Below are 144,179 nucleotides of genomic sequence, written 5' to 3'. Positions count from 1 at the left end.
TACTGTAGAGATAGGAAACTGTAATTTTGAGATGTAAGATAATTTCCCTAAATTTAACCAGACAGTCCATGACAAAAGTAAAAATAAATTTTGATCTCTATATACACAAATAGTTATTTTTCAGGTATACTATGCCACATTTTCTCCATAGTTAAGCCATTTCATAATCCGAAGTATAAAAACAATACAACTCCAAATCATGGTTTATTATTATTATTTTTTAAGATTTCATTTATTTATTTGAGAGACAGTGAGAGAGAACATGAGAGGCGAGAAGGTCAGAAGGAGAAGCAGATCCCCATGGAGGTGGGAGCCTGATGTAGGACTCAATCCCGGGACTCCGGGACCGTGACCTGAGCTGAAAGCAGTTGCTTAACCAACTGAGCCACCCAGGTACCCCCCAAATCATGGTTTAAAAACACAAAATAACAACCCCCCAAATCATGAAAGGCTACTATTTTTAGTGCATTTTGAAGATCAAATATTTCAATACATTTGAATAAACATACAGGGCATAGATATTTTGTTAGTAATCTGTCCCTTCTTCAGTGCTCTTATTTTCAATGGCCATTCTAAATTTGAAGTGACCATATTCCAACATAACACCCCAATGTATCTTTATATTTCCAGAAACACTCTGGACTCAAAATGAAAAGAAAGGGAAATTTGTTGGAGAATGATACATTTGTTACTATTTTCCTGATCTTTCTACAGATAAATTATTGAAAGGAAAGATTTGTAGCAGCTGTAAACCAACCCGTAATGAGTTAAAACTCTGGTAGCACCATTTATCTTCTTTAGCTTTAGTGTAATCGTTTGAGCTGTCTATAATACAAGATGGATTTCTGTTCTTTTTTCCCCCCATGTCCTTTGTATCTGATAGATTATAAAAAGTTAATCAAACAAGATTTTTCCTTGTCTGAGATCTGGCTGATATTACCTTGAGACAACATTTGTAGAAAGTAAAAACCTCCATGCCTAATTCTGGTGACATTGACAACTCAAAACTGATGTATTCAAGTAGCTATTATATGGACCTTTCAGAAGGTCATAGGAAGCAATTCATCTACAACTGGAGAAAAAAATATCTCCACCTTCCTTGATTTACATGTGATGTGGTCAGGTAGGTAGGCCTTCTGTGCTAACTCAGAGGAAGAAAACCAGATTATGTTCACAACAGTGTGTGCAAATTGAGTTTTTTCCTCGAAAGGCATCCATATATAAAAATGTCAACACTTTGAGGAGACATATTTCTGAATCTGAAATACCAAGCTAGTATATTTATGACTGTGACATCTAAAAACTAGTGAAGAAAGTAGAATTTTTTTTCTCTTCCAAGATTTCATGCATAGTACATTTTTGCCTGTGTGTGTAGGAATCTGTGTACTTACTATCATTCTGCTGGTTCTGCCCCTTGGAAATAGAATATAGATTCTAGGAAATACGTTAAATCTGGTTGCTTTTACATTTGGATCACTGAATTTTTGGAATTGAATTTTCCACTTGGGTTAGATGTGGTGGGTTGCTTATTTTAAGTGTATGTATTCTAATTCTCTTAACATTTTGCAGTCAGTAGTAATAAGCAAAGGAAATGGGGAAAGTTCTTAAGAGGATTTTCTTTATTTATTTATGCTAGAGCAGTTCTGCCTCCAAGAGAAGGGTGTATATTCATTGACTGTCAACCTTGAAAATTAACATATCCATGACTACTGTTCAAATCACTCAATAGTTATTAGTGATCAACCAAATAAATATGATTAGACTCATGAAGTAACTCTATTCTTTCTAGGAGGTTTAAAAATAAATGCTAAAAAGATAATGCAATATAATTATGGATTTTATTACATGGATTCCTCTACAAAAGGGAAAACAAAATCTCTTTTGCTATCATTTTTATTAATAATATGGTTATTGGTCTTTAAAATTTCATCCCTGTGGTCACAGCAAAGCTTTACAAAGGTCTAAATCCAATGATCACACTTTGGATTATCGTTAGCACCACATTAGCTTGGGAAATAAGCATCTAAACCTGGTGATACCATTTATGTAGGTCAGCAGGTGACTGCATGCTACCAGCAGTCCTCCTGCTTTCTAGAGTCTCAATCACTTTCCTTCTATTCTGTTCTGTCTCCTGAGTGATCACTGACATTGATAAATCATATATGAATAAATATCCCTATTCTGTCATTGGTTAAGAGATCGTTTTTGTTTGTTATTGTTTTGTTTTTCTTCTTCTAGCTGACAGTATTCTAAATGAAAACCAAAATTTTCAGTCAAGGTTAGTCATAGTTCTAAAAATATGAGCCTTTTTTTGGTTAAATATTTTCTTTGTCAAATATGGATTAGTGATTAATCTAGGTCTAGAATCACAACTGCATAAACTTTCAATAATCTTACATTGTTTTTCTTTTGAAAAGAATGGAGTTGCTATAATTGTTCTACATACACTTACTATAGAAGGAGTTCTGTGTGGCCGATAGGCAGGTGGGGGAGTGGTAAAATGGGTGAAAGGGATTGAGTAATGTATAGAATTGATGAGTCACTGTATTATACACCTGAAACTAATATAACACTGTATGCTAATTATACTTAAGCACTAAAAAATTAAAAAAATAATAAAATATTTTTTAAAAAATAATTTAAAAGGGGTTCCAGGTGCACATTGATACAGCAGCTTATTTCTGTTCCCATTATATTGCAAATATTTTATCTTAATGCAAAATAATTTTCCTAAACATAATCTCTAATAAGTAAGTAAAATTTCATAGCACAGTCATAGACTAATTAATTATTCTTAATTTTTTAGACATTTACATTGTTTCCAATTTCTCACTAATTTTAAATAGAACATCTTTGTATGCAAGTGTTTGATTTTATTTCTGATTATCTACTTAGATCAGGATAGAGGAGTATATCAAAATATGTGACAATTTTTAAGTTTATGACTTATATTGACATTGTTTTCAGAGAAACTGAATTAGGAAAATATGATTGTTTCTGTTTACTGTACATCTATCAGCATCTTTTGTTTCTTCTGAAGATGTTTTCTAATTTGATAGTGGAATGGCTTTTAATTTTTAGCTGCATTTTTAGTGTAAGTGTGGTTTGGCTTTTTTTGATATACATATTACCCAGTTATGTTTTCTCTTCTATGATTCATCTGTTTATATCCATTGTTGTTGTTACTTTAAGTAACTTCCTTTCATCTTTACGCTTTGAACAGTTTCTTAATTAGAAAGTCAAACTTAATTCTATATTTGTATCTGTAAGCCATTATATATTTATTTGACAGAAAATGAAAATGTATTATTTGTAAAAGCAATTCTTTTTTTTTTCTTTTAAGATTTTATTTATTTGAAAGAGAGAGAGAACATGAGAGGGGAAAAGTCAGAAGGAGAAGCAGACTCCCCACTGAGCAGGGAGCCCGATGCCAGACTTGATCCCAGGAATCCAGGATCATGACACGAGCCAAAGGCAGTCGCTTAACCAACTGAGCCACCTAGGTGCCCCTGTAAAAGCAATTTTAATAGGAACTCTTTAATTTAGCTATTGAGCTTTGCTTTTTAATCTGTTACCCTACCTTTAAATACACCATCACAGACAGAGGTCAGAGTACACTGGAAATCTGGTAAGTATGAGAGACACATTTGAGATATGAGTTTTTTAAAAGCTGTAATTTTTTTAAATCTTGAATTAATTCAGAAAATGAGTGACTGATTAATAAAACCATCTAAATGTACTATTACAGGCATGGAAGAAGCTGGTAGACTCAATAGACTATTCTTTTGTTCATAAACAAAAGGATTTTGTCTACTTTGTCTCAAATTCTGGTTATCCTAATTTTTAAACAATGGAGCTATCAATAAAATACATATTTTTACTTTTTTTTTTAAAAGATTTTATTTATTTATTTGAGAGAGAGAGAGACCATGAGGGGGAGAGGTTAGAGGGAGAAGCAGACACCCCACAGAGCAGGGACCCTGATATGGGACTCGATCCTGGGACTTCAGGATCATGAGCCAAAGGCAGTTACTTAACCAACGGAGCCACCCAGGTGCCCTGTATTTTTACTTTCTTAAGAAAAAATATATTCTGTATAAAAATTATATATACTGTGCTCGCTTCGGCAGCACATATACTAAAAAAATTATATATACATATTTACATTCACATAAATATATATAACAGATATGTACTATGTTACATATTTATTACAACTCTCTCTATACATTATATATATTACAACCCTGACACCAAACTGATTGGAAGACAAATATAACACTGAGGGGGAAAAAATGACAAAGTGTGTCTTACACATTTAGGAATAGCAAACAAAGCAAAACAAAATGAAAAACAAAATAATGATGAATGGCAGTTCCCTAATTCAAGACAATTAGGGAAATTAAAATGCAACACAGCATGTTTTTATTTCTAAAACGAATTTCTAAAGATAATATCTTAAAAGACATATATCGGTGGTCTCTCAATTGCCCATTTTATTATTTTTTTTAAAGATTTTATTTATTTGTCAGAAAGAAAGAGAGAAAGCACACAAGCAGGCAGAGAGGCAGGCAGAGGTGGTGGAGAGAAAGGCAGGCTCCCCGCCGAGCAAGGAGCCAGATGGGGGACTCGATCCCAGGACCCCAGGATCATGACCTGAGCCCAAGGCAGCAGCTTTACCCACTGTGCCACCCAGGTGTCCCTCAATTGCCCATTTTAACAAGTTAAATATAAATGGATGCCAATGATTTTAATGTGCTTAAAAGAAGATGAAAAGAAAATTATAATGGTTTTTTAGTAACCGTGTAACAGAAGATTAAGTTGAAAGAACAATGTGGACTATGTATTTATGTAGTCTCTTCTCTAGCAAATGACACACACACAGCACAGAAAGAAAAAGTAGTGTTTATTTCTTACTCACTTTAGGGCTCCTTTTTATTTACTTTGATCAGAAATTATGGGTCTTGTTACACAACTATCTAAAACTGAAAAATAATATATAGTCTTAGATTTTAGTAATTTTCAAAACACTGAGACAGGGATTCTGTATATGTCATTTAAGTGGTTTCTAGTATACTTCATTTAAGTGGTTTCTGTATACTTCATTTAAATGATTCATTTGCTGGGAGGGAAGAGGGAAATCTATCCTGAATGAAGTGAACAATAGCTATACATGAAATCAACTTAAATATGAAAATCCAGTTGGATACAGACACTCAAACACTCCAATGACTTTCTTGATTCTAGTTCTTCGCTTTCTTACATTCTAGCTGACAATAATGTGAATTAGGTATTGAGACTTTATGGGCCACAGACTATTTTAAGAATCTGATGAACACTATGAACTAGTTTCCTTTAAAAATATCATCCCCCCCCCAAAAATTATGGATATAATTTCAGAGGTTTTACAGAATCTTAGCTTGATTGACCAATTACAGACACAGATTAAGATCCTCGTCTCAAGGAAAACAAAATACACATATTAGGAGGTTAAAATATTTAACTTTAAAATAACTGGCTTAATATTATTGGCATAGTTATAGAGAAATCATTGGTCATTTATTTGTGGGATTTATCTTTATAAAATTTATAACAAATAAAGTTCAATGAAAATTTGAGTCATAATTGGCAGGAGGTCAATCCAAAACTCCTTTGGTCAGAAGCATATTCAAGCTTTCAAGCATATTCAAGCATATTCAGAAGCATTTTCAAGTTTAATTTTAATTTGAAATAAGTTCATAAGACTCTAGTTAATTTAATGTTAGTTGAATGACATGTGGCTACATCATTTTCTTTGATGGATTAAAAAAGAAATTCTTACTTTAAAAAGGCATAAGCTACTCGTTGCGCAGTATTGCTAGCGGCTTCCCTCTTCCGTTCGCGGATCCGGCGGCACTCTCTCGTGCTGAGCTGCTACGAAGCCCCTGCCGGCGAGCTCGTAGGAGCTTTGAACCGTTGTCACCCCCTCCGACTCTCACCAGGGGGAAAAAATGGTTGAAGCAGATCGCCCAGGAAAGCTTTTCATTGGTGGCCTCAATACAAAAACAAATGAAAAAGCTCTTGAAGCAGTATTTGGCAAATATGGACGAATAGTGGAAGTTCTATTGATGAAAGATCGTGAAACCAACAAATCAAGAGGATTTGCTTTTGTCACCTTTGAGAGCCCAGCAGATGCTAAGGATGCAGCCAGAGACATGAATGGAAAGTCCTTAGATGGAAAAGCCATCAAAGTAGAACAAGCCACTAAACCATCATTTGAAAGTGGTAGACGTGGACCACCACCACCTCCAAGAAGCAGAGGCCCTCCAAGAGGTCTTAGAGGTGGAAGAGGAGGGAGTGGAGGAACCAGGGGACCTCCCTCACGTGGAGGGCACATGGATGATGGTGGCTATTCCATGAATTTTAACATAAGTTCTTTTTTTTTTTTTTAAAGATTTTATTTATTTATTTGACAGAGAGAAATCACATGTAGATGGAGAGGCAGGCAGAGAGAGAGAGAGGGAAGCAGGCTCTCTGCTGAGCAGAGAGCCCGATGCGGGACTCGATCCCAGGACCCTGAGATCATGACCTGAGCCGAAGGCAGCGGCTTAACCCACTGAGCCACCCAGGCGCCCTTAACATAAGTTCTTCCAAGGGACCACTTCCAGTAAAAAGAGGACCACCACCATGAAGTGGTGGTCCTCCTCCTAAAAGATCTGCCCCTTCAGGACCAGTTCGCAGCAGCAGTGGAATTAGTAGAAGAGCTCCTGTGTCATGCAGAAGAGATAGTTACGGAGGCCCACCTCGAAGGGAACCCCTGCCCTCTCGTAGAGATGTTTATTTGTCCCTGAGAGATGATGGATACTCCACTAGAGACAGCTATTCAAGCAGAGATTACCCAAGTTCTCGTGATACAAGAGATTATGCACCACCGCCGAGAGATTATACTTACCGTGATTATGGTCATTCCAGTTCACGTGATGACTACCCGTCAAGAGGCTATAGTGATAGAGATGGCTATGGTCGTGATCGTGACTATTCAGATCATCCAAGTGGAGGCTCCTACAGAGATTCATATGAGAGTTATGGTAACTCACGTAGTGCTCCACCTACACGAGGGCCCCCACCATCTTATGGTGGAAGCAGTCGCTATGATGATTACAGCAGCTCACGTGACGGATATGGTGGAAGTCGAGACAGTTACTCAAGCAGCCAGAGTGACAAGAAAGAGGGCTTCCCCCTTCTATGGAAAGGGGGTATCCTCCTCCACGTGATTCCTACAGCAGTTCAAGCCGCGGAGCACCAAGAGGTGGTGGCCGTGGAGGAAGCCGATCTGATAGAGGGGGAGGCAGAAGCAGATATTAAAAACAAACAAAACTTTGGAACAAAATCCCTGTTCAAAGAAACAACCAAAAAAGTGGAACCTTTTCTGTCATAACTACCCAAGGACTACTAAAAGGAAAAATTGTGTTACCTGTTTTTAAATTTCCTGTTTAAGTTCCCCTTCCATAATTTTTATGTTCTTGTGAGGGGAAAAAAAGTAAAACCTGTTTAATCTTACTTGACTTTATGACATTGCTTTCAATAAGCAAATGTTGAATGTGTTAAGACTTGACTTGTGTACTAGTGTTGTAATTTTTCAAGTTAAAAGTGTCCCTAAAGGCCACTTCCTATATCTGACTTTTCCCAGTAAGTGAGGCAAAGCAATTCTAAGACCTTCCACAAACATCTAGCCATCTGAAATGGAGAGGTGAATCCTTCTGCCTATACAAACAAGCTAGCTGTTAGAGGGTGGTCGGGGTATGCTACTCGTAGGATTTCAGAGGGTCTTCAAACTGAAATCTCAATGTTCTCAGTATGAAAAACCTGAGATCAGATGCTTATGTAAGGAAAGTGCTATTCACCCAGTAATCCCGAAAAACCAAATGGATAATGCTGGCCATATTTTGCCTTTCTGACATTTCCTTGGGAATCTACAAGAACCTCCTCTTTCCCCTCCCCCCAATAAGACCATTTAAGTGTGTGTTAAGCAACTACAGAATACTAAATAAAAAGTTTGGCCAAAACCAACAACAACAACAACAAAAACAAAAAGGCATAAGCTGTGAATACCAAGACTAGTTTTTATGGAATTCTTTCTCAAATCAATTTTTCTATAAGAAATCATCCAGACACAAGCATGTCCACTATTGGATTATAAAAAACAGCATGTTGGTGTTACATAATTTCTGTTTAGAACATTTATCTTGTTCAAGAAGCCATATGGCATAGCTGAAGTGATATTCTGTTTTTTTGTTGTTTTTTTTTTCTAGTTAACTGGCACATTATTGATCTATTGAGATGAATTGTCACTTAAGCAAAAATCAAAATGCTGATTTTTTTTATCTTTGCTTATAAGAATTTTCATTTTCAGTTTTCTTGTGTGTTTTATTTGCAAAAAAATTACAATAATTTCTGGAATACAGACAAAAAGATATCATTAGTAACTAGGTTATAAGATAACTAAATCTGTGATATAGTAAAAGAGGTTGCTAATTTTTAAGTCTCAAAATAATGCTTGAAATTGCTGGGGTGCCTGGGGGGCTCAATTGGTTAAGAGTTTGCCTTTGGCTCAGTTTGCCTTTGCCGGGGACCTCAGATCGAGCCCCGCATCGGGTTCTCTGCTCAGCGGGGAGCCTACCTCCCTCTCTCTCTCTCTGTCTGCCTCTGCCTACTTGTGATCTCTGTCAAATAAATATATAAAATCCTTAAATAATAATAATAATTCTCCTATTAAAAAAAAAAGAGTCTGCCTTTGGCTCAGGTTATGATCCTGGGGTCCTGGGATCGAGCCCTACATCAGGCTTCCTGCTCAGTGTGCAGTCTGCTTCTCCCTTCCCCCCACTGCCCGCTCATGCTCTTTCTCAAATAAATAAATAAAATACTTTAAAAAAATAAATTGCCTAAATGACTTACTTTACACATGAAATCATGTACTATGGTTTTTAATCCTACTAATCTCCTTTTTTGTTGTAGAGGTAGTTTGTATATACAGAATGGCACTTATTTACATGGGGGGAGGGACTGTAGTTCCTGCTGTGTCTGCTTACACATTAAATTATCGTACTGTAGGTAAATGCAGGTTTTGTTGTATGTAAATAAGTGAGATGACAGATCTTTTTACTAATCCATATTTACATGTATTATATAGACTTTTACTGTTGACAGTGAATCTAGCTAATAGCCGTCATGCTTTATGGAAATGTATATTGAAAAGTTGGAAATACCATATAAACATAGGGAAACATTATGATAGAGGAGTTAACTATTAATTATTGTTTGCCACTGTCTTATAAACAGATAATCATAATTTAAATTCATTATTAAACTTATTAGTCCACCACACTGAAATACTGAACTAACCTTTGATATGAAAAAAGATCTACTTAGCTGAACAAATGTTCATGAAACCATGTGGATGCTTTGTGCCACGTGGCTCTGCCTAGGTCTATAGCAGTCGTCAGCTTTAGGTGAGAGAAATTTTAGGAGACTCGCTTTTGATAAAACAAAGCACAACTCCAGTCAGAGTTGGATTTACCAGGAAACCACTTAGGCATCCACAGGCTTCAGGGCTTCTTACTATGACTGGCCATTTACTTCCAGGGACTCACAAAGGACCCTTGCAATGGGAAAAAGCATATGCTTTATAACATTTGCAAAAGCCAGGTATTTTATCTGAAAGCAGTGAAGACTGTTCTCTCGTCACTTTGTCTTCTTTATACTTTCTTCAGGGAAAATGGTGTTGGAATGATTAAAGAAAGTTTTGAGGGGCATCTGGGTGGCTCAGCTGGTTAAGCGTCTGCCTCTTGGTTTCAACTCAGGTCCTGAATCTGGCTCCCTGCTCAGCAGGGAGTCTGCTTCCCCTCTCCCTTTGGCCCTCCACTGCATGTGCTCTCTCTCTTTCTAAAATAAAAATGAAAAAAAAAAAATCCTTAAGGAAAAAGAAAAGAAAGAAAGTTTTGAGATTAGTCTAAAAGGAAGTTAGTTGGGGATACATTGCAAGTTGAGTTGAAAGTAGCACATAGTTAATGTGGCTCACGGTCTCTTATATGGATAGTTACATCAATTCTGGTTGTGTCTGTGTTGGAAAAGCTGTCATCCATCATACCAATTAGGCTGGTGTCAGGTCACAAGGATGTTAGCACCTGAGTCAAAGGCATAGTACTCTATAAACATGTCCAACAGCATCTGACACTAGAAGAGAAATGGAGAAAAAGATTGGTCTTGAAACATACATACTCAAGTGCTGCTCTGTGGAAATTTGTCCAAACTGTACAGTTTACAAATAAAGGAAACAAATACTGCAAAGCTCTACTTGAAAGCACTAGTGATGAGCTGTGAATCTAGAAGAAATTTTTCTAAATTATCATTAGTAATAAAAAATTTCTATCAACTATTATAGAAAATTGGATTATCTTTCTATTTTCTGTAGAAAATGTCATAACATTGTTTCACGTGAAGAGGCACTCAAAAAGTATATAGCTAAAAGATGTAGGAAAAGTATTACAGAAGTGTGTGAAGCAGTTATTAATAAAAATCTGTATTTTATTTTATTTTGTGATGTTTATTGTATTTGCCAATTTTTAAAATATGTAATGTGTTGTGATTTTTCTCTTTCTGAAAGATATTCATTTTGTGTCAGATTTTGTATGCATAAATTTGTATTCTTTTTTGTAAAGAGGGTCCAAATTATACAACTTTAGGCCTCATAAAACCTGGTTCTGCCCCTTACATGAGAAAGTCATAAAGAACTCTAGATAGGATCCTAATTAAGGAAGAAACAGCCCAGTGACCTTTTTGTTTTTCCTTCTCTTTGTCTTTTCAGTGATCTTTTTCTTATGGAATTCTAACTTGATTCCTGAAGCTGCCACTACAATTAGCCTTCAGGAAAATAGATTTCTTTTTTGTTTTGAAATTCTGCATCTTGTCTCCACTCCTTCCAAAGGAGAGTTTGCATCAAAATTGTTACAGTGAGTCATCTTTGTATGGTAAGACTATGCATGGTTTTTAAAATACATCTTTTTTTCGCTCTTTCTAAAAGGTTTTTATTTTAATTCTATTGTAGTTAATCTACAGTGTTATATTGTTGCAGGTGTACGATGTAGCGACTTAACAATTCTATGCATTACTCAGTGCTCATCATGATATATGTACTCTCAATCCCCTTCACCTATTATACCCATTCCTTCCATCCTCTGGTCCCACCAGCCTGTTCTTTATAGTTGAGTCTGTTTCTTGGTCTCTTGGTCTCTTTCTCTCTCTCTCTTTTTTAATACATATTCTTTTGATATGGCTTATATTTATTTTCTACATTGCAAATGTGCTTTCCTTTTTTTTAAATTAAGGTTTTATTTTTTTCATACTACTTTTTTTTTTTAAGATTCTTTATTTTTTTATTTGAGAGAAAGAGCAAGCAAGCACGAGTGGGGAGGCACAGAGGAAGAGAAAGAAACAGACTCCCCACTGGGCAGGGAACCTGATGTGGGACTCGATCCCAGGGTCCCAGGATCAGGACCTGAGCTGAAGGCAGATGCTCCACCCCCTGAGCCACCCAGGCGCCTCTAAAATTAAGGTTTTATTTTAAAGAACTTGGCTTAAATGCAGTGAAAATTATTTTGTTCTCATAAATTCAGTTCAAATTGATCATGACTTTACCTTATTGAATATTTATTACATGCCAGGCCATAGAATTATCCAAATAATTAATTCTTTACAAGGTTAATTTTAAAATGTATGAAAAACCAAAAAACCTGAAAAAAATCCTACAGTGTGTTCTAAATATTCAATCTTACAAAGTTGGTTTTCTGCAGGAAACACAGCTTATTTCTTGTAAATTATCTTGAGTCTCTTATGCTATCTGAGCAGTCTGTGGAGAAACACTTGACTTGTCGCGCTCTCCCTGCCCGCAGAGATGATGCAACACCAACACACACACAGGTCATGCACAAGCTCTTGATTATTCCCAAGCTCTTATTTATTCCCTGGTTGATCTTTTTTTCTCCCTGTGGGGGAAGTTCCCTTGCCTTATATAGGGCATAACAGCCAATCACAGGGGTGTTCACGTGAACAGGGAGTATACAGCCAATCACAGGGGTGTTCACGTGAACAGGGAGTATACAGCCAATCACAGGGGTGTTCACGTGAACAGGAGGTATCTGGGGCTCCTAGGCAGTGGTGGCATACGGTGCTCACGTGAGGAGCACGAAGTCACGTGTGGCCAGGGTGGATATTTTTTAGGCTGTCCGTACTGCTCCGGCGCCATCCTAGGGGCGCGACCGGCGCCATCTTGGGGGAGTGACCCCGACATTGACTACCTGAGGAATCTTCATCTCCCTACTTCTTTGGTCCTTCTTGGTTCACAGGGACTTTCTGTGGAGGGCAGTGAGGGATGATTGGGGTTAAAGGCTGTTATGAGCTAAATGTGCTCCCATTTTATATGCTGAAATCCTAGCCCCAAAGTGGTGTTTTTCAAAGGTGGGGCCTCTGGAGGTAATTAGATCTTGACAAGGTCATGAAGGCTGGGCCCTCCTGGGGAGATTAAAGCCCTTGAAGCAAAACACCAGAGTGTTTGCTCTCTGCCAGTTGAAGTACAGTAGGAAGTAGGAAGGTACAGTAGGGAGGGTACAGTAGGAAGAAGGTAGACATCTGAAAACTAGGAAGAGGCCTTTCACCAGACACAGGATCTGCCGGCTCTTATCTTGGGCTTCTCAACTTCCACTATTGTTAGAAACAAATGCTTTTTGTTTAGGTCACCCGGCCTGTGGTATTTTGTTCAAGCAGCTCAAGCAGACGAAAACAAAGGCCCATCTCTGGGTCTCATGGGAACGGCTGGAGAACTCACGTTCCTCCATGTCTCCACAAAAGACAGATAACCTTCCAGATAAAAAAGAACCATTTCTACATGTCACTTCTTTCCCTTGTTTTCTCCCTTCATTACACATTTTGGTTATTTTCTCAGAGGGGGATAAATCCTACTCACATGTAGAGATCACTTCGTTCTCTTTAACTGTTGGTGAGAAGATTCCTTGAAGGGACAGCTTCTCGTTGCTCTTGGTGGAGGTGATGATTTAGTAAGCCTCCTTTAGGGTTCAGATTGGACCTCCAGAAGCCTGCTTTGCCTGTATTTCAAGCATTTAGCAGGAAGGCTTTTCTTATAGGTTTGATGGGGGTCCATGATCAAAGGAGCAAGACTGACACAAAGCAAAGGTCAAGCAAAGCTTTATTTCCCACCAGCACAGAGAATCAAACTTACCGGCCAGGGCCAGCTCTTACGGAGAGAGCGACCACCCCCAGTCTCACAGACTAGCTTTTATAGAGCAAAGGCCATGTGGTTGAGCCTGGCCAATGAGATTGTAATACACAGAGAAAGTTGCAGAGTCATGCTAGGTCACACATGGTTGGCCAACTGAATTACAATTTACCCTATAGTAGCTGTTTGAACTAGCCTATGACTCTGGTCAGAATTGGTGCCCTAGTTTGGCGCTCAAAAGGCAGGGTTTGCATTCTTTGGTGGTTAGGGAGATAGTATGTGTGCTTTACTGATTGGATGTCTCTACTCGGCCTGACTAGTCCTTGCATTCTGGGCTTTGTTATCTCCATCTGACCTGACCTGTCCTTGTATTTGGGCTCTGTTATCAGGGACTGTTCGACCATATTTTACTGGTTTCCCAGACTTGCTTTTAAGTAACGTTTTGGTGGTGGTGGTGGTAGTGGGGGGGTTGACAGGGTCAGTTTAAGTTTTATTGCATAAAAAACAAAATGGCTGTTTAACCGAGATGGAGTCACTCTGGCTAAGTAGGGCCCTATAGGTTGAGGAAATTTTTTTCCAAGGAAAACCCTGGAAGGCATTGTAGTATGGACAGAGGATACAAAATTCCAGGTTATTTTATTATAAAATGTGCAATATAGGCTCTTTTTTTTTTGCTCCTGTGTGAGACCGTTAAGACTTTGACCTGACACTTCTGCATTTCTCTGAAAGGAAATTTTTGTTTGTTTTTAAAGATTGTATTTATTTATTTGTCAGAGCGAGTGAGTGCAAGTGGGGGGGTGGGGCAGGCAGAGGGAGAAGCAGGCTTCTTGCTGAGCAAGGATCCTGATGTGGGACTTGATCCCTGGCCCCTGGGATCATGACCTGAGCTGAAGGCAGATGCCTAACTGACTGAGCCACTTGGGTGTCCTTGGAAGGAAGTTTTTAACAAGAGCTAGGATTTGGGTTCCAGGGAGTGCACAATTTTAAGAGGCAGAGGTCAGCAAGAGAGCTGACATGCAAGCCACACACAATTAATTCTGGTGAATAAAAGAATGAGAAACACTAAGAAATACATAGCACATTTTAGTAACACTTGAAAGGAAGATACAGAGAATGTGAAGATAGAATGTAACATTTATGTATCTCAGACAGTCCTGTCCACACAGTGTGCGGCTCCTCCATTCCAAATTCAGTCCTGTCCTTTCAGACTGAGAGAAGAATATGGCGCTCAGATTCTCTCCCAGAAGAAAAATGATCATTTCATGGTATGAGCTGTCCTTGAACTGATTTAACACTTGTCTCTCGTTGTGATCAACCTGCTTTGGCTTATTTTACCATACTGACTCCCCAAGAACAATGAGGAAGCAATAGCTCCTATGAAAAGACCCTAACAGGGGTGCCTGGGTGGCTCAGTGGGTAAAGCCTCTGCCTTCGGCTCAGGTCATGATCTCAGGGTTCTGGGATCGAGCCCCACATTGGGCTCTCTGCTCAGCAGGGATCCTGCTTCCTCCTCTCTCTCTGCCTGCCTCTCTGCCTGCTTGTGATCTCTGTCTGTCAAATAAATAAATAAAATCTTAAAAAAAAAAAAAAAGACCCTAACAAAGGGATCCTTCCTAGAATAAGATATTTACCTGAAAAACAAAACACTACCTCTATCCTGGGTAGAATCTGTTTTTAATTTATCCCAAACACAATTTTTCCAGATACAAAACAAAAAACAACAACCAACCCAGCTTTAGGTGCCATTGTCTCCACTCACCTTTTATGTATCATATAATCATTAGCTATTATAATTTCAAAGGATTGAATGGAATGATATAAAATGATATAAAATGCACTTAATGCATATAACAAGTATATGATTCAACTTGAAGTGTATCTTAGAACTTAAATAATTAAAAAAAAGAATTTGAATAATTGTGCCTTTCTATAACATTTAGACTTAAATGAACTCTTAATTACCATCTCAACATTAAAAAGTCAAGTCTGTTGACATTTTGGGTGAATATGCAGTAAGCAATGTATACTAAAATTTATTTCGATTGGCTTACTTAATGTGCATTGTTTTTAAGCATGTCTAAACTAAAATCTGAGTCAAAAACTTTCAGCCCCAAAGAATTCTAATACTTAATTTTTTTCTTTGAAAATAGAAATTTTATTTTCAAATATCCCAGCCAATAACTTAACAGGGTTTCTGCTTGTAATAATCTTTTATGGCATTTCAAAAACAACATAATCAAGTTGTAGAATTATTTATACAAACGCCAAAGCACAACTATTAAATTATAAAAATTTGAAAAAGCTCTTAACCTAAATGATGATATACAGAATATTTTAAAAGCAAATAATATGGGGCACCTGGGAGGCTTGGTCAGTTAAGCATCTGCCTTCAGTTCAGGTCATGATCCCAGGATCCTGGGATCCTGGGAGCCTCATGTCAGGCTCCTTTCTCCCCCACTCCTGCTTGTGTTCCCTCTCTTGATGTGTCTCTCTCTGTAAAATAAATAAATAAAATCCTTTAAAATTTTTTTAAAATAAAAATAAAAAATAAAATCAAAAGTATGTCCATACAATCCACACAATAATAAAGGAGTAGGCAATCATTAAGAGGAAGACATGTAGTTTTCTCTATTAAAACAATAACAATACATCAGAAAAAGTAGGCTACAAAGAACATAAATAGTAACCTAGTTGTACTAAATGTAAGTGATTACACAAAAAAATGTGAAAGGATGTACACTAAATATTTTTGTTGATTATTACTTGGTAATTTCTTTCCTCATATTTTCAATTTTCTAGTTTAAACATCTATACTTAGACCTTTAAATAAATATAGCTTTTGAGTTGGAGTTAAATGTAAAAATGAATAAATATATAAAATCAAAGTGGAGAATCAGAATTACTTTTTAGGTGTTCACTGTAACCATGTATGTCTAAAATACAGTCTTAAATTACAGATTACTCAATTATTAATTGAATCTATGGTTCTCAGAAAAAGAGCGTTACTTTGTTTAAGGGAAATTTGAGGGGTGCCTGGGTGATTCAGTGGGTTAAGCCTCTGCTTTTGGCTCAGGTCATGACCTCAGGGTCCTAGGATCAAGCCCCACATCATGTTCTCTGCTCAGCGGGGAGACTGCTTCTCCTTCTCTCTCTGCCTGCCTCTGCCTACTTGTGATTGCTCTCTCTCTGTAAAATAAATAAATAAAATATTTAAAAAAAAAAAAAGGAAATTTGACCACCTACCTCCCATATTTTATATTTTGGTCTTGGATCCAACAAATTTTGCCTTCTGAAATCTCAATCTAGAACTAGCACCATTTTAATTTTATAGTTGAATGAAATAGAGTTATCGTTAGTTATTTGTTTCTGCTAATGGAATATAAGTTTCATGAGGTCTAGAACTTGGCTTGGTTCATTCCTAGTGCCTTAGGGTCACGTATGGTTTACAGCAGGCATCCAGCAAGAAAATTGGTAAAACCTGCCAAAAATTTTTCACTTATATTAGCTTGTTTCAGTTCCCCACATGTTTCCTGTGGATGTTTTATACTGAGCTATTTCTTCTTTTTTCACCAGTACTATGAATCCTATTGCCAATTTTGGCACTAAAAACATTTTCATGATTTAGATGCTCAAACCACACAGAACCTTGTGTTATTTACCTGTGTGTTGACCTGATTCCTGGCTTCATCTTACTTGATATCTTCAGATCTTTGAATTCAATATATTTACCTTTTCATGTTATTGTGTCATTTATTTACAAAGATCTTTTAAATTCTTTGAAAATGAGAAAGTGGAGAAGCAAGAGTGGCAGAATGCAAAAAAGTAGAGAATCGCTTTGATACACATTGATTATAATTAGGGTGACTACGTAAGTTATTGCTCAGACCATGGAAATTTTGAGAACAAAATGGAGAGTGCATAACAATTATATGAAGTAAGATGTCACTCTAATTGTAATAACTTTGTGATTTGACAAGATCATGTTAATACAAAATAATAATCATAAGATACTTGCTTCTCTGGTCCTGCTTCACCATTGGGATGATGACTGAGAACATGACCTGCTCGCTAACCCATCTTCTCTATGCATGTGACTTTGGCCACTTTTTCTTCCCTCTCTGGCCAACTGGAATATTTTTTTGCAAGGGAATCATCCTACCCATGATGTACAGATATTTCCTTATGAATCATACTCTAGTACATTCTCCTATAATTTTATGAAATTAAAGCAAAAGCTGAGATTCTCAGCATATCCTAGCTTTGTGTCTCAGAATTCTCCTTTGAATGATGAACATAGAGAAGCCTTGAAATCTAAATAGGCTAAAATATCAGAAGAAGGATGAAAAATTAGCATAATATTTCAAAACATTATTTTGCCAAAAAAGCAAATCCTTCCCAGTTGGGTTCATGCCAGCTTACCCAGTATCTTCACTCGCCATTGTCATGCTCAGTGACATTTTGCTCCTACAAAAACCAAACCTGGCCAGCTTTCTTACTCTTCAGGATTTTTTCTCCATGTCTTTGCATGAGTGGTCTCCTTGGCATCTGGAATCCTTCATCCTTGCTTTTGCTCAGAACTTCTTAAGAGCACAGAGTAAACTTTCCCAACCCCACAAGAAAGATCTAATATTCCTTCCTTCAGGTTCTGACAGCACTTTTTACTCTGGCTTGAAAATTTTGCATCTCCCTGATGAGACCCTTGACTTCATTTCACGTTTCTTACTCTGTTCTCCTTTGTCCCAATTCTTTCCCTATAAGAGAAAAAGCATGAGAGACATTAACTTATTTATTATAGAAGCAATATATATGAATTCTAACAATTTGATATAAGTCTATAAAAAAATTCATTTTTTTAAAAGATTCTATTTATTTATTTGAGAAACTGAGATCACAAGTAGGCAGAGCAGTAGGCAGCAAGAGAGGAAGAAGCAGGCTCCCTGCTGAGCAGAGAGCCCGACACAGGGCTTGATCCCAGGACCCTGAGATTGTGACCTGAGCTGAAGGCAGAGGCTTAACCCACTGAGCCACCCAGGCGCCCCATAAAAAATTCATGATTCTTTACTCCAATCTCAATTCCCTAAGATACCAAGTGTGACAATTTGTTAAGTATCCTCAGACATTTTCTATTATATCTATTATATATGCATCACATACATGTATAAATGCGGAATTTCCTTTTTCACTTGATACATCATGGACATCTCTAGAAATCAACATATCAGATACGATTCATTCTGTTGTGGAATATTCCACAGTATGACTTTCTCATAATATTTTCCAACATCTTAGGAAACTAACACACATATGAGACAACATACCTAGTTCTATTTGCAATCACCTGGCTCGAAGCAAGTTCTCTGTAATTCCAGCTGTCATTCAGAACAGTACAAGGAGCAACATTTCAAATCTCTACTCCTCAAGTATCTGCAAAATCTGTTTCCTTTTCAGCATTCCTACCATGACCTTCAGTTTTATTATGGAAGTTTATAAAAATCTTCACATACTAAATAGAAGAAAGAGCTCTTTTAGTGAAATGAGATGACAAAAAGCTGAGGCTTTTCTGTTACAGAAATCCTTGCACTTTTTTTCATTAAAATAATGCCAGTTACGGCTCTGGTTTACAGTTGTGTCTTACTGTATTGTGGTAGTAAACATTAATCAAGATTCTTTGACTCTCTTCCCATTGTTAGGTGAGTGTCTATGCTCTTTCTTTGAAACTAGGGAAGATATGGTGGATTCTACCATCAAAAGTGATGTTATGTGATTTCTGAGCTAGGTTAGAAAAGGCCATTCAACTCTTGCCTGGTTCTCTTGGAATGCTTGCTCTGAGACAAGTCAGCCACCACAGAGGAAAGCTGCCTACTCTGGCTTTACCATGTTAGAAAAAAAGAACATTACAGAAAGTTGTTATATGCTGAGGGACAAAGTATGATATAAAAAAAGGGGGGATTAAAAAAATGAAGTGAATAGAGGTAGAATATGTTAATAATGGTTGGCTCTGGCTGTTGAGATTGTAAATCATATTTTCCAACCCTTAAGATTACATTGGACTTTCTAAAATATTTATTGAAGAGTGTGTGTTTCTATTATTATTGAAACAAAATAAGCCAATAAAGGAAGGAGAAAGTAAATTATCTTTTTCTATGTACATGTAGGCCTTAATATAATGTCATTATTTAAAAATTCTTCCCAAGCACCTGGGCGGCTCAGTTGGTTAAGTGACTGCCTTCGGCTCAGGTCATGATCCTGGAGTCCCAGGATTGAGTCCCACATTAGGTTCCCTGCTCAAGAGGAAGTCTGCTTCTCCCTCTGATCCTCCCCCTTCTCATGCTCTCTCTCTCTCTCTCTCACTCTCTCTCAAATAAATAAATAAAAATCTTTAAAAAAAATGCTTCCCTTTGCTTCTCTCAAAATATATAGATATTAACTAAAAACGGAGCAAAATTTTAAAAAATGGGTATAGGTTAACTAATTACATTTATTATTTCTATCTGAAGAATAGACAGAGGTTAAATTTATTATTAAGACCTCTTTGTGGGACCTACTGACTAAATTAAATGTTTTTAATGAATGAGAGATTGCTGGTCCAAAAGTAATATAATAACCAAAGGTGATTTATAGCATGCCAGATTTAAAGATATGATAAAATAAGCTATCTGGCATAAAATAAATCAGGGTAGGTCATATTAAAATCAGATACCAGGTGTATAAGTTAACATGTTCCATATTTTAGAAAAGTATTTATAGGAGTGACTTGACACCTGTGCACACAGAAACACACAAAAGCACAAAGGCTATTTTCTTCTTATTCTGTTCCATCTAACTGACTTGTTCATAGACTTCACTTTATTTTTTCAGAAATCGTTCTTCTTTATTTTATGATTTAAGCAATACTAACACAATCATGTTATTAAATAATGAAATAAAATTGTGACTATTCAAATTGTATATGCAAACCGGTGAAAGGTGATACCCCCGCATTAGGTATTTCTTAGTAAAATGATTGGCAACGTTAACTCATATGTCAGAAGCCAGAGTCTAGTGATGATTTACCCAAAATAACATTAATACTTTGCTCTTTCAAATAGTGTCGATAAAGGAAAAAGTCCTGGGTAGAGATCATTTTGTTGTTATTGCCAGTGTTGTTGTTATTGACAATGTTGGTTATCATAGAGCCTCACTATGGCTTCAAGTAGGAAAGGAGGTTGGAGAAACTTATGAAATAATTTTCTGCATAATAAAATTTCCCCATTTCACATAATATGCTGATATTGGAGAAGGAACAGAATCCTAGGCTTCCATAATCTCAGTAAATGTTTTTTTGACTAAATCAATGATGAAAATCAATAATTTGACAAATATAAGTATCTAGTATATACTCACTAGTATATACTACAGAGTGTGGACTCTGTAGCAGATGCAAAGTTTCAACTAGAATCAAACAAATACTGTACATGGAACTTTAACAGCGTAAAATGTTCTGTGCTCTGCTCCTTTTAGGAGAAGAGAATACTCATTACCATTTGGTTACTATTTTCCCCAAGCTCCTTCATTATCCTTGTTCTTCATCTTTAGTAAATTACCTGTTCTTATTTATTTATTTATTTTTAAGATTTTATTTATCTCCTTGAGAGAGAGAAAGCAAGCACAAGTAGGGGAGAAGGGAAGAAGGAAAGGAAGAAGCAGGCTCTCTACTGAGCAGAGAGCCCAACATGGGACTTGAATCCAGGACCCTGAGATCATGACCTGAACCAAAGGAAGATGCTTAACCAACTGAGACACCCAGGTGTCCCCAAGCTATCTGTTCTTCTGTTTGGCTTCTTCACTCTCTAGTTTGTGTAGATTACTTATTATGGGAAGCTTTTTTGTTTGTGATTTCTTTGGGAGCTTACAAAAAAGGATAAAAAATCAAGTTTCCTTACAGATGACATCTATAATGGAAACAAATCAAAAGCAACAATCAGGCTACTTATGACCTGTTACTCAAATATTTAATTCTACAAATTACTAGCAAATAGCTTTGCCAAGAACAATACTGTTCAGTTAATTAGAAAAAACGCCTAAGGTTCGGTATAAAAATTCTGTGGAATATCCCTCCATGAAGAGTAACTTCCTGCTTTGGGTGGTGGGAGCAGACATTGAGATCAGGGAGAGAAGACTGATCCTCAGCCACTGCCTGGGACAGTTGCATTGAAAATGACAATTATTTGGGTTATACATAGGGACCCAATTCAAAATTTTAGCTTTCCACTTGAACTATAAACTGAAGCAGGGTGCCCCAACATACTCAAAACCATGGCCAAAGAGAGATCAGTAATACTATTTGTCATCAGTCAAATCCAAAAGACAGCCTGGACCACAAAAATGCATTGACTTCAATGAAAGGAGTGTAAGATTCGGGAAATGGGCTGCTGACACCACAAGCTTCTTTCCTTATTGCACTAAAATAACCCTATAGCTATACTTACACCTATACCTATTTCCATACCCATACCTATAACTACCTGTACCTATACTCATATACATATCAACTCTATCTTTATCATCTATCTACCATCTATCTATCCTTTTCTTTTTGTGAGACTAGTGTTAAGACTGCTCTGAACTTCTATCCATAGATAGATGGGGTATGTTCCTTGACATTTAAAGGTTTGTGTTTCAAAGGAAAAATGAGTGAATAGGAAAAAAAATTGTGATACATAGGGGAAATTAGCTTGATACTTGTGATATTACAGGGTTTATACAAACTGGTAAGAAAACAAATATTAAAATGAGAAAAACATATTTTAAAATCACAGATGAGGAAACCCACATGGTCAGTGAATATGAAAAAATATTTTGTCTCACCAGTGGTTGGAGAAATGCAAATTGAAGCAATATCATTATTCCCCCATCGGATTGATGAGAGCTAATAGGAGTTGTTCTATCCAGTGTTGACACTAATGTGAAGAAAGGGAAATGCTCATGTATTTTTAAGGGTACAAGTCATGACATTAATTACGTTCACAGTGTTGTGCAGCCATGACCACTCTTGATTTCTAAAACTTTTATCACTCCAAACAGAAACTCTGCAACCATTAAGCAATAACCTGCAGAACCCCCTTCATCCAGCCCCTGGTAATCTCTAAACTACTCTCTAGCTCTATGAAAATGCCTATATTAGATATTTCATTTAAGTGGAATCATGTAATTGTGGTTTTGGGTCTGGCTTATTACACTTACATAATGTTGTCAGTATTCATGTTGTAGCATGGATCAAGACTTCATTTTTTAATGGCCATTGTATGCATTTAACACCCTCATTTGTTAGTGGACACTTGGATTGTTTCCACCTTTTGACTCTCATGAATATGCTGGAACGAACATTGGCATACACGTGGGTGTTGAGTCCCTGTTTTCAAACCTTTGGGGTATATGCCTAGGAGGAGAATTGCTAGGTCATGCGGTAATTCTCTCTTTAGCTTTCTGAGGAACAACCAGACTGCTTTTCACTGGCTACACCATTTACATTCCCACCAGCAGTGCCCAAGGATTTCAAATCTCTCCACATTCCCAGTAACAGTTGTTATTTTCTATTGCTTTTGAGGTTTTTAAAAATGATTATTAAAGTCACATTAGTAGGGATGAAACGGTATCTCACCGTGATCTTGATTTGTATTTCTCTCACAACTGATATTATCGAACATCTTTTGGTTATTGGTTTATTGTCCATTTGCATATCTTCTTTGGAGCAATGTTTATTTAATTTTGTAGCCCTTTAATTTGGGCCACCTTTTTGCTGTTAAGTTGTAAATGTCATTTTTATAATCTGGGTATTAAACCTTTATCAGATACATGATATGCAAATATTTTCTCCCATTCTGTAGGTTGTATTTTCTGTTCCTTGATAATGTTTTTTGAGGCATGAAAGTTTCTAATTTTCATAAAGTCCAATTTATATAGTCTTTACTTTTGTTGTTCATGCTTTCATACCTAAGAACTTACTGCTCACTCCAAGTTCATGAGGATCTATCCCTATGTATTTCTCTGAGAGTTTTATAGTTTCAGCTCTTATTTTAAAAAGATTTTATTTATTTATTTGACACAGAGAGAGATCACAAGTAGGCAGAGAGGCAGGCAGGGCGGGTATGGGGAAGCAGGCATCCCACTGAGAAAGGAGCCCAGATGTGGAGCTGGATCCCAGGACCCTGGGATCATGACCTGAGCAGAAGGCAGAGGCTTAACTCAGTGAGCCACCCAGGCACCCCTAGTTTTAGCTCTTATATATAATTAGGTTGTTGATCTATTTGGAATTAATTTTCGTAGCTGATGCGAAGTAGGGGTCCAACTTCATTCCTTTGCATGTGGAAAGTCCAGTTGTCTCAGTATATTGGTTGACAAGATTGTTTTTTTCCTATTGAATGAAGTTTGCAACTTTATTAAAAATTAATGGACTGTCAGTGTATGGGTTTATTTCTGGACTCTGAATTCAATTCCATTGTTCTCTGTGTCTGTCCTAATTCCATTGCATACTGTTTTGATCACCATAGCTTTGCAGTAAGTTTTGAAATTGATCTGTGAGTCCTCCAAGTTTGTTCTTTATTTTCAGATTTTGTTTTGGCTACAAATAGGAAACCGAGAATCGGCTTTTACATTTCTGCAAAAAGTCTGCTGAAATTTTGATGGGGATTGCAATGAATCTGTAGATCACTTTGAGTAATATTGACACCTTAATAATATGGTTTCCCTTTTCATGGGATGTATTTCCATTTACTTAGATCCTCTTTAATTTCCTTCAGTAATATTTTGTAGTTTTCAGTGTACAAGTCTCTCTCTTGATAAATTCATTCCTACTATTTAATTCCTTTAGATGCTATTGTAAATAGAGTTGCTTCATTAGTTTCCTTTTTGGGTGGTTCACTGCAGGTATTTAGATACACAATTGGCTTTTTGTGTGTTAACCGTGCGCCCTGCAATGTTGCTGAATTCATGTATTAGCTTCAACATCTTTCTCATGAATTCTTTGGGATTTTCTATATACAGAATCGTGTCATCTGCAAGCTGAGATAGTTTTGCTTTTTTCCTTTCCAGTTTGGATGTCTTTTATTTCCTTGTCTTTTCTAATTGCTCGGCTAGAGCTAACAGTTCATCAAAGTGATGAAAGTGGGCATCTTGTCTCATTCCTGATCTTAAAGAGAACACTTTCAGTTTTTCACCATTGAGAATGGTGTTAGCTATGGTTTTTTCATAAGTGCCTCTTATGATGTTTGTGGGAATATTAATTATTATTGTTTTTCAGGGATTTTTTGGGAAATAGCAATTAAAATTAAATATAAAAGCAATTTGGAGTTCCTGTTTGTATATGAGTTCCACAGAGACAAAGGATCATTCCCAATGTTAGATTGTAAAATATCTGTACAGCAGTATTTTGAGGGGAGGGATTATTAAAAGCTGACATCAGCTTAATTATCCATAAATACTGAGTAGATTTTGATAGTACACATGGGGGAATATTTTGAATTTGTTAAAAATAATTAGATATCTACATATGCGACTGGAGAAATGTGCATGATCTGTTTCCAGGTAGAAAAATATTTTCTGTATATTAATACAACATAAGCTCATTTTTAAAAACAAAACCAAAACTACCCTAAATATTATGTGTGTGTGTGCATGTATGTGTTTCTGTAAGTGTTAAGTATGGAGAAAGGTAACGTATCGTGTGGTTATAACTGGTTACCTAGAAAATAGAAAGATAGAAAAACTGCTAATTTTTGTTATTCATTTTTAAAGATTATCCTGTATTATGGTATAAACATTTCAGAAGATATAATTAATATTTTTTAAAATCTAACAGTGCTTCAGAAGACTCATTATGAAATGAGTGATATATACTTCAGGAATGTCAGAGAAAGAGGTTTTTTGTTTTTTTTATTTTTATTTTTTAAAAATATTTTATTTATTTATTTGACAGACAGAGATCACAAGTAGGCAGAGAGGCAGGCAGAGAGAAAGAGGAGGAAGCATGCAACCTGCTGAGCAGAGAGCCCGATGTGGGGCTCGATCCCAGGACCCTGAGATCATGACCTGAGCTGAAAGCAGAGTCTTTAACCCACTGAGCCACCCAGGCGCCCCAAGGTTTGTTTTTTTTTAATCAAGGAAAAAAGTGTTACAAAAAGAAATTAATCAGCTTCACAGTTTTGTTCAATGACCATTAAACAAAAACGTAGAGGCGAGAATGACAGCCTCTATATAGAAGAAACTGGAAGGAGTGAGACAATGAGGTTTTCTAAGTGATTCTGGAGATGATGAATAATTATGACAGGAAAACACTCACTTCGAGGAACTTAATAGACTGTGTTCTCTTCTTAGTGTTTCTCGAAAATTAAAGTTTACATAGTTGTTATTCATGTATAGGCCCAAATACAAAGAAGAATATGCCATTTTAACTTGTGAGGAACTGATTCTACTCACAGACCATTTCCCCCTTATTTTAGGAGCTTGCTGCCACCTATAGGTAAGAGCAAAGTATGACAGACTGCGTCAATAACTTCCAATGTCCCTCAGTATCAGATGTAGGCTTGCCTTTCATTCATTTTAGTTCAGTTCAGTTCAAATAGTATTTTTTAAAGATTTTATTTATTTATTTTTCAGAGAGAGAGAGAGAGAGCACACACAAGCAGGCAGAGTGGCAGGCAGAGGAGGAGAGAGAAGCAGGCTCCCTGCGGAGCAAGGAGCCTGGGATCATGACCTGAGCCGAAGGCAGCGGTTTAACCGACTGAGCCACCCAGGCATCCCACAGTTCAAATAATATTTAATATCAATACTAAACACTGAGTTAGGCACTGGAAATTCATCTATAAATAAGTCTTTGATTCCTTAGGAGTTTATAGGATAGCAGTGGAGATAAACTTAGAAACAGAATAATTTCAATACCTTGAGATAAAAGAACGTGTGTTATGGGAAAACAGTGGAATTCAGTCTTGATAATGTGTAAGTATGAAGCAGGAAGTGTGAGAAGTATGGGGTGAGAAGTTAGGCACAACCCAGATCGTGGAAAAACTGTGTTTTAAGGCAGAAAAGCATTTCATGTAAATTAATACAACATATATGGGGAGGGGTGAGTAAAATACAATATGCAGTAGTTACATCCTGGGCATGTTGGATGGACATACTGCTTTTATGAATCTGAAGCTCAGACACAAGTCGGGAGCAGATATTCACATTTATGAGCTGGTGGATATGAATAATAGATAAATCATGAGGAAGAATGGATTGTGTAATACACTATACAGACAAACTAAAAAGAACAATGAGCCAAAAAGAGGAGCTAAGAACACATTTATTAAGAGTCAGAAGAGCAAAAAACCTACCAGGAGATAGTTTATAAAGGTAAAATCAGAAGATTCCTAGGGTACTGAAAAGGAATTTTTCCTTTTTTTTTTTTTTCTCCTGTGTCACAGGATTCTTTAAAAATGTTTGATAAAAATATAAGGGTGCTTGTCCAGAAAAACACAAAAAAACTGCATAAAGACTAAATAAGACATTGTGCTTATTTGATTTCTTTTAAAATAAATTTAAAATGTAAAATAAATATAAAGTAATTTAAAACACAATATGTAAGGTTAACTAATAACACAGTATAATTAATGTAATCGGTATCAACTTGTGGAGTTAAAACAGTTCGTATAATCAGTTATGGAATATAAAAGCAATATCAACTAATAGTTATATCCTCACCACTCCTAGTTTCATAGTTTCAAATACAGAAATTAAAGTTGGAAGCAAAAAATAAGACATATTTAGTGGAAAGGATATTATTTGAGTCTCAGTTTGCAAAGTAGAGTTCTATGTGCAAAATAAATATTATATCTGATGGCAAATTAATATTTTTACTTTTTAATTTTTTTTCAGTGTTCCAAAATTCATTGTTTATGCACCACAGCCAGTGCTCCATTCAATGCGTACCCTCCTTAATACCTACCACCAGGCTCACCCCCACCCCCAAAACCCTCAATTTGTCTCTCAGAGTCTACAGTCTCTCATAGTTTGTCTCCCTCCTCCCCGATTTTCCCCATCTCACTTCTCCTCTCCATCTCCCAATGTCCTCCGTGTTATTACTTATGCTCCACAAGTATTTTTATTTTAATTAATATTTACTCTTAAGAACTAAAAACTTTGCCTCACAAAGTGACATAACTACATACAGGGGGAAAAAAAAAAACTATGAAGTCTACCTTGCCAGAAAAGCATAGACAAGTGTAATATCACATCAGATTTTTTCTAAGACCTTAAGCAGCGTTCATTTCAAAGTCTGTTCTGCTAATGATATGTGCTCGCCAGTTGGTAGCTGTCCTAGAAACTGGGGAAAGTACTTCAGGATTCCCATTTCTCCCATTTCATCTTCAACAAAAGCTGTAGACATGTACACTGATCTAGATGACTTCTCCAATAGATTTCACTGAATTTCAATATAATAAAAAATAAGACCATATAGGTAAAAATTAAGGAAAAAGTCAGTCAGTCTGTGAAAAACATGTTGACAATTAATGCAATCTGCAAGGAGTATGTTAACAAGCTATGGCTGGTATGCAGAAAGATTCTAGCTCAGCTGGCGACTAAGTATTTAGAAATCCTTAGCTAACTGTTGTCTAAGACAGTCTCTCTGTCCTCCTAGATCTTCTATACTTGGCACGTTCACTCTATCACCAATGATAAAAAAAGTATATTTCATTTACTGTGCTTGTGATAATGACCCAACAATGACAGTATGGTAGGAATCACTGCTAATTAGTATTTACTAGTCATTATGCTCAATATTATACATACATCATTTTATTTCAATTCTATATCAACTTAATAGTAAGTGATTATATATTATTTCCCCTTTCAAGAGGATAAAATGAGGCTTAGCTATTTTTTTTTGTAACATACTTAAGATTACATTTAAACCAACACAATCAATGTCAAGAACCTCAGCTCTTACTAATGAGATTAGGGGGTCAGGGGAGCAAATAGAGGAGATTGCTGGTAGCTTTGCTAGAGGTGACGTATTAGCAAACTCATAAGGGAAAAGGAAGAGTTAGTTACAAAAACAAGAGAAAAAGAGTGGGAGTCTGAAGTCCATAAGCAATCTCTAAACTCCCTGACGATCTCACAGAGTAATGTGTAATTTTGGCTTTTTCTGGGTGCACTAAATAAAGTTTCTGAGTTGATAAGATTGCATTACAGACCACATGAAAATAATACTACTAATAATAAGAAAAGCCTCAGACATTTATTAAACATACAATAACTTTAGGAGGCAAACACTATTATTATCCCCATTGTACAGGTATAGAAGAGGTAAAGACAAGTTAAAATAACTTGCTCGGAGTTACCTAATTGGTGAGCAGCAGGGCCAATTTTCAAAACAAGTCATTTTGATTCCAGGCTCATGCCCTTAATCACTGCACTCATTTGCCTTACGTTGTTCCTCCTTGAGTGTAATAGCTCTCAGAGCAGTGGTGGCCTGGCAGCAACTCAGTCCCTACGCAGCTGACTTCCCATGCCTTGAATTCAAACTCTCCAAAGGTGAGGACATAGTGGGTTTACAGAATCAGCTTCTGTCTGCCTTGGAGCCTCCAGTGATGGAGCCCACTCCCCCAAGTTCATATACTGAAGACTTAACTGAGTGTGACTGTATCTGGAGGCAGGGTCTTTAGGAGGTAATTAGGTTAAATGAGGTAATAAGGAGATTTGCAGATGACTTCCACCTCTCTGTGTCCTCATATGGTTGAGAAAGAGAGAGATCATTCTCTTCCACTTCTTACAAGGTCACAGACCATATTATGGCCCTTCCATCTTGACCTCCAAGACAGCTCCACTACCAGAGCACAAAGTATACTAAGCTATAAAATATGGCCCTCCTGTCCCACTCCCGCTAATAGTCTATCCTAGTTGCCAGGCACTTGTTTGGTTTGAAGTAAAATACTTGCAGGTTCCAAATTGTTGGCAATACTTGCCAGCAACTTGTAACCCATGAGCTCATGTCCACAGATAGAGCTATAGTGTTCTTTGGAGCTGGGAGGGTCTCCTGATGGCCCCCCAAAATGTCTTTCCAGCTAGTCCTGTAGCATCTGGGCAATCCTCTGATGGTGTGGTATGAATTTTCCTATGAAATTCCGATATGAATTTTTCTATTGCATTTATTATAAAAATCCAACTTACAGGGTCACCTGGCTCAGGTCATGATCACAGGGTCATAGGATCATGTCCCGCATCTGGCTCCCTGCTCAGTGGGGAGTCTGCTTCTCCTTATCCCTCTACTTCTCCTGCCTGCTTATGCTCTGTCTCTCTCAATTTCAACTTACTTTAAGAGAAAAAAAGAGCTAAGCAAAAGATTTTCTGTTCGGGTTGAAGAACATCATGAAGTCAGTGAGAAGATTAGACTTCATACAGAGGACCAGGAAGCTCTCATGATAGACGACAGTCCTCAAAGGGTACAAACTTTGTGTTTGGCAGTAACGCTCTGCTGTTTGTAAAGATTCAAACAGGCCTACCTTTTCTCGGAGGGATAGAGACCTTCACAGAGATTAATAAGAGTCACCCAAAATTTCATTTAATAGAGTGATGATAGTTTATCTTTAAAGGCAGTCACTATCTCACTCAAAGAGCCATCAAAATATTTCCAATTCCAAGTGACTGGGGTCAAGGACAATTTAAAGGCATCTCAGAAACCTATAGAAGTATGTCAGAGTAGAATAGTGGTCTTGATGGAAATGCTCAGCTTCAGGAAAGCATAAAACTCTTTGCCAGAGAAGATGCTGAATGGGAAGAAAGAATGTGGAAGGTAAAGAAACAGAAAAAAAAAAAGATACTTAAAAACTTCCACACACAATGTGAACTGGTCATAAATGATAAATCACCCTCTGACTGAAACTCTCCTGAGGATGATAAATGTGACTGTCTCTCGTTAGAGAAGATCACATTGATGGAACCAACTTGACATTAGAGAAAAAAGAAAAATGAGGATTTAAATATTAAAATACTTTAAAAATTACGTGAAGGCAGTCAAGCGAATGAAACAAAGTTCAAAGTTTCAAACTGGGACAGCATCTTTACAGTGTGAAATGCATATGTTGAAAATGTGATTCAAAAGCTTCAGCTGAGACCCCCCCAATAGTGCTTCAACTACGCCGTGAATATGTCAGGCAGCATCTCATCAATTGATGGGGAAATTCATACCTTAAGATGGAGCAGAATGCATAGAAGAGAAAGCAATCTGAAGATGAAGGCAGAGATAGGAACAGTGTGGCCACAAGCCCCGGAACGCTGGCAGCCAGCAGAAGCTGGAACAGGAAGGAGGGGATTCTCCCCTAGAGCCTCCATGGAAAGCGAAGCCCTGCCATCTCCTTGATTTCTACCCAGTGATATTTATTTCTGACTTCTGGCCTCCAGAACTGTAAAAGAATACAATTTCTGCAGGTTAAAGGAGAAAGGGGGCAGCGAAAGAAACAGAATAGAAACTTCCCAAGCTTCTTCAAAACATCAACCTTACACATTGAAAATTTGGCAGTAAGCTGGCCAGAGACTTGGAGATAGAATTGGAAATGATCACTTTATTCTAGCACAAGTGGATTTTTCTCTTATGACAAAAAGTCTGAAGAACAGAGCCTGACAGCTCTGGTGACTGACAGAAAGCTCCATGATCTAAGGGAAGAAAATGGTCAAAATGACTCAGAGCTTAGGACCCAGCTTTTGCCAGTGACCTTCTGTATCTGCTAGTCCCCAGGCAGCCCTGGGCAGTGACAGGAGAGCATTAGGAATTCCCCTGCATCCTCAGGTCCACAGAGAGAGGGAACAGATCCAGGGTAACATATAGGTCAGAGTCAGGTTTACAGCAGGTGAGTCTGAACATCCATATGCGTGGGGGGACATCTCATGGGGTTTTCCTTTTTTTTAAAGATTTTATTTATTTGACAGAGAGGGAGCAGGAGAGCACACCAGGGGGAGTGGCAGAGGAAGAAACAGGCTCCCCACCAAACAGGCAGCCCGATTTGGGCTCGATCCCAGTACCCCAGGACCACAACCTAAGCCAAAGGCAGTTTCCTAACCAACTGAGCCACCCGGGGTTTCTTCTCTTTAAAGAAATTTTGATTACTTTAAATAATCAGTTCAGTAGGTTAAGCATTTGCCTTTGGCTCGGGTCATGATTCCAAGGTCCTGAGATCCAGCCCCGAATTGGGCTCCTTGCTCAGTGGGGAGAATGCTTCTTCTGCCTCTACCCCTCCCTCCTGCTCATGCTGTCTCTTTTGCCCTCAAATAAATGAATAAATAAATAAAACCTCCCAAAGTAATTTTGATTCAGCTCTTTTGAGTGTTAACTGTTGCCCTATAGCTAATTCTCTTTCAAAGATTTTGTATACAATAACTCCTAAGAGAGTGATTCCCAAATATAGATGGTTGAAATATAATTCTTATTAATATATTATTTTCATTTCATTGGACCTTCTAGAATTAGATTATATAAGTATTGTATTTCTAAAGGAGTACATTGGCCCATAATTACTTTAGCCATACTTGAAGTTTAATATGACCAGCTGGAGGTATTTGCAACATTAAAGTCTATTTCTGTATATATCAAGTATACTAAAAAATCTGTAACTTAGTATTCACTTTAATAATCGGTGATGGTTTAAAAGTAACAGAACCCCCTCCCCCGCAAAACACGAAACAGCAAAATCCTAGCAAAGCTTATTAATGTTTTGTTTCTTCATTCTCTTTAAGAATTTTCCTTGTTTTGGGGGTGCCTGGGTGGCTCAGTTGGTTAAGTGTCTGCCTTCAGCTCAGGTCATGATCTCAGGGTCCTGGGATTGAGTCCCGCATCAAGGTCTCTGCTCAGGGGGGAGTCTGTTTCTCTCTCTCCCTCTGCCCTCCACGCCCGCTCCCTCCGTGCTCAAGTGTGCTCTCTCTCTCTCTCTCACAAATAAACATATAAAGGACTTTTCCTCATCTTTAAACATATGCTTATCTTTGGCAGAATGCATCCATTGTCATTTGGTTGAATTTTTCGCCCAAGCCCCAGCAAAATTTATTAAGTTGTTTATTGGTTTCAGTAATAATTTTATAAACCAATTTAGGGGAATTGAGTCATAGCCGCAGGAGAACATACATATATATTTAATTAAGACTTCTTTTATATGTTCTTTAACATTTTTTTATCCATGTGCTCCATGTTTACTTTTAGACTTGCTTTTAGATAGTTTAACTTATCAATACTTATGAAAATATAATACTTTAAAATGTTAATCTTTGTTTACTTCATTTGGGGGAAATTTTCTTTCCTTGACATAGACTCTTTGTGTAATTTGAGATGTATTTTCTCATAGGTTGATATTAAAGAATGAAATTGTTTGTGGCTTTGATTTTTACAATTTTATGAAGTTTATAAGGGCACATATGGCACGCACAGCTAGGTGTAGGCATATCAGAAGTACCCAGTACACACTAAGGAGGGCACTTGCTGGGATGGGCACTGGGCACTACAGGCAACTAGTGAGTCATTGGACGATGCGTCTAATACTAATGATGCACTACTATATGTTGGCTAACTGAACATAATAAAAAAAATTTTTTTTTTAAAGTACACAGTGACTATGTGAGTACAAGGCCCTTTCCCTGTTACAGCACCTTAACCAGGAGAAAGACAACTGGGATCAAATTCTCCTTAACCTTCTTACCCTTTGCAGTGCTGGGAAGCTGAACCACAAATAAGATTTTGGTTCCTGGGTATGAATCACCAATGTGGCCGCTGCCCAAAGCTTTTGTATTTTTCCTTTTAAAATAACAAATTCCCTCCATTAAATGTATCCTCTTTGTGTAGAGCTCTGAGAGTTTCTATGACATGATGTGTGTACCTGCCTCTCTCAGCAAGGTACAGAGCAGGAATCTCACCGCAGAATGTACCTCTTGTTAATTTAAATTCAATGGATCCCCTACCCCCTGCTAATCTGTTCTTTGGCCAGAGCGTATTTCCATTGCAGTAATGACATGTAAATGACATCTAACAGTGTGTAACCATTTGAATCTGTCTTCCTTCACACAGCATAGTACTCTTAAGGACATTAATCCTTATAAAAATGCCATATTCACTTTATAGCTCTAGTGCTACCTGACCAGCAACATCTCTTTCCAAACACAGCCTGCCAGTGTCGCTGATTTGCAAGAAATAAATCATTTTTAATGTTGGAGGGAGACATATAAAGTTTATTAAAATACAGCTTGACAATTACTCTGCAACTATGGATGAAGATTAATGGGTGCCACGATGAAAGGGCTGAGAGCAGTGAATGTGACACTCTAGAGATGACTTCCTTTTCTTGGCATGGAATTTATAACTCCTTTATCACTGGGTTTATTTCAGCTGAATCATGAAGAGGATCTTGTCCGTAAGAAACAGTGGCAAAGGCAGTTTAGGAAAAGAAAACAGTGTGAACAAGGGTATGGCAATGTGAGAACACATAGTACATTTTGATGTCACAGTGCAATATAGTGTGGTTACAGAAAACAGTCAGCATCAATCTCAATTTCCTAAACCAAATACAAGACCGCTTTACCATCTGATGGTCTGTAGTCTGCATAGCACATCACTGAGTTACATCATGCTAAGCAAGTAAGTAACTGGAATTGTACCGTCACCTGAAAAACAATGACAATTTTTGGGGTAATATAATTAATTACTGAGCATTTTGTTGACCTGTGTTGGTTCATAAATTGGCCTCCATGCAAAGAGGGCAAGGAGAGAGTGAAGAAAGAGGCAGGCCACTCCAGACAGGCAAGCTTAATAAGCAAGAGAACAAGGCTTGTCTTGGGTGTACCCCCTAGAATCTTAAAAGGTGATCGAGTGGCCTTAACTGAGTTCAGTCACCTAGAAAAGCCTGATTGTCTCAACAACACATTACTCCCTCAAGGCTGCGTCCTTGGACAGTCCCAGCTGTGGAAACGGTGAGTAGATCAGACATTCCTAGGACAGAAGAAGACGTGAGGAGCCACGGGGTCAGCTCTCTTGTCAGCCAGTGGTCCGTCCTCTTGATGCCCCCCTCCAACAACTTCGCAGGCAGGCAGAGCCGATTGGCAGTGATTATGTACCAACTTAGGCTTTTTCCTTTTGTTTTTAAATGCTTGAGGGTGGGGGGGAAAAATAGAGGACTAAGCAGCTGAGTTTTTAAACAGGTTATCTGGTACCAAAGCTGGTCTCCCAGCTGGGGTTGCAGAAGCAACTCTGTCTTCTGAGACCAATAAAGGGCCTTATTGCTAACTCTCATGAACCTACTGACCTACCGTTCTTCATCCTTCTTCGTCAGCACAATTCATACTATTATCATTTCAATTTTATTTATTATTTGTTTGTTTGTCTAAAGATTCAGAGCGAGCCAGCACAAGTGGGGGGAGGGGCAGAGGGAGAGGACGGAGCCGACTCTCCGCTGAGCAGGGAACCCGTTGCGGGTCTTGACCCTAGTTCCTCTCTGCAGTTTCTAGAACCGCTAAGCCATCCCCAAACAGCTGCACTCAGCGAGGTGCTTGGCGCTCAGCCCCACCTGGGGAGCCTTCCCTGAGCTTGAGCGCGGGGCCGTGGGGTGCGAGAGCGACAAACAACCAGCAGGAGGGGCTGGCGGGCGGGCTGCGGGCCTGCGGGCGGGGGTCGCGGGCCGGGGACACGCAGGAACCCCGCGCAGCCTCACTTGGCTGCTCGGGCCATGGGCCGATTAAACCGGGAGCCAGGACCCCTGGCCAGCCCGAAATGTAGCAGGGACGGCGGGGAAGCCCGGAGGTGGATCCATCCTCCCTGTCCCCGCGGCCTGGGTGGGCTCTGTGACATCTTTGACTCCTGCGCAGGCCGCAGCAGCGACTGGCGGAGCCTGGCCGAGGTCACAGGCAAGGTCGGAGAGGTTCGAGACCGAGTGGGGCGCAGGGCGCCGCCTGGTGTGCAAATCCGGGGCTTACTGGCAGGCGACAAGAGGACGGTCACGGGGCATCTTTATGGACGGCTGGATGTTGTGATTGGTTCTGACCCAGACGCAGCTCCTGCTTTTGCAGTGATCCCTTTGCCCTCGGTGAGTTTAGTTTTCCCGGCGGTGGTGGTTGCCTCCTTGCGGTCTTGTGGTTTTTTCCTCTGATAGCCTACTCTTTAAAATCTCTTTAATAAAATCTGTGAGAAACTTCTGCTAGATCCTGAAGGCATCTTAATGGCAAGGAGCTTCTACTTCTCAAGAAGGATAATCAGACACTGATTCTATTACAATCCCTTGTGCTACTGTAAATTAGATCTCTACTGAGGGAAGACCCTCCTGCCCTCAACTCCTTTAAGCTAGCCAAAGAAAACCTAGCCTCATAACAGTGTTTAGAGCAGCAACAGTGTTCCGTAGTCATTCCTACTTATTGTTCAGTAGTTATACGGAATATTAAAGTTACTTTGTTATTTTCCAAATACTCTTAGGTTTTACAAGTTTAAATCTGTCATGTATGGGAAGTATAATTATCTACAGCTTTACAAAGGTTAAGTGCAAGACTTAACAGTTTAGGATATGATCTTGTCTTTTTATTGGCTTATTGATTTTAGTCTATTCTATTAAGGTCAGTTTGATTTGTAAAAATAGGAAGCGAGCCTCTAACCCACCACACAATTTAAAAATTGAATATTAAACCCAGTTTATTAGATCATATCCTGAAAAACCCGAGTACAAGTGCTTTCCATTTTCTCCAATAGAAATACCATGTTTTCATAAAGAATGTTTAAAAGTGGATTCATGTAATATAAAATATGTATTTATTGTAAATAGACAAAATATTTTGCAAGAAAATATTTGACCCACGTTTAAAAAGAAAAGAGACTTTAAAGTTTATTGCATTTTTACTATAGCCCACATATCTCCTTTTCAGCGGTCACGTAAATAGTAATGGCACTCTCTAAGACAAATATTATCACCAGGTTCTAAGCTCCTATGAAAGGAAAGTGGATAATATCCTTCTGTTTAATTGAGTAGAGATACAAGGGGAAGTGAGAAGAAAAATATTTATTGAGTATCTTTTATATTTAGCGAGCATCATAAGGGCATTAAAATATTCAATTAAGTAATCCTTATTAAACTGGGAGATAGTTTCAGTTAGAGTCATTTACAAGTCTCTAGCACCAGAAATATAGAAGATTTATCCTCGAGATGTGTTATTAGAGAACACCTTGGTTTCACGGTATATGCAAGCAATAATGGAGTCAATGTCTTTTTATATTGTAATAGTTGCTTTAACAGAATATTATCATGGAGTTATAACTGATACTTCCTTTTAATATCAAAATAAAATAATAAAGATAATAGAATAAATTTTTATTGAAATCTCAACTCAGACCATTATGGGAACATTTGCATGAGGAATAAGCTATTTTTCATTTGTTCTCCTGCAGGAGAAGCTGCATAGAGGAATGAACTATAAGTCAAAAGAGGAGGAGTTTGTTAAAATGGTTAACATATTTCCATTTGTAAGACCTATTCTGAAGACATACAGCAGGCACTGAGGAAAATTCTCTTACATGTTTTCACTTAAGATTTTGTTTGTTTTTATTTGTTCACATGTAAGGAGTTAATAGTGTCCTTATCCTTTCTTTATTGTATATTTCTTATGGTTTTTTGAACAGTTAACCTAAAAACAATATATGACATTATTAAGTATTTGCAATCATCACAATCCTAGTTTACACACTAGTGCTATCTTAGAATTTATTCAAACATGGTCAGAATTAATAGAGACTTGAAAGCAATCTTCATCTGTTTTTCTCCTCCCTTGCACATACCTACCACATGAAGATGCAGTTAAAATATTTTAGATCTGATGCTTTACATTAGAAAGTGAGTAGAATTAGCACAAAGATATTAAGTGGCAAACTAGTTGTTTTGCTCATCTTTAAAAAAAAAAAATAGGGGTGCCTGGGTGGCTCAGTGGGTTAAAGCCTCTGCCTTCAGCTCAGGTCTTAAGCCCCGAATCCGGTTCTCTGCTCAGCGAGGAGCCTGCTTCCCCCCTTCTCTCTCTCTGCCTGCCTCTCTGCCTACTTGTGATCTCTGTCTGTCAAATAAATAAACACAATCTTTTTAAAAATAAATAAATAAATAAATATGTATATATATACATATATATTTCTAGGTTATTTTGTACTATCAGTAACAAACATTTTCTCTCTTGTCTAATCTCTCATGTTTACACGAGGATGCCATTTGTAATAGAATATAAAATTAAGGAGCTATTTTGTTGTATTCCATAATGGGATTTTTTTGTATAAGTTTTTCCTGTGTCCAAGGGCACAGATGGGTCCTTTATTTGGATATGTCCTAACAGTGTAACTATCCATGTGAAAATGTAGTTTTCCAAAAATGTAGATATTTTTGATGACTAGAATTATACTGTATTATATGATGAAAAGTAGAGTGTATTTAATGCTGCAAAGGAAGTTATATGAAGCATGAGCCTAATTGTTATTGCTGAGTCTACTTTATATTGATAGTAATGTTAGGAAGTAAATTCTTGTATTAATCAAGTAGTAAATAACCATATTCTTTCTTTTGATTAATGTTCATTACAATTGTAGTCCATAAACTACATAGCATAAAGAAACGTGATGCTTATCCTTTTTTGCTGAGCCCACAAACCAATAACATTTAAAGAAATTCCCATTATAAGAAATCCACACAGAGAATAAGGCACCTAAGTAGAAACAAAGTTGACTAAAGGTGAAGATCAAGGATAATGGTTGAGTTTTAGAATTTTAGAATAACAATATTAAGATGGTGATAAGTATTCTTTTTATCTAAAGATAGACTGGGAGCTCCTGAGTGGCTCAGTCAGTTAAGTGCCTGCCTTCAGCTAAGGTCATGGGCCCAGGGGCCCTGAATTGAGCCCCACATCTGGCTCCTTGCTGAGCGGGCAACTGCTTCTTCCCTGCCTGCCATTCCCCTGCTTGTGCTTGCTCTCTGTCTGTCTCTCTCCCTCTTGTTCACTTGCTCTCCCTGGGTCAAATAAATAAATAAAATCTTAAAAATAAATAAATAAATAAAGGTAGACTGGCTAAATTAGACTGCAAAAAAAATCCATATTTTCATTTGTTTCACTCAAATTGGATTGGCTACTTAACAGATTTGACAAATTAATAATTTTAATCAATGAATCAGTCAACAACCATTTACTGAGACTACTGGGTTCACACAAATCTAACCCTTTTCCAACATCAACACACTACATGAATTTGAGAAATTTTCTTATCTCTAAAATTGTCACAAGTTCTTTCCAGCTCCTTTTCCATTTAAATTGGGCTCTGTCTTGAATAACCCTAACATTAAAACAGCAGCAACAACAAAAGCACAAATTAAAAGTCCTAAACTATCAATATCAAATTTTTCAGTAGTCACATGTATCATTTTACTTTCCTCATTTAGCTATACATTTTCCTGAAAACAGAACATTTGGAGAATTTTCATTGCTTTTCCTTTTTCCCAATTCCTCTCTATTTTCCCCTGGAACAAATCCACAACAGGTGCTCAAAATACAAGTTGAATTGATAAATGCATTTTGTTCATTCAGTTCACTGAGATGGCAGAAGACATAAATTCAAACTCTAAATGCACAAAACACAGAATATGATGAAGAACTATAAAGAAGAAAAAGTGTATCAAACATACTGCTACTTATAAGAACTTGTAGGTTCAAAACCAAAACCATTGGCACTTTGTTCTGATAAGACCAGTCAGGATTCTTCACGAAGTTAAGACTCAAAAGCTTTGTGAAATATAATGTAAATTTAAAAGGTTCAAAAGCTTGCTTTAATGGCCAAGTTTACAGAAACTCTAACACTACATAAAATGATATAAGTAAATGAATGCCAAAAGTAAACTTCCTTTGCAGCATTAAATACACTCTACTTTTCATCATATAATACAGTATAATTCTAGTCATCAAAAATATCTACATTTTTGGAAAACTACATTTTCACATGGATAGTTACACTGTTAGGACATATCCAAATAAAGGACCCATCTGTGCCCTTGGACACAGGAGAAACTTATACAAAAAAATCCCATTATGGAATACAACAAAATAGCTCCTTAATTTTATACTCTATTACAAATGGCATCCACATGTAAACATGAGAGATTAGACAAGAGAGAAAATGTTTGTTACTATACATTTCACAATGATTTATTAAAGCAAGTTGTTCACTGTTTAAATAATTAGGTTTAAAGAGGACCATAAAAGGAGAGTTTTTCTGCTAAGGACTCCTGGGAGTCTTCTTGTTTTATATCCTGCTTCTAATAGTGAGCTATACATTTGCTTTTAAGAAATGAAGCATGAACCTAGTGATTTGTTTTTTGAAACCTTTATTTAATTCAGATAATGTCCTCTATCATCTACAAAATCCTTTTATTATAGTGCTTTGGTGGTATGCCTTTTTCATTACTGCAGTTGAAATTCCCACTCAATAAAAACAACTTGTAGTTCTAAGAAAAAACCAACAGGAAATTCAAGTTCCCTGAAGCAAGACTGGGGATTTTCCTGACAGTTAAAGGGGAAGAAAGGTCTTTTCAAAGGCATTATTTTATTGAAAGTCTCTCATTAAAACCATTGTTCAACAAGATGTAATTTACAAGAAGCCATATGTTTCCTCAACATGACAATTTCTTTAGTCTCTTTGTAGTGAATTGTATTCCTGTGTTTGCTTATTTTGAGGTGTAGTTCCTTCTTCATCTAAGGTAAGTGTTACAACATTAAACATGAAACCTAGATATATAATGTTTCACTACAACTTGGAAGACATGAATTGTCAGTGTTACCTATGTGGAGGGCTACATTCTCACTCCATTCCCCTTTGGAAACTTCCAAAAGTACACATTGTCCTTGTTGTTTACTTTTTTAAATATTTTATTTATTTATTTATTTGAGAAAGAGACAGTGAGAGAGGGTATTAGCGAGGAGAAAGTCAGAGAGAGAATCAAACTCCCCGTGGAGCCCGGAGCCCGATGCGGGACTCGATCCGGGGACTCCAGGATCCTGACCTGAGCGGAAAGCAGTCGCTTAACCAACTGAGCCACCCAGGCGCCCATCCTTGTTGTTTTCTTGATTGAAAACTAATATAACTAAACAATTTTTATTTGTGTGATAATTTTTGAAGACTTTTATTCATTCTGTAGACCCAGAAAGACAGAAATGTATATATGGGCATAGTTACACTTAACCAATGAATTAGACCTATACCTTTCACACTAATTTCTTATAAAAATCTTCATTACTTTGTAAAATTTAATAATAGCCTCATTAATCAAGTGATTACTGTATGTCAGGAATGGGACTAAGTGCTTTCCATTTACTATCCCCCTTAACCCTCAGTACAACCTTGGAAAAGATGCAATTATCCCTTCATGCTACAAATGAAGAAGCTAAGATATAATAGGATTCAGAGCTGGGATTTCTAGAATAGGTCTGCCCAGCCAAAAATTCTGCTCTCTTAACCACTGCATGATCAGCCCATTTTCCCAAGTCAAAGACAATGTGTTAGTGAAAAGGACATTTCGACACTGAAGTCAAAGAACATATGCCAGCCTTACCAAAGCATGATTTCTGATCTTCCATTCTCTTATCCATGAAAAGAATGAGAACCTTGAGCCTGAGCAGAAGCTGCTGATCAGCATAATTGTTTCTTTGGTCTGACAAGCAATGTTTTCTGTTTGTTTTAAACTAGTTTCTGAATTTTAGAATTGTAGTGTTTAATAAATACAAAAAAAAAAAATTGGGGCACCTGGGTGGATCAGTTGGTTAAACATCTGCCTTCGGCTCAGGTCATGATCCCAGGGTCCTGGGATGGAGCCCCACATCAGGCTCCCTGCTCGGTAGGGAATCTGCACCTCCCTCTGCCTCTGATGGTCCCCCTGCTTGTGCTCTCTCACTCTCTGCCAAATAAATAAAATCTTAAAAAAAAAAAAATTAAAAAAAATATAAGAATGGAAGAAGAAAAACTTTGCTTTTTAGAAAAAAAAAAGAGATGACCCAGCAAAGTAGACTGGAATTCTGTCAGTATAACAATCAGCTGGTGGAAGCACCTACTTCTATATAATGGATGCAACTTCATGCCCTAGTCCCCACCTCTCCCAGTTGTCTTGCACTGAACCATTGTCACATATTTCTCTCTCCTGCCCTGCCTCTGTGGAATTCTGAGCATGTACCCTTACCTCAAGCCATGTTTCCCAAACTGTCCTCTGCAGAGCTAGTGGGGAGTGCTTCAGGACTTTCACTCCATTTTCAGTTAGAGCCTTTGGACAAATTGTCTTAAAACAAACTTAAAAATCATTGATCTTGATGACTTCTCCAGCTCTAAAATAGATAAATATTTTTAACTGTTTTTATTAGTATACAGGTAAGAAAATATAGAAATTCTATGATAGGCTTAAAATATTCTAACAAAAAACTAAGATCATATATTTAGAGACTAAGAAGGAAAGAAATTTACTATGTACATGCAAGTAGATAACAATAGAAATAATATTTTAACTTTCTGTGAAAGATCTGCACACCATGGCCTACAAGTCAAATCTGATTGCAGTCTGTTTTGGGGGATACAGTTTTGTTGTAACACAGCCATACTGAAAAACTTACAATTTATCTATGACTGTTTACACTTGACAGTGACAAGAAAGTAGTGTCAACAGAGACCATGTTGTCTGAAAAATATTATATTTGATATTTTCAGAAAAGGCTTGCCAACCCTAAAGGAAAATCTGGGCAACATCCATAGAGCAGAATGGTTCTAGCTCAGATGGGACTAAGTCATTATACAGATTTGCCAGTGTTAAGTGATGACTAAGACACTGTCCCTCCCTCTTAGACTACATATTCTTATTGGTACATTCACTCTATCACAACATACTGAATAGGATATTTCAATAAATGGTGCTTATAATTAATACAGATATATACAGAAAATAGGCATTAGGCTACATATAATGTATAGATTAATATATAGTATATATATATTTATAATTCTATTTAATATTTATGCCATCACAATGATAAGCACTATTACATTATTTCCATTTTCCAGATAGTTTAAGTAGCAGGCTTAATGTCACATTTAAACCTAGGCATCAATGCAACAAGGTAGTCACAGGAGTATATATGGTGGGGGGGGGGTGAATTTATTTTTTTTAAGATTTTATTTATTTACTTGACAGAGAGAGAGAGATCACAAGTAGGAAGAGAGGGCAGGCAGAGAGAAAGGGGGAAGCAGGCTCCCCGCCAAGCAGAAAGCCTGATGTGGGGCTCTATCCCAGGACCCTAAGATCATGACCTGAGCCAAAGACAGAGGCTTAACCCACTGAGCATCCAGGAGCCCCAGGAGGGGGAAATATTACCTTGCCTTTACTCTCAGAGAAATTTGCTAGAGGTGTTGTTGTATTAGCGAAATTATAAAAATTTAGAATAGGAGGGGTGCCTGAATGGTTCAGTTGGGTAAGTGTCCAACTCTTGATTTTGGCTCAGGTCATGATCCCAGGGTTGTGAGGCCAAGCCCCATGTGGGGCTCTGGGGTGAGCATGGAGCTTGCTTGAGATCTTCCCTCTCCCTCTTCCTCTGTGTCTCCCTCGCTCCCAGAGTCCCTCTAACTGTCCCCCCACCAAAAAAAAAAAAAAAAACCCAAAATTTTTTTTAGAACTTTACCATAGGAGGGGTACCTGGGTGGCTCAGTCAGTTAAGTGTCTGCCTTCAGCTCAGGTCAGAATCCCAGAGTCCTAGGATGGAGCCTCACATCAGGCTCTCTGCTCAGAGGGAAGTCTGCTTCTCTCTCTCCTTCTGCCTGTCCCCCCTGCTCGTGCTCTCTCTCTCAAATAAATAAATAGATAGATAAATAGATAAATAAAATAAAAGCCCTTGGGGGGAAAAATAGAAATAAAGTGAAACATAGACATATCCCATGACCAACTCCATTCCTAGATCTCTGTCTAAAATAATGAGCGTAAATGTACACACACAGACACACTAAGTTGATGACAGCATTATTTACATGACCAAAAAGCGGAAACAACCCCAAATGTCAACTGATGGCTAAACAAAATGCATTATATCCACACAATGGAATATTATTTGCCAACAAAAAGGAATAAAGTAAATAAAGGAATAAAATAAAATAGAGTAGGATAAAGCTACAACATGGATACTCTAAAAGTGGAAGAAGCCAGTTACAAAAAAACACATATGTTCCATTTTTATAGGATGTCCAGAAAGGCAAATATATGGAAGCAGAAAAGAAATTAGTTGTTGCTTAAAACTGCAGGTTGGGATGGAGTGCAACTGTAAGTTGGCATGAGATTTACCTTTAGAGTGATGGAAGTGTTCTAATACTAGACTGTGATGATGTCGCACAGTTCTGTAGATATGCTTACATTCATTAAATTATACACTAAAAGCAGGTGAATTTTATGTTTATGTTTATAATAAAGATACTGTTAAAAATCACTCTGTATCTTATAAAATTTTGGTTTATTTTAAATTGGATTAAGGGTGATTGGGAGAGTTGGACAAAAGCTAAATTTACTGATATTTATTAGATTTTTTCATAAAAAATCTATTTCCTAAGTAATGGAATTTTTGCTCTAATATTATCAAAGTTCCTCTATAGTTTCAGAATTTAATTATATATTGCAAGTTATAATTATGAGGCTCAAAATGCTTCGTGATTTAGAAAGGGATGATAACATAAATCATATAAACAAAAATGGAAATGTTACATAGTTTTCCCACCTGCTACAACGTTTTATTTAAGTCTTCTAGGAGAAATCTAAATAACATTCAATTATAATCATGATACTTATTAGGAAGACATTTCAGTTATAAAGGCATTTTATAATATGTACTTTGGATGCAAACAGTAATAGTTATGTATATGGATGGCTGTTGAAAGAGATAATATATACCTTTTCCAACTCCATTCAAAGGAACTTTAGTATTCTAATCTCATTTCTAAATCACATCATGGAAAATATTAAGTTGAAACAAGTTGATTTCTTTATTAAAATAACTATCCTTAAAAGCTATTTTTATTGTGTAAAAGTGACAGAAACAAATCTTTGAAAAGTAATTGTGACCGATAAGATAGGAAAACTGCTTAGCTGGTAAATCTTATGACCCTATGTTGCAATTTATGTGGTTTTGCATGGCTGGTGGAGGTGTAATCAATTTGTCAACCTCTGAGTATGAGTTTATGTCTCAAAGTAAATTCTGTCAGAGGTTAAGCTATTTTTACTCAACTGAACATTTCAAAAAATCTCCTTCAAGCCAATAATGTTGAGATCTGTTTAAATAAAGGGTTTGCTTTCTGACTGATGGATGAAAGATCCATTCATTTTACTTGTTTTTTCCTATTGTGGCCAAATATATGTAATATAAAGTTATCATCTTAACCATTTTAAGTGTACAGTTCAGTAGGAATAAATACATTCACTCTACTGTGCAGCCATTACCACCACTCATCTCCCGAAGTTTTTTATCTTTCCAAACTGATTATTGCCCCCACCCCCAGTCCTTGGGAACCACCATTCTACCTTCTGTCTCTATGAACTTCACTACTCTAGGTACTTCACATGCATGGAATCATACAGTATTTGTCCTTTGAACTGGTTTATTTCAATTAGCATAATGTCTTCAGGGTTCACCCATGTTTTGTATCAGAACTTCTGTACTTGTATCAGAATTTCTATTATATTGTATCAGAATTTTTTTCCTTTTTAAATAATATTCCATTCCACGTATATACCACATTTTGCTGACAGTTCGTCCATCAGTGGACACCTGGGTTTCATCCACGTTTTAGCTATTGTGAGTAATGCTACTTCGAACATGGGTGTGGAAAGATTCATTCTAATAACCAGCCTTCATGCCAAGGCAGACAGCTCCTCTCTCCGAGGTTTTCCACATTATTTCCTAGAGGCATGCCCACAATAAACACTATAAAATTCACAGTTAGTGGATATTCTCGGTGAATTTTCTTTAATGTATCACATCTCTAGTTCACTCCTCATTAAGAAAAAGGAACTTGCTAGTTTTGGGAGCAAGATATCTATCCCATTTAGTGTCTCTGTCTGGGAGCAGTAGCCTCCTGATATAAACTCAGAGCCAAGACATTAATTTATGAAGCTTAAGTATTGATTTGGTAATGCCATTATCTCCCCTCCCCCATCCTCCCACGGATGCTTTTGCCAAAATAGGTAGATGTATCTGGGAGAGAGCCAGACTCTCTCATTTAGTAAAACACACACTGGCCAAGGAATTCATATATTATATAAACCTGTGTTTCTAATAAGTGTACTCCAAATTATAATGTATACTGTTACAGGCTAACACTGAGAAACTATGCACCTTTATATAATAACAAGATACAAGAAAAAGAATAATTATGTGATGTTGCACCTTTATTTTATTAACGGTACACTGTTATATACATTCACTTTAGTTCCTCTGAATCAGATGCTAAGTGCTCTCTCTTCACACTCCTCCTCAGCACCCATTCCCACACATATACACACTTTTTTCCCTTAAATTCTGTGCAGTAGGTATTACTATCATCTTTCCCATTGCGCAGATAAATGAGGTTAAGAGACATTAAGTATGCTGTCCAAGGTTACACAGCTAGTAAATAGGTGGCAGATCTAGGATTAGAGCCTAGGTGTCCTGACTCCAAGGTTCGTACACTTCATTTGCTCTGTCTTCTCGCCTCCCCTTGAGGGGTTTTACCCAAGGTAAATGATCATTATCATTTTGCAAATGATCATGACAAGTGCGGAGTTATTTTCTTCCCTTCTCCCCCGTAAAAAAATCATCATATGGAGGTTTCTGTTGGTGGGCTTTTCTCTTTATTCAAGTTACGTTATACTTATTAACTCTTGGCTTCATTTCATCTTCCTCCAGAAATTCTACACTAAATTTCTCTCTCAGTGATACCTGCCATAATTTCCCTGGTGTCATAGATATTTACACTAGTGGTACCATGCATCCACTGTTTTTTCCTCCTTTCAAAAAATAAAGAAAAAATGAAAAAATCTGAATCTTATACCAATTTTTAATGAACTTTACTAGATATATGTTAAAACATCATTTTTATTACTTTGTTTTTTCCCACAATCCTGTAACTAATTTTTATTTGATATATTCTTGCAGACCCACACGAGTGTAGATAAATTTTCCATTGAGATTTGGAAAACAATTTAAATTCATTTTTTTTTTTCTATCTTAACTCACTATATCAAGGAAAAATGGTGGTTACAAGTCTATTATAAACTCATAAAATAGTATTCATTAGTCAAAAACTGAGGGGAAAAATGGGACCCACTGTATTTTAAATTATATAATTTAAGTTGTATAATTTGTTGAGAATTAGGTAAGTAATGTTGTCCTCCAAGAAAATATAAACATTGCTTGAATTTCTACAGATATTGTTGGACAAAAAAAATTTACAAAAAGACTTTTACAACTTAATCTTGTTTATAGCTATTATTTTATTCCTTGTGATTTCACAAATAGACTGAGACAATTGATGTTTATTTTTCTGCCCCAGTTTTTTGTTAAATATTTATTCATTTATTTGAGAGAGAGAGCTAGCATGGGGGTGGGTGTTGGGTAGGGTGGTGGAGCAGAGAAAGAGGGAGAGGGAGAGAGAGAATCTCAAGCCGACTCCCCACTGAGCATGGAGCCCTACAAAGGAATGGATCCCAGAACCCTCACCTGATACTGACCTGAGCCAAAATCAAAAGTCGGTCTCCTAACTGAGCCACCCAGGTGCCCTTCTGTCCATTTTATTAGGACTTAATATGCTGAAATAAAAGATGTACACTAAAAATTCTCTGGGTTTTCATCCTGCTCACCTTAAATTTCTCTTTCATAATTAGGTCTGAAGATGAAAATCATCTGCCCAACCCCACCAAAAAGTTATATTTCACTTTTTTTCTGTATCTATACTTGGGTGGCTTCTTTGCATGTAAAAGGGGACTACACACAAGTTATATGCAGTGCAAAGGTTTTTTTTTTTCTCAAAATGAGTTAATACTTACACTTTTGGAAACAGGTTTAAAATTCTTTAATTGCAATTTATCTTTCAAAAAAAGTTATAAACTATTTTTTTTAAAGATTTATTTATTTGAGAGAGAGTGAGTGAGCAAGAGAGAGCACTACCAGGTTGAAAGGGCAGAAGGTGGGGGAGAAGCAAACTCACCACTGAGCAGGGTTCCCAATGCGGAACTCAATTCCAGAACCCTGGGATTATGACCTGAAAGTAGACACTTAATGGACTGAACCATGCAGGCACCCAATTATAAACTATTTTCAGAAGGACTTCTTTTGGGCATCTCCTGTGTTTATCATCATGCCTCATCCAACCCCTCAGTCCTCCAAATCCATAAGTGGAACTGTGGACTGGATCCTGGAACCCACCAGGACATTGGGGCTACTTTCTGTTGACTAGTGTTTTCTTTTCCCTAAGGTACTAGCTCTGAGGGCAAAGTCCCAAGTGATGGCTAAGGGGACTCAAGAACTGAGACTGCCGAATAGAACTAGGAAAGTGAAGTTTCATTTAATGACATAGAATGATGCAGAAACAGTTGTGGGGCTTTTTTGGGTTGTTTTGTTTTGTTTTAAATTTGTTTTGTTTTGGGGCACCTGCGTGGCTCAGTGGGTTAAGCCTCTCTGTCTTAGGCTCAGGTCATGATCTCAGAGTCCTGGGATCCAGCCCCACATCAGGCTCTCTGCTCAGCGGGGAGCCTGCTTCCCCTTCTCTCTCTCTGCCTGCCTCTGCCTACTTGTGATCTCTGTCTGTCAAATAAATAAATAAAATCTTTAAAAATTTTTGTTTTGTTTTGTTTTGTTTGTTTGTTTCTTAAGGCGGGCACCTGCTTCCTCTGCGGAGGCAACCACACATATAAAAATAACTTCAGAAGAAAAACCATCACCCCCCACCCCCCACCCCCGCAGCCTTGGGAGTCATGTGACCATGTGTGGCAGGATCCTGAGTTACTGGGTCACCACTGGACAACTTGAAAGAACACAGGAATCACCAGCAAATATAAAATGGGTAACCCTAGGTGTTTGGAAGTCTCAATGTCCTCCTTTCCACTTCTTAAAACTGTCATTGAGGCAGAGGAGGAGAGCTACCAGTATTGGAATATTAATCTCTGCTCCCTCCTTCCATCCTTCATCACCGAAGCCTTAGGTGACAGGGGCAACTTCTGAGAAGCATGTGCACCTTTGGAGGCAAACCAGCACCCCCAATTACCAGGTTAAAAATCCGTCTATAGGAGTAATCAAGGGCACTGCCCCTTCCAACAGAACCCCGCAAGGCTGCTTTTATTGGAGGTCCATCTGAACAATTTCCAGGATGACCAAGTTGTCTTAAAGCATTTGTTAAAACAGTGAGACGGGAGGTGCCATGCTATACCCCGTGAGCTTGTCCCCTGGACGCGACCGCTGCTGAGGTACAAGGTGGTGGAGCCACAGCCGCAAAACGCCAGACGCGGCCTCCAGGGAGGGGACGTGGGCGTGGCTTCCCGCCGGGTGGGCGTGGCTTCAGAGGGGGACGTAGCCGCAAAGCGGCGGCGCGAAAGACGCTATTCCTGGGAGGGACTGCTGCGTCCCAGAGCGAAGAACACGCAGCGGCTCTGAGGAGTTAGCAAGAACCGGCCGAGAGAGTCCTGTGATAGGTCTGAGGTGTCCCCATCCTGCCTGCGCCCGCGGCCCCGGGCTCTGCGACACTTTGGACCCCACGCGCGGCAGCCACGATGCTTGGCCGACTCTGGGCGCTGGCGCTGCTGCTCCTGGCCCCGGGGCAAGGTCGGCAAGGTAGGGCACCGGCGGAGGGGAGCCCTGGGACGACACTCCGGCCTGAGGGAGAAGGGGGCATCTGCTATTTGTCCCTCACCGCCTCCGCCGTCCCCTACCGCAATCCTTGAATGGCCAATTTGCACCCTTTCAGCTCTCCGTTTTCTCCCTGCGTTCAGGAGGTTGTCGCCCCTCTTCTCCCGCTGTGAGACCCTCAGTACCCTCAGTACTGTTACTCTTCCTCTGGTTGTTTCCTGCTGATACCCTGGTCTTTGGGTCCCTTTAGTTTACTGTAAGGAACTTGTACTGCCTCTGCCAGGCATCCTTGCGGAAAGTGAATCCGAATTATTTAATTCGAAAAGAGTTCAGTTCCAAACGGCGCGGTTTCTGCCCCAGTCCCACCCCATCGCTGGAAATAAGTAATCGGTGAACATTTATCCCCACTATAAGTCAATAAGTTGGGGCGCCTGAGTGGCTCCGTTGGTTGGACGACTGCCTTCGGCTGGCGTCATGATCCTGGAGTCGTGGGATCGAGTCCCGCATCGGGCTCCCAGCGCCGCGGGGAGTCGGCTTCTCCCTCTGACCTTCTCACCTCTCATGCTCTCTCTCACGGTCTCTCTCTCAAATAAATAATTAAAATCTTAAAAAAAAAATAAGTCACTAAGTTACGTTTTGTGTATGACTTTTTAGTTTATGTTAGAATCCCTCTTCCTGCTGTAAGAGATCTCTATGAAAATTTAGCGCCACCCCCCTCTCTTTAATCCAGGACAAAAGAAAACCGTTTAGAATTCAGTGAAGTTAAAACATTTATTAGGTCTTCCTTATTGTTTTTTGTGTATATACAGATAAAAGTATTAAGTGAAGGGTAACTTATTCTTTTAAATTTCCTTATATTTTTCAGTACTAAATCTGATCTGTTGTACAACTTCGAAAAAAGTTATGGGCAACTTTTATAATTGCTTAGGGTATAATTCTGTCTTCTCATCTTGCTAATCTCAGTATTTTACTAAGTTACATTTGCTCTGTAAACAACGGAGGGGGAAGAACAAGCGATCTTTCCCTCAGGAAAGATTTTTAAAATAATATTAAACCTCAATTTATTATTTCCTGAAATGATACCTTTTTTTTTTTTTTTTGAAGATTTTTATTTATTTGTCAGAGAGATAGAGCACAAGCAGAGGATGCTGAAGGCAGAGGGAGAAGCAGGCTCCCTGCCAAGCAAGGTGCCCGATGTGGGACTCCATCCCAGGACGCTGGGATCATGACCCGAGCCGAAGACAGACACTTAACCAACTGAGCCACCCAGGCGTCCCTCCTGAAATGATACCCTAAAAAGGTATCATTCTTCTATACCTTCCTTGGTTTGCTTACAGATGTACTAGATCTTCCTGAAGATCTAGTTCTTGAAGAACAGTTAAACATACATGTAATAATATTAAATGTGTATGTATTATGGTTAGATAAAGTATTTCCAGAAAAATGACCAGTATTTATAAAGAGAATCTGCTTCATTGTTGACTATAGATCACAAAACCCCTTCTTGCCTCCATATAATCTCTCTACTGAAGGCAAATATTAACCTTACTAGGTTTTAACTCCTATCTTGGTAAAGTTGGTCATTTTTTAATCTTTAATAGAGTCAAAATAGGAAGTAAATATGAGTTCTTTTTTTTCAAACAGCATCATTGAAATATAGCTCATATACCATATAAATCACTCACTCACACTGTGCGATAGTTATTACTGTGTATAGTGATCTGGGTTTTAGCATATTCACAGAAAAATGCAGCCACTATCGGGGCGCCTGAGTGGCTCAGTGGTTAAGCCGCTGCCTTCGGCTCAGGTCATGATCTCAGGGTCCTGGGATTGAGTCCCGCATCCGGCTCTCTGCTCAGCGGGGAGCGTGCTTCCCTCTCTCTCTCTCTGCCTGCCTCTCCATCTACTTGTGATTTCTCTCTGTCGAATAAATAAATAAAATCTTTAAAAAAATGCAGCCACTATCATCAGTTTTAGAATATTTTTATCACTTTGAAATACCGTACTCTAGCTTTCCATCCCCTGTTCCTTCCATTACCCTCTCGCCTTTCCAACTGTAAGCCATCTCTGACCTATATTGTTCTATGGATTTGCCTATTCTGTGTATTTTATGTAAATGGGATCATATACTATGTTGTCTTTTGTAACTGACTTTTTTCACCTAGCATTATGTTTTCAAGGTTCATTCACGTTGTACTATATTTAGTCCTTCACCTCTTTTTGTAGTGGAATAGTTTTCCATTCTCTGTTTACCACATTTTGTATGTACATTCATCAGTTAATGAACATTTGGGGTTTTTCCATCTTTGGGCTATTATAAATAATACTACTTTGAACATCCTGGTACAGGTTTTTGTGTGGACACATGATTTCATTTCTCTTAGGCATATATATAACTAGAGGTAGAATTACTGAATCAGGGAATAATTCTGTTTAGCTTTTTGAGGAACAGCCAGATTGTTTTCCATAGTGGCTGTGCTGTTCTATCATCCCATAGAAGTATACGAAGGTTCTAATTCATCCACATTCTTGTCAACATTGAGATTTTGATTTTAGCCATCCTGTTATGTATGAAATGACATTTCTTTGTGGTTTAATTTGCATTTCCCTCGTGGCTAATGATGGCAAGTGCTTTTCATGTGTTTATTGGACATTAGTATATCTTCTGTGAAGAAATATTACTCTGATACTTCAACGGTTTTTTTTAATTGGGTTGAGTTATATGAGTTATTTTTGTTGTTGAGTTGTATGAATTATGTATGTATTATAGATACAATTCTCTTACCAGATACATGATTTGCAATTTTTTCCCCATTCTTTTCACTTCTTTAATAATGTCTTTTGAAGCATGGAAGTTTTAATTTTAATGAAATCCAATGAAGATTTACCCCAGTTTTTTTTTTTTTTTAACCCAGTTTTTTTTTTTTTTAAAGAGTTTTATAGTTTTTGCTCTTGTATTTTGGTCTTTGATACATTTTGAGTTAATTTTTATATATGGTACAGCATAAGGGTCCAAGTTTATTCTTTTGCATGTGAATATCCAGTTTTCCCAGCACCATCTGTTGAAAAGACTGTGCTTTCCCCATTAAATGACCTTGGCACCTATGCCGAAAATCAGTTGAAAACTAGATGGAAATGTGGGTTTATTTCTGGACTCTCAATTTTATTCATTGGTCTGTGTTTATCCGTATATCAACACTATGCTGTTTTGATTGCAGGTGCTTTGTAGTAAATTATGAAATGGAAAATATGATTGCTTCTATTTAATTTTTCTTTTTCAAAATTGATTTAGCTATTCTGTGTCCCTTGAAATTCCATATGAATTTCGAATTAGTTTTCCTATTTTTACAAAGGAGTCCCTTGATATTCTGATAGGGATTTGATATTAATTTGGGAAGGATTACAATCTGAACAACATTAAATCTTCTGATCTATGAACAAGGATGTATTTCCATTTACGTAGATCTCCAGTTTCTTTCAGCAATATTGTGCGATGTTTAGAGTGTAAGTTTGGACTTCTTTTGTTCAATTTATCCCTAAGTTTTTTGTTCTTTTGAGGCTAAGTAGGTGGAATCGATTTTTAAATTTTCATTTTCAGTCTATTCACTGTACATGTATAAGAGTATAATTAAGTTTTGTATCTTGATTTTGCATCCTAAAACCTTGTTAAATGTGTTAATTATAACTTTTGTGTGTGTGGATTTCTTAGGAATTTTTACATAAAAAAATCATGTCATCTGTGACTAGAGATAGTTTTACTTCTTCTTTTCCAATCTGGATACCTTTTATTTATTTATCTTGCCTATTTGTTTTAGTTAGAACCTGAAGTACCATGTGGAATAAAATTAGGGAGAGTGGGCATTCCTAATCTTGTGAGAAAGGACCCAGTCTTACTTCATCAAGTATGATGTAAATTGGAGGGGATTTTTTTATATGTTAGTTTTTTGTTTTTTTCCTGTTTGGGTGTGTGTGTGTATGTGTGTGTGTGTGTGTGTATGTAGATTCTCTTTATCAGGTTGAGTAAGTTCTATTCTATTGCTAGTTTGTTCAGTATATATATCAAAAAGGGGGGTTAGATATATTTCAAATTATTTTTCTGGGTCTTTTGAAAGTACTTGAGAATTTTTATGTTTTTATTCTATCAATATTAGTGTATTATGTTAATTCATTTTTGGAAGTTAAATCAATCTTACATACCTGGTTTAAATCCCACTTGGTCATGGTTTATAATTCTTTGCCTAATTTCTGGATTCATGTTGCTAGTATTTTGCTGAGGATGTTTGCATCCATATTCAAAAGATGTATTGGGGGCATCTGGGTGGCTCAGTGGGTTAAAGCCTCTGCCTTCGGCTTGGGTCATGATCCCAGGGTCCTGGGATGGAGCTCTGCATCAGGCTCTCTGCTCAGCGGGGAGCCTGCTTCCTCCCCTCTTTCTGCCTGCCTGTCTACTTGTGATCTTTCTGTTGAATAAATAAATGGAAACTTAAAAAAAAAATGTATTGGTCTGCAGTCTTCTTTTCTTGTGATATCTTTTTTTCTCGTTTTTGTATCAGTAATACTGGGTTCATAGAATGAGTCTGAAAATATTACATCCTTTTATATTGTTTGTGCTTGTGAAGAATTGGTATTATTGTTTAAGTGTTTGGTAGAATATAGCATTGTTGCCATCTGAATCTGGCCTGGCCTTTTTTTATGGGTGTGTTATTTTTTTTTAACTCAATATTTTTACATGACATATCTATTTGGATTGCTTATTTCTACTTGAGTCAGTTTTGTCATGTGTTTTTAGGAATTTGTCAATCTTATTTAATTTATCTAATTTATTATAATATATTCCTTTTTAAAAAAATATTTATTTATTCTAGAGAGCGAGTGCACAGGATGTTGGGCAGGGGAGAGAGAAAGGGAGAGAGTCTTAAGCAGATTCCATGGTGAGCACAAATCCCCATGCAGGGCTCAAACTCATGAACCTGAGATCACGATCTGAGCCAAAACCAAGAGTCCAAAACTTAACCTGCTGTGCCACCCAGGTGTCCCTGTAATAATATTTCTTAATAAAATCTTTAGTGGTGTCTCCTTTTTCATTTCGGATTCTGGCAATTGAGTCTTCTCTCTTTATTCCCAGTCTCTTTAGCGATCTGCCAATTCTGTTGATTTTTTTTAAAGAACCAGCTTTTAGTTTCATTGATTTTCTCCATTGTTTTTCTGTTCTCAATTTTATTAATTTACTCTCTAATCTTTAAAATTTCTTTTCTTCTGCTTCCTTAAGATACAGTCTGCTTTTCTTTCTCCATTGTTAAGGTGCAAGTTTAACTTGTATTACATTGGGATCTTACTCTTGTCTAATGTAGGCATATATAGCTACAAGTTTTCTGCTAATTTAGCAGCATCTCATAGATTTTGGTATACTGTATCTTTGTTTTAGTCTTTTCAGTATATTTTCTCATTTCCTTATTAATTTCTTTTTTGACCCATCAGTTATCTAGGTTGTTTAATTTCCAGATATTTGTAAGCTCTTTAAATTTATTTCTGCTGTTGACTTGTAATTTCATTCCATTGTGGTCAGAGAACACATTTTTCATGATTTCTATCTTCTTTAAATTGATTAAGGTTTATGTTGTGGTTTAGTTTACTGTCTATCCTGAAGAATGTTTCATGCATACTTCAGAGGAACTTCTCTTTGCTGTTGTTGGCAGGTGTGTTCTGTAGATGCCTGTTAGGGTAAGTTGGTTTATAGTATTGTTCTAGCTCTATTTCTTTGTTGACCTTCTGCCCATTTTTCTATTCATATTGCAAGTGGAGTATTGTGGAATGCCTGGGTGGCTTAGTCATTTAAGCATCTGGCTCTTGATTTCTGCTCAGGTCATGATCCCAGGGTTGTGAGATGGAGCCGTGTGAGGCTCCATGCTCCGTGTGGAGTCTGCTTGTCCCTCTCCCTCTGCTCTTCTCCCTCCCAACCCCACTCACTCTCTCTCAAATATATAAATAAAATCTTTAAAAAAAAAAAAGTGGAGTATTGAAGTCCCCAACTATTACATTGAAGTAGGTATTTTTTTCCTTCAATGTGTGTGTGTATTCATAACTGAGTATCTTCCTCATGGACTAAACCTATCATCATTACAAAATGCCTGTCCTTATCTCTAGAAACATTTTTAAAGATTTTTTTGGTCTGATATTAATATGGCCAATACTGTTTTCTTGTGGGTGCTGATTGTATGTTATTTTTCCATACTTACACTTTCAGTCTATTTGTATTCTTCACAAGAGGCATTCAGTTTTGCCTCTTGTTATATGAAGGAGGGCAAAGTAAAGAGATAAAGCAAACTAGTCACTCTACCAGACATTGCTTTTTAGTCTTCTGTCTTGTTGCAGAACTCATAGTCTAATTTTGAATATCAGAAGCCTTAAAAAAATCACAAATACTTAAAATTTTAAAAAAATCACAAATATTTAAAATTACCATAGAGCAATACACCAAAGGTTTATGATTATAAACTCAAGTATAATGAAGTAGCTGTGTTCAGGCATTAAGCATATTCAAAACAGTGATTTATCTACTTTCCTAACATATTTGTTTGTCTACCAGTTATGAATCTTAAGGAATCTTGGTCATTGTGTTAAAATTAGAAAACAATCTAGTACAGATCATTTTATATCTACAAAGAAAAGTAGAAAACCATTTCCATATTGTATCATTATGTATCTATTATTTATAACTTGACAAATTCTCCCAAAGTATTTGAAATCCAGATATTACAGATTCTATTATATACTATCTAACTTATTTGAATCCTCTTTGGAAAGACAGAATAAATAGAAATGTCAATTTTAATGTATATTTTATATGTACTTTTGATATGAGGGAAAAGTTATACTGGTAGTTTGCTAGAAAGCTTAGCACATCATCCATGTCATAAAATTGACTAATGAGTGAGCTCTAATTGTAGAGCTCTTCTTTTAGTATTTGAGGAGCTAAGTCCCAAAATTCCAAATGGGAGCCCAAACCAAGGATGGGATAGGATGGGAATTATAAGGATATAATTCTCACTTAGTTAACTGTATGTTGCATTCTAGAGTTAAGGTTATAATGAGGTTTTTAAGAGTGTGGCTTGTTTATTGCTAATAGATTTTAAAATTTTCTGCAGAGACCTTTAACATTTTTAAAAGACAAGTAGATTTTTTGGGAAAAATATGAAATGAACAATACAAAATATGGGTTACTATTATATGAGTTAAGAATTCACCTCTAAAATAAATACTATATAAAAATAAATAAATTTTAAAATTTTTCTCTGTAAATATTACATAATCCTTTAAATATTACAATATTTGATGTGGGGAACAAAGGCAAAGGAAAAAATTAAATTTCCTTATTGCTTAGAGCCCACTGACAAGTCCTTAAGATAGGTCGAGTGATTTCCCCTAAGAACTCAACTGTCTCAATGTTAATACTTTGCTAAGGACAGAAGGCAATTTTACATTAATATTAACCCAACCTCCAGGGTCCTTTAACATAAAAAAATTCCTTTGAAAATTTCCTTTGTCTCTACCCCCCAAGATACATGTTAGCAGTTATCCCCTAAGCACATGGCCCACCAATATACATGAGACACTTTAGGGGTTTAAGGTTTTACTAGACAGTAATAAATGACCATTTCCTAACGATAGCTATCCCCCTCAAGGTCCTAGAAACCTTGCCTCCAAAATTCGTTATAGACCTTCACTATCCCTAACCCCCTCCCAACTTAAAAGTATGTAACTGGTCACAACCTCAGTGCAGCTGTTTCTGCGCATGGGTCCTGTCACCATGCATTAATAAATCCACCTTTTTGCACCAAAGACATCTCAAGAATTCTTTTTTGAATGTTTGCTCTAAACCCCAACATGTCCGCACACTGTTGATTGCCAGTGCATTTACTACATCTTTAGCTTTGATTTCGAAAACAATTATTCGAAGTGCAAAGTCAGAGGAAATGTGAGCGCTATAGAAGCATTAAAGAAGGAGAAATACCCTTCAGAATCAAGTTAGAGTTAGTGACTTTTTTCCCAAGACAAAATTCTTGCAGGAAAGAGATCAGTGAAAATGTTTCAATAATTCATGCAAACCTCACTAGGAGTCTCTTTTTATATATTTTCTTAGTTTCTAACCAGGTACAATGTTGTGGTACTGATAGGATCTTAGAGTTATTTCAAAATTAAACGAAATGAAGCGTGTCTCCTGAGTTCTAGCCATATACATTTTATGAAATATTTATCTAACGTTGACAGTTTGAGATCATCAAAGTCAATAGTATTTTTTGGATTATACTTTTCTGGGGATGTTGAAAACCGGTAGAGCAAGAGATAAAAGGAGGAGAAACCTTTTGTGTTCATTCTTAAATTTTTTTACTATGAAAATTTCTTTGGGAATATCTTTTGTCTTGGAGAACAATACATTTTGTACAATTCAATTGCGATCTCTGCCAACAACAAAAAGCAAAAAAAAAATTATAATAAGTTTTAATAAACTACATTTATGAGATTGACTTATAAGGTAATATCTCTAGTTTATTGGACTCTTACTAAGTTAAGTGATTTTTATTTAAAAACACTTCTGTAATTTAAAATTATGTAATAAATTCTAAGAGATTTTGTTCAGTTAGATAATTTTTTCCCACAGTGAGGTACTTTCGTAATGATTGAATTTTTCTTTCACATTTCTATTTTATAGATATTATCAGTATTATAGTAGTTTCCTTGAACATACATAATAGCTAATATTTGGAGATTTTATACCTACTGTATCAACAAGAAACTCTAGTATTCAAATAAGGACAGTTCTTTATGCTTCCTATCATTTGAGAGTACAGGAACTTCAAACAAGAGTTATAATTCTAGTTATATTTCTAGGATTACTACCGCTGTTTCTCTCTTCTTGCTAGGAGAGGAGCTTTATGTTCTGCCTCTGTGGGTTTGACAGAAAAAGTTTCCTCCAGGTAAAGTGCTGCTCAGAAAATGTCTTCCCTAAAAAAAAACCTACAGTCTCCCTTTCTCCAGGGTTTTTTCTTGTTTCTCCTTCAAAACCGTTCCCCTACACCCCTTTCCTTTTCTTGTGCCTGGTAATAAAAAGGGACTTCGATACTTTATCTTACAAAAAAGAAAAAGGAAAAAAACTGAAAACTAAATTCTTTCCTGTACTCAAGAATGCAGGAAATTTCAGTAGGAGGGCATTTTGCAAAAATTAGCTTGGCCTTAAAAGCTTAATTCGTTGCCTTCCAGGACTTGGCAGAGATGGGATGTGGGGGGCATATGGCTACTGGGGAGGGATGTGTGTCATGAAGGGTCAATAATGGCATTCAGATCTGGAGGGCTACTCTCAAGAGGCATCTTTGCAGGGTCTGTGACTTCAGATGATAAGAGTAAACAAATCCTAACTCAACAGTGAGCAGCAGTATTGCTTGTCCAAATTAAATGAAAATAAAGTTCTTCAAATTGAAGTACCTCAAAAATACATTCTATAGTTTATTGATTGGTTTATTGCATTTATGGAAAATGCAAGTCATCTTTGACTTACTAAGAGATCCTGACATTTTATATGGTCATGATGTGCAGCTGTAGGTTTTTGCTTTATTTGGGAGGAGAAACAGTTTTATCTGAGGAATAAACTGTGTTAATGAGGAAAACACATACATAAGACACTGTCTTTCCATCCTAGCTCAGGAGTGCTCTCCTGGGGGACACCGGTTTCTTCAGAGTCCTTACAGAAGTGTGCATTTTGACTCAATGCACCTCCAGCATTCTCCCTCTCAAGACCTGATATGTGACCATTCTCTCTCTCCCGGATGGTATCGGTTTCTTATCTTTGACAGACCTGCTGAGATGCCAACCAAATGTGTTGAGGTATTTCAACTCACTAAGAACTACATGTGTGTTTTCTTATGTGTTTTTTCATATGAGAATTGAATCTTGTTAAAACCAATTTTATTTCTCTCTCTGGAATATGATTTTAATTTTGTGTAAAGATTGAGTTAATCCAAAGGAATATTGTGCCATGTTCCCTGTTGTAATAATAATAGTAATAGCTAATGTTATACTCATGCAGTCCACCAAGGGTTTTTACCTACACTATCTTATGTAGTTTTTACAACCCTAGAATAAAGTCTGTTATCCTTATTTCCATCATAGAACACAGGACACACAGTTTCTTAAGCGAAAACACCCCTGCTAGGGTTACCTAGTCAAACAGCCACGTTTTGATCACAGGCCACCAGTCTCCAGGGCTCCTGTACTTACCTCTAAGTAACTTTCAAACAGTAAAATACTGTGTTGTCTAAGTGCTTCAAGTTCTTGTCAGTCTTAAATAGAAGGCTCCTTCTATATGAGGGCTCTTCATTCTCCTTATTGTTACCCACATTTTGTGGATTATGCAGAAGCAGGAATTATTTTCCCTTTCAAACGTAAGGTAAAAATACTCAGGGAAGATATCCAAATTTTAATAGTATTTAAGTTGTGACACTGTGGTCATCTTATTCTTTCCTTTTTGTTTATTTGCTTGTCACTTTTGTGACATTTTGTTTGTAATAAACTAAAAAATTTCAGAATTTAGAAGTAAAATTTGAGGAAATTCATTACATCCTTAAATATTTGTGTTTTCTTTCTTTGGCTGAACTAATTATAATAGAATCTAGAACCTCACACAAATGTAAAAGTGAACTGATTTCACTGGGTCTGTGCCCCAGGGAGAAGTATTCTCTGCCCCAACTCTCTCATTCCCTACTTGATTAAAAGCTTTAGAGGAGCCACCTGAAGAATCCATAGAACGTTTTTCTTCTTCTTCTTTTTTTTAACCTCTAGAGGTTAATGCAAGTCTGTGTAAATAAAAATGTTTATTTATGATGATTAAAGTAATTCATTTACATTATAGAAAACTTAGAAAATGAAGGACTATTAATAGAATAACATTCATTCATCGTATACCCACATAGTCATAATACCATAAAAACATTTTGCTATCATTCCCTCTTTTTATATTGTTCTCTAAGGTTCATGCTACATGTTCAATTGCATAACATGCTTTTTTCAGGTAGTTACAGCATTAGCATTTTCCTATGCTATTGAAAATTCTTTAATATTAATTTTGAAAATAATATTCTGTCATATGCATATACTGTATTTATATAAACCATTGCCATGTGTGAGCCTTTGGGCTCTTGCTATAAGTAATTCTGCAACTAGTAAACATGCATATAAATCGCTTATATTTTAGTGTATTACGATTATTTCATAATTAAAATTAGTAAAGGTTAATATCTTTTTGAAGTTTTTGATACATATAATTGTTTTTTTAAAAATATGCTAATCTCGGGGCACCTGGGTGGCTCAGTGAGTTAAAGCCTCTGCCTTGGGCTCAGGTCATGAATCCAGGGTCCTGGTCAGACTCTGGGCTCAGTGGGGAGCCTGCTTCCCTTCCTTTCTCTCTGCCTGCCTCTCTGCCTACTTGTGATCTCTGTCTGTCAAATAAATAAATAATCTTAAAAAAAATAATCTCTCATTTTAGGAGCGGTAGGTAAAAATACCTTTTTAAATACTGGATACTTTCATGTATTCATTAGACATCTGTATTTCTTTTGTGAATTATGTGTTTGTGTCTTTTACCCATCTATGATCTTACAGTTTTTAAGTGGATAATATTATATAATTAAAATAAAATAAGAAATAATGTGACAATAAATAATATACTAAATATAATGTTATTAAATAGTTCTTATTTAATTCTGTTTTTTTTTAAAAGATTTTATTTATTTATTTGACAGACAGATCACAAGGAGACAGAGGCAGGCAGAGAGAGAGAAGGGGAAGCAGGCTCCTCGCTGAGCAGAAAGCCCGATGTGGGGCTCAATACCAGGACCCTGAGATTATGACCTGAGCCGAAGGTAGAGGCTTAACCCACTGAGCCACCCAGGGGCCCCCAATTCTTATTAACTCTTACTTGTCTTATATTTTGAAAATTATTATTTAAACATAACTATCAATCTTTTCCTTTATGATTTCCATTGTTTTTAAGTATAGAAATCATAATATTGAGTATTGTAATTTGGATAACAATCTGAAAAAAAAACTGAGTCATTGCTATGTAGAAATTATGTTGTGTACATAATTATGTTTATACCTTACCATAGCACATACTACAATCCACCTGGAACAAAAAGGAAGGATGCTAAGTGTCTTGCCTGAGGTCATGCTTTTAGCAAGTACCTGCGTGGGTCGTTCCTAAATCATATGTAGTTTATTTTTCCTGGGTTAGTTTCCTATTTATTTTCATTTTCCAACTGGAAATGATTTTGATAATTGGCTTTAAGGGAGACTTTTCTTTTCCAAATTCCCAACCAGTTGTTTCATCACTGGATTTGAACAGTCCTTTCCTTTTCCCCTCATTTTTGATACCTCATGAACTATACATTAACTTTTTTTTTTTTTTAAGATTTTACTTATTTATTTGACAGACAGAGATCACAAGTAGGCAGAGAGGCAGGCAGAGAGGAAGAGGGGAAAGGAGGCTCCCTCCCTCCTCTCAGCAGAGAGCTTGATTGGGGGGGTGGTGCTTAATCCCAGGACCCTGAGATCATGACCTGAGCCGAAGGCAGAGGCTTAACCCCCTGAGCCACCCAGGCAGTCCCTATTAACTTCTTTTTAAAAAATTCTTTATATAAGTTCAATTTAGTTAACATATACTGTATTATTAGTTTCAAGCGTAGAATTTAGTGATTCATCAGTTCCATATAACTCTCAGTGGCCTTCTTATTGCCCATTACCCAATTACCCCATACTCCCTCCCCCCCAGTAATCTTACATATACTACATCCAGTAATTTTAGAAGAAATTTCCAAGGTGAGTTTATCTTTTTGCTCTATATTAAGATGACTTCAGATTCTCTTATGTTATCTTAGAATGTATCACTATGGTAGTAAGTTATCTGATACTGAATTTGTCTTATTTACATTACAAAGGTAATATAGAATAAATTTAAATGGAATAAGATTGTATTAGTTATGAACAATTAACCTTAAATTTAGTATTCTTTAAATTTAGTAGCTATGTAAAGTTCTTGTTACAGTACAGGTACAAGTTATTAGAGTTTTTAAATAAGAGTTTATTATTTTAAAGGTTGTTTAGAAGAAAATGCAAAGTTGACTTATGTGTGAAAATAAATTGGATTTTCAACTTTTGTTTTCTCTGTTGCAAAAGGTGAATCACTGTGGAACACAGGCCCCCATCTGGCTATCACTGAGAGATTCAGAGACACTGCCTTCACCTGGAGAGATCAAGCAACTGACGGCTTGTGCCACGTGGCAGTTTTCATTTAGTGCTACAAAAGACTGCTGCGTTTTTCAAATCCCAGTGTCTGTAAGAAACTGTGGAAACTTTTTTGTGTACTTACTACAGCCCACTCAGGGATGTATGGGATATTGTGCACAAGGTAAGAAAATATGAGTGATATCCATGAGCTGTTAATCACAGAACTGTTTGTGTTGGTGTTTTGGGGCCATTCTTTGGATAGGTTGTGTTGAAATAATACAGATCTCAGGAAGAGTCTTGGTCTGCCACTGTTTGTAGAGTGAAGCTAAATTTCTGGTTTAAATTAGCTAAACCTATTTAGGATTCTTTCCTCCCTTTGAACATGATGATTGAATGTGTTAAAAATTCATTGGTTTCCTCATGCCCCTTCACTCTTTTCAATTAAGAGATGAAGAATGGTGAGTAAAAGAGATCATGAAAATGTGTTTGATATTATTTCATCTTTCGTTCTTTAATATGGATTGAATGTTTATCCTTTGCCAGGAATTCTTTTATGACCTCGGGTTATGGTAATGAGCAAGACAAATGCGTTATCTTACCTCATGGAACTCATATTCTAGTGGAGTGCCTCAGACAACATACATAAAGGAACTGAATATGACCCAAAGAATAAAATAAATATCCATGAATCCCTACTATATCAAGGCATGATTAGAGAAATAAATGGGTGGAGGAAAGGAGATAAAGCTTTCTTAAGGACAAATGCAAATATGTATAGCTACTATCCCACCTATAAGGTGTAGTCTAATTCCTTTTGTTTTGGTTGTGGGCTGTACTTAGTGACTTGCTTCCAAATAATAGTATATAGGAAGGAAAATACAGTGATTTCATAGTGGAGAAATATAGTAGACACTATATTAATCAAGTGACCAAAGTTAATATCACTATTGATAATGTATGTTGATATTGGGCTTCTACTAATAATGTGCAATAAGATGCTCTTCTCCTTTGTGGTGTTCTTCCCTAAAAGCCATAACCCTGGTATAATCATGAGAAAATTCATGTAAGTCCAAAGTCAGAAGCATTCTACAAAATACCTGAACAACACTTTTCAAAGTGTCAAAATCATGAAAAGCCTTGAAAGAGTGCAAAAACTGTCACAGATTGGAAAGGACTAAGGAAACATGAAGAATAATGCAATATGATGATAGCCTGGATTTAATACCAAAACAGAAAAGAATGCTGCTGGAAAACTAGTAAAATCCAAATGGAGCTTTCAGTTTACTTAAGAATAGATTCCTAAGGTTAGTTTCTGAGTTTTAATAAATGATCATGGTTTTGTAATATGTGAACGTTAATGAAAGGGGTATTATTACAGGTAAAGATCCATATTATTTTCATAATTTTTATGTGAGTCTAAAATTAACTTTAAATAAAATGTTTTATCACAACCCAAAAATAAAACAAAAAATAAAATTATTTTTGAAAGCAGTATCTGTATAAATTAGAGAAAATAGCTATTGACAGGCACAGGGATGCTGTCTTACAAAGAATGCCTGAAGAAGGTTTCTCTCAGTAGATGATGAACTTGAGCTGAGCTCTGAATGAGGGGAATAAGTCAGCCATGGAAATATATGGGGAAAGAGCATTCCATGTAGAAAAAACAACAAATGCCAGTGTCCTAGGATAGACATGAAGATGGCCATTTAAGGAACTGAAGGAGGAACAACGTGGCAGGATGACTGAGTAGATGAGACTTTAGAGATGAAGTCAGAAAAGTAGGAAGGGGACAGAATCTGTAGGAATCTGTAGGGTCTGTAGACCATGGTAAGAACTTAGATTTAGTCATAACTGCAGTATAAAACCTTATGGGATTTAAAATAGGCGGATATGGTCTAAGGATTGTATTTAAAGGGCCACTATTCCTGCAGTAAGACTCCGTTTAGGAAGCTTTGGAAAGACGGTGGTGGCTCTAAGGTTGCGGCCCGGAGGGGGTGGCGGGAAGGAAATGGTTTATACTGTGTGACAGAGGAAAGAGGTTATTGAGTTGAGATGTCTCTTGGAAGCAGAACTCATACACTGGGTATGGGAGAAGATGGACAGAAGGGAACCAAGGACAAAGCGTAGGTTATTTTCTTGAGCAATGGAAATGGGAAAGTAAGACATCAGTTGGGAGAGAAATGGAAAGTTGTACTTTGGCCTGTTTTGTAAGAGGGAACATGAGATATAGAGACATAAAATGTACACCAGGTTCATGAGCCTGCCGCTGATACGGTATTGACTAAGGATACTGGGGAATAGGAGCGCTTGTGGGTAGCTCTCATAATACACCATCATGGAGCTCACAATAGATAATCGAACTTACTGAGTTTTTGTTTGTTTGTTTCATTCTCTCTGTACTCAATTATGACTGTGAACATTTTGAAGACCACGTACCCTTTACATTAGGGTCTCAAAACCTTGTGTCCTTAACAAAGTAAGGATTCAACAAATGAATGTTTAATAGAAGTTTTTTTTTTTCTTTTAAGATTTCATCCACTCATTTGAGAGAGATGGGGAGAGAGAGAGAATGAACAGTGAGGAGGAGCAGAGAGAGAAAGAGAAGCAGACTCCCTGCTTAACCGAAAGCTCCATTCAAGGCTCGATCCCAGGACCCTGAGATTGGAAACCAAGCTGAAGGCAGATGCTCAAATAACTGAGCCACCCACGTGTCCTTAGAAGTGTTTATAGAACTAGTGACCCAACTCCTCAGATAGGAGGAGCTCAAAATAGAAAGAAACTACATAATACTGATCTTTTTTTGGCTTGGGCTGCGTAGATAAGAATGGAACCAATAATTGAGGGATTTATTCTTGGGGTAGAGGGAGTGTACTGATATGTGACCAGACTATGGGAGGAAACCAACTTCCCCCTATGTTATCTGGACTCCTTCATATGTAGTCGATTGAAAATGCTGGGAGATAGTGTTGTAGATCAGCCATCTTAAACTAGGCAAACACTGGATTCAGCAAAAAATAAAAATTGTATGAGTAACACCTACAAATATTTTCATCCTGAGGTTCTTAGACTCTCCAGATTAAAATAAAAATAAACAAACAAAAACGAATAACAGATCCGGCAAAAACAATGGCAAAGAGTATATATGTGGAACCACAAATTGCAATGAATGATGTGAATGAGAAGATTAAAAGTTGGCTGTAGCTAAGAACACCAGAGGTGGGGGAGGGTGAAATTTATGAGATGCTGAGAAAGCCTCTACTGAGAGCAGGGCATTGACACTGAGGGTTTGAAGGTAGACAGTCCTGGGGCAGATAAAGAGTGTGGGGAAGAACCTCTCAGAGAGCAAGGGCAGCACGTGAACAGCCTTAAGGCAGTGAGTGTGGTGTTGCTCTCATGAGTGAAACGGTACAGAGATGTTGGATCACAGAGAGTGAGGGAGAGCCCAACAAGACATGGATTTGGGAAGGCAGCAATGCCTGATTCTTAGGGAGCTCTTAATTTTATTCTCTGTGCTATGAGAGGTCTTAGGAGAATTATCCTGAGAGCATGAGCCAGTAAATCTTCATGTTTCTTACACAGCTGCTGGCCAGCTAAACCTGGCGGAAAGCGGTACGTTCACTGAGGAAGGACAGCATCTGCTCAGCTAATAGAGCTAGTGTTACTCATTGGGAAGGAGAAAATCTAGAGAGATGCATCTGTTTCACTGAGCGGCCAAGTTAAGAGATTTTGAAAAATGTCTTTTAAGTGTTTTTCAATTTTCGTGTCATTAAAAAGTTAATTTTTTATGAAATTTCAAATAATATTGCCAAGTATTTGTGGAAAATTGTGTAGGTGTTTCAATGGAAAAAAACCCAATAATATGCCTATATTATTTTAAGAAATATTGATTACTGTTAAAAATGAAAATAAAACTTTCATACCAGAGAATATCATAAAATAAAAACAGTCAAGTCATCAGAAATACTGTTTACATTGAATTTATAAACAAAATACATGAAATTTGCATTTTTATGACATACCCTTAAAACTTAAAAAAAATTCCTGTGGGGGGAAAAAAAAACTTAAAAAAAAAACTTAAAAAAAAATTTCCACCCATTCAGTTTCTCAAGCTTGAATATTCAAGAATTACTTCTCTTATTCTCCATATTCAAGTCCTGCTACTGGTTTTAATTAAGGAGAATTTGGGGGAGAAGACTGTTATTTTTTACTCTTTGTGTGTAAGATATTAATCAGGCAAACACATGAATTACCCTCTCTGATGTACCAATTAAAAAAAAGCTTACCTTAAAATACTATTTTAACTGGAATTAGACTTCATGGATAGCAAACAAAAATGAGTCACTTAATCTGCCTTGTGTCTCTTTTTCTTGGTTACCAAGAATCTGTAGCAGATGTTCCCAGTTGATGGTGGTTTGGCCATGTTACAGTGAAAGGCTGAGGACTCTGTGAGTCTCTAGGCTTTTGCTTTTCCTTCACAGTGAGGGGATGAAGGTCCAGTTTAAGCCCTTTATGTGCATTTTAAACATTATTATTTAAAGATTTTATTCATTTATTTGACAGAGAGAGATCACAAGTAGGTAGAGAGGCAGGCAGAGAGAGAGAGGGAAGCAGGCTCCCTGCTGAGCAGAGAGCCCGACATGGGACTCGATCCCAGGACCCTGAGATCATGACCCGAGCCGAAGGCAGCGGCTTAACCCACTGAGCCACCCAGGCGCCCCCTTTATGTGCATTTTAGACAAGATGAAATGGGAAGCCCTAAGGGTGCAAAGAGGGCATGTGCTAACAGAAATACTTCCCTTTAAGGAGTTGATTTGGAATAAGTCTTATGATAGCTACTTTAGAAGAATTCTTTGGCTTAACTCTGTTTTCAAGAGGCAGTCTGTAAAATGTACTTTTTTACTTGGACAAACTTCTGCTCCCAGCAAATGGGCAATTGGATAGGCAACAATCAGTCAGTCATATTTAGCTTAAAAAATCATGAAAACAGCAAAAATTAAAAATGTTTTACTTTAGGGCGCCTGGGTGGCTCAGTGGGTTAAGCCGCTGCCTTCGGCTCAGGTCATGATCTCAGGGTCCTGGGATCGAGTTCCGCATCGGGCTCTCTGCTCAGCAGGGATCCTGCTTCCTTCTCTCTCTCTCTCTGCCTGCCTCTCAGTGTACTTGTGATTTCTCTCTGTCAAATAAACAAATAAAATCTTAAAAAAAAAAATGTTTTACTTTAATAATATATTCTCATGACTGTGTTTTGTTTTTTAAAATTTGTATATAATTTTCACACAGTTTATCTGTACTTTCTAGAAGCCAGATAAGAAAGGTTAATTCAAGATTATACTTATCAATACCATTCAAACAAAAAGACTTATATATAATTATTAAGAATTCATTAGGGGATGCCTTGGTGATTCAATCAGTTAAGCATCTGCCTTTCGCTCCGATCATGATCGCAGGGTCCTGCTCAGCAGGGAGTCTGCTTCTCCCTCTGCCTGCCACTACCCTGCTTGTGCTCTCTCTCTCTCTGACAAATAAATAAATAAAATTAAAAAGAAATATGTAAGGTCTAAACACCCCAACTGAAAGTCAGAAATTTTCAGATTGGATAATAAAAGCAACAACCAACTATAGGTTCCCCAGAAGAACCCATTTTAAATATAAAGAAAGATGAGGTTGAAGATATAAAGATAGAAAAAGATATACTTAAGTACCACATATCACAAGAAATCTAGAGTAGTAATATTCATATTAGACAAAATAAATTAATGAGCAAAGGATATTACCTAGAAAAACAAGGGTCATTTCCTAAAGATAAAAGAGTCAATTGAACAACAAGACAAAAGAATCCTAAAGATTGGTGTATCTAATAATGGAATTCAAACTACATGAAGCAAAACTTACAGAACTTCAGCAAGAAATAGACAAATCTATGGTTCATGTTGGAGATTAGCAGCCATCAGTCGATAATTGAGCACATAGAAACAAAAGCAAAAAAATGGAGGAGACTAGAAAACTCTTATCAATCAACTTCATCAAAATGACATTTAGAGAAGATTCCACAAATGATTGAGTAGCCCACATTCTTTACAAGTGCACAGGAAGCATTATCAAGATAGATTACTTTCTAGACCCTAAGTAAGGAAATTAGAATATTAGAAAAAGTTTGATGTTAGTAAAAAAAAAAAAAAACCAACAACACCCCACTAAATATAGAGTGAAAACAAAGTTTACAAATAATAAAAACCTCAGCTTATAGTTAAGATTATTTATTTATTTTAGGGAGAGAGAATGAGAGAGGGAACACAAGCTGGGGGAGTGGGAGAGGGTTTCCCGCAGAGTGGGGAGCCCCATATGGGGCTTGATCCCAAGACCCTGGGATCATGACTTTAGCCAAAGGCAGATACTTAACAACTGAGCCACACAGACAACCATTAGTTCATAGTTAAGAAATTAGAAGCAGCAGTGTAAATGAGACCCAAAGTAAGCAGGAAAGAAATAATGACCAGAGTGAAAATCAATGAAATAATACACAAAACAAAAAACTTAAGATAATCAAAAGGTAGTTCTTTGAGAAATTCAATAAAATTAATAATTCTCTAGCTAACTCAATCAGTACAAAACGATAAGACAGAAATTTCCAATATCAGGATAAGAGAGATAATACAAGTACAGACTCTATGAATATTAAAAGAATAAAGAACAATTACAAATAATTCCCAGTACATTTGACAACTTAAATGAAGTAGACAAATTTCTTGAAATGTACAGATAACTAGAGCTTACTCAACAAAGATAATTTCAATGGCCCTATATTAAACAAATTATATTTCTAGTTAAGATCTATCCCATAGACAAAACAAACAAATGAAAAACCCTGGCCCAGATGGTTTGGGAATTCTTCCTAATAATAAAGGAGGAAATAATACTAATTTTACACAACTTTTCCAGAAAAATGAGTAGTAGGAACTATGAGACTTCTCTAGGGCCCACATTACTCTGACACGAAGAGCAGACACACATGACAAGAAAACTATGAAACAGTATCACTCGTGAATATAAAAACAGATGATATCGTCTATTTAGAAGACATCCAGTGGAATCTACAAAAAACTACTAGAACTAGCAAACAGAGATATTGAGTAAAAAGATCAACATGTAAAAGTTATATGTAATTCTTTATATACCAGCAAAAATTTCATCTAAAAATACCAATTATAGTACTAAGTATATGGAATACTTAGGAATAAATATGGAGAAAGATGTATAAGACCTATTAAATAAGAACAGTAAAACTTTGCTAAGAGAAATTGCGAAACTTAAAATAATGGAGAGATAAACCATGTTTATGGATCAACGATTCAATGTTAAGAAATCAGTTCTTGGGGTGCCTGGGTGGCTCAGTGGGTTAAAGCCTCTGCCTTTGGCTCAGGTCATGATCTCAGGATCCTAGGATCAAGCCCTGCGTCGGGCTCTCTGCTCAGCAGGGAGCCTGCTTCCCCCTCTCTCTATGCCTGCCTCTCTGCCTACTTGTGATTTCTGTCAAATAAATAAATAAAATCTTAAAAAAAAAAAAGAAATCAGTTCTCCTTGGAATAATTTATAGCTCTAAAACAATCCTGATCAATATCTCAGCAAGCTTTTTTGTGGACATTGAAAAATTAATCCTAAAATTTTTAAAGAAATACAAGATATCAATATCCACAACTATAGTGATAAGGAAAAGAATTGGACAATTTATGCTAACTTTTAGACATATTCTAAAGTTACACTAATCTACAGAGTATTGTATTTGCATCAAGATAGACAAATAGATGGGTGGAAAAGTATAGAGTCTAGAAATAAATCAACACACATAGTTAACTAATTTCAACATGGAAACACAGTCAGTTCTTAAGGACAAGTTTCAACAAATTGGGTTTCCATATACAAATAAAATGATCAAAATGCAAATAAAAAATAACTCACAATGAATATTAGTTTGAGTTGCAAGTAACAAAATAAGTAAAGAGAATGTTTAAAAATGATGAACTGTAACAATTTTAGGATCTGTCATTGAATCCAAGAAAGAGTTAAATAACGAGGCCTCAGAAGGGGCGCCTGGATGGCTCAGTGGGTTAAGCCAGTGCCTTTGGCTAAGGTCATGATCTCAGGGTCCTGGGATCAAGCCCCGCATCGGGGCTCTCTGCTCAGCAGGGAGCCTGCTTCCTCCTCTCTCTCTGCCTGCCTCTCTGCCTGCTTGTGATCTCTCTCTGTCAAATAAATAAATCAAAGCTTAAAAAAAAAAAAGTCCTCAGAAGGTACTGGCAATCGAGCAGCTCCCATGATGTTGGCAATAAGAGTCTGTAGACATTCCTGGAGAGCTTCATCACTGACTTGACCCAGCTTTCAACTCCTGTCTCAAATTCTAAATTTCTAAATTTTCCCAAGAAGCAATATGATGAAACTATCTTTGTTCAGGTAGTTACCCTTATCCCAATTAACTGATTTTGGCATTAAGAATTATTATATAGTTATAGTTACAGTTATTACCATGATAGCTGCTGATTTGTTTCTGTAATCCTGCACATGGTTAGTGGGGTGGCAAGTTACCTGGAAGCGGTTCAAACCAACTCTCATATAAATTCATGGAAATTGTAGTTTTGTTATTTAATAATGTAGACTAAAATTTAGAAAACAAGATATGAAAGCTGTGGTTGTTTTAAAATATGATTATAAATTATCTCCATTTAATTTCATCTTGAAAAGGGAAAAAATTATTATTAAAAAAGAGAACTATTAAGTCTAGATCTGTATTAAAACATACTTCTCTAAAGAATTGTCATTTCAGATATTTATGTATTTATATCTTTATGCTCAACTGAATAATGATACAAATCTGAACCTTTTTCAGCTATTTCTGATGCAGAATTATACCCATGTCATCCTGATGAAATTGAAATTGGAGGTCTCTGTGTTCGTAAGTACCATATTTTATTTTTTAATAATTATTTATAAACTAACAATTTCAGTGGGTTTTTATGTTCTGTAACTTACTTTAGATGTTAATTATACTCTGGGAGAGAGAGCTAGTGAGAGAGAGAGAGCACATACCAGAGCAGGGGTGAGGAGTAGAGGGAGACCTGGGATCATGACCTGAACCGAAGGCAGACGCTTAACTGACTGAGCCACCCAGGTGCCTAAAATCAAAACACATTAGATCCCCAAATTTAATTTTGCAAATGACCAGAGATAGAAACTGCAAAGTCTTCCTAAATTCCTAGAGAAAACTTTAGACATTTTTAACATCAGAAAAAATGAAAAGACTATTTTTTAACACTTGATTTATTTCACTGAACAGTATAATCACTCTTGTGATGAGTAGCTCTTTCAATCCAGAGTAATGATGAGTTGAGTTGTAAGAGTAAATGATAAGAGTAAAACAGTGAGTCATTTAAATTTACATTATAATGACTGTTTTTAAGTGAGAAATTGTAATGTAAAAAACCTTAATTTTATTGTTTGTTCTGTCTTAGAAAAGGAAATCTTTCAGAAATTGCTTTAAAGGAGGTAAATTACTTTTATGTCCAAGAGCTAGACTCTTCAAGAGTAGACACATCCAACACGCATTAATATAAACTTGAGCTGATAATTTCTCTGCTGTCAGTATTTCTGTGATTATGGATCAAAATAAGAACATGCAACTTTGCTGATTGCTAGAGAATAATTATTTCTCTAAGTGCTATCTTCCTTTTCCTAATATAAATCCCTGAGTTAGTCTCCATGAGTTTTCCCCATCACCAAGTCTCTGTTCTTTAATATTCCTGACTTCAGATGATGCATTTTCTCCCATCAGGTCAGCTGTCTGCCTCATTGCCACCACCACCCCCAGAAAGGCCCAAAGTTGTGTTGGAGCTGATTGGATCCAGGCTTTTCTGTAGGTGTGCTTTTGAGGTTTCCTCTACAAACACCTCGGTGGGATTTCTCATAACTTGGTCTAGGCTTTCTTCTCAAGAAGTGAAAGAAGAGCTGAAGCAAGAGACCACAGTTCAGGCATCCTCTCTTTTAGAACTGGATGGCATAAATCTCAGGCTCGGAGATAGGGTATGTTCACAAATAATTGGATTTTCTTTACTTTTCATGATGTGTTAATTTTCAAAATGGATTCTTTTTAATATAACATATCCTAAACATACTTTTGGCCTCAGAATATAAAGTACTATTGTTTTTCTTTTTCTTTTTTTCCTTTGTAACCATGCCAACTCCACTGATAATTGGATGAGTCAATAATTTTAGTGACTACATGTGAAGATCCGCTGTTGCAGTTGGCTGGATTATCAAGGAACCCATATGACTTCATGTCTCATTCTGGTTTTAAAATGATAAGTTTTTATTCTAGAAAGATGTTTTCATTTTTTTAATGATGATATCACTTATTATCTACTTTTAAATATATCTTTTTTTTTAATTTATTTTTTATTTATTTTCAGCATAACAGTATTCATTGTTTTTGCACCACACCCAGTGCTCCATGCAATCCGTGCCCTCTCTAATATCCACCACCTGGTTCCCCCAACCTCCCACCCTCCCACCACTTAAAACCCCTCAGATTGTTTTTCAGAGTCCATAGTCTCTCATGGTTCACCTCCCCTTCCAATTTCCCCCAACTTCTCCTAACTCCCCATGTTCACCATGCTATTTGTTATGCTCCACAAAGAAGTGAAACCATATGATAATTGACTCTCTCTGCTTGACTTATTTCACCCATCATAATCTCCTCCAGTCCCGTCCATGTTGCTACAAAAGTTGGGTATTCATCCTTTCTGATGGAGGCATAATACTCCATAGTGTATATGGACCACATCTTCCTTATCCATTCGTCCGTTGAGGGGCATCTTGGTTCTTTCCAGTTTGGTGACCGTGGCCATTGCTGCTATAAACATTGGGGTACAGATGGCCCTTCTTTTCACTACATCCGTATCTTTGGGATAAATACCCAGTAGTGCAATTACTTTTAAATATATCTTAAAACACAAAGTCTACAACACTTTATGTTGAGGTTTTGAATAGCTAATATTTTTGAAGTTTCCAAGCAAGTTTTAAAATTATTTCATTTCTTATTATCTTGTTTGCACTATCTACCCAAATACTAATTATAATAGTTTACACATATTTTCTCCATAATTTTATTGCTGAATGACTATTTGTTAATTGTATTTGTAGATATTCTGTAGTGCCTCCGTCTTTTTATTGGAGAAACCACATGTACAAAGTTTAGCCATCGAAAGCCAAGAATTTTTTGCAGGCATTAAGGTATGTAGCCATGGGGGTGGATCAGAAAGATTATTTCTCTATCACTGTGTTTTCCATACTGCGATCTGTGGATGCTGATTCTAGGACCTCATCACCGACTATTGAGATCCCAGAGTCTGTATTTTTGAAAAGTAACCCAAATGATTGTAATGCACAATGATGTTTGAGGACCCCTGTTAATGAACAAAAATTGGAATATATTTGCATTATTTTTCAGAAGTAGCTCACATTAGAATAAAATAAAAGTTTTATTCCCATAATTCTTTATATCATGTAACTAAAAGTTAGAGTATTGATATTTAGTCATCACGCATTTGGAAGACAGGACGAGGTCCGGTACTGATACCTCTGACTGGAATAGAATTGACCCAGGGATCTGTGCTCTGTGAACTGTGATGAGGAGCCTCATTAAAGGAGGCAGTATCTGTGGTCACTGCTGGTAGCATGGTCATCCAAGAACAGGTGAGCTTTTGCAGCAGACGAGCAGGTATGACAGGGAATTCAGAAGGGGTGGATGGAATGGGGCAGTATCAGGAGGTCTAGGCAGGCAAGCACTGAACACCCTTTGCGGTCTCAGCCACGGTGCTGGAGTTTGGCCTGGATTCAGCTCCAGTTCAGGGACAAGATGGGATGGTCTATAGATTGTGAGATTAACACTCAGAACCAGGGCAGACCCTGTTCCTGTAGAACATCCACTTATACACAATAGGGACCAGGGAAAGGAGGGAGAAGAGCAACCATGTTTTCGAACAGCATCATTACAGTGGAGGGAGAGCAGAGCTCAGACCTTGGAGCCCAGAACCTTTGGATCTCCATTGGTGAACACTCAGTAGACAACATCAGCATTCAGCAGTCCACCGCCAGAAAATGTTTCTGATTAGGTTAACAGGGAGAAAATGTGGTGCTAAGAAGCATCTGTTTGGAGAGCTAGCCAGGAATTAAGATGGACTAAAAACTTGCTGGCTCACAAAAAGATTGGCCTATGAACTGGATAGGACTGGTCCTAGATTTTCAGTACTCAGTAATCCAACTGAGGAAAACAGAGGCAGTGAAAGAAGCTGATGGTTGAGATATTTAAAGTGATAATAGTATTTTTATTTATATATTAAAAAATACATAGATTTCTATTTGCAGTGATGTGGATGGAGCTAGAGTATATTATGCTGAGCCAAAAAGTTGGAGAAAAACAAATACCATATGATTTCATTCATGTGTGGAATTTAAGAAACAAAACAGATGAAATATGGGAGGGGGGAAGAAAGAGAGGGAAATTAACCATAAGAGACTTTTTTTTAAATTAAGATTTTATTTATTTATTTGAGAGAGAGGAAATGATTGCACAAGCAGGCAGAGAGGCAGGCAGAGGGAGAGGGAGAAGCAGACTCCCCACTGACCTGGGAGCCCAATGCAGGGCTCTATCACAAGACTCTGGGATCATGACCTGAGTCGAAGTCAGACACTTAACTGACTACACTTAACTGACTGAGACACCCAGGCACCCCTTAAGAGCACTGGGTGTTACACGTAAGTGGTGTATCACTAAATTCTACTCCTGAAACTGGTATTGCACTGTATGTTAACTAACTAGAATTTAAATAGGAGTTTGAAAAAAAAAAAAACTTTACATTTTTAATTTATGTTAGGAATGATATTAGTCCCTAAGAATAAATACGCTGTTACCTTGGTGAGTCAGTAAACGTTGACAAAGCAATGGAAGAATATAGTCATCTTTGTCTCCTCCATCTCTAGTGCCCATCCCAGAACCAGAATCACTAAGGCAGTACCAGGATGCCTAACGTGTTGGGGAACCAGATTATGGCTCAGCTTGGAGCAGTCCAGCAATTCCATGTGCTGCCAGTGTTTTTAAGGGTTTGGTTTTAATTGATCTTGTTTAAAGAGTTTATTTATCCATTTGACAGATAGAGATCACAAGTGGGCAGAGAGGCAGGCAGAGAGAAAGAGGAGGAAGCAGGCTCCTTGCAGAACAGAGAGCCCAATGCGGGGCTTGATCCCAGGACTCTGGGATCATGACCTGAGCCGAAGGCAGAGGCCTCAATTAAAATTAAATTAATTAAAAATTAATTAAAAATTAAAAAATTCCAGGGCTTCAGTTATTACTCCTAGCTTATTTAGCAAAATACGAGCTGTCAAGAAAAATGCTCTTGCAGAATTTTATCTTAGGAATAAATTCTGTTTTGACATGACTGCTCTGCATGCTTTCTTTTGCCAGTTACACCCAGAGTTAAGCACTATATCAGAAGATGGGAAAGAATATCAGTTGAAGATAGAGAGCACAGTTCCTGTCATTTGTTCTGAACCTAGTGAGCTTGGCCAGCAGTGCAAAATCTCATTAAAACTGAAAACTGTTGATGAAGGTAATATATTAAATTCACTTAATTTTATTATTAGATTTCAGATAATAATTAATGCTTTTTTTTTTCTTCTAGAAAAAGTCACTGGAGTGTGTATATATAATTAATTATGTTGTGTGTTTACATCAAGTTATGGCTCACTCATATTAATACTTCTGGGCCATTATTATGACTGTCAAAACAATCTGTGTTGCAGTTCTCATTTATCCCTGGCCTGGAAGCTTTTGTTAAAACCAACCAACCAGCCCAGTAATGAGCAACTCCTCCTCTTATCATTTTCTTCCTCCTCCCACTTATTTTTTTTTTTCTTTGTTTTGTTTTGGGAGATGGAGGTACAAACTGCTCTTGAAGATTTTCCAAATATCCCGAAATAGGGAGGTGTGATATGGAACTTATGCTAACATAAGTTCCAACTTAGGCAACATGAATCTTCTAATGCATTCTTTACTTCTCTCTCCCTAATGTTTGAGATCTTTTGTTTTAAAATTCTATTTAAATTACTAATTATATAGATTGCAGGATGCATGCCTGCATATATGTACTGTCACAGCCTATAGAGAAAGGTGAAATTCTCCCATGAACTGATAGAGTACGAGAGGACAAACCATTTATAGCAATCATTGGTTTGATTAGATTCTGTTTCTCCCCCTAAGACTCCGATATACAGACCAAAACACATAAGAGATACATAAATTAGAATGCAACTTTTTTTTTTTTAGAATGCAACTTTTTTTTCTTTTTAAGATTTTATTTATTTGAGAGAGATCCCAAGTAGGTAGAGAGGCAGGCAGAGAGAGGGGAGGAAGCAGGCTTCCTGCCAAGCAGAGAGCCTGATGTGGAGTCTCGATCCCAGGACCCTGGAATCATGACCTGAGCCGAAGGCAGAGGCTTTAACTCACTGAGCCACCCAGGCGCCCCAAGAATGCAACTTTTAAGAGAGATTCTGTTTATACACCTTTTCACCATAGGACATAAAATGTTATGTAACAAATACAATATATCTAGGTCTTCATGTCTGTATTACACCAAATTATATGTGCTGCCAAAGCGAGCACTGTATTACACCAAATTAAACCAGAGAAACAAAAGTATAAAAAGAGAGTCTGATGGGAATGAATGCTGCACCCAGTAAAGAGATGGATATGGAAATAGAAAGAGGCATCGAGAGAGGCTATCTCCAGGCAGCTGACAATAAGCAGGCTGAGGTCATACCCTGCTACATATTTAGATTTCTAGGAACACCATGAGCAGTACTGTATTTTAAAATTCAGCAGAGAAATATGAAATTAAACCCTTTCTCACACCATTTGACATAATTCTACTTCAGACAACCTGTGAAAAGCATATTTTGTAAATTTTGCTACAGTTTACGGGGACGAATAGGAAGAGGAAGATGTTACTGGTATTTTCCAATTGTGTTAGCCAAAGATTTTCTCCAGTTGCAAGTTTACTTTGAGTTATATTTGTGTGCTCTCAATTCTTTCAACAAGACAAGCATTATAATAATAGAAAAGCAATATGGTTTTACATTTTCAAAGTTTGCATGTTCCTATTATCTGTCAATTAAAAATAATTTCCTTTTTTTCTGGAGAAGAATTTCTGGATTTCATTTTGGATATGTCTCACCTTATCTTTTTTAAGTGTGTCTACTTCCATAGAGAACAAGTTGTTCTCTCCTAATGTATTTCTACAATGACTATGCTGCTTTATTATAGGCTTACAGAGAACAATACTTGGCCTTCACACCATAGACTGAGGAAATGATGTCAGGGGCTATATCCAAGCCAGATGTATTCCATGATCACCTTAGGGAGCTGGCCAAGGGTTTAGATGTTTTTGTTAATTTTTATGTGTATAGGAGCAGTATGTATTTCTAGGGGGGAAAAATGCATAAAGAACTTTTTTTTTTTTCCTCAGGAATCTGTAGTCCAGTACAGTGTTCTATATCAGACCAATATAATTTTATACCTTAAAATTATGTGTGAAGAAAAGAAGATAGAAATTTTTAACAACTGCTGCTTTTTTCTGGATCTCAAAAGGATTTTGTAATCATTAATTAGATATGAGAGCAAACTTCCCTTTTTGCCGGTTTTTGGAGCAATCTATCCTTTTTGTTTAGTTGTACTTCACAGAAGTTCCTTTTTTCCTCTTCTCTTACCATTTTCTTTCTAAATTATTATTTTTTGTTCTTTGTTCCAGAGGAAAGGGAGCATCTCAAGGTTCTGAATATATTGGGACATTTGAGAGACAAAAAGGAATTGAGAGTTTATTACCGATGTGGAATTACTTAATTTATGTTAACATTTATATTTTTAAGATGATGATCCAATAATCATGTATACCAATAATCGTTGCTATCACTCAACAATGGATAGGACATGAGTGCAAACACTGTGAAATGTCACAGACATATCAGGACCGAAGGCAAAATTCTTAGGCAGAAAGAACATTACATTATGTTTCTTGGTGGTGGAATCATGATTTTTCTTTCAGAAACACAATACATTTTCTTTTTTTTTTTTTTTAAAGATTTTATTTATTTATTTGACAGACAGAGATCACAAGTAGGCAGAGAGGCAGGCAGAGAGAGGGGGAAGGAGGATCCCCACTGAGCAGAGAGCCCGACACGAGGCTCGATCCTAGGACCCTGAGACCATGATCTGAGCCAAAGGCAGAGGCTTAACCCACTGAGCCACCCAGGTGCCCCAAACACAATACATTTTCTATACTGCTTGTGAATTTTATGTAGGTACATATGGATTTATAGCATTTTTGAAAATAGTACTGTGTATGTACATATATATGTATATATTGAAGTTGATTAATTCATTGTAAAGATTGGCTAGGGTTCAGTAGCTTTGTTTTTATTTAGACAAAATTACAACTATATTTTTAAACAAGAGGAAAGAGGAATAATCTCTCAATTCAGTGTTCCATGTTAATCAAGTTGTTACATGCTTTGGTTGGTATATTTCCTTTAAAAAAAAGTCAATGTATTTTTTCACAAAATAGGTAATGAACAGCAAGGTTTAAATTTGGCGCTGTCTTCCTGTCATGTGGACCTTCACCAGACATCTTCCTGTGCTAACGGATCATGTAGCCATGCTTTGGTGTACTACACGGCTGTGACAGATTTTTCTCGAGATGGAGACAGAGTGACAAACATTGTTGTGGAACCTATAGTGCATGAGGATTTCCTATGGAATAGCTACGTTCCAGACAGTATCCAGGTTGACAAATTACAAAAACTACTTTTACAATTGGAGCTTTAAAAAAGATATATTTATTTGATCAGTACATCTTATAAACTTTTCATTTCAAAATTGTTTAATAAGCTTTTTCCATTTTTAAATGAGTCAATTTCAATAACTGTGGTAAAAACAGTAATGACAAAGTCATTGAGATTGCTAAGCAATTTATTGTGTATCACTAAATACAATTAATGATAATATTTACCAAAAATGTCTTTGCTTTTAAGATCAAAGTAAAGGATGTCCCAACTGCTTACTGCTATTCATTTACTGACCCACATATAATTACATTTGATGGCAGGTAATTTCCTGAAAGTTTTTTTTTCTTTTAGTAGATTTTGTTCTTTTGGATTTTGCTTTTGTTTTCTTTTAAACATCTTCCTATTTCATTGTTTCTTCATCCTATTCACTGAAAGATTAGACAGGAAGGCATGTATGGATATCACTGGCTTGTTTCAAAATACTAATTTATTGTGTGGAGTTTTTTTGCCTTCAAATTTGGCCCTTGATAAGTATACAATTTAGTTATGAGGATGAATTAGTAAAAATGAAGATTCTTACAAATACAAATAGTCATTTTAACTTGATTTCATTATCTTTAATAGTGGTTAAAATTCTAGGCTCTAGAGATATTTACTATATTGTATCTCCACATGATACTGAAATAATCCTTAAGGTTTAGGGGAGATGATAAGGCGAATGCATTATACTTTTTTTAAAAAAACTGAGTATTTCTATTTCATGACAAGGATACTCAGGGGAAAACTATTGTAGCCATCATGAATACCTGGATATCTGCCCCTGGAATGCAAGTAAAAGGACAAAATGATCAAAAAGTAGTCTAAGCTATCTTGCTATTAATATCTGCATATGAGGATTTAAACTCAGTTATACTGTTCTGGGAAATATATGATTTTAAGATGTCCCTAAAGAAAATTATAAGAACAACTTTTTGTTGAGTCAAAATTGTCTTCATCATGTAAGGTAAGATAATTTATTCTTTTTAAAAATTTTAATGTGATCATAGTAAAATTTTTCAGTATGGGCAAATAAATACAGAACTCCATCACAAATGATAATCAAAAAGTTTGAGCAATTATTGAAAAGTTGTAGAAATTGATCCCACGTGCAAGATTCCTTTATGGTTACAATAAAAATCTTAGAAGTTTTAGTGGAAAAACCTCTAGAAAACATAGTGGGGATTAATTCAGTTAGTTATAATTCAATAAGATTAATTGTGCAACAAGTGAGAAACCCTGTTCTCAATGCTGGGGGTATGGCAGTTCATAAAACAGACATCTCCTGCTGTCATGCAGCTCACTTCTGCATAGGTAAAGAGATATGCACAGTTGATAAATAAAATACAAAGTGTATCTGAGGAACATGGGTGCTATGAAGAAAACTGTAGCAGGGACAGGAGGAGAAGGCTTTAGCAGTGTTGACCAAAGTGATAGGAAAAAGGAAGAAACAAGTCATAGGATTAGGTGTTTGTCACTTCTGTGTTTCATTCAGTGCTCTAAACTAACACGAAGTAGTGGTGTCTCGGTGGCTCAGTCGGTCAAGAGTCGGACTCTTTATTTGGTCTTTGGTCCTGATCTCGGGGTGGTGGGATCAACTCACATAGGGCTCCACACTCTGGGGGGAGTCTACTTGAGATTCTCTCCCTCTCCCCCCTCCCACATGCATGTGCATGCTCTCTCTTTCTCAAATAAATAAGTAAATCAAAAAAATAAACTAATATGAAGCTATTAGATATATGGATTTTTCATTCTTGTATCAAAATACATTGAATGTGGATAAATAAATTGAACACACATTTTTTGCTTATAACGTATTGTGGTATTTTGTACAGTTCTTAATGCAGTTGATTTTTGTTAACCATAGGGTATATGATAATTTCAAAACTGGAACATTTGTGCTTTATAAGAGTGTGTCACGTGACTTTGAAGTCCATGTACGCCAGTGGGACTGTGGAAGCCTTCACTATCCTGTGTCGTGTAACTGTGGGTTTGTTGCCAAAGAAGAAGGTGATGTTGTTACTTTTGATATGTGCAGTGGTCAGCTACATGAATCACAGCCATATTTATCTGTAAAGAGCCAAGATGTAACCAGCAATATCAAGATAAGTGAATCCTACTTAGGAAGAAAAGTCACAGTATGTATGATTTTTTTAAAGTATTTGTCCTCTTTTTCCTACAGATTTTGGATTAAAATCTGAACTTCTTTTCATCTCTATAGGAACTATCATATTTTAACATTAGTTTTCCCCCAGAAATAGCTTTTTGACAACTAATACTGATCTTAGAAGGAATAACTTTTTTTCTTTTTTTGGCTTAGCACACACAAATAGACGCAGCATAGTTAATACTTCATCAAATCTAACCAGCCTTACTTTAAGATTTCAGTGTAGTAACTTGGTGGGTTATTCCTATAAATTATTTTTGACAGTGCTGAATAAATAGTATATTACACAGAGATGAAATACGTAATTAAGAATAAGTATTCAGGGGGCGCCTGGGTGGCTCAGTGGGTTAAAGCCTCTGCCTTCGTCTCAGGTCATGATCTCAGGGTCCTGGGATCAAGCCCCGCATCGGGCTCTCTGCTCCTCAGAGAGCCTGCTTCCTCCTCTCTCTCTGCCTGCCTCTCTGCCTAATTGTAGTCTCTGTCTGTCAAATAAATAAATAAAATCTTTAAAAAAAAAAAAAGAATAAGTATTCGGGGGGTGCCTGGGTGGTTCAGTCAGTTAAGGATCTGCCTTCAGCTCAGGTCATGGTCCCGGGGTTCTGGGATCAAGCCCCACATCAAGCTCCCTGCTCAGCAGAAAGCCTCCTTTTCCTTCTCCCACTCCCCCTGCTTGTGTTCCCTATCTTGCTGTGTCTCTCTCTGTCAAATAAGTAAAATCTTAAAAAAAAAATCTCCAGGAGTAGTTAGCCAATTTTTGAAATGAGTACAGGTGGTTCTGTCTCAGGAATAAGCTGGTAGATACATGGAAAAGATTAGAGATCATTAATATTTTAAAATAATAGTTTGTGTGTGTAAGCTATTTATATTATAATGTCATTTTCCTTTCATCTTCCAAAAAAGTATATTCCAAGTGAATAAGATTCAATTTTAAATGAAAGTAGTACAAAATACAGGTGACTGTTTCTTATAACATTGAGGTAAACAAGAATTTTTAAACATAATGTTATGTATTTAAATTCTATCCTTAAAAACCAAAGTGCAAATGAAAAACTGGGAAAATATTTTCTACATATAAAATATACAGTTAATATAGAAAACACTGCTTTTTGAAAGTATTTTTCTATCTTCCTGTCTTTTTGTTTGTTTGTTTGTTTGTTTAAGAAACTCTACACCCAACGTGGGTCTTGAATTCATAATCCTAAGATCAAGAGTCACATGGCGCTACTGACTGGGCCAGCCAGGTGCCCCTAGAAAACACTCTTATACATCACTAACAATCAGCACTCCAATTAAAATGAGCAAACAATATACACAGGCAATTGACAAAAGAAAACTGATAAATATATCCAAAAGTATAAATAACCAATAAAAATATGAAAACCACGACCTCATTAGCAATCAAAGAAATGCAGATTAAACATCTCATACAATGTTGGCAAGAATAGAAAATAGTATCTACAGTCTTTCCAAAGGACATAGCTATATTATGCATGCACACAACCTACGCATGTCATTTTTCAAGAAATTTTACTTCTGAAAATTTACCGTAATAAGTATATTCAGAGTCCTGATAGTGTTCATTGTATCTCTCCTTCTAAGATGGAAAAGTTACAGTTAATCAATGATGGATCTTGTAGTTTAACCAAAACCCTAAGAAAAGTGATGTCACACAATAGAACATTGTCTAGTCATGAAAATTTTGGAGCCAATTGCATTAATTGGCAGGCAAAGATATTAATGGCATATAGGAACAGTTTTAGAAAAATCGGCACCAAAATTTTAGAAAAATCGGCACCAAAATCTTAACATGAACTAGCTCAGATTGAATGGTAACATAAGGTTTGTTTGCTTTTAAAATAATTTTTGGGAGTGAGCACTTACGATTTTTTATACAGAGAAAAAAATGCCATTTTTAAATTTAAAAAAATTAAAGGAGAAAGAGTCAGATGAACAAACATATATGGTGTATCTTCAGTGACTTTAGAAGAGAGCATTTCTCAACATTCAGGTCCCTGATCTGGGAGCAGCGGTAGGCCTGTGAGGAGGATCATGGATGACACAGGCTATTGAGATAATTTGACAAACCCCTTGCTCTCATTCAGACTCCCCAGGTATGCCCTGTTTATAATTTGGCTTATGATTCTGTTTGCCTACTGTGAAGATGAGAATGTTGATTAGCCACAGGAACATGTATTCCTCTGGACTTACATTTATCTGTGTAAATTAATTACTTGGCAGTCTAGTTCCATACTTAATTATTATCAGAGGCATTACTTGGTAAACATAATCCTCAACATTTATAGCTGTTTTGATTGTATAAAATACCCCACCTTAGTTTAAAAAGAAAGAGGTTTGAACAATATTTTGCAATAAAAGAGTCAATATAGAGATCAGATTTCAAGTCAGCAAAGTGCAAAAACCATTGATTTGACACAGAGCATTAAAAGGAAAATTGTAATCTGAAGAAAATCAGTATTCTGTTCTCTCTTTATATTGAAGGAATAAATGAATTTGTTTCTTCTCAAATAATAGTTTTTTTTCTTAATCCATATTGAATATTGCTTAAGCATTTCTTATTTCTGTATTTCAGGTCTGGTTTTCTTCTGGAGCATTTATCCGTGCTGATCTTAGTGAATGGGGCATGAGTTTAAGCATCAGAGCCCCTAGCCTAGACTATAGAAACACTTTGGGGCTTTGTGGCACCTTTGATGAAAACCCAGAAAATGATTTCCATAATAAAAATGGGATAAAAATTGATCTAACTTTTGATAATTGTGTTGCTTTTATTAATGAATGGAGGTAAGAAAGTAAACTGTTTTCATTTGTTATTGTGTTTAGTGGAGACACAATACTCTTTTTTTTTTTTTTTTTTTTTTTGGCAACATGTTACTGAGAAAAAATGTTCTTATGCAATTTATTATTCTTTTCTGTTTTTCACCTGGAAGGATTTTGCCAGGGAAAAGCATGTTTGACACAATGCCAGTTTCTCCACCTTCACCTGGAAAACTGTCTTATTGTAGCTGCTCATCGGACACTAATTCTTTATATCCTTCCAATCGTCTGGACAGTGCTTCTCAACAAGAGATTGTTTCAGGTTGCAGAGATCTCAAACATGTCAGATTCTCTTTCTTGATACCAGAACTAGATGTCACCTCTGAGTATATTAATTCAGAAGCTCTTATCAGAGGGATAGATGAGTATACATCTGGAGAAGAAAATAATTTGAACTTCCTTCCTCAAGAAGAAAAGCATGTGAACCTAACCAAACTGGAATTACATTTACAAAAACATCCTGGAAATGAAAAACAAGAGGCACCAAAAACTCTGGACAATGGGAAACATACACGGGGCGAGGGTAGCCACAGCCAGGAGATGAGGCGGGATCCACAAAACAGATGGAAACGGCAAAACTTTTACGAGTTTCTTCCCATGTTTGCTTTCCAAAGTCTTAGCCAAAGCAACCTAGAAGAATTTGCTTATTTCTTCCCTGAGGACCATATTGAGGATGTCCACCAGGAGTTTGTTCCTACGTGGCCCACACCCTCTGGTCTCACCGAACACGGCACTTTGGCGCTCTGCCAGCAGACTCTTGCCAACTCTAGCATAGGAAGACACTGTCTCGCCTTTCTGGGCAAGAGCCTAGACACTGCTATAGATATGTGTGTTAAAGATGTTCTCCTAAAAGATGATCTTAGCTGGGCAGAAGCAGGTGTGGCTCTTTTAGAAAATGAATGTGAAAAGAGAATTTTGGAAGAGGGGAAATACAGCACAGAATACAGCAAGTCAGTTGAAGACATTCTCGAGGTCCTCAGATGCCCCAGTTTATGCAGTGGCAATGGGCAGTGTGTGGAATGGGGATGCGCATGCTCCCCAGGCTTTAGTTCTTATGACTGCAGTGATTCACATGGTGAGTGAGAACTCTACAGCTTTGATATTGCATATGCTATTGGGTTATAGAAATTCTTTGTTCTTTTTTTTTTACTTTCAGTATCTTAACAGGGTTTATTCAGATTATTTAGGGAAAAGAACCCCAATTAACTAATCGATACAGTCATAATTCTTCCAAAGCATCTCATCTTAGAGTAAAAGTTGTGGTACTTATCATAGCCTATAAGGCAGGCTGTACCTCTTCAAACTCATCTCCTACAACTAAAACCCTCACTCATTTCACTCTGGTTTCTGTAATGCCAAGTTCTCTTGACCTCAGGGTCTTTGTATGCAGTTCATCCCTTCTGTTGTAGAGAATAATCATTTTTTTCTAGAACTCAAATTTAGTATTTTTTGGATACTGTGTTTCTAATATTCTGCTAATTATGCCAGTTTCCTTAATTTTTTTTCTCTAATCCACCTACATGGTACAAACTATTATATTCCAATATGTAAGAGAAAGAAATTTTTAAATATCAATTTGTGGGGCACCTGGGTAACTCATTCAGTTAAGCATCTGTCCAGCTCAGGTCATGAACACAGTATTGACCCTGTGATCCAACCAGCATGGGCATTGGGCTTCCTGCTCAGCGGGGAGCCTGCTTCTTCCTCTGCCTTTGCCCACCCCCCTGCTCTTGTTCTCTCTCTCAAATAAATAAACAAAATCTTAAAAAAAAAAAATCAATTTGATTTCATTAGCCATTAAACCAGCAATTCCAGATTTTCCTTCTACCCCCACCATCCCACCCTTCTATCTGAGAGACTTTGCCATCTCAGTAAATACAAACTTCACTCCTCTGACTGTTCACATGAAAAACTTGCAGTCATTTTGACTCTTCATCTTTTTTTTTTCCATGCCTCAGGCTTAATCCATTAGTAGCAAATCTGACTCTAGCTTCAACAACTTTCATCTCTTCCCCAGCTACAACTTAGTTCAAGCCACCTTTATTTCTCATCTGGATTATTATAGATTTTCTCAAAATTTATTCTCCATACAGCAGCTAAAGTGATCCCTTTGAAATGGTAGTGGAAATATAGTACTCCTGCTTAAATCCCTCTCATGGCTCTCCTTTTCCTTCCAAGTAAAACCTACCATGGTCTAGAAGACCCAATGCAGTTGGAGCTTCCTCTCTCACTGAATTTCATCTGTCATTCTCTCCACGGCCCCCCAGTGTTAAATTAAGTGGTTGCTTTGCTGTTTCTCAACGAGGCCAAACCTGCTCCAACCTCAGGACCTTTGCATGTACTTTCCCTCTCACTGAAGCATTCTTCCAACATCTATCTTTGTGATGGACTTCCTTCTCTTCTCTCTTCAAATGTCATTATTTGAGACATCTTCCATGGTCATTCAAAATAAAGTAGTTTCCTTCACACACCCCATAGTCTTTATGTCCCTACATATAGTTAATATATGTTTTCTTCATAGTCTTGAAAACATTTATGCAATATACTTTATTTTTCACTTGTTTATTTTTTGTCCTCCTATATTAGAATGTAAGTTATAAGAAGGCAGGAGCTTTATTCTGTTCATATATCCCTGGTGCCTAGAATAACATCAGAAAAAAAAAAATGCTCAGTAAACATTTGTTGAATATGAAAGAATAAACTAGCAAATATATATTTTTAATTTTCACAAATATTTTAGTGTTCTGAGCACATAATTTATGATCTTATATTCCATTGCTAGTAAAGTTATATTCACTTATATTTTGCCAGTACTTAGAGAACTGTTACTTTTATATGCAGCATTTATCTATTTTGACAGCCAGATCTTGCTGATACAGATAGTGTATCGTCTTATCGAGACCAGAATCAGATATATAAAAATATGATGATCAGTTAACTCTGATGGCTAGGAGAAATTTTTTTTCCAATGATTGAAAGTACACCTAAGATTGTGGTGGCATATAGGATAGCAATAATACATAAGAACATTAGTAACATTTTCATGAAATTTTGATAACTCTTATACTGTTTAAGAATTTTTAAATTTTAACTCATTAAATTTTAACATATTGCTAATTACACTGTTTTATTACAAAAGTATTTTTTAAGTTTTTTTTTATGGATTTTATTTATTTATCTGACAGAGAAAGATCACAAGTAGGCAGAGCAGCAAGCAGAGAGAGAGGGGGAAAGCAGGCTCCCTGCTGAGCAGAGAGCCCCATGTGGGTCTCAATCCCAGGACCCTGAGATCATGACCTGAGCTGAAGGCAGAGGCTTTAAACCACTGAGCCACCCAGGCACCCCTACCCCTATTTTTGGTATAACCCATTTCTATGGCACAGACCAAAATGGCAAGAACAAAACACAAGCCATTGTAGTAGCAATTTCTTAATGCTTGTAAATAATTGGTATTAAACATTATTAAAACATTAATTAAACCTGTATATTTAGGCACTGGTAGTATCTTTAATGCTATTTTTATTGCTTTAATGGTGGGTCACACTTAACACCAGATTTCTCTTAATATTTAATAGTTCAGGGGTGCCTGGGTGGCTTAGTAGGTTAAGAGTCATGATCCTGGGACCTGGGATGGAGCCCCTGGTTGGGCTTCCTGCTCAGCAGGGAGCCTCCTGCTCCCTCTCCCTGCCACTCCCCTGCTTGTACTCTCTCTGTCAATAAATAATATCTTTAAAATACATACATAGAGGGATGCCTGGGTGGCTCAGTTGGTTAAGCAGCTGCCTTCGGCTCAGGTCATGATCCTACCTCGTCCTGGGATCGAGACCCACATCGGGCTCTTTGCTTGGCCAGGAGCCTGCTTCTCCCTCTGCCTCTGCTTGCCTCTCTGCCTGCCTGTGATCGCTCAGGCGCTCTCTCTCTGACAAATTAAAAAAAAAACCACAAAAACAAAAAAGCCCTTTAAATAAATAAATAAAGCAAAATAAAATAAAGTACATACATACATATATATACATATATATATTTGTTTAATGTACTAATATTTAGAGTAGAGTTCAGAATATATTTTCCATATGCTTTTAACTTGGACCTTGAAAATAATTAGTTTATTTTTCTGGAATTAAAGAAAATTTGTACATTTTGTTTTATCATTCTGTCCAAAGACAGGGCTCCTGAAATTATAGAACTTGAGAATGCTGGATTCTGTAATATTCGAAAATATAATTGTATGACAGTGAGAGTGTTTGGTCAAGGCTTCAAAGAATCACCTTCAATTAAATGTGAAGTTACTAAACTGCAGGTATGTTAATTATAGTGTTGAAAAACAATCAAGTTTGTGATTTATTCAGATTAATTTTATCCTGAATTAATTTGTTCTGTCAATTAATAACATAATTCCAATGGATGTCATAGCCACAGAGCGCGCAATAGAAAAATGGTTGAATTGCTTGACCTTAAAACTTCTTCCTTATTTGTTAACTCTATTAAACTATTTTATATAATTTTTATTGCAGTATTGGTTCATTATTCTAGTTATAATAAAAAATTAAAATAATATTAAGCTTGATATGGAAGCTTCTGTATTTATTAAAAGGTAAAACCATAAAGAATAGAGATCATTTTTATCCAAGTCAGCCTGTGTGGCTTAAGGGGCACAGGGATATGAACAGTTCCCTTTACAAAACAAAAAGTTGAAGAATAATTGCACTTATCCCTTTTTTTCTTTATCCCTTTTTCTTTCTTTAGGCCATAAATAATGGACATGATCACTCAGTTTGAACACTGGTATATCAGATTACACCTTATTTTGATGATTATTTATATGGTCTTCTTTTTCTTTATTCAAGTGGATTTTTATTTTAAGGGAAATTCTTTGAAAGCACCTACTTGGATAAGCTGAAAACTGAAGACAGCAAATGACATTTTAGCATTCTTTTTACTTTTTTTCTAAATTGCTAAAGCCAAATGGGATCCTGAGATTGAGAATTTAAGGAGGAAATAACTTTCGTATCTGTCTTTATCAAATATTTATACAAGAAAAATATGCTTATTTCCAGATTTTTGAGTAGAGCTTTTCTAAATAACCATGAAATATTTTAATCCTAATGAAATAATAAGACATACAATAGAAAATGGAATATATGTATAATTTTGTTCACTTAGTATTACTCAAGAGAGTAGACATTATATTGTTTGTGGCAGAATAAATCATATGATATCACACTACCATTAAGTGATTTGCCAAGAAAGAGAAAGTACACTTTGTACTTACTTTCAGATATATTATTTGCTGTGATATTTATTCTCATACTACCTTTATTTCGCCTAAACATTTGAGAAAGAGCACACTATGAAATTTTCTAACATGCTATACAGAACTACAGAAAGAAATATTGATGTTCACTAGCCCAAACCAAACTTACTTAGCTTAGCTATTTTCTTTAGCACCCTGTTCAGGATATTTATATATTTCATTTGTAATATGATTTTTTTTTAATGTTTGTATTCTACTTTGAATATCCTCTGCCCTCTGGTTGATTTTAGTTATGTACTTATTTGGAACGTATACAAAATACTCTCATGGTTCTGAGGGTTTGCACCATACGAAAGGTACACACAGAGAAATGTCACTGTTTTATCATCTCTACCATTCTGTCCATTACCCTTTCTTTCCATCCCATTCCCATCTATCCCCTGAAAGTATCCACTTTCACTCTTCTCTGGTTTATTCTTACTGCCTTTCTTTTGCACAAAGGAACAGATAAATCCCTTTTTTTCACATGAGAGGTAGCATATTATAGATGTTCTTTTCTACTTTTGCAGTAGTAATTTTCAACAAGTTTTTATCTAGAGATGCAAGCACCCACCCAATCCTTTCTTTCACTCCCTGCCCCCAGACCAGAACTTCACAGAATCCAATTTTTAAATACTTAGAGGATTAAATCCAAATAGCTATCCTAAAAATGAATGGCTCTTTGTGATCCAGCTCTTGTCTATTTTTGCAAACTTGAACCTCCTGGATATGCTCTACTAAAATCTCATGCTGTCTCTCGCATCCCCGCATTTCACTTGCTATTCCCTCCAAACAAATTGAATACCACTCTCTCCATTTCTGCTCCCTGTGTCCGAAGAGCAGTTTCTTCTACTTTCAGGAGGAGAAGCCTCCCGTGACTGCTAGAGTCAGTGGCTTCTTTCTCTCTCATTAAGCTTTATTTGAGTCTTGGTTACAATAATATTAAAATTATTTTGTCTGTCTTTTCCTCTGTGATCTTTTTCATCAGAAAGTCCTCAGCACCTATAGAAACTCACAAAATATTGATGAATGGAAAGTAAATAGAACTCTCTTTATTCCTTATTTGGGGTAGGCTTCTCTAAATGTGGCTGGAAATGATGTCTGTATGAAATCTCGTTCAATACACAAAGTCCTGTATCCATCTAAGTGTCCTTATCATGACGACCCGGAGACATTGTCAGTCGCCCTCCATAGGGAGGGACCACCGAACTGACCTGTCTGTAGGGCCAGACTCTACACATCCCCTTAAACGTGGAGATTTCTACTGTGACCTACTCTGTCAGTCATCAGTATTTAACAAGATAGTTTCTGCTGGCTGCAGATGACCGCATGTTCTTGCCTTCTTTTCCATCTCCTACTGACCCTCAGTATGGCAGCATCAACATGCTCCTTGCCCATTTCTGAGCAATTGAAAGCATTCTACAGTCATAAATTTTAAAAAAAATTAAATCAAAATATTGTTAATAAAATATGGCTTTTTAGTTTTCTATGTAGTTAGCAGGACCCAGAAAATTACTCTGGCTTTTCTTCTTTAGGCACCAATGCATTTTAATACTGAAAAGTAATCCCTTAATATAGATTAAGTATGATTTGCTACTGAGTTATTGAGTAGGGTGAACTGGTTAGAATTAAGTTTTCAGTTACGTAAATTTATCCAAACTGCCTTGAGCAAAAATGGTACTTATTATGAGGACAGTATGTTTTTCACGGAGTCAGGATTAGAATGTAATTGCCGACTTCTCGGGAATAACTTGAATTTGGGACTTGAACACATGAAAACTCAGTATGTCTGCATTTGTATGTGTGTGTAGTTATCTATCTCAGTTCTTTTTTTCTCTGTGGGCTTCATTTTTCCCTTTCATTAGATACTGGCTTTCTCCACATAGTGAAAAACAACAGCTGCCCATAGCTCCATAACTTTGTGTCTTGCACCTCAAGCCACCAGAAGCAGACTGGTCCAGCATACCCCCTGGGACAAAGTTAAAATAGTCCAAGTAATCAAAACATTAGCTCAACTTAGATCCACCCCTGGAGTGGTTACATGTAGTCAGGAAGATGGGTCATATAAGAACATGAGAGGGCTCTGGGAACCAGACAGAAAGAACAATTTCAAGTTGCAGGAGAAGGTTAGGAGCTTTTGCAGGAGAAATGACTTCCTGGGTAGGAAATCAATCCACTGTTGGCCAGTTATGTAGTCAAATGTGTTTCCTCTTGCTACAAAACTCATGGCATGGTGATTCATTATGTGTGACTGATATTGGTAACTTCTTTCATTTGAACTCACAAGAAATGCATGAGGTGTCGGAAGCAGTTTACATCAAATTAAAGTGTATATGGTTTTCATTATTCTGGATAAAATTCAATGTTGATGTCACTTTTATTACTTCATTATATATTCCATTATACCAGCCATGCATTTTAAAATTTATCTTTTGATTATATGTAATTCACTAGCAAGGAATTTCTATAATTAAACAGAGGTTAATTGCCTTCTCATTATGCCTTTAGTATAATAACAGTAAATGGGTCCTTGGAAAAGCTGTCTACACGAATACTGTTTTTCAAAATAGCAGAACCATTGATTGTCAGCTGCCCCCTGATGTTCAACAGTCTGATACCATAAATCTGATGGGGGAGAAACCAATTGCAAAGTGGCAATTAAAGGTAAAAGAGAAAAGACATAAATAAATTTTATATATTAAAATTTCATAATGAATTTATGAAGCTACATTTAGAATAGATCTTCTGATTATAAAACTATATCTTACAGGTATCTAATGATGGTTATAAGTTCAGTAATCCCAAAATAATGATCATATATGATGGGGCTTGTCAAGTTTGTGGTCTCTATGGGAAGGACTCATGTACTATAAAGGTATGCATTTTTTTCCACTTATTTTCACATTTACACAGTTGGTATTTTCATTTCCCATGCTATTGGCATATTAATGGCATATTAGTTTTTTCACCTTCATATCAGAAATACTAATGGAGAAAAGCCTTTCTCAAGTTTATATACAGTTAACTAAAATTGTTATTCTGCCCATAACTGTTGTTGAAATGGCAAGGAGAAGGTTTCTACCTTGTATGTTTTGAAATGGCAAGTGTTTATTCCTTAAAAAAATTCCTTAAAAAAAAAAGAAAGGAGGTTCAGATTGAATTTTAACTCTTACATATATTCCTTCTGAAATAGTAATAATGATTTTCCAGTAAGATGTCTCTCCACAGTTACCTAATCTTCTTTGTAACTAGAGGCGTGCAGGATGGAGCTTGTAAAATGTATAAGGCTAGCACTTTTTTTTTTCTCTTTAATTAATTTTTTATTTTTTATAAACATATATTTTTATCCCCAGGGGTACAGGTCTGTGAATCACCAGGTTTACACACTTCACAGCACTCACCAAAGCACATACCCTCCCCAATGTCCATAATCCCACCCCCTTCTCCCAAACCCCCTCCCCCCAGCAACCCTCAGTTTGTTTTGTGAGATTAAGAGTCACTTATGGTTTGTCTCCCTCCCAATCCCATCTTGTTTCATTTATTCTTCTCCTACCCACTTAAGCCCCCATGTTGTATCACCACTTCCTCATATCAGGGAGATCATATGATAGTTGTCTTTCTCTGCTTGACTTATTTCGCTAAGCATGATACGCTCTAGTTCCATCCATGTTGTTGCAAATGGCAAGATTTCATTTCTTTTGATGGCTGCATAGTATTCCATTGTGTATATATACCACATCTTCTTGATCCATTCATCTGTTGATGGACATCTAGGTTCTTTCCATAGTTTGGCTATTGTGGACATTGCTGCTATAAACATTCGGGTGCATGTGCCCCTTTGGATCACTACGTTTGTATCTTTAGGGTAAATACCCAATAGTGCAATTGCTGGGTCATAGGGCAGTTCTATTTTCAACATTTTGAGGAACCTCCATGCTGTTTTCCAGAGTGGCTGCACCAGCTTGCATTCCCACCAACAGTGTATATAAGGAGGTTTTTTGTTTTGGGTTTTGTTTGTTGTTGTTGTTGTTGTTGTTGTTGTTGTTCTGTGGCAACTAAATTCATTGGACCTCACAAATCTCCACCACTGAAGGAATTACGGAAGAGCCCAGCCAGAGCTGAATCCTCACAGCCACACCCTCCTCATTTAGCTGCAGTCTGTTGGTTATCAACAGATCTTTCTCATAGGCCAGCTACTGATGTAATAGATGCCAGGGATCTAATATTACTTGGCTCTTCAAAACTGAGAAGCATATCAAATAATATTTATGTAGATAAAAATTTAAAGTATTATTTTAAGTTTTAGATCTTTCTTCCCCTGAGATTAGCAACTAGATGTTATCAATAAGAAGTTTCTGTTTCTGAAAAGTTGTTTGATTTTTACTTTCCCTTAAATATTCCATTTCCACATGTCTTATAAGAAATACTTTTAAAATGTTATAATTCACAATTGTTTTATATTGTTGGGGCTATTTTGTTTTTATTTTTGTATTGTGTTCTAAGTGACATCAGAAGAGATTTTTGTCAAATATGCAAAGTTTATATATGCTGAACAAAATTTGGTCTTTTTCTCGGGTTGAAAATGATTGCTACATTTAATGTTATTTCTTTGCAGATCAGCTTCTCTATTATTTTGTATAAGGATATCCATTGTCAAATGTGGATAATTATATCATAGTTCTTGTTCAGTTTTGCCATATTCAGAGGACATGGTAGGCTCCTAGAGCAAGGGAAAATCGTTAGAAACTAATGTGTTTCAGTAAGATGAGCAGGGGAAAAATTGTTTCATTTCTTTATTAATAGAGCATTTCCAGCCTGAGTTAGCAGTAAAAACAAAACAAAACAAACAAAGAAAAAACAAGAAGAAAACACAGGTTTTCTTCCTTGTTATTTATAAACTAATTCTACACAAAGATAAATCTACATATATATTTTCTTATTCCCTCCTTATTGATCAATTCCATATGCAAATTGCACAAAAGAAAATGATTTGTGTTCTAACATACATTTATGATGAGGATATATGAAAAAATGTTTCCTAACCAGAATAGACTTATTATATGCTTTCACTGAAATCACCAACATATATGGTATTTCCTTTCTATGTACATTTTTTTTCCTAAACACTAACTATAATGACATCTTAATTGTTTTTCTCTTTTTAAAATTTCTGTTAGGAAAATGTTTGCATTATAGATGGGATCTGCTACATTGAAGGAGATAAAAATCCTACCAGCCCTTGTTTGATTTGTAGACCAAAAATTTCAAAATTTACTTGGTCATTTTTAGAAAGTAAGTTAATCTTTATTAATCCAGATATTTTCTCTACAAGATGTTTTTAAGTGATTTTAAAGCATGAGGTACTTAAAACATATTTAAGATGTGTTTAATTTAGGATCCTTCCTAACTGCATGACTTACTTTGCTTGGACATAATATAGGATGAAATGTTATTTCATGTAATTTCTATGATTATAATACAATAGGGTATGGGATTTCCATTTTAATATTTGATACTGAAAGCAAATGTGAATTATTAATGGAAGAAATGGGAATGGCTAATTCAGTTACCCACAGTTTGTACAAGTCAAATAGCTACTAACAAAATAGGCTCTCAAGTACTATATAAAACGTCCATCAGTAAAGTTGGTGGGTTTAGTGGAAAGAGAACATTACTTTGAGACCAAAGATCTATATCCTATCCTTAGCCTTATTTCTTTTTAGTTTTGTGACAAGACATTTAGCTATTTAAATTCCAGAGGCCATGCATTCACCAGGTGTTAAATAAGTCTTCCTGGATTCAGTAATCTATTAAGTGCCTTCCAGCCCTACCTTTCTGTGACTACATGAATATAATAGTGGGTCCAGATAATGTCTGAATACTTAGTTCCATCCGAAAAAAACACCCCACCTCATAGTCATGTACCATATAATTTCTTCACTTCCTTAAGTACAGCTATATATAATTCCACATAGATGTTTCTTATTCTCTTTCCTCAGTGAAAAGACCAGGCATCACAAAATACAATGAGATATATTTACTCCCTGGCCCCATCCCCATGTAATTTTATCTGAGTCATAAAACCTTTTATTTATACTGTGCTTTATAACATCACTATATATATTACTGTATATACAAATTTCATGACTGCATTAGACCATTTGTCAGATGATTCATTGCTCAGGTGCAAGACCCATGGGGTGTTATGGGAAGACAATGAAAATTTGGAGAAGAATTTAGTGCCAGGGACAAGGGAAACACACTATAGCTTCTGAATTGGTATCTGTGTTTTTAATGGTTTTGGTATGACTGACTCATCATAGATTTACAATGTTCAAGGATACCAGGGGTCTGGAAATACCATCTGTCCCAAGTTTCTTGTATTGAGGGATGAGGAAATTAAAATCAGTAAATTGTATAAAGATATATGAGGGCAGAGCAGGAACCAGCACTACACTCTCTTGGCATCAGTGCTTTGTTGATGCAAGTGGAGTGTGTTTGTGCCCAGCACAATGGAAAAGGCTGTTCTTCCAATCTGTTAAGCCAGTTGGCAAGGGAGGGAGCCATTTTTTAATGTGACAATGTAAAAAGATGTTTTAAAGCATTACTTGAGCACAAAAGGAGCACTCTCTGTCTTCTGAAATAACCAGAGTTCCAGCAAGTGAGCTTGGCAGCAGGAAAGATCTCTGAGGAGCAGAGGGTTGCTGTGACTCTGTGGCCCCCAGTTATAAAGGGGGAGACAGGTACAGTGAGGAAGAGTCAGGGGAGTCAAATGAACAGTCCAGACATAGTGGAGAGTAAAGGAGAAATAAAGAAAAGAAGATGCTGAGAGGGAAAGTAAAGCTGAAAAGGGTAGAGGACAAAGAAGAGTGAGAAAACAAGCACTGAGTTGGTCGACATGGAGAGGTAATTGCAGACAGGAAAGAAGAGGAATCCAGTTTGGGGAATGCAGAAGTGTTTCTCTTTTCAAAGTGCTTTTACACTCTTGTAGCAAAGGTTGAAGTCTTGGACCTGTGAGTTACTTTTACATTTTCTCAGAATGCAATTGAGTTTATTCTGAATGTTAAAAAAAAAAAAGTAATGGAAGTTAGCTGAGTTTGAACTTCATCAGAAAGTTCCAGTAGGAGCTCTCTCTATTGTACTTTCCCTTTTCCTTTATTTTTTTTCTACACGAGTACAAAGTAAATGTTTTCTCTGTGACAGACAACCAACCCCCAGTGATTCAAATACCGCAAGACAAATTGCAGACATTTTTGGGGGAGAACTTTGTATACCAGTTCATGGCCTTGGATCCCGAAGGTTCTGACATCCATTTTACCTTGGACTCAGGTCCTGAGGGAGCAAATGTTTCCTCTACAGGACTTCTCACATGGAAAGCAGAGTCCCAGACTCCACAGCAATTCACTTTACTCTTTAACGACGACTGCAATGCTGAAACGAGAGTCACGATTATGGTAATATTTATCATTACATAAATGCCACTGAATTAATTAGCAATATCAGTATCCATTTTAAACTTGCAATATAATCCTTAATTTGTGAAGAGGAACTAAATTATTCAACATTTCATGGAAAATTAAACTGCCAACATGCTGTTTTTGTCAGAATTTAAAATCTTATGGAGATTCTCAATTCTAGAGCATGGAGCTAAAGGATCATTTTCACCTGTACTTAACTATGATAAGGATAAAGAATGCATTCATTTTTGCCTCTCTGAAAGACCTGTGCTCAACCTAAGGTTGATAATTATACCCTTTCATTCAAGCAAAGTCATTTTTTATTGACCATTCTTTAGATATTATCAGTCATGAGCTGTTAATACTATTTTTTTTTTGCACTGTATATGCTCGACATTTGGGACACACTCATACAGAAGTAATGGTATGAAGTGCAGTTGTGTACAATTTCATGGTAACCACAGAATTCAAGTGACTGTTTACTCTCTGTATTTTGGGATAACTCAGGAGCATGACTGCTTTACTCCTTACGGATTTTTGTTCCAGTTGTGGTGCGTGCATTATAGAAAGTGATCAATCATCTTGTAACATTTTTTTTTTTTAGATTTTATTTATTTATTTGTCAGAGAGAGTGAGCACAGGCAGACAGAGAGGCAGGCAGAGGCAGAGGGAGAGGGAGAAGCAGGCTCCTTGCTGAGCAAGGAGCCTGACGTGGGACTCGATTCCAGGACGCTGGGATCATGACCTAAGCCGAAGGCAGCTGCTTAACCAACTGAGCCACCCAGACGTCCCATCTTGTAACATTTTTAAAAATTATCCCCAGCATTTATATTTTGGCTATGCTTTTGAAAGTTGGCATAATTACTTTATTAACATATCTTTTTAAATAGTCTTTTACATTAAATATATATTTTTAAAAATTAATTAATCAATTAATTAATTTTTGTAAAACTTGTGGTCTGGTCTTGTACATAAACATACATACCAATCAAAATTTCTGGAGCATAAATTGAAGTTAATTTTATTGAAAAATAAAGCATCTTACTTTTTGTTTCTTTTGGAGGTGACTGTGAAATCTTGTGATTGCTTGAATGGTGGATCATGTGTGTCAGACAGGAAATTTCCTCCAGGAAGTGGAATGTACCTGTGCATCTGCTTGCCTGGCTTTGAGGGGGTTCTCTGTGAAGTGAACGTCACTGAGTGTCAGTCGAACCCCTGTGGCCTTGGCAGGTGTATTAGTGGATTTCCCAGTTATTCTTGTGTATGTCCGCCTGAACTCAAAGGTGAGTTTTGGTTCTTCATGAGTGAAATTAGTATGTGATCAGATTAGAAAGGAAAGTTCTGTGGCTTTCCAAGTAATCTACAGATTGCTCAAGCAAGTGTATGTTCCTAAAGATTTTAATATACACTTAAAAAGTGTAGTAATAGTCATCACAAATACATTTGCTACCAATATCCTTTTATTATTGTACATTGCTTACAGAAACTCTTATAATTTTGCCCATTTTTGTCATTTTAATGGCAATATTCTATGGCTGTGTTGTATTTTGCAGGTTCCTAAACATTTCTGTCTAAATTTGGTAGGTAAAGTATTTAAATGTATTCAATTGAAATATAACATGGGATAATGAAGAAGTTTGCCATGGGAAATGTAAAAATTATAATTTAAGAAAGGTTGATAATTCATTTACTTAAAAGATCATGATATAAAGTTAGAGTTGCAATCAAATGAAATTTGCTAACTCATTAATTATCCTCAAATGTCTGATTCTAGAAACCTCAACTAAGAGTATGAATGACACCTTTTAATTTCCCAAAGCTTTTTGCAAGTCATACCCATGTTCCCTCTAATTTAAATAGATACAAATGTTAAATAAGTAAATGTGTAATTATTGAGCTGCAGTTTTTTTCCCTGAAGGCATCTATTTTAACATAAAAATGTTAGAGGTGCCTGGGTGGCTCAGTCAGTTAAATGTGCATCTCTTGATTTCAGCACAGGTCATGATCTCGGTCTTGAGATCAAGCCCCACATTGGCTCTGGGCTCCAGGAGGATTTAGGCTTGTCCCTCTCCCTCCTCTTTGGCGCCTCCTCCTGTTCAGTCTGTCATATAATAAATAAAATCTTAGAGTAAAATTAAAAAATTTATCATTTGGGACTGTTAGGCTACAGACTACATTTGAAAGAATTCAAATGTTGATTGTTTCATGGATTTTACTCTAATGAGTAAATGACTGAATATATTCATTCAAATAAGTTTTTGAACATTTCAAAGAGCAACACTTGATCTCAAAAAATTTTACTGAGGAAAGACTAACTTTTCCTAGCATGCTATAAAATTTTCATGGACTTTCACAGCTAATGCAATAACTGCAGTAAGGTGTCCTTAAGCTAAGATGACAACCATTCTAAGACTTTTTTAAAAATTCGTGGAGTGTTTTTAACAAAGTAAAAATTGCTGCTCTAATATGGTAAATTTTTTTTCTTAAAATATTAATGGCTTTTTGTCTTCTTTTTTATAGGGAAAATCTTATGTACTTGAAGGGTCTTGTTTAATGTTAAAAAGAATCTAATTAATGACTATGTTTTACTCTGTTGTAAATTTTAAAATTAGTACATTCCTCTTAATATATTACAGCTTTTCTGAAGTTTGTAGGGCATACCTTAATGTAACAGAAGTAAAGATATCTTTTGGAAAGTAAAAGTAAAATATCTTCAAGTAAAAGAAATCAAATAATGAGCACTTAACAGGACACATAATGTTTTTCAAAATAAATAATTTGAACTCTTAATCTTTATTTTGTTTAGGCAAAAATTGCCAGGAAGATGTTGATGAGTGTGAATCCAGGCCTTGCTTTCCAGGAGCAGAGTGTCTCAATACCTTTGGCTCCTATCACTGTGGTGCATGTCCTAAAGGATTTTATGGTGATGGGAAAATATGTCATGGTAAAAGTCCCTATTTTCTGCCATGAAGTATTTTTTGCTCCATTTAATTAATCCAAATCCCTCAGTTCTATTATATCTTTTACTCCTGTATTCATTTAGTGTATATTCATTAAGTGTCATGCACTAAGCTGGAGGTGGAAAGATGCAAAAATAGGTAAGACATGCCCTTTGACCTAATGGGTTTGAGTATGATACCAGGGAGTCTGATGTAATCACCGTAGTTCAATATGGCGTTCTATGTCTGCTGATAGAAGTGCCCGCAGAGACTAGCAGGAATACTACGCAGGGAATCATGTCTACCTGGAGGGATAATGAAAAGTTTTTTAAAAAGAAGAGTCATTACAGCTAAATCTGATGTATCCAATCAAGAGAGAAAAAGCTTTTGAGGCAGAAGAAACATGTGCAAAGGTGGAGAGGCATGTAAAATCACAGCACACTTGGGCACTATGAGTAATTAAGTGTGCTTAAAATATAGAGGGTAAGAGGGACTGCTGCAAGAATTAAAGCTGGAGTCCTAGCCAGTGGCCAGATCACCGAGAAACTGTGAGAAACACAATACAGTTTACAGTCTACTCAAAAGCAATATGGAGGATGGACCACTTATGTGTAAGGAACTGTGCTATTCTGAAGGTGGGAAGAAAAGCTAAGACAGTATTACAAATAAACAGGAAAGACATGAAGATATTCTGACCTTGGAGGAGGAGGTAATGGTTGAAAGAAACACTAAAGGAGCAAGGTGATGGTCCATGGTTAGTGATTGGGATTAGCATGGAGAGGGAAAGAGAGTTACTAAGTGCCAAGTGCTCAGTTTAGGTGAATGGGCATGTAGAATTGGCTTTCATATTGCTATGCACTAAATAGTGTCACCTGAAAATTCATATGTTGTGTCCCAAAACCCCATTGTGGCTGTATTTGGAGTAAGCAGTTGAATGAGGTCATAAGGGAGGATTGGGATCCAATAAGATTGGTATCCTTAGAAGAGGATACACTGGAGAGCTTCATCTCTCTCTGCCATGTGAGGACACAGGGAGATGGTATGGGAGCCAGGAAGAGACTCTCACCAGGAACCAGATGGGCCTGCACTTTGATCTTGAACTGGCTACCCTCCAGAACAGTAGGAAAATAAACTCCTTTTGTTTAGGACACTCAGTCTATGGTATTTTATTAGGCAGCCTGAGCTGACCAAGATACGTGACACACATGACATCTAAGTAAGAAGAAGGGGTTTTGGAAGGGAAAGAATGAATTCAGTATGGATACATAGGGACTGAGGTGACTCCAAGTGGAGCTCTGGAGGGAAGATTAAGTTAAAGATACAGTTCTTAAGGTTATCAGTCATGGATGAAATTACCCAAAGAGAACACGAAGAGAAAGGAGGACAAAAATTGGTGGATATCAACCTTTTAAAAGCTTAAAAGAGAAAAGTTAATTATAGAAGACAGTGTCAAAGAACTGTATTTTATTACCTATAAGTAAATAAGACCTCATACTGATGAAAAATAAATCACTTTGTGAGTCAGATTGGAGCGGGCCAGTCTAGCACTAGAGGTAACAGATTTAAGCCCAGTGCAGGCTGGTAAGGGGAATTCCCTGCTGTCTCAGCCACTCACACTTCCCCTTCAACACCCAGTTCCAAATACTCAACAGTATCGTACCCTTCACTGTGTGCACTAAAGTGATCTAAGAGCAGCCTTTTGCAAACAGAGACTCATTCCCTGAATAAAACCTGTATCAAGTGGAACTTAAGAGGAAAACAATTTGAACCATGTCCCACTACATATGAGTGATGAATAAGTTCCTTAACTCTGTCAGAGGCATTTGTATATTTAGGAAGATGCTTGTTAATACAAAATAATTCTTTTTTCTTATTGGTATTGTTTACTTGTTTTATGGCAGACACTGATTATAAAAGTCAACACAGCACAGTTCTTATTCTTTAGATTGCTGACTAGAAGAGGAAAGAGACACATGAGTCAATTTCAGGGACAAAACTCTGTGGGAGAATATAGATGGATGAAATTGGTTCGGTGGGTATGTGACTATAGGAACACCTGTAGTCACATCTGGCTGCCATAACAGAATAACAGATAGGATGACTTAAACAACAGAAATTTTTTTCCTCAGAATTCTGGAGGCTGGAAGTTCAAGACCAAGGTACCAGCAGGTTTGGTTTCTGGCTTCTCTCCGTGGCTGACAGATGGCCCCCTTCTCACTGTGTCCTCACATGTGCACCCTCCTTGTGGCTCCTTCTGTTCTTAAAAGGACACCAGTCGTATTGGATTAGGGCCCCGCTCATGACTTCATTTAACCCTAATTACCTCCTTAAAGGTAATACAGTCACATTTAGAATTGGGGCTTTAACATAAATAAATTTGGGGGACACAATTCGGTCCATAATACAAGGATTTGCTGAAGAGGTGACATTTAAGCTAGCTCTGTAATCTAATTTGTGAAGAGTTCAATCCTAGTGACATTTTTATTCATAGCATTTTGGTTTTATAATCGTGCAATCTGTTTTTCATGTATACATCTGCAGTTGAAACACAGTTTTTACATGAGTCTACCACACATACTGTAGTTCTTACAAGTTCTAACAAAAGTGAAACTACGGAAGAGTATGGTAAAAATGCCATACAGAGAGACAGGCATTTTAAGTCAACAAATAGAACTGCCTCTAGTAAGTAATGGTCTTGCTAAATAAAATCAAAGGACAAGTAATACCTTTCATTTATTTTCCAGAAGACAAATATATTTCTTCCTTAGGAATTTTTCCCTTTAGAAAGATTGCCTAAGATTATACAATGCAGTTTACAAATTATTCTTTTTCTTTCTAATCCGTTCACTCCCTGGCTTATAGTCTAGAAAAATGATGCATGTTGTATAATGAACAAATGATATCTAAGGTGATTTCTGCGAGGCTTATGATTATAAGTGACCATTTCAAAGTTACATTTTACAACTCCCTGGTCATTCAACATCGACTTAAACCCTAAAGACTAGAAGAAACTCATTATTTCATTAGGCCTTTTATTTTCCACAGTGCTGTCCTTATAACTCTTGATTTATTCAATTAATATTCTGATTGTCTTTACAATGACCTTACACATTTTACATAAGCTTTCTTTATGGTTTTGCATTTTATATTAGCTATTCATCTTGCAAGATTATCACTGCACTTATTTTGCAAGATATCTTTATCAATTACTGTAATATAGGAATACTCTTGATTTTAATTTATTCATGCATCCAGTTGCCTTATTAAACACTCTACACTTTTTTTTTATAGTTGATTCTTTTTCTTGGTTTTATAAATAGACAATGCCTCTTGCCAATAGTGAGTTTGTCTCTTATTCTTACTTACTTTCTTATTATAATAGTAATTATGATTTAATCTATATTTATGATATGCCAGGACAAATATTTATATACTGTGTCATTCCATCTTCTCAATAGCTATAGACAGTAACAGTTATTATTTCCATGTTAGTCATCTGTACAGAGGCATAGATGGGTTAAATATTCTGTTCAGATATATACAATTTGTAAAAGAAGAGAGATTTGAACATGAGCAGTCTGACTGCAGTCCCAGCTCTCAAATTTGAGCCCCCATTGTAACGGCTGGACCTCCAGTGTGTAGGCAGGGAATAGTTTTTAATGATTTTAATGGAAATTCTTCTCATGTTTCACCATTAAGTATGATATTATGGTAGGTTTCTGCTAGAAACCCTTCATTCAGTTAAGGGATTTTCCTTTTATTTGTTGCTTTCTCAGAATTCTCTTTAGATTTAAGTTAGAAGTGGTTTTTAGGGGCACCTGGGTGGCTTTGTGGGATTGGGTTCTCTGCTCAGCAGGGAGCCTGCTTCCCCCTCTCTCTCTCTGCCTACCTGTGATTACACTCTCTCTGTTAAATAAATAAATAAAATCTTTAAAAAAGTGATTTTTAAATTTTATCAAATGGTTTTTCGGCATCATTTATGACTTGCTATAATTTCTATTAATGTTTTGTTAGACTAACTTTTTTAGAATGTTTTCAGGAGAAAATTGTATCAAATTACTTTTTAACATTTTATATTTTCTTTATATTATAATATCATAATGAAATTATGTAATGTAAAGTAGAAATACAAGTCAGTTTCATCCGGATGTTGTAGTCTGTAACTACACTGCTTCATTTCATCTGGTAGTATTTCATTGAAAATGTATATGTATTTTCATAAATGATACTGACTTTAGGATTATGTCACTTGATCAAATGTTTATAAAACTTTTCATCTCGGGGTGCCTGGGTGGCTCAGTGGGTTAAGCCTCTGCCTCTGGCTCAGGTCGTGATCTCAGGGTCCTGGGATCAAGCCCCACATCAGGCTCTCTGCTCAGTGGGGAGCCTGCTTCCCCCTTCCCCCTCTCTCTCTGCCTGCCTCTCTGCCTATTTGTGATCTCTCTCTCTGCCAAATAAATAAATAAAATCTTTAAAAAAATAAAAAGTAAAAAATTTTTATCTCTTTCTATGCATTGCAAGAGTTTTATACAATATTCTTTCCTTGATAGTTTGGTAATTTTTTTTCTATTGGATCATCTGTCTTAGCATGATATTTAATGACTTTCGATTATTTTAGATTATTTAGATTTAGATTATTTTTGTTTCTCTCATTGCAATTGTTCTATCAACTCCTCTGGCTCTTCTTCAGTCAATTTAATTATATTTTGCAAAAAAATTTTAAGTCTTCATTTAAAATTATACATAGTATGTTTGTATGATTTAAAATTTGCTTCAGATTATTATGAATTGCTCACATGTCAAGAATACAAACGTGAGCAATTTCCTTTGCTTTGAGCCTCAGTGTATGAAGTGGTCAATAAATGTTTGTTGGCTCTTTCTAACTCTTAATAAAATTATTAATTATTGTTCTTTAACTTTTACAATGTTTAACAGTCTGGGTACCTGATATATCCAAATAGATTGTAAATTCTTTGAAGGCAGGAAGTGTATGATGACTTCTTACTACTGTAATGGCATACATGTGATAGGCATTAAATAAAAGAATGAATTAATGTTAAATACTGGGGAAAGAGCAGAATATTAATAAATGTTATTGACTGACATTTCTTTTTCTTTTTTGGTTCTTCAGATATAAAATTTCAGTCACTGTCAACAGATCATTCATCATCCGGTGCAAGCTTTACCCACAGGCCTGCCACTATCAAAAAGTTCTTGAACACAACCAGTGAAATCTCGCACTTCTCATTAAAATCAGTTACAACTCAAATGAATAATTCAAAAAACATTATTTCCCATCAGATACCAGGGTTTGAACAGGCGGATCATACTATCAGTACAAATTTCAGTCTGGAGGAATTGGGAGTGTCGACGAAAAACCATAGTTCTTTAAGCATCAACCCAAATGGTTCCCCTGGTGAAGTAAAGGATGTTAAACAGAACACTATCCAGACAGAGGCTGGAGGGAATAATTCTCAAATTAACAGGCCTGCCAAAGGTTACATGCAGTATAAGGATGGGTTTGCCTCATCGGTTACTAGAGCCATCACTACTTTGCCAGAAAAGCCTGGATGGACCAGAATATTAACTTGTGCTGAATCACCTTGTTTTCTTGGTGTTTCTTGTGTGCCAACCACAGATGGTCACTTCCAGTGTGGACGCTGCCCCCTTGGATATTATGGAGATGGTATCAATTGCAGAGGTAGTATGAAAATTCTTGAGAAGATGCATTTAAGTGCATTTAAGTTCACATTTAAGTGATTAAAAAGAAATGCCTCTCTATTCTCTCTATTAATTTCTGCTTATTTCATTTAGTTCACCAATTTCTATTCATTGTATTTATTATTTATATATATATCTTCTTCATATTTCAAAAAAAAATTAACATGGCTGTTCCTGAGTTATTTTTAAAAATTAAATCAAATAGTACTATAACTATATAATATATTATAAATATGGTTTGGGTACATGCTGTGTTCCAAGGTTTATAGACACATTCTTTATCAATTATGTCATATAATCCATAAAGACTCTGCACATGGACTATTTATTTTTCCCCTTATCCGGATAGGAAAGGCAAAGCCTTACAGGGCTAACTGACTTGCCTAGCATTAAGCAGATAAAGAGAGAAAATAAGGATATGAATAACATTGTGGTCTGGATTCTTTTCAGCTCGCAGTGGGCACTTAGCACTTTAAATTACTAATTTGGGTGTATTTGCTTATTTGCATAAACTGGGTTTCTCTATAATTCCTCCAGCTCTTGAGAATAAAACAAGTTGGGCATCACTTTAATTTTGAAAGGAGTGTTTGCTTCTTTTCACAATTATCAGTATTGTTTTCTTTGAGGCAAATCAAAATTTTGGCTTTGATACTGCAGAAGCTATTTTGTGTTGTTGGTATTTTGTTACTTTGTTTTGTGTTATTTGTGTTTTGATTTATTTGAGACCAACTTAATTAAGCAATAGAGCTGTTGGGGTATGTATTTCTTTGTTCTCAGTATTACTGAGAGGTACTTTTTCTGTTTGTTTTTGGTTTTTTTTTTTTTTGTAGGAATAGTGATAATAATAACAACTTTCAATACTTACATGTTTATAATATAAAATGTCATATTATTAGTAAGACAAAACAATCATACATTTTGTTTACCTCAGAAAAATGTTAAATGTCTAATAAAATATATCAGGTAGTTAAGCTCAAGGAATATAAGCCTATAAACTTATGACGTGTTTCTAGCCTCTTGCTCTTTGAAATTCTGATTATTCCCACCATTTACCAACATTTGTCTGATTAGTTTCTGAAACTTTATTGACCTCTGGAAAAGTGTAATCCCATTTATGGCTAGCAGCCACCTTCAACATCAGGCTTTGCTATGGGAGTAATTACCTCATATGATATTTCTTTTTGACTGTATTAGTCATGTTTCTCAGTCACTTAGTAGTAAAACAAATTCAAAGGGAAAAAATAATTTTATAGATAAATGTAGTGATTATTGTTCAATAAGCAGCCTCAGAATTTTCAGAGAATTTGAATTTTCTTATAAGTAAGTCTATGGGCAACATGTGTATATTGTATCAGCAGTTCAACCTTTTTTCCTTGATTTTTGCAGCCATTTGTAGACACCCATGTGGAAAAAGCAGGGAGTGTGTTGCCCCAAACATATGCAGGTGTAAACCTGGCTACACCGGTTCTAACTGCCAAACTGGTAGGTACAGCACTCACTAGTTTGCATAATGAATTTAATCGATAATGGGCATTTCTAAAACATGAGCTTTATTTTATACAGCTATATGTCATCCTGATTGCAGAAACCATGGAAAATGTATTAAGCCTAACGTTTGTGAATGTCCCCCAGGGCATGGCGGAGCAACATGTGATGAAGGTGATCATTCAAATTAAAAACCAAATAAGAAGCAAAATAACACTATTTTCTTTAAAGCTTTTTAGAAAGATAATTCAGTTTTGCTGTGTTTGTACTGATAAATCTTAATGCTGGCAGGGAAATCTAAGCTTTTTAATGTTTATTAAAAATAATTTATTTGAAGCTTCTAAACACTTAAGTTTCTAAAATTAGGTAGCCAAAGAGTAACAGCTTATTTTTCCTTGGTAAAATTGTCTTCAGAAGTAATATTTTTGAGATTTAGTTATAATGTGCCATATCCCAATATGTATTTTAGTTTCAAGCAGAGGACTCCTGATTATTGAATGACTTTTCAGACATGGCTCCAAGAAAGTGCTAAATACCAAATAATTAGAAGATATTAAGTGGTAAAAAGAATCCTAAAAATTGATTTTTAAAAACGTGTATACAGGGACAGCTGAGTGGCTTAGTCAGTTAAGCATCTGCCTTTGGCTCAGGTCATGATCTCAGGGTCCTGGAATTGAGTCTCACATGGGACTCTTTGCTCAACGGGGAGCCTGCTTTTCCCTCTGCCTGCATCTCCCCCTGCTTGTGCACTCTCTCTGTCTCTTTCTCTGACAAATAAATAAATAAAATATTTTAAAAATAAATAAAATATAAAAACATATCTATAGCTATATAATTTTTTTTGGAATCTTGAGAGTTTATGAAATGGCATTTTCAAATGGATAATATTTTAAAAGGACATATTTGTTATCTTTAACATAATATTCTATTTATTATTTATTTATTTTTAAAATATTTTATTTATTTGACAAAGACAGACACAACGAGAGAGGGAACACAAGCAGGGGACGCGGGAGAGGGAGAAGCAGGCCTCCTGCCAGGCAGGGAGCCTGATGCGGGCCTCTATCCTAGGTCCCTGGGGTCATGAACTGAGCCAAAGGCAGACGCTTAATGACTGAGCCACCCAGGCTCCCCTTAAATAATATTTTAAAGAATATCTTTGATAGATGGTACAATAACTATGAACAAGCTAAGAGCCACACTAAATACTTCCATGACAAGGCAAAGTACAAATTAATAAATTAAAGTAAATCCAGAGTGAACTAATAGAAACAATATCAATGATGATGAAAATAATTGTGGAAATATAGGAGTATTCCTTTTTTTAAAAAAATTTTTATTTATTTATTTGACAGAAAGAGAGATCACAAGTAGGAAGAGAGACAGGCACAGAGAGAGGAGAAAGCAGGCTCCCTGCTGAGCAGAGAGCCCGACTCGGGGCTCAATCCCAGGACCCTGAGACCATGACCTGAGCCAAAGGAAGAGGCTTAACCCACTGAGCCACCCAGGCGCCCCAAGAGGAGTATTCCATTTTTAGGGCAGGAATGTGTACATCCAGGTCTCACTCTTCAGAAGAAACCCAAGATGATATATTTACATGCTAACCAAGAGTTTTATAAACCAAAACATGCTGATGATTTGTTGGTGGTGTTAAGAGTATAAACTTGTATAGTCAATCCCACAGAGCTAAATTTCATAGTAAATGAGAACTGAGTTTACTATAAACTGCTGTTAGAAGAAAGTGTATTGTGCTGTGATTCATAAATATCAACTGACCTTTTCCTAATTCAGAGCTGACTTAAGAACATAATCTGTGTCTGCAGAACACTGTAGTCCACCTTGTCAACATGGCGGCACCTGCTTGGCTGGAAATCTCTGCACTTGTCCTTATGGTTTTATAGGACCAAGGTGTGAAACAAGTAAGCAAAACTCTCTTGCTGCCTAATGTAAGGAAACTGCTCCTTTGAGTAGTTGGTGGCTTTAGTACTAACTAAAATAAACCCAATGTCTACTTAAAGGACATATTATTCATGATTTGTTCTGACAGTTCTCATTCTGCATATCCCTGGGAGCCCCAGGTGCCAGTACTAAGATAAAGAAGTGTTCTTGGAAGCAACTCTCGTCTTGACCCTATCCATGACCATTCCTTGAGATAATAATAAGAATTCCAGTTCGTTGGTTTGCATATAAGTTTATCTTGTTTAATTTAGATCTATGATTATTTTCATTACTAATAATTTTCTCAATCAGCGAACTCTTGTTTATCATTCAGCTCAATGATTTCCTTCCTTCCCCAACTCTATGAGCAAAAAATAGCTGAATGTGAGAATCAGAGACCATTTAAAGCCAAAGAATAAGCTATTTTTCTTTTTTTCTCTGATCTTATTCATTAGAGGATGTGATTGGCAATTACAAGCAAGCTAGGTAATAGCCAATAATATGGCCAGTTCCAAGCCTAATCTACCTTGCTTTTATTTTTATTCTACGACCTTAGTGGTTTGTAACAGGCACTGTGAAAATGGAGGTGAATGTCTTACACCAGATACCTGCCAGTGCAAGCCTGGCTGGTATGGACCTACTTGTGGTACAGGTAAAATCAGAAATATGTTCAATGAATAAATCAGTTAAAACAAATGTAAAGTGCACCGGTATCCTAAAGACCAGCACCCCAAAGCATAACACTAATGTGACAAGACTGGTATGAAGTTTTATTAAAAACATGCCTTTTGTCTTGATTCTTCTTCTTCTCCTATCAGACCATAGAATTTCAGCTTTACTGTTATCAAGACCAATCAGTACTTTTTTTTTTTTTTGCCTTTGTATTTCCATCATCCACTTGCCTCATAGTGGAGAGAAATCTGTTACATTTCCTTGATCTCTTTCAAGTTTTCTATCACAGCGCAGACATTCTGTTTCATGAAACATTCAAACAGTTAAAGGACACCATCACGGTATTTGTGTCTTTATCGCAATATCAGGCTTACTTCTTTGCCAGCATGTTCGTGGTTATCTATGAATAATCTAAGCCATTGTGATCTAATGACTTTTCTCAACATAAATTTAATTTAATGCTTATAGCTTGCCAACTATGTGTGAAGCATGATGCAAGGGGACACAAAGATCAATTTGATTTTTGTCCTGACTTCCAGTAGCACATCATTAGTGAAGGAGACACAGGATACACTTATTCAAAAAGACTATGATACAAGTTGGATTATAATAAGTAATGTAATAGCACATTGCTCCTTGGGAGCAGAAAAGACAAAAATTCATTCTGGCAATTACACTTTGGAAGAAAATAGTATGGAGGATGAATAAAGTCTTGGTTGAAAAATGGATTTGGGGGTGACTCTCAAAGTGGAACAAAAGTAAAGAAGCAAAAATAGAATGCTTTTGAGCATGCCAGGACTTGAACGCAGTGTTCCTGTTTGAATTAGGAAGGAGACTTAAGGAGGTACACATGTGGCCCCATGTATTTGAGCAGATTAAAGACCATCCAGTTAGTGCTGTTGACGTGTCTTCCAATTTCCCATCATTTTTTCAGCTTACAGAGGGCATTCTGAATTCTAATCATAACCTCCATATTCTTAGCGTGGTATTATTTGTAAACTTAATGAACAGACTCTCAAAGCTATTATCCAGTTATTTCATTCCTCTTATGTTTGGCAAAGTCAAATTAATTATAGGTTATGGGTTTTACTTGCAGTAAAAATAAAATATTTCATTATGCACCATTTTGTACTTTAGTGCAGCTTTCATTTTTTAAATAATAAAACTTTTATGGTCTCTCTTCCCCCTGCTGTTCATTAGCTTTGTGTGACCCTGTTTGCCTCAATGGTGGTTCCTGTAATAAGCCAAACACTTGCCTTTGTCCAAATGGATTCTTTGGTGCACAGTGTCAGAATGGTAATTATTCTTTCTTTCTTTCTAAATAAAAAGGGAAAGGCATAAACAGAACTCAGAGTAAACCTAAGACTAGTCTCAAAGGGGAAGATGCCATTTTTTTTCTCTCCTTCCTGTGATGTTGCTGTTGTGGTCACCGAATGATCAGATCATGGAAATGTATGAGTTCTTATGTAAAATATTTGTATTTCTTCCCCATGTATTAGGCTCCCGCCTCAGCACTTGGCTGGGCAGTTTTGTAGGATCAAGGTGTGAACCAAACAAGCAAAGTTCCCTTGCAGTCTGCTGTGTGCCGTGGTGCCATTTTTATTGCCCTCACAGCCAAAATGCTTGATTTGTGGCCAGTCCAATGTCCACTATTTATCTCATGATCTCTCAACTTTAGTTTTGTTAAACATTTATGAAAAGCTATGCACAGCACTGTGCAAGGTGACAGGGAGACAAAAAGATGCATCATTTCCCCCCTTAATGTCCTGCTATTTTAACACTTCCCCTGTTACTATTCTAGTAAAAAATCTGTAGCATTGCTATCAGCTTGTCCTGAGGCTGACAGTGTAGGCATGAATTAATGTCAATAAATGAAATTTAAAATGTATTTTCTACATCTTCATATCTTTGAGTTTATGCAAAATGCAGAGTAGATTTTTAGTAGAAACATGTCAAAACCTGTCATAATTTAATTCCTAAAACCTATACTTTCCTTGCCATGTTATACTTTAATGTGATTTCATCTCTTTTATTTGGAGGTTGGCTAGAATTCTTAGGTTGCAGTCGAGGTAGAAAAGAAGGCATTGCTGAAGTTCTAGGTACACAGGCATAGCAAATGAGTTTTTCTAATAAAGATTTTCTTTAAGGAAACGGCTTGTGAAATGGGAAGAAGTAAAGACTAAATTAAGGCAAACCTTGAAAACCAAGCAGCTACATCTAAACCCGTATTTGTAATCTGTAGGTGTAGTTTTGACTGAGAACGTTAAGAAGGGAATAAAAAGCTGATAACCCCCATGCTCCTTGCTGTCGATGTAAGATAGAGTGAGAAAACGTCTCTATAATTTATATTCCAACCGAGTAACTGGGAAAGGAGGAAATCTCTAAATTATTAAGTATTGCACTAAAATGCATTTGTTGAACATATGTCATGCTAGCAGGCTTTGGAGTTAGGTAGCCTCTAAAACTTCTAGCTGGCATTGATTTGGGGATTGACTTAAAGTTTCCAGGATCAGACTTCCTGAATTTCGGGTTTGAACTAGACAGTTGACATAAGGAGTCAGTGAGACATACATACTGTAAGTGCATGGCTAGCTACCAGAAATAATAGTACAATTGTTTTGGGGGGTTATTATTTTAGGGGAGGAGGGGGAGGGCAGAGGTAGAAGGAGAGAGAATCTTAAGCCGACTCCATCAAGGGCAGAGCCCACTGCAGGGCTTAATCTCACGAGCCCGAGATTCATGACCAGAGTTCTTGACTCAAATCAAGAGTTGGGCACTTGACCGACTGAGCCCCGCAGGTGCCCCAGTACAGTGGTCTTTAGGACATGCTGCAGAAGATGCAGAAGAAATAAAAACATGATCTTTATTATCATTGAGGGAAAAAATAAGTTTTAAAATTTCCAGGCCGGTTTGCTTATCATTTTTTTTTTAAATAAAGGTATTTAATTGTCATTTCTGGAAGAAATATGAAGGAATAAAAATCCTCTCATAAAAGATAATAAATACTAATTTTTAAATTCCATGGAGCAGAATCATATACACAGAAAATACTAGTACAGTGTAGTCAAGGTTTTCCAATAAACAGTCCTAACAAAGCCAAGGAATTACTGTTAAAAGGACTTTTCACTAAGCTTTCACAGAAATAAGTGACATATAAAGCTCTGCCTTTATGACCTCAGCAGGTGTTCAAAAGTCAACTTAAAATTATTTTCCAAAAATCATGTGTTAGATTGTGGAGATTTTTCTAATTTCTACAGGCATAGATACATCTCTTATTTTGAGCTAGGTTTTGACTTATTTTCTTGGTTCTTCCCCAATCATTTCACTCTTTACTTTCGAGAATGGTGAAATATAAGACTGGGTTTGTAATTTAAGCACTATAGTAGCAAGATGCCGTTTGTTATGAACAGTTCATCGATACATTTCAAATTGTGCTAATCCACAGGCTGCTGAGAGCTATGAGCATTGGATTTTATGATTTAGAAAGGATGATTTTAATGACTTGCAGTTGTGATCTTTTATTTTAATAGCACATTTTTCTGCCTTATGGCCCCATAGATAACAAGCACATGAGGCAATATGTAATATGTAATAATCAGAGATGTAATATTCACAGATTGCGGCCATGTGTTCTTTCAGCTCTCTGTCACCCTCCCTGTAAGAATGGCGGACGCTGTATGAGAAATAACGTGTGCGCCTGTCGTGAGGGATACACTGGTAGGAGATGCCAAAAAAGTAAGGCACCACTGAAGGTATTGCCAGCCAGAGGTAAATCCAACACATGAAATAGTAAAGGATTGCTACTTGAGGGCTGTTTCATTCTATTCCCTGAAGGTATCTGTGATCCAATGTGCATGAATGGAGGAAAATGCATGGGACCAAATGTTTGCTCTTGTCCTTCTGGTTGGAGAGGGAAACAATGCAACATAGGTAAGAGGAATACTCTTAAAATGTTAAAGCCTCATGAGAACATAAAGCAGAATTTACTACAAAGAGCATTTTCCTTGTTTTTGTTGTGTTTTGTCTTTGTTTTTTATTGTTTGTTCCTACATTAGGGGATCCCTTTTTGAAATAGAGTAGAATAAAAAGAGCTCTGAGTTCATTCTCTTAGGTTAGCAGAGAAAGAGAATGTTCCGGATTTCCAGTCTGTCCACTATAATTGCCAGGATAAATGACAAGTCTTTAAGTCCCATCTCCTTGTCTTATGTAGGGGGCAGGAGAAGGTGTAAAAAGTTACTGATTCCTTGACCCCATTTCAGACCAGCCAATTCAGAACCTTCCAAGGTAGGGTGCCACTGCTTTTAAATCTGGCTGGGTTTTGAGGTGATAACAGCTCTCCTCATTCAAATATTTCATTTTTTTCTTTTTATAAATTACCATTTAAAATTACCAGCCATTATAATCTATTGGTCAAAGTGAAAAAAGAAGCAACATAAATGCCCCCAAATTGAGGAAAAGTTAAATCACCACACATCCGATCAGTGGAATGTTATATAACCTTTAAAGTCGCCTTATCCAAGAATCAGTGTGACATTGAAAAATGTTCTTGCTAAAATGTTATGGGAAAAAATCTCCTTTAAATCGTTAACTTTTAACTGGTTCTCTTTTCTTTGGTGAAATTTTTTGTGGTTTATTCATGAGTATTTGACTAGCAAAATAAATTTTTAACTTGTTTATATTTCTCTTTGCAGCTGTCTGCTTTCAGAAATGTAAAAATGGTGGTGAGTGTATTGCTCCCAGTATATGCCATTGTCCTACCACATGGGAAGGAGTGCAGTGTCAAATACGTAAGCCTACAGAATTTGTTAATCTGTCTTCTGAACCTGAATCTGTTACAGTTATTGAGCAAAGTAGGGTGAGGAGAAATCATAGAAAAAACAAATCCCAGCATGCTGACCCATTAAAAAAATGGTTTTAGAAAAAAAGAAAATCTTCTTCATTGTCATACCCATTTAAAAGAAGAAAATATGGTAAAATATATTAAGATTTTATGTGACACAGGTAACTCCTAATTGTGGTCTGTGCATTGCCTTTGAAGTTCTTTCAGGTGTGCTGGAGATGGTTTTTAATATACACTTTAAATATTTTTTTCATATTATGAGAAAAATACATATCAATCATGAAAATCATAAACTATATTAAAAAGTTTTAAAAACTAAATTGTCCCTGATTCTACCACCCAGAACTAATTCCTATTATGACTTTAATATGTTAATACATTTCCCTTAGTTTTAGTCATGTGTATTACATAGATGAGTTCTCAGGGTATTGAGGAAAATCAAATATTATATAATTTTAAAATGTATGAAAACTTGAAATAACATGTTAAAATATTAACAAAGATTAACCGAATGGGGGAAAACTGGAAATACCCCCCAAATATTTTTTCTTTTAAAGATTTTATTTATTTATTTGACAGAAATCATAAGTAGTCAGAGAGGCAGGTGGGGGTGAGGGGCGGGAAGCAGGCTACCTGCTGAGCAGAAAGCCTGATGCGGGGCTCGATCCCAGGACTCTGAGACCATGACCTGAGCCAAAGGCAGAGGCTTAACCCACTGAACCATCCAGGTGCCCCTCCCCCCAAATATTTTCAAATAATCAGTACTTACATCATTTCAAAACTGGTAATCCAAGTGCATTATAAACTGAAAATACAGTTACTAAACTGAACCATGTGATTTTACTGGAAATACCTGCCCTGGTTTTTTTTTTAATGTTTTATGAACTACACTTGTTTCCATGTATCATAGATTCTGCATATAACCCTGTGACTCTCTTACTTTATTTTATTGGTAATACCTATTATAACTTACACATTTTTCATCTTAAGAAGATATTATCAAAGAAATCACCAAGTGCTAGTATCTACTTAAGAAATATCTGCTCAAAAATCAATAATTCTCTTTGGAAATTAGATGTGATAAACCGCTAAAAAAAAAAAAAAGAGTTATCACCCTCAGTTTGAGCTGCTTATTCTGGAAAGAGGGCTATGTGGTCCACAGGTGAAAATGATGAGATGTTAAAAAAGTGTCCGAAGATGCCCCAGTGAGTGTGGGTTGAGGTACTCTGTAGCCTTATGATCTGCACTCTAATTTTGCGCCTTGCAGCACTTCTATATGAATTTTTCAAAGTCCCCATTCTCAAAATGTTTTATTTCCAACTGTCCAGAAATTCTGAATATTGACGTTATTTGAACAAGATGTCTTATTGCCATCTGCTGGAAAGTTATTGTAACAAGTATTCAAATCTATGATGTCTGTGATGTAAGAAGTTCTTCCTTAGCTGTGGTACCTTGTGCATTACACAACCTGCCCAACTATACCCAACAGCATGGTTAAAAACATAACCTTTTAATGTTGCACTTATACCAAAGTGAATATTATTCTTGGGTTACACAAACTTTCCTAATGAGCTATGGAAGCAGATATCTCTCTCATGAAAAATAACTGTATTGTATGTAATTTTATATTATACTTATTTTCACTCAGTATTACTTAAAAGCATTTTCCATGTCCTTCAAAACATAATTTTGAATGAAATATTAAGTTCCATAATATATATAATTTTAATTATATAACATAATTTATATAATTCACTTGACTTTTGCCCTTCTGTTGTTTATGTTATTACTCTGACAAGCATTTTCTGTCTGTAAGTGGATAGGTGATAATAAAAACAGATAATAGATGATAATATAGGTGGATAGAGTAGGTGGATGATAGAAAAATAGATCGATATTGAGGTATGTTGAGATAGATGTAGGTATATATAAGTTTCCCGAGAAGAAATTTTTAAGGAAGAAATTGCTAGTGTAAAAATGTTTAGGAAGTGTCTAAAACAGTTATTTCACATTAAACTTCCAATGATAGTATATTAAATTGTCAATTTTTCCATACACTGGCTGGTACTGAATTGTTTCTTTTAAATGCTTGCTAAATTAATAAAAAACAAATTATGAATGCTATTTTATGTTTCTAATTTGAATCTCGTCTCTCAAGAAAGCAAAACGTACACCCAGTGTTTAAAATGTATCCAATGAAAATTCTCTTCACTTTAATAATATCTTTAAAGAATAGTGAAACTGCTGTGTTAAGTTCTGGGTGTTTTGTTTTTTTTATGTGTATGATGACTATATGTGTGTGCTCTGACCACACAAGGATGGGAGTGTAGTTGGCCATTCATAAAGTCTTACAACTATTTTATAGTTGAGTTGCTGAATGGCTTCTGACCATTAGCATAGACTATGTCACAAGCATTGGTGTCAAAGGATGTTAATGGTCAAAATTTATGTATTACAGCAATTTGCAATCAAAAGTGTCTTCATGGAGGCAGATGTGTATTTCCCAATGTGTGCTCTTGTCGTGATGGATATTCTGGAGTCAAATGTGAAAAGAAAGTACAGGTATTTTAAATTTTAAATGGAAAATAAATATTGACATCTATCTACTCAGATATTCTGCTTAGCAATTGATACCTATCTGTTAATGTTTATTTTATTTCCAAATTAAAAAAATATGCAAGGATTTACTATTTGCCCTCAAACTAAAAATAATATCATTTTTGTGTCATGATAGAGTTATCTTCTTATTCAAAAGTTTGATGTGCACTTAAGGAGTTTTAATGTATAGGTGTAACTGTCAAGTGTAATATTCTATTTCATGGCATTGGAGCTGAAAGAGAGCAAATATTCCCCAATATGGACTTAAGATACCACTAATTTATATTTTGGTCAAATACTAGATAAAAAGACTACCTTCATCCCTCCCTCCATTTTTTTTTTTTTTTTAATCTACTACTTTTATATCCACTGCTTCATTGATTTGAGGATGGGTTGTGTGCCACTAAGACCTTGTCTATCTTCATTCTTTTCCTGGACAGTATTTCTTTCTCGTTATTTGCTCCCCAGTCCATTTCAGGGGTGCCTGGGTGGCTCATTTGGTTAAACCTCTGCCTCCTTGCTCACCAGGGAGCCTGCCTGCTTCTCCCTCTGCCTGCCTCTCGCCCTGCTTGTATATGAACTCTCTCTCTCAAGTAAATAAATAAAATCTTTAAAAAATAAAATAAAATCCATTTCAGGGAAAGCAATAAAAAACTCTTCATATCATTAGAATTAGGATTTATTTTTATTTTAGAAAAATCAAGAAAACAAAGGAAAAGTAAACACTTTCTTAGAGTTTCTGATATTGCCTCACTCTTACAAGGCCAGTGCTGTAGAAACATCTATTTTTAAAGTTTTCATGATCAAATCTGTGCTCATAAGATCAAACTGAACTTTACTTTGTCTCCAATCTTAAGTTTCTGAATATCTACAGAGATCTCAAAAATTTCTTAATCTATATTAGTTTTAATATAAAAAGCAATTTTGCACACTTCAGAAGGCCCAAGTGTTGTGAATATCAAAGTACGCTGGAGTGCCATAATTTGAAAAATGATAATGAATTTTCTTTTTGAAGTGTGATCCAAGATCAGTCTGGCCCAGAGGCAAAGTGCATGCGCACGTGTTTCTACTTGCACAGGTGTTCGGCCTGGATGCGTATGGCCTCCATTGTGAAAACAAAGCAAACAAGCTTATGACAGTACTGTGGTTTGAAAACCAGAAAACATAAGTTATGGAGTACCTCTTGGATCAGGTGTTGTTAAGAACAATAAATGTAAAAATGTGAATTCCCTGGCCTAAAGGCAGTGTACACATGTATTATTTTATTTAATTTGGAGATTTTTATGGCATAGAAAACTCTATGACCTCAAAAGCTTTCAATTTCACTCCAACATACCAAACTAGGTGACTTAGCTATAACTTGTTTTTATCTATTTCTTTACTACCTGAATCCTTCCTCAGATCATCAACATCCCCACTAATGGTACTTCTGCGATTGCATCTGGAACCACATTAGGGAAGGAAAAGGAAAACAAAGAAGAGATTAGCTCAAGGATCCTATGTCCTGCTTTCCTATATAATCAGCTCTTCTAAATCCTTGACTTTAATTCTCACTTGAGTTTTACTCTGTTGCTCATTGGTATCGTCGCTTCATTTGCTTTTATATATTTCTATGGCTCCAAAACAGAGGATAAAAATAACTTTCTTTTTAATAGGAAACAAACAAACAAGTACCATTATGAGCATTTACAGAACCTTCCCTGACTCCTCCCCACTCCTTTCCTGCTTCTTGGCCCTTCTTCCACCATCCTGAGGTACTGGGGGGAAAAGAATTGGAAGATAGTGATTGAGTTGCCAGCATTTCAATGAAAACAACAATAGAATGAGAATTACTAGCTAGAAACAAAGGACACAAAGAAAAGGGAAATTGGGCGAAGGAGGTGCTGAAGAGGGGGAGGTTTATGAAAGACTTTCAGAGGCTTCTGAATTTGCTGCCCAGCTGCTGTAGTTAAAATTAGCATTGGCCCTGCCGCTTGTTCACACTCTATGACCTTCAGCAAGGTATTGAACTCCTCTGAGCCTCAGTTTCTTCATCTGTACTGTGGTGCTAGTAACACCTAATCACAGAGTTGTTAAAGGACTAAATAGGTCGCCTCAGGTGGCTGGTATGTAAAAGACACTGTGTAAGTTGGTTAGTTGGTTATCAGTTATTACACTGAAGAGAAGAATAGACATGGAGAAGGAAAAGAATGAGGAAAGAGACTGGAAAGAAACGTTGCCATGAATTGAAAACAGTCTTTTCCTGAAAAGTATCAGGGAAAAAAATGTACTGGGTTTTATTGAGCAAGGCTGTTTCTTGAGTGTAACCTTTGGTCAAGATGGAGTCATATAGTCTCTAAGCTTCATTTAGTCACAACATTTTTCATATTTAAATATGATCTGGATTAGATCTCAGTTTCATGAAAGCAGTACTTAGTCTCCAGTGGCAAACACAGAAGCAAGAGCTTTCGGTATCACGCCAGAGAGAAGTAGGTGACAAATAATGAGCAAGGGTTAAACAGTTTTCTAATATTCATTGAAACTTGATTTCCCTCTTCTTATTACAGACAAAACGCCATTAATATCAAGTATGTGAATCACAAGCCTGTCATAAGAATGAAATTTTTATTCAGAAAAAGCTGAAGATAATTATTTGAAGTTTATTTGAGCATAATTTAAAAAATTATTTTAAAGACTGAAGAAACTAATAACATATAGAATGATCTTACCTATCATTGTTAGAGAAAAGCAAAGAAGAAATCCAGGTAATCTGAATGGATTTTGAAATGTGATTTGATATTTACTTATAAAAATGATGTATCTGATATTCAAGACATTCACATTATCTAATAAACTATTTCCCAGTTCTTATGTGATGGTGTCTTTATCATCAGGGATCAGTCAGCATAACTGAAGCTATTTGATGTATTCAGATATATAGTGTTTAATGCAGAATTACGAACTTTCAGGACTCTTGGATGACCTGGGGGTGAATGTAGGGAGAGAGGAAGATAGAGGTCCCAAAAGCAGCTGCTGAAAGTCAGAGAGGTAGATATTGAAGATGCTAGCCTAAAGCACCAAGCAGATGCTTTTCATCTTTCTTGGAGCTGCTGCAGTACTTGAGAATCTTTAAAAAACTCCAACTTCTCAAGCAAAGCAGGTCATTATAAAAAAAAAAAAAATCTGTTGGAAGGCCACTGTGAATCTTTTATCTATCCAAATATCTAGCTGCAAACACCTTTGAAAAAATAATGACTTCCCATTTCCATCTTATGTCTCCCTGGAAAGCTTTTGTCATCAGCTTTTGTCATCAACTCTAACCCAGAACCACACAGGAAAGGGGATTCCAGAAAAAGTAGCTCTACCCTTACACAGAACTGACAGTCATGAAGAGGTGATAGTGAGCTAACATAGGACATACCCCACATCTTACTGCTTTGGACTGTATTCCAGATACTGAAGCCATCATTTTTCCATGATGAAAACACCATATTTACTTTTGCCTGATTTCCCCTCCAGTCTTTCTGTTGCTCTGACCTGTACATTTCTGGACAAGGTGGAAAAAAGAATGAAATTTTGATCTTAGAAGACTTACTTGGTCACTGTCCTGATATGTAAAAAGAACATGAAGATGTCTGTTTCATTTTTCCATTCTTTTGGTACCTTGATCTATTTTGGTGTAGAAGCAAGAGAAAAACTATCACAAAATCAGATCCTTCTACAAATGCCAAAGGAGAAGTGAAAGCTAAATAAAAGCAAAATTTAATGGCATTAATTATTGGGGAAGTGGGTAATATCAACAGGTATATACATATAATTGAAAGATTTGTCTCAGAGATAAAAATTACTATAGGTTATCTATAGTTATAAATCTTTCCTCTCCTATCATACTTGACCTCACACTGTTTGTCTTTTTTCAGAAAATATTTTAATGTTTTTAAAAGATTTTTACTTTTTTATTTATTTACAAGAAAGAGGGACAGGGGGAGAAGCTGACTCCCTGCAGATCCCAGGACCTGGAGATCAAGACTTGAACCTAAGGCAAATGCCTAACCATCTGAGCCACCCAGGTGCTCTAGAAAATATTTTAACTTGATTGTGTCTATTTTAAGTCAGAGAAGTTCACAAAACTCATTTTGTTCTTTTAAGTGGAAATACTGAACATTCCTAAGCCATGTTTAAAGTATCAGATAAAGTAAGACATTATTAGAATAAAATTATGCTAACTTTGATAAGAATCTTATAAATAATAGCATTCAATGTCAGAATTAAAGAGATTTTATTTCATATTTACTGAAAGATAGTTTTAAAGATTTAAGAAAATATAATGTTTCACTGTGTTTTAGTTTGTTACCAAAAGTATGGATACATAAATGTAAAATAAACCTTTGACAATTAGTGTGTGCTTGAATTTTTACGCTCTCACAGAAACAGAAGTCCTAGAAAGAAAAAAGCACTCTAGATAAAAATGAATACTTTTTGCAAGTTAATCATTAGAATTGAAATTCCTACAAAAATAGTTGTAATAAAAATAGATGTAATTTGAATATTCATCTCTTTGTCACCTTTGCTCAGTATACAACATAGCAGCTTTATCAATAGCCTTGTGAATTTTCAATGTATATTTTTATGGTTAAAAAGTTATAATTGCTCAAGGACTTATTCTGAAATGTCTAAACCAACACTTTTAAATCTTTCATAAACATTTTCTAGATCCACACCAAGAATCCCAAGCAACAATTAAAATATTCATCAGTAGACTGCCCATTTATAATAGATTTAATGGGCCTGTACATGCTAATAATGAAGAAATGCTATGGTTTACAGATTTTATATAAAAGCACTCCTTATGAAAGCTAATGACTCATGCAAATGAAAGTAATGTTTTAGAAATATAATGTGAGTTTAGAAAAGCAAGTAATTTGATAAATTTATGGAGAAGAAATTTAATTTTTTCTTATTCTTGTTGATATTTTCACATTTATTAACTTTAAAATTTTTTATCCAGAGTCTATTGGATAATACTTCGAAGATAAAGCAAAGGTGCTTGAAAATATATACCTTTCAATGTTTACTTTATAAATCATTTTCCAAAAAGAATTCAGATTATAGACCTTGTTTAATATGCTTGGTTATTTTGTGTTTATTCATGTTAGCATTTAAATGAAAGGTTTATGTCCAATATTATGCATCCAATATTCTGACTCTTTCTTTGGCCCTTTGTTTAAAATACAAACTTCGGGGCGCCTGGGTGGCTCAGTGGGTTAGGCCGCTGCCTTCGGCTCACGTCATGATCTCAGGGTCCTGGGATCGAGTCCCACATTGGGCTTTCTGCTCAGCAGGGAGTCTGCTTCCTCCTCTCTCTCTCTGCCTGCCTCTCTGTCTACTTGTGATCTCTCTCTGTCAAATAAATAAATTAAATAAATAAATAAATAAATAAATAAAATACAAACTTCTCTAAACTTTAAAATAATGCTGCTAGCCCTTACTCCAAAATATTAAAGTATCATAATTTTTTGATAGAATTAGAAATATATCTTATTTTTCATATTCACAAATTATAAAACTGATCCAAATTGCAACATACATAATAAAATTTTAAATTTCAGATTAGAACTACTTGAAAATTTTTAGAGCCTATATTGGAACATTTTATATCTATCTATCGATCTATAGACAAATAGATATAAAATAAGTATCATTATAACCATGTAATTGTTTTTAAAGCATTTACATGATAGAGGCTTTTTTTTCTTTTTTTTGTTTTAAAGATTTTATTTATTTATTTGACAGACAGAGATCACAATTAGGCAGAGAGGCGGGGTGGGGGGGTGAAGCAAGGCTCCCCACTGAGCAGAGAGCCCTATGTGCGGCTCCATCCCAGGGCCCTGGGATCATGACCTGAGCTGAAGGCAGAGGCATTAACCCACTGAGCCACCCAGGTGCCCCACTTGCTAGAGTTTAAACCACGTGTATTTATATTAGTTAAATGAATGTAATATTTTCTCTCCTTTATGTCACTTAATAATTCATTCCTTATGATAAGCATGCCACTTATTTCTAAAATGAGATGAAGTGACCTAAATATTAAACATATTAAATGGGGAAAAAGCAATAAATACAGAAAACATGAAAAAAAGAAACACAGTATTATATCTACAATGTTATAAGTAAGAAGTAAATAACAGGCAGTTATAAGATTTTATTTTTTTAAAAAGTGGAATAGCTATAGTTATGTGTTCATATAAAGCTTAATAGATGACCTAAGTGGAATGTATTAATTAATTCTTATATAAGAGACTTGGAATAGCACTGTAGCTGGCATTTTCTCAGTCGCTGTTTGCAAATGATACTGAAAACATCAACTCTCTTCTTGTTTATAGAAAAAGAAAAGCCTGATAGTTTTAAGATTGCATAAGTCTTCAGCACATTTTCCTCATCTGATGAAGTGGATGAAATGGTGTACTTGTGAACAGCAGTAGAACACAGTTGGGCTGAAATTACTAATATTTAATATTAAATAAGAAATATCTTACAAAGCCTTTTCCTAGATACCTCCCATTTTTCATAGAACTCAGCCCCCCTAACCCTGAAAATGGGTTGCAGAACCTGAGCCTGTTGATGACTTTGTCAGTTTTACCCCCCAGTTTTCAATTTGCCTCCCAAGGACCTCCTCATGTAACTTCATTGATGTTGAAAATGATGGACAGCGTCGTTGTTGACACTGCATCTATTATCTGTTCACAATGGCCTGAACTGCTCCGGAGGTTGCTGTGGACAAGTACGTTGGACAGCTACCTCTCCCTGGTGTTGAAGAGTGGGTAACTGCCCTCAGTTTCCTTCATTTTCCGTCTTGTCTCACTTTGATAAAAACTGCCTCCCTTCTCTAAGGTACGAACCATCAAGTTGAAGTTTTACATTTGATTGAACTCAGTAAAAATGGTGACTTAGTGAAAAAGGATATAGAAAATGTCGCAGAGCTCAAAGGCAAGATGCAAAGTTGGGCTTAATGAGAACGGAAAGTAATCAAGAAAATAGACCCACTCTTTTCTCTTTTCTCTCTACTCATTGCTATCCTTTATGATCCACCTTAGGATCTCACAAGGCTGCCACGTCTACCTGGAAATCTTTCAGTTCCCATAGTGGTCACCCATTGGCTAGAAAACACGTCATTTAGTTCAAAAGTTTGAGATAGAAAAACCTCAGAAGGTAAGGAAGAGTCAGAAGATTGGGCAGGCTTGAGGCATTGTCCATCCCTGGGGGTTAGCCATGATCATAGCTGGAAGTCATATGGGTGGAATCGTCTGTGTTTAGGCTATGAGGAAGTTCACCTTTTGAGGTAGGCATGTAACACTTCTGAATACTGGAAGATCCTAGTATGCCTTCATTTCCAGAGTTTGACTTTTATGATGCGGAAATTAATTGTAAATAATTAAACGTTTGACTTTTGTGATGCTGAAATTAAATGAGGCAAATAACTAGGCCCGAATAAGCCCCCATTCTTGGGAAATTATGGTATTTGTAGGCAGAAAATGTTGTCAAGGGAAGTTTTTTGTAATTGGGTTTTTAAATTTTATTTATTTATTTTGATTATTTAAAGATTTACTTGTTTATTTTAGAGAGAGAACATGAGCTTAAGTGCTAACAAATGGGGGGAGGGTCAGAAGGTGAGAATTTTCAGCAGACTCCCCACTGAGGAGGGATTCTTAAATGGAACTCATGACCCTGAGATCATGATCTGGGCCAAAACGGAGAGTTGGATGCTTAAGTGAGCCACCTAGGTGTCCCTGGGTTTTTTTAAATTTATGTATTTGAGACAGGTAAACTAAAGCCCATGAGAATAAATGTCTGTTAAAGGACAGTGTATGTACGATACTATCTCCAGTCAATATCCACTTTATTTTCATAAATTATTCAGTAGCATACAGTGAGAATCAAAAGTGTTTTCTTTTCTTTTTTTTTTTTTTAAAGATTTTATTTATTTATTTGACAGACAGAGATCACAAGTAGGCAGAGAGGCAGGCAGAGCGAGAGAGAGAGAGAGAGGGAAGCAGGCTTCCTGTGGAGCAGGGAGCCCGATGCGGGGCTCGATCCCAGGACCCTGAGATCATGACCCGAGCCGAAGGCAGCAGCCCAAACCACTGAGCCACCCAGGCGCCCCAAAAGTGTTTTCTTGATTGGAAGTAGATCAATTATTTGACTATCAAATTGTCAGGCTACACTGAAAGGGGAAAAAAAACTGAAGTGTATTGAACATGACACTAAGGATTTTAACTAACATTAATTATTTAGACCTCACAAAATTACTGAGATAAGGAGACTCATCCCCATTTTACAGATGAATATCCTAAAAGTCGGAAGAGTTCAGTTGTTTAATACCCTGCTGCTTACATATTGCAGTGATTGTATTCGGATGCCTGTCTGAAACCAAAACCTATTATTTAACTGCATTGTATCACTTATTAAAAAAAAAAAAAAAAAAAAGCCAGGTATTTTCAATGGCTTTTAATGGCTCAAGACCGCTTGATAACTTCAGTAAAGGATTCCTCATCAGTATCTCTTCCCCCATATCTTTTTGATCCACAGTATGCACTGATATAGAAAGCTATGCATGTTAAAATAAAAGGTTTTAATTTATTCATTAAGCCAGCAAAAAAAAAAATTTCCATTTTACTTATTTTTATTAACATATAATGTATTATTTGCCCCAGGGGTAAAGGTCTGTGAATTGCCAGGTTTTCACACTTCACAGCACTCACCATAGCACATACCCTCCCCAATATCCATAAACCAACCACCCTCTCCCTGCCCCCTCAACCCCCCAACAACCCTGTTTGTTTTGTGAGATTAAGAGTCACTTATGGTTTGTCTCCCTCCCAGTCCCATCTTGTTTCATTTTTCCTTCCCTATCCCCCAAAACCCCTGCCCTGCCTCTCAAATTCCTATCAGAGAAATCATATGATAATAGCCCTTTATTTGATATGTCATTTGCAAATATCTTCTCCCATTCTGTCAGTTGTCTTTTGGTTTTGTTGACTGTTTCCTTTGCTGTGCAAAAAGCTTTTGATCTTGATGAAGCCCCAACAGTTTATTTTTGCCCTTGCTTCCATTGACTGTGGCGATGTTTCTAGGAAGAAGTTGATGTGGCTGAGGTCGAAGAGGTTGCTGTCTGTGTTCTCCTCAAGGATTTTGATGGATTCCTATCTCCCACTGAAGTCTTTCATGCTTTTTTATTTGTGATGTAAGGAAGTGGTCCAGTTTCATTCTTCTGCATGTGGCTGTCCAATATTCCCAACACCATTTGTTGAAGACACTTCTTTCCATTGGACATTCTTTCCTGCTTTGTCGAAGATTAGTTGACCATAGAGTTGAGGGTCCATTTCAGGGCTCTCTCTTCTGTTCCGTTGATCTAAATGTCTGTTTTTGTGCCAGTACCATGCTGTCTTGATGATGACAGCTTTGTAATAGAGCTTGAAGTCCGGAATTGTGATGCCACCAACTTTGGCTTTCTTTTTCAACATTCCCCTGGCTATTCGGGGTCTTTTCTGGTTCTGTATAAATTTTAGGATTATTTGTTCCACTTATTTGAAAAAAATGGATGGTATTTTGATAGGGATTGGATTAAATGTGTAGATTGCTTTAAGTAGCATAGACATTTTCACAATATTTGTTCTTCCAATCTATGAGCATGGAATGATTTTCCATTTCTTTGTGTCTTCCTCAATTTCTTTCACGAGTACTTTATAGCTTTTTGAATATAGATTCTTTGCCTCTTTTGTTAGGTTTATTCCTAGGTATCTTACGGTTTGGGGTGCAATCGTAAATGGGATCAACTCCTTAATTTCTCTTTCTTCTCTCTTGCTGTTGGTGTATAGAAATGCAGCTGTTTTCTGAGCATTGATTTTATATCCTGACACTTTACTGAATTCCTGTATGAGTTTTAGCAGTTTTAGAGTGGTGTCTTTTGGGTTTTCCACATAAGTATCATATCACCTGCAAATAGTGATAGTTAAACTTCTTCTTTGCAGATTCAGATGCAGATTCAGATTTTTGTTGTCTGATTGCTGAGGGTAGGACTTCTAGTACTATGTTGAATAGCAATTGTGATAATGGACATCCCTGCCATGTTCCTGACCTTAGGAGAAAAGCTCTCAGTTTTTCCGCATCGAGAATGATATTCGCTGCGGGTTTTTCATAGATGGCTTTGTTGATATTGAGGTATGTACCCTCTATCCCTACAGTCTGAAAAGTTTTGCTCAAGAAAGGATGCTGTACTTTGTCAAATGCTTTTTCAGCATCTATTGAGAGTATCATATGGTTCTTGTTCTTTCTTTTATTAATGTATCATATCACATTGATTGATTTGTAGATGTTGAACCAACCTTGCAGCCCAGGAATAAATCCCACTTGGTTGTGGTGAATAATCCTTTTAATGTACTTTTGGATCCTATTGGCTAGTATTTTGGTGAGAATTTTTGCATCTGTGTTCATCAAGGATATTTGTCTGTAATTCTTCTTTTTTTTTTTTTTTTTTTTTTTTTTTTTTTTTTTTTTCTTTTTGCCTCTTTTTTTCTTTATTCACTTATTTTGTTGCTTAAATTCCACATATGAGTGAGAATGTATGGTTTTGTCTTTTCTGGGTAATTTATTTCACATAGCATTATACCCTCTAGATCCATCCATGTTGTTGCAGATGGCAGAATTTCATTCTTTTTTATGGCTGAATAATATTCCATTGTGTATATATACCACATCTTCTTTACTCATACATCTATTGATGAACACTTGGGCTGCTTCCATAATTTGGCTGTTATAAATAATGCTGCAATAAACTTCAGGATATATATATCTTCTTGAATTAGTGTTTTCATATTCTTTGGGTAAATAAATACCTGGTAGTGGAATTACTGGATCATATGGTATTTCTATTTTTAAATTTTTGAACTATCTCTGTACTGTTTTCCATAGTGGCTACACCAATTTGCCTTCCCACCAACAGTGCAAGAAGGTTTCTCTTTCTCCACGTCCTCACCAACACCTGTTTCTTCTTTTTTTTTTTTTTTATTTTTTATAAACATATATTTTTATCCCCAGGGGTACAGGTCTGTGAATCACCAGGTTTACACACTTCACAGCACTCACCAAATCACATACCCTCCCCAATGTCCATAATCCCACCCCCTTCTCCCAAACCCCCACCCCCAGCAACCCTCAGTTTGTTTTGTGAGATTAAGAGTCACTTATGGTTTGTCTCCCTCCCAATCCCATCTTGTTTCATTTATTCTCCTACCCACTTAAGCCTCCATGTTGCATCACCACTTCCTCATATCAGGGAGATCATATGATAGTTGTCTTTCTCTGCTTGACTTATTTCGCTAAGCATGATACGCTCTAGTTCCATCCATGTTGTTGCAAATGGCAAGATTTCATTTCTTTTGATGGCTGCATAGTATTCCATTGTGTATATATACCACATCTTCTTGATCCATTCATCTGTTGATGGACATCTAGGTTCTTTCCATAGTTTGGCTATTGTGGACATTGCTGCTATAAACATTCGGGTGCATGTGTCCCTTTGGATCACTACATTTGTATCTTTAGGGTAAATACCCAATAGTGCAATTGCTGGGTCATAGGGCAGTTCTATTTTCAACATTTTGAGGAACCTCCATGCTGTTTTCCAGAGTGGCTGCACCAGCTTGCATTCCCACCAACAGTGTAGGAGGGTTCCCCTTTCTCCGCATCCTCGCCAGCATCTGTCCTTTCCTGACTTGTTGATTTTAGCCATTCTGACTGGTGTGAGGTGATATCTCATTGTGGTTTTGATTTGTATTTCCCTGATGCCGAGTGATATGGAGCACTTTTTCATGTGTCTGTTGGCCATCTGGATGTCTTCTTTGCAGAAATGTCTGTTCATGTCTTCTGCCCATTTCTTGATTGGATTATTTGTTCTTTGGGTGTTGAGTTTGCTAAGTTCTTTATAGATTCTGGACACTAGTCCTTTATCTGATATGTCGTTTGCAAATATCTTCTCCCATTCTGTCAGTTGTCTTTTGATTTTGTTAACTGTTTCCTTTGCTGTGCAAAAGCTTTTGATCTTGATGAAATCCCAATAGTTCATTTTTGCCCTTGCTTCCCTTGCCTTTTGCGTTGTTCCTAGGAAGATGTTGCTGCGGCAGAGGTCGAAGAGGTTGCTGCCCGTGTTCTCCTCAAGGATTTTGATGGATTCCTTTCGTACATTGAGGTCCTTCATCCATTTTGAGTCTATTTTTGTGTGTGGTGTAAGGAAATGGTCCAATTTCATTTTTCTGCATGTGGCTGTCCAATTTTCCCAGCACCATTTATTGAAAAGGCTGTCTTTTTTCCATTGGACATTCTTTCCTGCTTTGTCGAAGATTAGTTGACCATAGATTTGAGGGTCTATTTCTGGGCTCTCTATTCTGTTCCATTGATCTATGTGTCTGTTTTTGTGCCAGTACCATGCTGTCTTGATGATGACAGCTTTGTAATAGAGCTTGAAGTCCGGGATTGTGATGCCATCAACGTTGGCTTTCTTTTTCAATATCCCTTTGGCTATTCGAGGTCTTTTCTGGTTCCATATGAATTTTAGAATTATTTGTTCCATTTCTTTGAAAAAGATGGATGGTACTTTGATAGGAATTGCATTAAATGTGTAGATTGCTTTAGGTAGCATAGACATTTTCACAATATTTATTCTTCCAATCCAGGAGCATGGAACATTTTTCCATTTCTTTGTGTCTTCCTCAATTTCTTTCATGAGTACTTTATAGTTTTCTGAGTATAGATTCTGTGTCTCTTTGGTTAGGTTTATTCCTAGGTATCTTATGGTTTTGGATGCAATTGTAAATGGGATTGACTCCTTAATATCTCTTTCTTCTGTCTTGCTGTTGGTGTAGAGAAATGCAACTGATTTCTGTGCATTGATTTTATATCCTGACACTTTACTGAATTCCTGTATAAGTTCTAGCAGTTTTGGAGTGGAGTCTTTTGGGTTTTCCACATATAGTATCATATCATCTGCGAAGAGTGATAATTTGACTTCTTCTTTGCCGATTTGGATGCCTTTAATTTCCTTTTGTTGTCTGATTGCTGAGGCTAGGACCTCTAGTACGATGTTGAATAGCAGTGGTGATAATGGACATCCCTGCCGTGTTCCTGACCTTAGCGGAAAAGCTTTCAGTTTTTCTCCATTGAGAATGATATTTGCGGTGGGTTTTTCATAGATGGCTTTGATGATATTGAGGTATGTGCCCTCTATCCCTACACTTTGAAGAGTTTTGATCAGGAAGGGATGTTGTACTTTGTCAAATGCTTTTTCAGCATCTATTGAGAGTATCATATGGTTCTTGTTCTTACTTTTATTGATGTGTTGTATCACATTGACTGATTTGCGGATGTTGAACCAACCTTGCAGCCCTGGAATAAATCCCACTTGGTCGTGGTGAATAATCTTTTTAATGTACTGTTGAATCCTATTGGCTAGTATTTTGTTGAGTATTTTTGCATCTGTGTTCATCAAGGATATCGGTCTATAGCTCTCTTTTTTGGTGGGATCCTTGTCTGGTTTTGGGATCAAGGTGATGCTGGCCTCATAAAATGAGTTTGGAAGTTTTCCTTCCATTTCTATTTTTTGGAACAGTTTCAGGAGAATAGGAATTAGTTCTTCTTTAAATGTTTGGTAGAATTCCCCCGGGAAGCCGTCTGGCCCTGGGCTTTTGTTTTGTTTGGAGATTTTTAATGACTGTTTCAATCTCCCTACTGGTTATGGGTCTGTTTCAGGCTTTCTATTTCTTCCTGGTTCAGTTGTGGTAGTTTATATGTTTCTAGGAATGCATCCATTTCTTCCAGATTGTCAAATTTATTGCCGTAGAGTTGCTCATAGTATGTTCTTATAATAGTTTGTATTTCTTTGGTGTTAGTTGTGATCTCTCCTCTTTCATTCATGATTTTATTTATTTGGGTCCTTTCTCTTTTCTTTTTGATAAGTCGGGCCAGGGGTTTATCAATTTTATTAATTCTTTCAAAGAACCAGCTCCTAGTTTCGTTGATTTGTTCTATTGTTTTTTTGGTTTCTATTTCATTGATTTCTGCTCTGATCTTTATGATTTCTCTTCTCCTGCTGGGCTTAGGGTTTCTTTCTTGTTCTTTCTCCAGCTCCTTTAGGTGTAGGGTTAGGTTGTGTACCTGAGACCTTTCTTGTTTCTTGAGAAAGGCTTGTACCGCTATATATTTTCCTCTCAGGACTGCCTTTGTTGTGTCCCACAGATTTTGAACCGTTGTGTTTTCATTATCATTTGTTTCCATGATTTTTTTCAATTCTTCTTTAATTTCCCGGTTGACCCATTCATTCTTTAGAAGGATACTGTTTAGTCTCCATGTATTTGGGTTCTTTCCAAACTTCCTTTTGTGGTTGAGTTCTAGCTTTAGAGCATTGTGGTCTGAAAATATGCAGGGAATGATCCCAATCTTTTGATACCGGTTGAGTCCTGATTTAGGACCGAGGATGTGATCTATTCTGGAGAATGTTCCATGTGCACTAGAGAAGAATGTGTATTCTGTTGCTTTGGGATGAAATATTCTGAATATATCTGTGATGTCCATCTGGTCCAGTGTGTCATTTAAGGCCTTTATATCCTTGCTGATCTTTTGCTTGGATGACCTGTCCATTTCAGTGAGGGGAGTGTTAAAGTCCCCTACTATCATTGTATTATTGTTGATGTGTTTCTTTGATTTTGTTATTAATTGGTTTATATAGTTGGCTGCTCCCACATTGGGGGCATAGATATTTAAAATTGTTAAATCTTCTTGTTGGACAGACCCTTTGAGTATGATATAGTGTCCTTCCTCATCTCTTATTATAGTCTTTGGCTTAAAATCTAATTGATCTGATATAAGGATTGCCACTCCTGCTTTCTTCTGATGTCCATTAGCATGGTAAATTCTTTTCCACCCCCTCACTTTAAATCTGGAGGTGTCTTCGGGCTTAAAATGTGTTTCTTGGAGGCAACATATAGATGGGTTTTTTGTTTTTTTATCCATTCTGATACCCTGTGTCTTTTGACAGGGGCATTTAGCCCATTCACATTCAGGGTAACTATTGAGAGATATGAATTTAGTGCCATTGTATTGCCTGTAAGGTGACTGTTACTGTATATGGTCTCTGTTCCTTTCTGATCTACCACTTGTAGGCTCTCTCTTTGCTTAGAGGACCCCTTTCAAGATTTCCTGTAGAGCTGGTTTGGTATTTGCAAATTCTTTCAGTTGTTGTTTGTCCTGGAAGCTTTTAATCTCTCCTTCTATTTTCAATGATAGCCTAGCTGGATATAGTATTCTTGGCTGCATGTTTTTCTCGTTTAGTGCTCTGAAAATATCATGCCAGCTCTTTCTGGCCTGCCAGGTCTCTGTGGATAAGTCAGCTGCCAATCTAATATTTTTACCATTGTATGTTACAGACTTCTTTTCCCGGGCTGCTTTCAGGATTTTCTCTTTGTCATTGAGACTTGTAAATTTTACTATTAGGTGACGGGGTGTGGGCCTATTCTTATTGATTTTGAGGGGCATTCTCTGAACCTCCTGAATTTTGATGCTCGTTCCCTTTGCCATATTGGGGAAATTCTCCCCAATAATTCTCTCCAGTATACCTTCTGCTCCCCTCTCACTTTCTTCTTCTTCTGGAATCCCAATTAATCTAATGTTGTTTCGTCTTATGGTGTCACTTATCTCTCGAATTCTCCCCTCATGGTCCAGTAGCTGTTTGTCCCTCTTTTGCTCAGCTTCTTTATTCTCTGTCATTTGGTCTTCTATATCACTAATTCTTTCTTCTGCCTCATTTATCCTAGCAGTGAGAGCCTCCATTTTTGATTGCACCTCATTAATAGCTTTTTTTGATTTCACCTTGGTTAGATTTTAGTTCTTTTATTTCTCCAGAAAGGGCTTTTATATCTCTCGAGAGGGTTTCTCTAATATCTTCCATGCCTTTTTCGAGCCCGGCTAGAACCTTGAGAATTGTCATTCTGAACTCTAGATCTGACATATTACCGATGTCTGTATTGATTAGGTCCCTAGCCTTCGGTACTGCCCTCTTGTTCTTTTTTTTGTGTTGAATTTTTACGTCTTGTCATTTTGTCCAGATAAGAGTAAATGAAGGGGCAAGTAAAATACTAAAAGGGTGGCAACAACCCCAGGAAAATATGCTTTAACCAAATTAGAAGAGATCCAAAATCGTGAGTGGGGAGAAAGGGGATAAAAAGTGGTTCAAAAAGGAAGAGAGAAAAAAGAAAAAAAAAAAAAAAAAAAAAAAAAGAATTTTAAAAAAAAAAGAAAACACCTAAGAAAAATGTAAAAAAAAAATATATATATATATATTAGATAAACTAGTAAAAAATCGTTAAAAAAGAAAAAGGTAACAGTTAAAAAAAAAATTTTACCCGAAGGCGAGAAAAAAAAAAAAAATGAAAAAGAAAAAATTAAATTAACTGCAACACTAAAAAAATTCACAGGAAAAAAAAGCCACGAGTTCCGTGCTTGGCTTTCTCCTCCTCTGGAATTCTGCTGCTGTCCTTGGTATTGAAACCGCACTCCTTGGTAGGTGAACTTGGTCTGGGCTGGATTTCTTGTTGATCTTCTGGGGGAGGGGCCTGTTGTAGTGATTCTCAAGTGTCTTTGCCCCAGGCGGAATTACACCGCCCTTATCCGGGGCCGGGGTGAGTAATCCGCTCGGGTTTGCTTTCAGGAGCTTTTGTTCCCTGAGCGCTTTCCGTAGAGTTCCAGAGGACGGGAATACAAATGGCGGCCTCCTGGTCTCCGGCCCGGAGGAGCCGAGAGCCCAGGGCCGCACTCCTCAGTGCGCCCTCAGAGAACAGCGCCCAGTTACTCCCGTCTGCCTGACCTCCGGCCGCGCTCCGAGCTCACCGAGCCTGCGACCGGTTCAAGGTAAACCCGAGCTGCGAGCTGACTGTCAGCTCTGTCTCTGTAGCCGGCTTTCCCGTTCCAATACCCGCAAGCTCTGCGACACTCAGACACCCCCCGATCCTTCTGTGACCCTGCGGGACCTGAGGCCACGCTGACCCCGCGTGGGCTTCGCCCCGGTTTAGCCTCTGGAGCGATGTCCCTCAGCGGAACAGACTTTTAAAAGTCCTGATTTTGTGCGCGGTTGCTCCGCCGCTTGCCGGGAGCCGGCCCCTCCCCCTGGGGTCTATCTTCCCGTCGCTTTGGATTCACTTCTCCGCCGGTCCTACCTTTCAGAAAGTGGTTGATTTTCTGTTTCCAGAATTGCTGTTCTTCTTCTCTTCGATCTGCCGATGGATTTTCAGGTGTTTGCAATCTTTAGATAAGCTATCTAGCTGATCTCTGGCTAGCTGAAGTAGTCTCAGCTTGCTACTTCTCCGCCATCTTGACTCCTCCTGTAATTCTTCTTTTTGATGGGAACCTTGTCTGGTTGGGATCAAGGTAATGCTGCCTTCATAAAATGAGTTTGGAAGTTTTCCTTATATTTCTATTTTTTGGAACAGTTTCAGGAAAATAAGTATTAATTCTTTAAATGTTTGGTAGAATTCCCCTAGAAGGGTGTCTGGCCCTGGGCTCTTGTTTGTTGGGAGATTTTTGATTACTGCTTCAATCTCCTTACTGCTTATGGGTCTGTTCAGGTTTTCTATTTCTTCCTGGTTCAATTTTGGTAATACATCTCTAGGAATGTATCCATTTCTTCCAAATTGTCAAATTTGCTGGTATATTGTTGCTCATAATATTAACAATATTAACAAACAATAATAATTATTTGTATTTCTTTGGTGTTGGTTGTGATCTCTCTTCTTTCATTCATTATTTTATTTATTTTGGGTACTTTCTCTTTCCTTTTTGATAATCAAGTCAATTTTCTGTTCCTAGAATTGCTGCTCTTCTTCTCTTCTATCTCCTATTGAGTTTGTAGGTGTTTGGAATGGTTTGATAACTATCTAGCTGAACTCCTGGGACCTAATGATATTTCAGTCTGCTGCTCCTGTGCCATCTTGCTCTAAATCTCCCAGAAAAAATATTTTTGAAAGGAACACATTTCAAGAAGACTTTCTGAATTAGTAGCCTGTTTGATCTTAGCTGTGGAATACGCTGTATCTAGAAAGATGTCTGGTAAGAAAAGGCATCCTTGCAGAGATAGTACTAAAGCCAGGAGAGCAGCTGGACATTGGGCTATGACTTAGAGTTAGGAGACTCTCAGTTTAATTCAACCCCAAATCCTTGTTCTACCTCTTCCCAGTGATGTGGACTTGCACAGAGAGCTTCACCTCCTTCTATATTTAATTTCTTCATTTGTAACATAGGAGTAAATAATATTTATTTCACAGCATTACTGGGTATTTTTAAGTAAAAAATGAGATTATTAGAAATGATTTTTTCACAGTGACTGCCATCTAATAAATGCCAAATATATGGGTTTGATTAATATTTATCAGTATTACTGACAATATTGATGTTTGTTTTTAATATTTACTATTTATATTACTTCTGTTGCTGAAAACAATCTGTGCAACTAGCTGAAGAAAGGATGGCAGGCAGACTCCCCCACTTGGGCTTTAGGTTTTCCAATGATTACTGTATATTGATGAGTCTTGCTCCCTGATTAAAGAATTTACTTTTAAAAAAGCATTGATTAAACAGTATGTGGGATGAAAACAAGATAAAATAAGTGAATGGAAATTTTACTTCAAGTCTGGCATATGATTAGTAAGAACGAGGGTAAATAGGCTTTAAAAGCAGCTGGCACAGAGTGAGCACAGTTCGCGAGCTGTGCGTGTGTCAGGCTGGGTTGTGAGTGCTTTCCAAAGGGTTCGGTGGATTGTGCCTCCTGACGCAGCTGTGAGGAGGTGCTCCCTGTAATTCTTCATCGTGGAGGCGGCTGGGGGCCCTAAGCCCTTTTGTCTTCCGGCCCCTTCCTTCACATAAAAATATTTAAAGTGATATTCTACAGATGGGTTGGTAAAAAGGCAAATGTATTTATATTTTAAAACATTTTCTTTAAGCTAAAAGGTTTCTTCCCCCTGATTTTAAAAGAAAGGAAAACATTTTCTTGAGCCTTTGAAAGTACTGTGAACCCTAGTCACTGTGCCTCTTGTGGTCAGGAAGGTGACACACTGGCCAGCGTGGCAGCCTGTGGCCCACACACCATGTTAGACCACAGTACTTATTAAGGAGGCAGTCTGCATGCTCTGAGAGAAGAAAAGAAAGGGAAGACAAACCAGATGCCACTTCGCTTTGCATGTTTATTGTAAGGACCACCTTTTTCTTTGGAGAAACAATTTTGACCTCAGTGAGAAAGCTTTTGTCAAACTTTCGACTGCCAGATGAAATGAGCCAATTTTTGCCTGCAGGTGGTGCTAGATCCTCAGTTCCCAGGTAACATACCAGAAATGAGAAAGGTCCGCTTCAGTGAGAAAGCATATTAAATATTTAATGCAAACAGGATGTTCTTCAAAATAAAACTCGTCATTAATATGATATCTGTATTTCCTGAGAACTTAGATGTCTTCATCTCACCTGGTGAGTAATCAATAATAACAGCCACTTGCCTGAGTGCTCTGAACAATTCATTCAAAGAAGTGGTGATTTACCCAATTTGTACTAGATTAAAATTGTTGTGAGTGGTATTAGTGTAAGCAGAAAAACATTTTGCTTTTCATATATACATTGAGCTTGGAAAATTCTCGCAATTAAAATAACCAGCAGTGAGAGGTATTTCAAAATTATGCCTTGTTTTCCCTGTCTTTAACAAATAATCCTATATCAGTATGTAGCACACCCTGTGGGGGAGAGAAAAAAAAAAATCTTTGTAAAGGATTCTTTCATGAATGTGCTCCTTCTTGGCACCATCATTTTGTCTGAAGTAAGTAAGGTTCCCCCAGCTACATGTACTGTATGTGACGATACCTGAAAAATCTTTGACTCAAGACACTATGAACTAGAGAAAAGTAATAAGACTTACTGGTTACAAATATTATAGTGAAAATAATCCCAATTTATTTTATTTTTCAATTCCCTCAGAAGACATGACCGATAAATAGATCAAAATATATAGAGTGGCTTCTGATATCAGACTTCAGTCTTCCTCATCATGGAATTGGTGGTAATCCTTGTTAATATGGCCAAGAAATATTGTTACTGTCTAATTTGGATTCTCATTCTAGGATCTAGGGATCTTCATCTGCATTTCCTTCACTGTTTTGGCTCAGTGCTGCCAAAATTGAGATGCTCCTTTCTTGGTTAAGGGCTCTGATTACAAATCAAAGGAAATTTCTTAGAGTTTGCTTATTGCATGGGTCCAAGTTGTGGGGTTTTACTATTTTTGTTTTTATTTCTTTTTTTAAAGATTTATTTTTAAAATTTTTTTTATTTTTTATAAACATATAATATATTTTTATCGCCAGGGGTACAGGTCTGTGAATCGCCAGATTTACACAATTCACAGCACTCACCAAAACACATACCCTCCCCAATGTCCATAACCCCACCCCCTTTCTCCCAACCCCCCTCTCCCCAGCAACCCTCAGTTTGTTTTGTGAGATTAAGAGTCACTTATGGTTTGTCTCCCTTCCAATCCCATCTTGTTTCATTTATTCTTCTCCTACCCCCTTAAGCCCCCATGTTGCATCACCAATTCCTCATATCAGGGAGATCATATGATAGTTGTCTTTCTCCACTTGACTTATTTCGCTAAGCATGATACGCTCTAATTCCATCCACATTGTCACAAATGGCAAGATTTCATTTCTTTTGATGGCTGCATAGTATTCCATTGTGTATATATACCACATCTTCTTGATCCATTCATCTGTTGATGGACATCTAGGTTCTTTCCATAGTTTGGCTGTTGTGGACATTGCTGCTATAAACATTTGGGTGCACGTGCCCCTTTGGATCACTACCTTTCTATCTTTAGGGTAAATACCCAGTAGTGCAATTGCTGGGTCATAGGGCAGTTCTATTTTCAACATTTTGAGGAAAAGATTTATTTATTCATTTAGAGAAAGAGCGTGCGTGGGAGCATGTGTGGGGGAGGGGAGGGGCAGGAGAGGGGAATGGAGAGAGAGAATCTCAAGCAGACTCCCTGCTGAGTGCAGAGCCAGATGGGGGGCTTGATCCCACAACCCTGAGATTATGACCTGAACATGGATCAAGAGTGGGACATTTAACTGACTGAGCCACCCAGGCACCCCGCCAAGTTGTTTTTTAGCTGTCAAGACCTATCACTCATTTTTAAGGAAGACCTTGATGCTGCCTTGATGTTGGTTAATACAGATGGCAGGCGAAGGATGCCTCAACCCCCCACCTGACTGTTTTTGCCACCTCAGCATTCTCTGCTGATGCATTCTCGCTGATGACTGACAACTTCTGAGGACTGTAAAAGTGGATAGGATTTTTTTTATTATTATCATTTTAAAACCCTTCTGGTGGTAATTTGCCAATTTCTTCTTTGGAGTTGACCTGAATCCTGTCTCCCCATATCAAAGAGTCAAGCCATATCCAGTGTAATGTCATAAAGACAGCCCGCTGCAGCATTACAAAAGAAATGAATAAAGCATTAGCAATGATATGTATAGTCTGACCACTGTTTCCCACAGAGTGGACTACATAGAAGAGTAGAATGGGTCAATCCAGGAGAGAAAAAAATCACAAGGCACCAACAGAAATTGGTGAAAAATGTGGGTTCCTTTACAGAGAAAATGTATTATGATTCACGTGAGTCACAGACAAATACTTTGAAAAAATATTTTGGTTTTGTCTTCCCATAAAAGAAGAAATAGCTATAAGAAATGGAAATTTGCATTACCAGAACATAAAGCCTGAATTGCTCATTTTGAGGGTTTGGCATATGGCTGTGTGCCTGGCTCTGTAGAGCAAGAGTGGGATTTTTCTAGAGCCATATGGTTGAATCAAGAAGGGCAACGGGCTAGAGCAGACAGAAGGCAGTTTACAGTTAATGATAAAGTCCTGATGCATAATAAATTCTAAAAAGCTTCCAGCATTAGAGTCACATTAAAAAGGGGAGGCTGCCAAGGAATACATTGTTGTTGTTGTTGTTGTTGTTCACCTGAAATGAGAGAGCAAAGATCCCAAACAGAACACTATTTGTGAACTCTTTTTAGATGACCTAACCTTCCTATCACTGTTAAGCCAAGCAATTAAGAGAAAATTCCTGTTTGTAATTGTCTTGAACACGAGTCTTCCAAGTGAGTAACACTGAGTTTCCACTAAAACAAAAAACTCCTTTACCAACCCAGGCAGGCAGGCCGATTACAGGCTCTCCCTGTCCCTATTACTATGCACCAGTGAGAGAATCTGCTAGAAAGAGCAAATTGATAGGCTCCCTACCCCTTAGGGAATGCTAAAAAGACAAGCGTGGTTGAAACCAAAATGAATAATCAGTTTGTAACTTGTGAAAGAATACTCATGTGGAAAATATACATGTGAGATTTTAACTAATGAGGCTCCAAGCTCTCTGTAAAAGCCACGTTGCAATTAATTAAGATGATTGCTACTCATTATATTTTAAAAAGCAAAGTAAGTTCCTTATTAAAGGTATAAAACTGTCAGAAGAGAGCAAATACTCATATACTACCATATGATAATTTTTAGGCTAAACTAGATAAAATTGGCATATGATTATAATTACTTCAGCTAACATATAATAATAATAGAATGAACAAATGAAAATTAAAATCAAAATCCACAATCTTTCATTGAGGCCCAAATTTAAAGAATTATGACATCTACTCTTAAGAGTAGTGCTATAAACTGGGAACTGTCAGTGAAAATTTTGAGAAATATGGCCATTTAATAGAGCACTGGAGATTTAAAATAACCCCTGATATGTTACTTTTCTGATAATTTAATTATTAGGGCAATAATTCCACTGCCAAAAATGTTTATTGTGGCACAGTTTCCAATATGAAAAAATAAAAATAAATAATATTTTAAGTGACTGTCAATAGGAAAATAATTAAATTACTACCTACTCATCATTAGAATAAAATAATAAAATAAAATAATGATTCATGCAGAACTATATCTTATATCTTGTAAAGATAGCTATGTTATAGCAAATGAAAAAGGTGAGGAGGCAAATTTTCAGGTAATACAGTATACTTTCATTTTAAAGTGTATGTTTGCATATGTATAAAAACATGCATATTTTTAATATGTATTAAGTATAGAAAATTTCTAAAAAGACAAATATTAAATGTTTAAAACTAGATATGTCAGGGAAATGGGATTGGGAGCTGAAGAATAATAAAGCTAGATTTTACTTATTATTTCATAAATCTTTGTAATGCTAAAATTTTTATAGTGATATTATTTTTGCAATTTATATTTTTGCAGAATCTCCAATTAGTCCTAAACAATGCAGCTTTCTTGAAATGCCATTTAAGAGACATTCAGAATAATAGGAATTGAAAATCAAAGAATCGGGGCGCCTGGGTGGCTCAGTGGTTAAGCCGCTGCCTTCAGCTCAGGTCATGATCTCAGGGTCCTGGGATCGAGTCCCGCATCGGGCTCTCTGCTCAGCAGGGAGCCTGCTTCCTCCTCTCTCTCTCTCTGCCTGCCTCTCTGCCTACTTGTGATTTCTCTCTGTCAAATGAATAAATAAAATCTTTAAAAAAAAAAAAAAAAAAAAAAAAAAAAAAAAAAAAAAAAAAAGAAAATCAAAGAACCAATATGTAATTTTCTTTAACTGAAGAGAATAAAAATTAATTAAAAGTTTAATATGTTCTTTGTATAAAATTTTAGCCATAGTACTTATATACTTTTCAGAGAAAAAATTTTATTTATTCATTATTGCTTATGTATTTAACTTGGAAACTATTATATTTAAATTAGGGAGAATGGTTTACCATCCCATGAGTATTATCGTAAGATTAAAATTAATTGCTTGGAATTTTCATATGAGGCCAAACTGGACAGGTAATCAGTCACAGACTAATGTTATTAGCTTGATTCATATTATCAAACTGTATTTCTAATACTATCAGGCAGGAGAGAAATATACTACACATGAAAATGAGGGAACCAGGTTCTTTTGTCTGCATTAGTTCTAATATTTAGAGGTCACATTTACAGCTAAGATTGAGCTTATTACCTGAATAATTCAAGCAAAGAACTCATATTTGCTTGAATTTATGGGAGAAAATACACCACAAAATAATGTTTTAAAAAGTTGTAGAGTGCCTATTATGTAAAAATTTTGGAACCTTTGTAGGAATAACTTAATGATACTTTAAAATGAATTAATGAACATTTACCTTACAGATAGAATTAAAATGCTCTGTTCATTATATATATATATATATAGATAGATAGATAGATAGATAGTATGGGGCAGACAGAGATGAAGCAGCCGTCCCAAAGACTCATGAACCAAATGAAATGCAATGGCTAATTTTCAGTAGAAACTAAAGAGGTCAGTTTTGAATAGGTAGTGATTTGTTTCAGAAGAGGACCAGTACCTATCTTTAAAAAAATATATATATATGTTAAGTGCATGGACTCTAGGGACATATTGCTCTCTGGATTTGAATCCTAACCTTATTCCTTATAAGCTGGGTGACCTTGAGCAAATTACTTAACCTCTATCCCTTCCTTTCCTTGCCTGAAAAATGGAGATACATAGAATACCTACCTAAGGATTGACATGAGGTTTAAATAAGTGAATACTTAGAAGCCCATAACAGTAGTTGACATACAGCTATTAGTAAATCAATAAGTGTTCCAACTTCTTTATTCCTAATAATGCTTTTTGCTTAATGGTTATTAAAGGTTACTTAAATAGTTATTAATAGCTATTCCACCCTTTTTTTTTTTAAAGCATTTTCCCAGGAAAAAAATCCTCCTGATTAATCTTTTTCTTTTGTATTTTTTAACCTTTCTTTCTCCTTAGGTTTCAAGCATATCTCTTGAATTAAAAGTATAGCTGGATTTCTTTTAAAAAATACAATTAGTCATTCTGTCTTTTAACAGGAAAAAATTGAATATTGTGATTATAAATAATTTGACCTTTCTATCGTTTTGTTTTTGCTAGTTGTCACATTTTTACTATTTCCTCCCTTCCTTTATTTTGGATTGACTGAGGTATTTTTTTCAAAGATTTTATTCAATTATTTGTCAGATAGAGAGCACAAGCAGGGGGAGCAGCAGGCAGAGGGAGGAGCAGACTCCCCATTGAGCAGGGAGCCTGATGTTGGACTGATCCCAGGTGATCCCAGGACCCTGGGATCATGACCTGAGTAGAAGGGGGATGCTTAACTGCCTGAGCCACTCAAGCATTTCTTGACTGAGATATTATATTTATTTAACTCTTGGTTCCTCTTTTCCCTTTAACTGTCTTGGGAGTGATTTATATTATATTTTGATCTTTTTGATAATTTTCTTTGAAATTTTCAATTGATGAACAAAATATAAATCACTTTCCACTCTCATTTCAAAAATATATGAGCCATTTTCACCCTCTTTCCAAGTTACATGTTATTGTTGTATTTTAATTTTATCCTCTTGTATATATCCTAAATAAGAAATTATTACTGTTACTTTATTAAGACAATTATTTGCCAAAATTTAATTAAATGTTTATCAGTTTGCTCTCCATTCTGCCTTGCCTCTTGACCCTCTTTTTGCAATTAGTTTTCTTCCCCCTGAATTACATTCATTTTGAAGCTCTTTTAATGAAAGTCTTGAATATAAACATTGTTTTTATCTTAGGGTATTGCTGTGATTCCCTCATACCTGAAAATAGTTTTGCTTGATACCTAATTCTACATTCATAGCTATTTTTCTTTTTAAAAAAATATTTTATTTATTTGTTTATTTGTGTGTGAGAGAGAGAGAGCATGAGAGGGGGGGAAGGTCAGAGGGAGAAGCAGACCCCCTGCTGAGCAGGGAGCCTGATACGGGACCGATGCTGGGACTCCAGGATCATGACCTGAGCTGAAGGCAGTCTTTCAACCAACTGAGCTACCCAGGTACCCTATTTTTCTTTCCATGCATTGGACTCATTCCAGTGTTCTTAAAATTTCTGTTATCAGTCTAATTCTTGATACTGTCTTTTATTGTGGCTCTTTCTTCTTCTCTTTTTATTTGGTATTCTGCAGTTCGACTAAGAGGTGAATGTTAGTTTGTTTTTTGTTTATACTGCTCACTAATTACTGTGTTTCTTGTATCTATGGATTCAGGTTATATCTACTCCTAAGATTGTTACAATAATTAAATTAGTTGATGTCAATACCCAGCACATAGAAAATGCTATATATGTTTTCTATTATTATTATTATTTCTTAAAGATTTATTTATTTGAGAGAGAACAAGTGTGCATAGAGGAGGAAGAGCAGAGGGAGAGGGAGAAGCAGACTCCCCCCTGAGCAAGAAGCCCAATGTGAGGGCTCAATCCCAGGACCTGGAGATATGACCCAAGCTGAAACCAGGGGTAGGACACTTAACCAACTGAGCCACCCAGGCACTCCCATGTTTTCTATTATTATTGGAAAGCACTACTTTTATTATCATCTTCTTTAATAGTACCTACCTCCATTATTTGTGTTCTTTTCTCTAGATCACCCATTAGAAATATAAAACACTTGTCTATTCAATTCTACATGTCAATTAACTCCTATTCCTTATTTTCCAAATCCTGTCTCTTTCTGCTGCTAGATGATTTCTTCACACCTGTCTCTCAATCAATCATTATCTTTTAAATTTGTTTAATCTGCTATTTAATACATCTGTACTGACTGTCAGTCCTTCTCTGCCTCTGTGTCCTGCTGTTGATTTTTAAAGAGCCTCTTACCTAGGTACCAAGCACTGCAGCTTTTGATGGGGCTGAGACGGTGGGGGTCAGCAGCAGTAGAGATCTAA

General features: G+C 36.5%; 2 protein-coding genes across 2 annotated transcripts; both read left to right on the top strand.

Moving 5' to 3' along the window:
* Positions 1–5,889: 5,889 nt before the first annotated feature.
* LOC101692667 (RNA-binding motif protein, X chromosome-like) lies at positions 5,890–7,894 on the top strand. Its single transcript, XM_013051704.2, is given in 3 exon segments — positions 5,890–6,407; positions 6,620–7,199; positions 7,202–7,894. Coding segments are annotated over 3 exon segments (1,140 nt in total). The 5' UTR covers positions 5,890–5,990; the 3' UTR covers positions 7,345–7,894.
* Positions 7,895–48,893: 40,999 nt separating this feature from the next.
* On the top strand, positions 48,894–120,125 carry VWDE (von Willebrand factor D and EGF domains). The gene is made up of 30 exons (XM_045062742.1): positions 48,894–49,135; positions 58,845–59,029; positions 62,375–62,606; positions 71,307–71,372; positions 72,249–72,496; positions 73,616–73,705; positions 75,936–76,080; positions 79,090–79,307; positions 79,556–79,629; positions 81,213–81,483; positions 84,103–84,311; positions 84,458–85,419; positions 88,508–88,644; positions 92,146–92,301; positions 92,408–92,512; positions 94,815–94,929; positions 96,841–97,091; positions 98,158–98,377; positions 99,901–100,038; positions 105,165–105,734; positions 107,141–107,236; positions 107,318–107,413; positions 109,063–109,158; positions 109,734–109,829; positions 111,050–111,145; positions 113,489–113,584; positions 113,684–113,779; positions 114,541–114,636; positions 117,148–117,251; positions 119,834–120,125. The coding sequence occupies exons 1-30, from the start codon at positions 49,075–49,077 to the stop codon at positions 119,846–119,848; spliced, it is 5,340 nt and encodes a 1,779-aa protein (XP_044918677.1). The 5' UTR covers positions 48,894–49,074; the 3' UTR covers positions 119,849–120,125.
* The last annotated feature ends 24,054 nt before the right edge of the window (positions 120,126–144,179 follow it).

Source organism: Mustela putorius, unplaced genomic scaffold (assembly GCF_011764305.1).
Source record: "Mustela putorius furo isolate JIRA1106 unplaced genomic scaffold, ASM1176430v1.1 tig00003845_pilon_pilon_pilon, whole genome shotgun sequence".
NCBI lineage: Eukaryota > Metazoa > Chordata > Mammalia > Carnivora > Mustelidae > Mustela > Mustela putorius.
This window is presented reverse-complemented; position numbering and strand designations above follow the sequence as displayed.

Bases quoted from the DNA above. Each gene is read 5' to 3' on its own strand.
- VWDE (XM_045062742.1), top strand. From the start codon at position 49,075: ATGCTTGGCCGACTCTGGGCGCTGGCGCTGCTGCTCCTGGCCCCGGGG. The intron at 92,302-92,407 runs GTAAAAGAGAAA...TATATCTTACAG, and splicing joins TTGCAAAGTGGCAATTAAAG to GTATCTAATGATGGTTATAA. The intron at 92,513-94,814 runs GTATGCATTTTT...AATTTCTGTTAG, and splicing joins AGGACTCATGTACTATAAAG to GAAAATGTTTGCATTATAGA.